Genomic DNA, 130,338 nt, shown 5'->3' with positions numbered 1-130,338 from the left:
CAGCGGTATTTGGGGAAGATTTGGAACTGGTTGATGAGAAGAGAGGTGTCGGCTCCAGAGTATCCCATCATGCATCAGGCATGCATAACGGGAGGAGGGAATGTGGGGCGTTTGCCCATGCCCTAGGCTAATGGAGTCAGTCGGGGCTTTGGGAGCGGGGTGGGGTGGGGTGGAGGGGCGGCTGAGAGCGTACCACAGGGGCGCAGATGCTAGTTCTGGGGGCTAGAATCGTGGACAGGGGAGGGCCTCCCATGAGCACATCCCAGTCATCGACACTTGATTCTTTCACACATTCCCCACTTAGGAGAGCCCACCATGTGCCAGGCTCTCTGCTGGGGCTGGGGACAAACAGGCTCGGGAATCAGGAATTAGTCCATGAAAGCAAAGAAATCTGGGGAGAGGAGAGGGCCGAGTTCCATGACAAGTCACTGTGCAAAAGCCAAACGGTTCCTGCCTTCAAGGGGCTTAAACTTGGGCAGAAAGGGCAAGGCAAGCACTGGCCAATTCGTAAATGGCTAACTAGTGATTTTGTCAGATTAGGGAGGGGAAATGGTGTAAGCACCTACTGTGCGCCAGGCACTCTTAAGTGCTTTACAATTCTCCGACAACCCCGGGAGGGAGCTGCCATCGCTTTGTACAGATGAGGAAACTGAGGTGAAGTGACTGGTAGACTCACTGTTTCAGAGACAGGACAAGGGCCTAAGTGGCAGAAAGAGTGGGGAGAGGAAGGGGAGGAGAATCTGAGATAAGCTTTGAGAGAAGCTGGGAAGCTCCAAGATAGAAAAAAACGGGGAGGGTGCTCCCAGGATGGGGAGACCCCTGTGCTTCCCTGGGAAGGTCAGAGAAGGAAGGACAAAGAACTGGCCAGAACCGGAGTGTGGGAGGAAGGCTAATGGGCAACAGCTCAGGAGAGGATGGTGGGTCTGGCTGGTGGCCCTTAGAGTCCCTCCCTTCCCCTGGCTTTCCTCCAACCCCCGGCTCCTTCCACCCCGCCAGCCCCCGTTGGGCTCTCCCGGCATGCTTGGCTTGGCCAGGAGGAGACAAGGATCTCCATCCCGGCTCATTCTAGGCTAAGCCAAAATGCCGGGTGTTTCAAATCCCCCCTCACTTCCCATAAAGGCAATCTGCCCAGACCCTGCCCCTGTGGGTGTAAGCCCCTCAGGCTTAGGGGACATCCAGTTCAACCCCCCCCCCCCATTCTACAGATGAAGAAACTGAGACCCAAGATTAAATACTTGTCTAAAATCACCTAGGAAATGAGATTTGAGGCTATATTTGACCTCCAGAGGCCATGCTCTTTCTCCCGTACTGTGTGATGTAGGTTGAAGCCTGGTCTTGAGAACAGAATTGTGTGGTACTAGTTAAATCACTTATCTCCCAACCTCAGTTTCTTTATATTTAAAATGGACATATGATATGCCCGGAAAAGGAGACAAGTTGGTTATATACCGAGAAGGGGAAACAACAGGCACGCTGATATCCACAAAATACGACAAGATCTTCGATGGGGAAATTCTTTTGTCGGGCTGTACAAATTTGTGGCGAGGGTTTTTTCTTTCTCGGTGGTGGTGGAAAAAATTGCTTGTTAATCAGAAAAATGAATTGGGAAATTTGAATTATTTGGAAAAATTTTCAATAAAAATATAAACATTTTAAAATATACTAATAGTAATAAAATATATTAAATTTTAAATTAAAATATATCATTATATAAGGTAATATATTACAGAAAGTAATAAAATATATTGAATTTAAAGTATATATTCTGTAAATATTTCTAAAATGTAAAATTTTGCATTTCAAATAACTATAAAGCCAACAAAAGGGATGTCGGGGTCTAGTGACATAATATAGTGGAAAGATACACTGGCTTTGAAGGCAGAGGAGCTGGATTCAAATCTCTACTTGCTTAATTTATCTAGTTTCTTCATCTATAAAGCACTGGAGTTTCTTTGGATACCCCCTCTTTCTTTCTTTCTCTTTCTTTCTTTCTTTCTCTTTCTTTCTTTCTTTCTTTCTTTCTTTCTTTCTTTCTTTCTCTCTCTCTTTCTTTCTTTCTTTCTCTCTTTCTTTTTTTCTTTCTTTCTTCTTTCTTTTTCTTTCTAGAATCAAGTCCCACCTTAATCAGACCCAATGTACATAAAATCAGATACCAAAAATGGAAGTTCTCAAAGCACTAGGATTAGGATGGGCGCAAGCTTGTCTGTATAGACACTCATGTTGTCCTAGTGTATTGGAGATCACCAGTCCGACTGCGGCCTGCCTTTCCTGGCTTACATCTCTCCACTTCATACATTGTACAATCCAGCCAAACTGTCTGACCCGATGTCCAGAAAATCACCTCCCGACTCCCAAAGAGTGTTTCCAGAAGCTATTGTGCCCCAAGCCTGAATTCCCTCCCTTGTCACTTAGAACCCTGAGCTCTCTTCACTCTCAGCTCAGGTACCTCCTCCTACACGAAGTCTTTCCTTGCATTTTCTTTGGATATATTTTTGTGTTGACTCACAAGTGCACATGTTGTTGAACTTAAACTTCTTGAGGGTAAAGAATCATTGTGCTTCTTTGCATCCCTAGTACTTAACATAGTAACCCCGTAATAAATGCTGAGCAAGTGAGTGATTGTATCTGGAAATTTCAAAGTTTTCCATGATGGTTTTTTCTCAGTCCTCATCCTTCTAGACTTCTCTGCAATAGTGAGCATGCTCCCTCCTGGTTACTCTCTCCTCTCTGGGTTGTCCTGACACCCCCTCTCCTTGTTTTCCTACCTGTCTGACCACTCCTTTCACTCTTTCTCAGTCTCTTTTGCTGGATATTCAAACATGTCCTGAGACTGTGTGTCCATGTCCCTAACTGTGGTTACCCCCAAGATTCATGGCCCTTCTTGTCTTCTCTATTTGTCTCTGTCTTTTGGTCTCTCTCCCCCTCTCCTTCTTCCTTCTTCTTTCTTCTTCTTTCTTCTCCTTCTTCTCCTTCTTCTTCTCCTTCTTCTTCTCCTTCTTCTCCTTCTTCTCCTTCTTCTTCTCCTTCTTCTCCTTCTTCTTCTCCTTCTTCTCCTTCTTCTCCTTCTTCTTCTTCTTCTTCTCCTTCTCCTCCTTCTCCTCCTTCTCCTCCTTCTCCTCCTTCTCCTCCTTCTCCTCCTTCTCCTCCTTCTCCTCCTTCTCCTCCTTCTCCTCCTTCTCCTCCTTCTCCTCCTTCTCCTCCTTCTCCTCCTCCTTCTTCTTCTTCTTCTTCTTCTTCTTCTTCTTCTTCTTCTTCTTCTTCTTCTTCTTCTTCTTCTTCTTCTTCTTCTTCTCCTTCTCCTTCTCCTCCTTCTCCTTCTCCTTCTCCTTATCCTTCTTCTTCTTCTTCTTCTTCTTTTCTTCTTCTTCTTCTTTTCTCTCTCTCTCTCTCATTCTCTCTCTATGCCATTCTCTCTCTTTCCCCTCTTTTTCTCCATTTGTCCGTCTGTCTGTCTCTCTCCTCTTTAGGTCTCCATTTGTTTGTGTCTCTCTGTCTGCCTGTCTGTCTGTCTCTGTCTGTCTCCTCTCTCTCTCTCTCTCTCTTTCTCTCTCTCTCTCTCTCTGTCTCTTTTCTCTCTCTCTCTCTCTCCCTCTCTCTGCCTCGGCCCGCGAGGCAGAGTGTGTGGACCCTGGAAGAAAAGAGATAAGGGCAAGAGAGAGGGGACATAAAAAATGAGGTAAGTCAAATCATTCTGATAAACCTCATTTTAATGGGTGCAATAGTACAGAATATATATAGCAATAGGAAAGAAAAGGCAGGGTTGTTCAAACACAGTACAGGGTGGGGCCCATGACAAAGGTTAGTATCCCTTAGGATGACTCCTCAGATGTTTCTGGTGGCAGGAAGCTCTATGATGCGATTAGGGGATGCCTAGATATCTGCCTATTCAAAGTTAGGATGTGATTAGGAGATTCCTATTCAGGAAGTCTTTGGTATAATGTGATTAGGAGATTCAACCTATTCAAGGTTGGCCTTATGTGGCTGTAGATTAGTGCCGGCTCCCCACACTCTCCCCCCTCTTTCTGTTTCCATCTGTCTGACTGTCTCTGTTTCTCTGCCTCTCTGCCTCTCTCTCTTTCTCTTTCCCTCTCCCTCTCTCCCCTTGGGTTAATTACCATCTCTCCCCAGATGTTCTCAGATCTACGTGTCCAGCCTCCATTCCTCCTGAGCAATCCTTGGAAGCATCTCACACTTCGCATGTCCTGTGGAGAACCCATTACCCTCCCCAGCTCCCCGCCTTCCCTGTTTCTGTGCAGGGCACCACCATCTTGACAGTCACCCAGATTCACAGCCTCACAGAGACGTTAGCCCCTGCCTCTCCCATACCCTACACATCCAAACAACCGCCCAATCTTGTTGAGACTGCTGATAATAATGGCTAATGTTTGTGAAAGGGAGGGTGGTTTAGTTATAGAGAACAGGCTTCAAACCCAAGAAAACAGCCCCAAGTCCCATCTCTGACACATCCTGGTTGTGTGAACTTTCAGTGCTCTTGGCAGCTAGGAACCATAAGTTTCCATTGGCTTCCTTTAAATCCTGACCGAAAACCCACCTCCTACAGGAAGCCTCCCCTAACTCCTCTCAACCCAAGACCTTCCCTTTGTTTCCTATTTATCCTGTCCATAGCTTGCTTAGTAAATATGTGTTGCTTGTTGTCTCCCCCATTAGAACATAAGCTCCTTGAAGGTGGGGACTGTCCTTTGCATCTTGTAAGCCCAGCACTGCGCGCCTTACACAGAACAAGTACTTCTTGTTCGGTAATTCAGTCATGTCCTGCTCTGTTTGACCTCATGAACAAAAGTCCCTGAGGTCATCCTGGCAAAGATATTGGACTTGTTTGTCATTTCTTTCTCCAGCGTGTCCCCATTTTACAGGTGAGGATCTGAAGCAAATAGAGACTCAGTGACATGACTTGCCCGGTAAGACACCTAGTGAGTATCTGAGGTCAGATTGGAACTCACATATCCTGACTCCAAGTCCAGCCCTCAATCCACCGGACCGCCGAGCTTCTCCTAGGAGGTGCTTAGTAAATATTGATTGATTGATCATAGAGAAGATGCTGATCTGCATGGGTCCAAGGGAATCTCCTTCTTAAGACTCTGTACAATGGAAGAGGGGTCAGGCTGCATTAGTAGAGTGGATTTCCTCTTTTAAAGTTCCCCACACCAGTGAAATCACATCTAGTTTCTATCCCTGAACTTTAAAGTTTGCAAAACCCTTCACACTTTGGTTCTCATTGGTGTCTCTCATGGATGTCCTGTTTTCTTCACTCAAATACTCAGGTTGGTATATCTCAGAATGTGGTTCCAGGTCCCTGGGTGCTCCACAAGACTTTGGGGAGTCCACAAGGTCAAAATTATTTTTCATAATAACATGAAAACATTTTAATTTTTAATATGATAAACATTGGTAGATGTAACCCACATAAAAAAGGGCTTTGGTCCGCAGTAATTTTTAAGGGTGTGAAGGATCCTAAGATCAAAAAGTCTGAGAACCACTAACCCAGACAATTGCAATAGCTATCTGTTGTTCTCATCGCTCTAATCCAAGCTCTACTAGGAAGCACCTTGGATAGAGCTCTGGGCCTGAAGTCACAAAGACATGTGCTCAAAACCAGCCTCAGATGCTTAACTATGTGGCCCTTGCATACAAAGCACTTAATCTCTGCCTCAGTTTCCCCGCTATAAAATGGCGATTATAAAAGGGCCTACTTAGATTTGTGGTGAGAATCAAATGAAATGATATTTATAAAGCATTTAGTCCAGTGTCTAGTGTTAGGATTTTTACAAGGTGCTAAGTCGGTTGTCTAATTTTAGCATCGTGTTTAACAGTTCTCTGGTTCACTAATGTATTTAATGCTCATTGGACTTCTACAAGATTCACAAGTCACAGCTCCTACAATTCCACTCTCAGAGGAGGAGTCAATCTTTGAGTTCACACCTTTAAGAGATCATATATAAGGAACTCCCACAAGCCAACTAGAGACTTTTGGGAGATTGAGAAGCCAGGATTCAGTTGGGCAGAACGAAGGATTCAGAGAGAGCTGGAGGCTGAAGCTGGCAGAGGTAAAAGGACTGGCAACAGGAGCTCTTGCAGCCAAGGAGAGATAGGCCTCTAAGAAAGCTAACCAGGCTATTTTGGAAGAGACAATGAAGGATTGGACTTTAACTCCTGGCTGCATTGGAGGTGATTATTACTCTGAACTGAAACTAAGGCTGCCTCTACAAGCCCCCCCAAGAAATCTGCTCTTAGAGAACTTTATATTTTAGAGAAGAGAACATTACAGGCTAGCACATAGGAGGTGCTCAAATATTACCTTCTATGATCTCCGTGCCCCTCCTACCAATTGCCATTGCCTTCATCCACCCACATTTTTGAAATCTCCTTTTTTATTATTCTGACCCACTCCCTCTAAAAGGCCCTATAATAAAAGTTTCTGCTCCTGGTCATAGGGGCAGAGACTAGAATCTTTAAATCATGTTTCATGGCTTTTGCCTGAGATCACAGGATTGGTATTTATCACCCTCTTGCTCCTTACTCCACTAATTGTGGCTCTAACCCTTAAGAACAATGAGAACAGGAAAGAGAAAACTGGGGCCTTCTGGGCCCTCCAGAGGGGTTCAAGAAGACCAGTTAGGATCAGAAAAGAGGTGGAGATAATATCTCATTCCTGCCTGCAGGGACTTCTTCCTCTCACAGGACTGAAGGTGAGAGATCATCAGGGTGGCCAGATTGGATTTAATATCTCTGGTAAGTCATTTTTATTTTTGTCAGAGCCTCTCAGACTATCACAGCCTCCCCTTTATTGGGAGGAATAAGAGATTCTGTACCCAAGGATGGGCCTAGATGACAAAAAATCAGGGTTCCTTGTGCCTGGTGGGGAATTGTACCCCTCTGTGGTCTAAAACAGGGATTCTCTTAACCTGGGGTCTGTGAAATTTTAAAAAAATACCCTACTTAGATAACCATTTCAGTATAATTGGCTTTCTTTATGCAATCCAAAGGATTTTGGATTTATTTAAAGGAGTTATTCCAAGAATGGGTCCATACCTCTAAGGGTAGTGCTCCAGGCTGGTACTTACAACTCTTGGGGAGGTGGAGGCTGCTGGATTGCTTGAGTTCAAGAGTTCTTGGCAGCGTGTGCTAAGCCACACTTGTATAGGCACTAAGTCTGGTGCCAGGGGGGTGAGCCCCTGGGAGTAGGGGGTCACCTGAGTGTGTAAGGAGGGGCAAACAGACCCACGTCAAAAAAGAGGAGCAAGCCAGAGCTCCTAGACTGTTGAGCACTGGGGTCAAGCCATGAGTGGCCACTGTTGAAAGGAGATTCAGTCACAGAAAATAGGTGGAGGGGATGGTGTGTCCATAAGACTCCACTAGATTATCAAAAAGGTCTGTGATACACAAAGGTTAAAAATCCCAGAGTTTCATAAATTTTAATCTTGAAGGAACCTTAGGGGCCCTCTAATTACTTCTTCATTTTACAGATGAGGAAATTGAGGTACAAATAGGGCAAGGTCACATGCATAGGTCTTCTGATTCCATATTCAGGACCATAGTGTTCCCAGAAGTGGGCCATCTGAGCCTGAGACAGTGAACCAAAGTATTCGTTGTTTAATACCTGGGCAGATCATTGGGATCCTCTGTAACTGATATGGGAATTGGGGAGGGGGGCCAGAGATGGGGATTTGGAGACTCTTAGGACTCTGAACCCAATAGTAAGATGGTCCTCCCACAGGTTCCATGATTGAGATCAGGACCATCTTCTGTGGAACCCCTGACAAGTGCCGGCTCCAGCATAGAATCCAAGAGTTGAAAGTCCAGAACTTGGGACCCTATTCTAGATCCCTGTCTCTGCTGGTGAGTCTCCATTTGGAGAATTAGGGAAGAAACTAGAGGATGGACCTCAAGGAATAATCTGATTATGTATCTCCCTCAACAGACCTCTATCCAGTTCTCTGCCTTGACTGATTCCTCGGTGATTAACATTCTCTCACCTCCTTCCACTCCCCCCAGACCAGTGATTCTGGACTCCTGGCTCCCAAGTTACAAACCCTGCTTTTCATTCCCACCTGACTGCTCCCTACTCCTACACTCCCCAACCCTTGGGGTTGGCAGTGTTCTCACTCCAGATAATCCTACACCTTCTACTGTGCCTTCTGGGATGCTTACACCATAATTAATAAACCTCTTGCTTTCTCACTCCTTCCATTTTCTAACCCTCTCTGAGACACGGTCCCCTCCTAATGAAGTCACTTTCCTTGCCACCCTTTCCAGTATTGATTATACTTTTCTTCATGTATTCTGATAAACTAATTTCTGTAGGAGAGTTGGGATAGCCTTACTCCCCATTGCTACTTCCAGGGTCTTTCTCTTGCACTTTCACTAAGCCATCTTGCCCTCATATAATGGGATTTCAACAAGCATACTTGATATATCTTCAAATACCCAAACTTCCCAGTTCTCTTGTCAACTCACTTCTCCTGACCTGTTCCTTCACTCTTCCTTAGTTATAAATGGATGTAAATGATCAAATCTTTGTTTTTAGGGATATCATTGATGTTGTGAATGAGTCACTCATAAGTATTCCCTTTCCATGTTCACAGACTTATGAAACCTCCATCTGATGAAAATCTCTTATCATTCTATTTTCCCTTTTATGACTTCTCCCCATGCTCTTCATCCTCACCATGACCTCCATCACCTTCATCTCTCAGTTTTTTCTCAAGACATCATCTCTGTAGTAACTACACTCTTCCTTCCCTATCTCAACATCCCTTTGGTGAAACAGCTCAACTCGACATTATTATCTACACTAGAATTCCCTTTCCCCTTGTCCTATCATTGACCATGTCCATCCAATCCTGGATTACACCCACCCTCCTCCTCCTTCACTTCTATTCACAGGCTGTTAAACGGACCTGAAGAAAATCATGAAGCCATTCTCAGTGGACCAACTACAAATTTGTTTTTATCTCAAATGTTACTGAAATGTTATGGTAAACCCTCACCATAGTGAGGCAAATATTCACTATACCCCTTACCATAAAGGTCGTTCTAAATGTTGTCTCCCCTGAAGCCTCCCATGGTACCTCCACTCTCTCAGCTAAAGAACCTTGCCTTAGACTTTCCTGAGAAAACTGAGGCCACTCTATGTGAGTGCCCCTTTTCCTTTCCTTTTTACCTCACATCTGTCAGACATCACTACCCACTATCTCCTCCTTCTTTCTAATTTCTGATGAGGATGTGGCTCTTCTTCGTGTACACTTCTTGATCCCATTCCCTCTCACCATCCCGCGTGAATTGCCCCCTCTATCGCCCCGACTTTCTTATCTTCAGTCTCTCCCTGCCCATTGGCTATTTAAGGAAGACTAGCGCCTCTTTTAGGAGGGCTTACTGACCCGACCCTCTTTTGGGGGCTGCTCATTCACCTGTCACCCAACTCTCTCCTGTGACTCCTAGAAGTTATAGCATGTACAATGGCCACACCCCTGGTAAGCAACAGCAACAACAAAATAAAGACAAAAAACCATTTTGGTAGAGGGGCTAACCCAGGTTGAGAACAACCAGTGAGACTCAAACCCATCATGAGTTAGGGGGGTGTTTACCCCAAGCCTATGAAGACTTCCCCTGGTGAAATGGGTAAATGAGAACAATTTGTTCCAACAGCAATGAAGGCCACTGAAGCAGGTGCCGTGGAGAGCTCGGTAAAATACCAAAGGTACCCTTAGACCATCGCCAGCCATCTTGACTTTTGTCTTGATTCTGTAAGAGAGAAGGAGGCTGCTGACTTTGTGCATCTCTGTCTCACTGAAATCCTGGCCAGTCTACCAGTGTCAGGCTAAGAAACTTATTCACTTCCAGGTCTTAGGTAGATCCCGAAGATCACCTGCCAGGAGACACTGAGGTCCTTCTTGGACTAAACGGCCAAGGATTCCAACTCTACTGCAGAGAGCCCAGCTCCGTTGGGCCAGCCCCGTTGTTTGAATGCCAGATGTACGCTTGCCAAAAAAAGATTATTTTGTGGAGGACTCAGAGAGGGCAAGTGTTCACAAGGTGGTCAGAAGAAGCGATATAAGGACCCTCTCAGGGTCTCTCTAAAGGACTTTAGAATTGACTCTATGATGGGGGATATGTGTACAGGACCCCCAGCATGGCGTGCCCTCTTCAGAGAAGGTGCCGTGCTCTAGGAGCAAAGCAAAATTGGACGAGCTCAGAAGAAACTCAAGGGGTGCAGTTAGAGAAGCCCCCCAGATGTCTATTTGTATAGACCCTGTGGCAGAGCCTTCTGAGCTCATATTGGGCTGATAGCCATGGTCAGACACACTGTAACTCAATTCTAACATAGTGATGCCATTTTGGTCTTTTTCAAGAACAAAGGACAATGATTGACCAGATTCACACACAAATCAGGACATCACCCATGATGTCACTGGTCCTTTTCAAAAAAAAAAAAATTGATCCCTCCATCTCTGCTAACAATTGTCCCACACTTCTTCTGCCTTTTGTGGCTAAACTCCTTCAGAAATCCATCCTCCCCTTCCTTTTCTTTGACTCTCTTCCTAACCCTCTGTGATCTGGCACCTGACCTCACCATTCCCCCAAACTTCTCTCTCCAAAGTGAGCGGTCATCTCCTAATTGCCAAGTTCGATGACCTTTGCTCAATCTTCATTCTCCTTGACCTCTCCCCCTCGACCCTGTTGATTCCCTCCCAATACTTTCTTCTCTCTAGGATTTCAGGACATTTCTCCTGGTTCTCCCCTGATTATCTGACCCTTTCAGTCTCCTCTGATCCATTAACCTTGAGGATTCCACAGGATTTTTCTTCTTTTTTCCTCTGTATCTGGGGTCAGCAAACCACAGCCAAAGGACCATCTAGACTTGCTTTTGCATGGCATGGGAGTTTTAAAACCATTCTTACCTTTTTATTATTATTATTTTTTTTTCTGAGATAATAAACTTCTGGGGTTAAGTGACTCGCCCAGGTCACACAGCTAGGAAGTGTTAAGTGTCTGAGGCCAGATTTGAACTCAGGTCCTCCTGACCTCAGGGCTGGTGCTCTATCCATGGCACCCCCGAGTGCCCTTATTCTTACCTTTTTAAGTACAATAAAAGTTAGACTTCTCTCTATACCATCTCCCTTGGGGATCTCCTCAGCAACCATGAGTCCGATTCACTTCAAATGTCTAGTCCGTTCTCTCCTCTGAGCTCGGAGCCGCCTTTGTGGACCGCTATAAGTACATCCGCCTCAGCATGTGCAAAACAATTTATTTTCTGTCCCCCCAAACTTCCCTGTTCCTGTCGGGGCTCCCCTGTCACTTGCAGGAAAGCTCAGGATGTTTCTCTCCCGCCCCACCTATCTGACTGTTGCCAGAACTCCCCCCCTGGCCCCAGCTGGGGCTCTAGTGGAGGTGACCGCCTCTCTAACTCAGACTTCCAGTGACCTCCCACTTCTGCCTTCTTCAGCCTTCCCCTTCCCCAACTCCAATCCGGCCTCTGCCCAAATGTCTTCAAAGTCAAAGTACTTGCCCCCGGTCCATGCTCTGCTCCCAGGGGCCTTAGCAGGCAGCACGGGGGCCCGAGTGGGGCAGGAGGGAGTTCCCTCAGAGGTGGGAGAGGACTTCAGATATTCACCTCTGCTCTCCTCATTTTACAGATGGGGAAACAGAGGCTCAGGGAGTGGACAAGTCCTGCCCGGTGATATATACAGCCCCAAGCTCTGGGATTACTGCTCCCCCTCTGCCAACCCTCACCATGGTCAAAGGGTGCTGGGAGAGCAGTCTTCCAGACCTAGAGGAACCCAAACTCTTCCAGGCTTGAACGAGGGATGACTGCTCTGAGCGGGACTGAGACCTGAGTCCGGCACAATCCCCCTTTTTGTCACTAGAGGGAAGGCGTGAGCTACTGTGGGACTCATGAGCCTCATGGTACCTGCACAAGCTGAACTGCAGTCAGCCTCCCTCATCTGGGGACCTTCACTTTTCCCAGGTCCTTCCTTCCAGCCAAGGGGGCCCTGGCTGACCCGAGTGCCCCTCCCACCCACGCCCTGGGGCTTGGCCCTATGTCTCAGCCTGGGCTCAGCGGGGCTAAGAAGGAAAAGGGGAAGGTGGGCCCTCCAGATGCCCCGATCGGGGTCTTGCAGGTTTCCCATGACAGCTATGGCAGAGGCAGGGGCTCCGCCACCACCTCCTCTGCTCCCCATCCGGCAGTGGGAGGGAAGACCTATTCAGCATTTGGGGCCGGTGCAAGCTCTGGGGCCGGTCCAGGTGGCCTGTGCAGGCTCCAGGGTGAGCGGTCTACTGGGCAGGATGAGGAAGGGGAGGGGGAGGAGCTCTTCTACTGAGAACTCCTCCAAAAGTTCCTTCTGGGCACTTCCCCGAGCTGTCCCCGTACCCACTTCCCAGACTCTTACCAGTGATGTCACAGAACTCATTCTGATTTTGATTTTTTCCCTGACACCCTCCCTTATCTAATAAAAATAATAGCAGTGACAACCGCAAGTATCAGGATTAGAACTTAGTCTTTTTCTCAGAACGGCCAGGGAAGGGGAGGAGGCTGAATTATAGAGATGAGGACGCGAGCTACACGGGAGACAGTGACCTGTCCAGAGCATCAGCCCACCCAGGGGTCGCTGAGGGAAGACCCAGGTTCCCCGCCTCAGGGGTCTGGGCTCCTGGACTGCAGGCCCCGGCCCTTTCTCAGGACTTCAGATCACTTCCTGCTCTTGTTTGTTGAGGACGTGGGTTCTGGTCTCTGAGCCCCGGAGGTTCTGGGCTCAACTACCAGGTGGAGGAGCTCATCGGGCCCCTGAAGCCCCAGGGATCAGGCTTTTCCTAATGCCCACAGTGGGGGGGGGGCCATTGGAGGGACCCCAAACCAAGGAAAGAACACGGGACTGGCAGCTTCTAGGAGCTCCTCTCATTCAGTCACAATTGCCTGCCCCGGGCCACCAACCTTCTCGTCAGGCCCATTAACCTTGGCTCTTTAGGAGGAAAGGGTCAGGGACAGAAGGAGCCCCTGATGGTCCCGGGGCAGGGGGCAGAGAGAATCGGAACCGGCCCGTGGCCCCAGGGACCTCCCGGTCTGGGAAAGCTCCCTCCTGGGGTGTGGGAGCCCTGTCCCATGATCCTCCCTGGGAACTTAAGAGCAAAGGTGGGTTCTAAGGACTGCCAGAGTAAACACTGTCACAGTCCAGGGGAGGAAGCAACAAGTGTGGGCTGGAGAAATCAAGGCGGGCTTCTTGGAAGAGCAAAGGTGGTTTTTGAAGGAGCCCGGGGCCGGGTGTGGTTGATCCCAGAGCAGAGGGAGGGAGTTCCCAGAAGGGAGGAAGGTGTGTGAGAGCAGGTGATTCCAGCTAAGGTTTGCCAAGCACTTTAAAGACCTCATCTCTTGATCCTCACAACCACAATGGGGAGGGGGAGGCAAGTTCTGTACCAAGACACTGGGATTAGCCCAGTTTTGTACAAGAGGAAACTGATTCCCAGAGAGAAATGATCTGTCCATACACTGAGTAGATTTGGGACCCGGGTCTCCCAGGTATGAGGCGACAAATGAACGGGCGTGGAAAGTGGGGTGGGAGTGACCTCAGGGCAGCGGCCTTCCAGCCTTCACCTCCCAGAAGCCCCCTGATCCTGTCCCACTCTCCCATTCTATGGTCCTTAGGCAACCTCAGGGAACCAATCCTGGTGGCCTGCTCACAAGCAGAGGCCTGGGAAATGTGTCTGTTCCACCTGCAAAGGATGCGGGAAGAGGAGGTCAGCCCATCGGCCCCGATGGCCTGGGCTGCCGTGTCCATCTCCCCTCCCCCGTCCCAGTGTGCAGGGTCCTGTTGGATCTTCAAACAGGGGCGGGGGAGAGGAGGGAGAAAGCAACGTCTGTTTGAACTGATGGAAAGGCCCTGGGACAAGAGCTCAGAGCGGAACCCTCAGGAGCTGGTAGCCTGAGGGACATAGAGCGGGGACAGCCCCCCAGGGGGGCTTCACACCTGAGCCCTGACTTCTGACAGCTTCACACCTGAGCCCCACTCTCAGGAGCTGCAGACCCAAGGGAGACAGAGCAGGGACAGCCCTGGGAGCATCACAAAGCAGGAAAACTAGACTTGTCCTTTGAAACTCATGGTCTAATTCTGTTTATTGGGTGCTGTTGTTGCTGAGTTGTTTCAGTCATGGCCAAAGTCTTCATGGCCCCCTTTGGGGTTTTCTACTGCAGGGGTTTGCCATTTCCTGCTCCAGCCCATTTTACAGATGGGGAAATTGAGGCAGACAGGGTTCTGTGACTTGTCCAGAATCACACAGCTAGTTAGTATCTGAGGCTGAATTTGTTGGGAATGAGGGTAGAAATGGCTGGTAGGGGTAGCAAGGGCTGAGTGATGGCCTTGGATCAGGCCTGGGTTCTGTCCAGGCTCAGGAGAGAGAGAAAGGCCGGACCGGCTCTGGGCATCGACCCCCTTCCATCTCTTCCAGCCGGCCTCGCCACTGCCCTCCATGCCCAGCCAGACACCGATGATTCCCAAGAAGCTGAAGAAGATGAGAAGGAGCCGGGTGTCCTGCCAGGCAGCCGGAGCCCCCATCTCTCACCCCACCCCAGACCCCCTCCACCCTCTCTCCTAAGGCAGGACACAGACTCTGGAGAGAGGAACACAAGGGGGGGCCGACATCAGGGCCCCCACTCCAGGCCCGGCCACCCCCTGAGGAGGTGGGGGGGTGGGCTGCCACTGGACATTGGGCCAATTTTTCTTTTCCTAGAATTGTCATCCCCTTGCCAGCTCTTTGGGATGGCACCAAACAGCGCCGGGTCTCTGGCGTCTATCCAGAAGGGCCAGAGAAGGGACCCACACACTCTCTGACAGGCTTCCCCTCCCTTCCGATGAGGACTTGGACCTCTGGAGACCTTCCCTGCTTTTTCTCCTTCATGAGGACATGTTCAGAGTTGGGGAAGAGTCCACTTTGACCAGAAAATAGAATTGGGGAAGAGGAAGAGATAAAGATATAAGAGATAAAGGCAGAACTTTAGGTTGGACCCAGAGGCACTAGGGAACCAGTGAACATTCTTGAGAGAAGGCAAGTTCCTTCAGGCAGCCAGAAGAGGGGCCAGAATAAGGTAATCAGCTGCCAGGAAATTCCTGCTCTTGGGAAATACTAGAAACATTCCAGAGAATATGCCCTGGGATAGGTCATAGGTGCAGCTCTGTTTCTGAGAAGAACCATAACTCAGGTGAGAAAACTGGGACTTGTCTCAGGGAGCTGAGTTTAGAGAATATTCACAATCCTTCAGGAGTACCAGAGTTTAGCCTCTAGTGAGGGCCTCCTGAAGCCTCCCTCAATTCCCCCCTACACCCTTCCCCAAAGGAGACCCAAACCCAACAAATGCTAGTCCATCCCTTCTGACCTCTGAGGACCCTGCAAGCTGAACTAAGGGCACCTTCTCCCAGGTTCTCCCCTCTCTCACACGTACTTAGGACACAGGTCCTATGCCTTTATAAGAAGAATGGAGATGGTCCCACGTTGGATGTTGGTGTTCCCACCTGTCTAATGGGGGTAAATGTGACTCTCTCCCTACTCCTTTCTGGTATTTGTGAATCATCCGGAGGTGGGGTAGGAAACCGGAAAGGAATCTGCCCTAGGATGAACAGAAAATATCACTGACTCGCATTTTCCACTTGGTTAAGCCAAGAGCACCAGGAGCTATGGGAAAACCTAGAGGGTTTGCTCCCCACAGGAGCTCACACTCCTCCCAGCTGTCCTCTGGCAGGAGGGATCTTCCCATGAGACCCCTGAGATAACCAATTTTGAGAAAACAGCCCCCGAGCCTTGTAACTTCTCAATATTTGTTCTAGAAGCTAAAATAAAGGGGGGAGGGTTCCCTCTTTAACCCACCACAGTCGGCCCCCCTCTTTTTATCGCCTCGAGCCGCATTTACCCAAGAGTCTGCTGCCCCAGCATCAGAGCTTTCGAGAACAGAGGAAGCTATTCTGAGAAGCCCTTGGCCAAACACTCTGACCCTTATCAGTTGGGCTCTTCCTGCCCGCTTTGCCCTCCCCCCTCCAAGGGAAGGGTGTATCTGAGAAGGAGCAACTTTGGTTCCAGGAAAAACCAAGGGCCTGGGGGTTTGGGAGGGAGAAAGCAGAGGGGCTTTGCTGAGCCTGAGCAGAGGGTAGACCCGTACTGGTCAGAACCCTTCAGGAGGAGGGGAGCCCATCCCGGGTCTCCCCAACATCCAGGAATAGTGAGGACCCCTCCTGAATATGACACCCCACAATGTTGGGTAATCTCAAGTTCCAGACAAGCGTAAACCTGCATGGGAAAGATGCTACCAGAGTTCACATCGATTGTATAATAATAAAAGTTGGGTTTTTTTTCCCATTACGTCAATCCTAACTTGGTTTCTTAGGAACTTCCACCTCTAGTGCCTGGCAAAGTGGTTCCATTCCTCTTCCAAAGAATCATCATTAAGCCAAAAGGCTTAAAAAGGCCCAGGTCTCCCCTTGCCTCCTGAGGGTAATGACTCTCTGCCTCACTTAAATCCAATTCCTTTGCAAGTCAAGACATCACTCTCCTGATATCATTGATCCTCTTTGAGAAATGGCTCCTTGATAGAATGGACAACTTTTGTTACATTAAACTAAAAAGGTTTTGCACAAACAAAACCGACAGAAACAAGATGAAAAGGGAAGCACAAAACTGGGAAAAAATCTTTACAGACAGTATTACTGCTAAAGGTCTCATTTCTAAACTATATAAAAAGCTGGGGCAAATTTATAAGAATATTCATCATTCCCCAATTGATAAATGGTCAAAGGATGGGAGTAATTTTCAGATGATGGAAATAAAGCCATCGATAGTCATATGAAAAAATGCTTTAAGTCACTATTGATTAGAGAAATGCAAATTAAGACAATTCTGAGATATCACCTTTCACCTCTCAGAATGGCTAAGATGACAGGAAAAGATAATGAGGAAGTTGGAGGGGATGTGGGAAAGCTGGGACACTGATACATTGTTGGTGGAGTTGTGAAATGATGCAACCATTCTAGAGAGCAATCTGGAAAGATACCCAAAGGACTATAAAATTGTGCCTACTCTTTGACCCAGCAGTGTCACCACTGGGTCTATATCCCAAGGAAATCATAAAGGAGAAAAAAGGACCCACATGTGCAAAAATGTTTGTAGCAGCTCATTTTGTGGTAGCAAAGAACTGGAAAAGGAGTGGCTGCCCATCAGTTGGAGAATGAATGGTTGAATAAGTTGTGGTCTATGAAGGTTATGGAATATTATTGTTCTACCAAAAAAAATGATGAACAAGCTGGGTTTAGAGAGGCCCAGAATGATTTACATGAACTGATGCTGAGCAAAACGAGCAGAACCAGAAACACACTGTACACAGTAACAGAGCATCCAGAGAAAGAATTGTGGAGGCTGAATGTGGATCCAAGCAGAGTATTTTCACTATTTTCTTTGTCTATTTTTTCTGTCTTGCAGTTTTTTCCCCTTTGGGTCTGATTTTTCTAACATAATATGACAAATGTGGAAATATGTTTAAAGAACTGCACATATTTAACCTATCTCATATTGCTTGCTGTCTTGGGAAGGAAAAAGGTAAGGGAGGGAAGGAGAAAATTTTGGCACACAAAATTTACAAAAATGAATGTTGAAAACTATCTTTACATGTATTTGAAATGTTACTGAAAATTTTAATAAACATATTTTTATTTAAATATATAAATATAAAATATATTTATATATAAAATAAAAAATAAATGAAAAAAATACATGTTATTGAAAATTTTAAAAAAGAACAGAAAAGAAAACTCCAGATAAGGTTGGGAAAAGTTGGACATAACTGGAAATGACTAACATTTTATACTTGTGAAGTTGATTTCTCTAATCTAAATTTAAGCTAACTAAATTGCTAACATTTACATAGTATGTAAACACTTTTATCTCATTTGATCTTTATAATAATCCTGGGAGGTAGGTGATATTATTAGCTCTGTTTGATGGATGAGGAAACTGAGGTAAACAGAGGTTAAATTAAGCCCTCTTCAGTTTGATACTAATCTGCCCTGGCAAGGCAGGAACATGCTTTGGAACATGACTTATCCGGAGTGTAAGCTATTCCTTCCAGCTTGATACCAATCAGTCATTTATTAATTTGTTATTTCTTCATTCAATCAAGTGTTGATTAGGCACTTTCTGTATACCAGGCACTCTGCTAGGGAATGGAGGCATTCGAGTTTTTCTTTCAGTCTAGCCATTCACCCAGTTCTGAACCCATTTAACTGTAGTCCCTCTAACCTCCATCTCTTCAGCTTTTCCACAAAAATAATGAGCTACTTTGTCACAAATTTAGGTAAACCAAAGACAGAGCTTTCCTCTCACCAAGCAACTTAGTGATCTTGACCTAACTGGAAATGAGTCTGGTCTGGTATGACCTCTTCTTGCTGGAATGGTACTGACTCTGTGTTAGCCAGTTGTGTTTCTGACCCTATTTCTTTAATTATATGTTCTAGGATATTCTAGTAACTGAAGTCCGGGTCACAGGATTTTTTGGAATTTCTGTTCTCTTCCTCTTTTTAAAACAAATTCCAATTCTGCTGTCTCACCTATTTTCCAAGATCCTTCAGATATCCAAGACAATAAATAGCACAGCAAGGCACCTGCCAGCGCTTTCAGCCCAGGAAGATATGGTTTAGTGGGGTTATGGGAATTAGAATTCATTAAGGGGCTCTCTGATGTCCCCCCCATTTACCTTGGATATCAACTCCCAGTTAGACATTTTGCTTTTGACCTTTATAGTCCAAAGGTCATTCTTTTGGGCAGAAAAAAACAGAATCAAAAGTAAAATGGGAAAGCCATCCTCTCTTTGTTTTCTGTTATGGTTCTACCCACCCCAAGCTGAGGCCTTAGCTCTTCTTTCTCTAATTATAGCTTAAAACAACTTTTTGTCATCCTTTGGCTTTCCTTGCCAACTTTGGTTCTTTCTGAGCTCCAGCACTCGACATCATTCTTATAAAATCTCATCACCCCCATTGCCATGTCCATCTTTGGATCCCTATTGCATAACATACTATCTGGCACATGGTAGGTGATTAATAAATGCTTATTTGAGTTCATTGAATTGAATGATCTGCTACTTGCCTTTGTTTCTATCTTCCATATGTAACTTTAGGAAAAAGTTAATTATGAGCCCTCTCAGCATCACATGTCTTTTAAGACATTCCCCATGTTTTCTTATCATTGGAATTGTTTTCCTGAAAGTTTTACATCCCTCCAAAAAGGCAGATTGTGCCATGAGATCCATGGGATCCTTCGAGCCTTTTGAAAGTTGTCCTTCCCAAATCTAAAGTATATGTTATATATTGTATTACTTGATATCTGGGGAGGGAGTTGGGAGAAGGAGGGGAAAATTTGGAGCACAAGGTTTTGCAAGAGTCAATGTTGAGAAATTATCCTTGAATATGTTTGTTTCTTTGTTTTTTTGCTGAGGCAATTAGGATTAAATGACTTGCCCAGGGTCACACAGCCAGGAAGTGTTAAATATCTAAGTAAGGTCATATTTCAACTCAGGTCCTCCTGACTTCAGGGCTGCTACTCTGTCCACTGCCTCACCTAGCTGCCCCCCATGCATGTGTTTGAAAATAAAAAGCTTTAATAAAAAAATAAAGTGTATGTTAAATTGTATCTGGTTTTCCTTCCCTCCACCACAAACTCTAAAAAATAATGTTTTTTTTTTTCCTCAAAGTCTCCATCATTCTACCCAGTTACCAGTTTCTCCTTGTTTAAATCCAAAATAGGATTCCTTCCTGCTGGTTTGTCCGAGAGAAGGAAGAGACAGCATGAAAACTCGTCAAGAAGTTATTAGCACTCAATTTTGTCAAGAAGAAAGTTCCAACAGATGTTAGGATAATTGAAGTCAGTCGTTATTACTATATGGTGCCTCAATGACAGGTTTGTGATTTGCTAATACATTTTGGGTGATTTTTTTTTAGATAATTGGGGTTAAGTGACTTGTTCAAAGTCACACAGCTAGTATGTTGGGGTTTTTAGAAATATCTTAATAATTCCTGAGTATGTCGCTTCCTTGCTGGACCTCACAGCAGACTTAAGTAAAAAGAGAGGGAAGAAGCATTTCAACAAAAACAACTAATATTTCAACCATGACTAACAGATTATATAATATCTCACACCAATGGTCCTTTACTTCCTCAAGAAAAGAAGGTATATATATATTTAAATACATTTTATTCCTGTCTTGTTTCTTACATCATCACACAATATCTTTCTCTCTCTCAGACAGCCATCTCATATAACAAACAATATTTTTAACACAATTTTGAAAAGAGGGAAAAATTAGCAAAATTGGTTAATGCATTGAAAACAATCCAAAAATATGTGCAATATGTGACATCTGTGGACCTCCCACCTCCACAAAGAGACAGGTGTTTCTCATCTCTCTTGATTCAAGTCCCACTTGATCTTTATAATGTTGCAACATTCATTATTTATTTTTGTATGTGATTGCTCTTTCAATTTCCTTTATCGTTGTTGTGCATATTGTTTTTGTGGCTCCGCTTTCTCCATTCTCCACCAATTCATGTACGTCTCACGTTTTTCTATTGTCATCACTCATGACGTCTTTTGGTGTGATCATATTATTCTATTACCTTCATAATTTATTTAGCCATTTGCCAATTGATGAGAAGTGTTGCCATAAATCTTTTAATGTATATGGGGGCTTTCTTCTTATTAATTATTCCTTGGTGAATAATCCCAGTTATGGATTCTCTGGATCAAAAGATATGGACAATTTAGTGACTTTCTTAGCATAATTTCTTAACTTCTTTCCAAAATGATCATGCCAGTTTACAACTCCACTAACAATGCATCGGTGTATCTATCTTCCCACAACCCCTCCAACATTGATCATTTCCACATTTTGTCATCCTTGACAATTTACAAAGTGAGAAGTGATAATTAGGGTTGTTTTGGTTTGGATTTCTCTTATTATTAAAGTTTTGGAGAATTCTTTCATGTGGTTGTTGATACTTTGCATTTCTTCTTTTAGGAACTAATAAAAATAGCTATCAATTATGTAGCGCTTGCAGTTTGCCAAGCATTGTGTTAAAATACTTTACATTATTATCTCATTTGATCCTTACAACAACCCTGGGAAGTAGGTGCTGGAATTATTCTTAATTTTTTAGTTGAGAAAATTGAGATAAACAGAGCTTCAATGACTTGCCCAAAGTCATACAACTAGTAAATGTCTCAGATCAGATTTGAACTCAGGTCTTTCTCACTCCAAACACAATGCCCTGTCCACTGTGCCATCTAACTAATCTTAGTTACATAGGACCCTTCTTTCTCTCTTTGACCTTTTCCTGAGGCATATACCTAATAGTGGGATCTCTCAGTCAAAGGGCATAAAATTTTAGTCAATTTTTTTTAGCATAATTCTAAGCAAATTCCCTTCTTCTCCTAAGTGTATTGATTTTGTTAATTTAAAGCCTTTTTAACTTCTTTAACCAAAAGTACTTTTTTTTTTTTAATCTCGTGTGATTTCTTCATCTTTTGGGTGGTTAAGTGTCCACCCTCTTGACACAATTGTAAAAAAGCTCGTCTTCATACTTTCTCTCTTTTTAATGACATGAACTTTTATACTATATTCAACTTGAGCTTTTCTTAATCATTTCTTAATCAACTCTCCACCTTCCAAATTAATTTTTTTTCCTCTGGATTGTTTGCCTTACTTGGACTGCACGAAGATGTCATTTGTGGCCTAAAGCTTCCTGCTGACATCATAGTCTTTGATGAGATAAACCTCAGAATTGAGTCAGAGGCATCTGTTTTGACAAGCCTGTGACTTGGATCCCTCCCCTAGGAACACAACAAATGACTCTATGGTTGTTTCCAGGTCCATCAGAAATCAGATGCTTCAGTTTTCCTCTTTGGAGATTCATCAACTACAGTATACTTTCTTCTCTTCTCCCTCCATTATATAGGATAATCTTTGAGTATATACACTCTTCATCCTTTAGAGGGAAAGAAGTAAGTTCCTCCTCAAAGGTACCAGATCCCCCCTCTTCAGAAAGACCCTCAGATCTTCTTCTTCTCTTCTATATCCATCCCTTCCCCAGCTTCTTTCCTCCTGACCCCAATCTAATTCTCTTCTATATGACAATCATTAGAGAAGCATCAGAGTGTGTTGGGTAGAAGACTTGAGTTCAAATTCTGACCCAGACCCTTTCTAGCTATATAACTTGGGAAAATTTATTTAAACCCTTTGGGATTCAGTTTCTTTATCTGTAAAATGAAAGGGTAAGATTCAATGACTTCTAGATATATGAAAATATCACCTACTCCCTCCAGAACCCCATTTCCTCCATTTATTATTCCCCACTTCTGTTTCCCATTTTTCAATCTTCTCCTCTGCACTGGATCCTTTCCCTCCAGATCATCTCCTGCCTCCATCTCCTCATCATTCCTTTTCTCCCTAACCTCCTTACCTCCTGCAGGTTATCCTCATCAACATCACACCCACCACCACCCTTTAGGGGATTGTGTCTCCCCTCCACAAACTGCCTTGTATTTATTTTGTACTATGTGATGTGCTGTTTAACAACTGGCTCTGGGGTTGGGGAGAATGTACCCATATTTTAAAGTTTAATCTGCAGAACTTAAACTTTTCCCGTCACTTTCTTAAGTTTCTACAATCCACAGACCAATGAATCAAGACTTGGTTTGTAACATTTGTCCATCTCTGAGGTATAAATGATCACAATGAAAATATAACAATCAGTTCCCTGAGAGAATGTAAGCTCTACGTGGGAAGGGGCTATTTCATATTTGTCTTTGGATGTTTCCAATATCAGCCACAGTAGCTAGAACATAGTAGGTGCTTAATAAATGTTTGATTAATTGACTGACTGAAAGACTGCAGACCCTGCAGTGGAATTTTTGAGGTGTCACCCAGTCCTTCCCATAATGGACAACACAAGGGCAGGGAACCTACACCCACTTGAGTCAGTTCTGTATTTTTACTTCCTGTCTTTTTTCTTTTCCACGTAGTTTTTCCTCTCAAGGGCTGCATAAAATCCCCTTTTATTAATCATCAGATTTTATTAATCATCAGACTGCAAGTTCCAATCTCTTACCAGAGTTCCTTGAATCAGGACAGCCGTGCTCCAGGGAGGATCTTCGAGCAGGTGTGGATGGGCTAAGTAGCCTTTGATGCTGACTCTAATGAGCTGCGATTCCTTTGGCAGCTCTCTTCTGCCCCTGGTCATCTCAGCAAGGAACTCTTCTTAGTTTTCTTTCCCTGTCTGTATATTCTTTCCTTTATTAATCTCATGTACTCCCATAGCCCTCAGCTATCTGTTTTGTCTATCAATCCTTAGTTGTCATCCCATCCCTCTACATCTAAGACTCAACATGTCCCAACCCAAATTTAGGATGATTTCCTCCCCAAACCTGCTTCTCTAGATTTCCTTCTCATTCCTCCTGTCTATATGTATCCATGTTCTCTCCCCTGAGAGAATGTAAGCTCTATGCAGGAAGGGGCTATTTCATATTTGTCTTTGTTTGTTTCCAATATCTACCACAGTATCTGGAGCATAGTAGGTGCTTAATATATGCTTGATTAATTGACTGATTGAAACCAGACTCTGCAGTGGATTTTTTGAGGAGTCACCTAGCCCATTTTACATATGAGAAAACTGAAAGAAACAGGGTTAAGTGGCTTGTCCAGTTAGTAAGTGTCTGATGTTGGATTTGAATTGGAGTTTTCCTGACTTCAGGTACAGGGCTCTATCCACTGCATTACCTAGCTGCCTCTGATGGAGAGGAGTAATGGATGAAAAGATTGGGAAGGTTAAAAAGGACCTAGTTAGGAAGAATTTTTTCTTTATTAAAGCTTTTTGTTTTCAAAACATATGCACGGGTAATTTTTCGATATTAACCCTTGCAAAACCTTCTGTTCCAATCCCCCCCCCTTTCTTCACCCCTTCCCCTAAATGGCAAGTAGTCTAATATATGTTAAACATGGTAGACATATATGTTAAATCCAATATATGCGTACAATTTATATAATTATCTTTCTGCACAAGAAAAATGAAATTAAACTGGAAAAAAATGAGAAAGAAAATGAAATTTAAGCAAACAACAACAAAAAGAGGAAAAATGCCATGTTGTGGTCCACCCTCAGTTCCCACAGTCCTCTCTCTGGGTGCAGATGGCTCTCTTCATTACAAGACCATTGGAACTGGTCTGAGTCATCTCATTGTTGAAGAGAGCCACGTCCATCAGAATTGAACATCATACAATGATGGACAGAAGCAGCTGCACCCAGAGAAGGAACACTGGGAAATGAGTGTAAACTGTTTGCATTTTTTTCTTCCCAGGTTATTTTTACCTTCTGAATCCAATTCTTCCTGTGCAACAAGAGAACTGTTCGGTTCTGCACACATATGTTGTATCTAGGATATACCGGGACATATTTAACATGTATGGGATTGCTTGCCATCTGGGGCAGGGGTGGAGAGAGGGAGGGGAAAAGTTGGAATGAGAGTGAGTGCAAGGTGAATGTTTGTGGCAGCCCTTTTTGTAGTGGCTAAAAACTGGAAACTGAATGGATGTCCATCAGTTGGAGAATGGCTGAATAAATTGTGGTATATGAATATTATGGAATATTACTGTTCTGTAAGAAATGACCAACAGGATAATTTCAGAAAGGCCTGGAGAGACTTACACGAACTGATGCTGAGTGAAATGAGCAGGACCAGGAGATCATTATATACTTCAACAACAATACTATATGATGACCAGTTCTGATGGACCTGGCCATCCTCAGCAACGAGATCAACCAAATCATTTCTAATGGAGCAGTAATGAACTGAACTAGCTATACCCAGAAAAAGAACTCTGGGAGATGACTAAAAACCATTACATTGAATTCCCAATCCCTATATTTATGCACACCTGCATTTTTGATTTCCTTCACAAGCTAATTGTACAATATTTCAGAGTCTGATTCTTTTTGTACAGCAAAATAACGTTTTGGTCATGTATACTTATTGTGTATCTAATTTATATTTTAATATATTTAACATCTACTGGTCATCCTGCCATCTAGGGGAGGGGGTAGGGGGGTAAGAGGTGAAAAATTGGAACAAGAGGTTTGGCAATTGTTAATGCTGTAAAGTTACCCATGCATATATCCTGTAAATAAAAGGCTATTAAATAAAAAATTAAAAAAAAAAAAAAAGAGAGTGAGTGCAAGGGATAATGGTAAAAAAACTACCGAGGCATGGGCTCTGTCAATAAAAAGCTATAATACTACTAATAATAATAAAGAATTGATCATCATATAGTCTTGTTGCCATATACAATGTTTTCCTGGTTCTGCTCATTTTACTTAGCACCAGTTCCTGTAAGTCTCTCCAGGTCTCTCTGAAATCATCCTGCTGGTCATTTCTTACAGAACAATAATATTCCATTACCTTCATATACCATAACTTATTCAGTTCAACCAATGGGCATCCACTCAGTTTCCAGTTTCTTGCCACTACAAAAATGATCACCACATTTTTGCACATGTGAGTCCCTTTCCCTGTTTTAAGATCTCTTTGGGATATAAGCCCAGTAGAAACACTGCTGAACTAAAGGGTTTGCACAGTTCCATATTACTCTGCAGAATGGTTGGATCACAATTCCACCAACAATGTATCAGTGTCCCCGTTTTCCCATATCCCCTACAACATTCATCATTATCTTTTCCTGTCATCTTAGCCAATCTGACAGGTGTGGAGTGGTAGTTCAGCGTTGTCTTGATTTGCTTTTTTCTGATCAATAGTGATTTGGAGCACCTTTTCATGTGACTACAAATAGTCTCAATTTGTTTATTTGAAAATTGTCTGTTCATATCCTTTGACCTTTTATCATTTGGAGAATGTCTTGGATTCTTATAAATTCGAGTCAATTCTCTCTATATTTTAGAAATGAGGCCTTTCTCAGAACCCTTAAATGTAAAAATGTTTTCCCAGTTTATTGCTTCTTAGGAAGAATTTTTAATGCTAAGAAGAATTCATATTTGAGTGTGGAGGTAATAGGGAGCCATTGATTAGAGGTGACAGACTAAGATTTGCCCTTCAGGAAAATCACTTTGGAGGCTGTTACTGTCAAACAGGTGAGAGAGAAAGTTGAGTTTGTACTAGGATGATGGTTTGTGAGAAGACAGAAGGTTACATAAGGGAGAGATGAAGAATACAGTGATAAGATCTGGCAAAAGATTGGGTACGTGGGATGCCAGAGAGAGCAGCATAATCTGCAGACTGGGAGCCCGTGTGACTGGCATCATGATGTGCCCTCCGCAGTCAGAGTGAAACTCAGAAGGGGGGAGATCTGGGGGGAAAGATAAACATTTCCAGACAGGGTTTTGTGGTGTCTTTGTCCCCTCCCCACTCTACCTGGGAGGATTCCTGAACCAGTCTTACTGGCAGAGCATTGTGGGAGCCCCCAGGACAAGAAGGGGAGAATTTCCTACCCTGGGGAGGGGGTCTCGAGTATGAAAAAGACACAGCTCATGCCAGGAAGAAGGCCCAGTCTGAGCTGGACACATAGGAAGATCCTAGGTTTAGGCCTCCTAATCTTTCTTCAGAGAGCTTCCAATGAGAAGTAGATCCGGATCCTGTCTGCAAGGAGCTTCTATTCTGAAGGGAAGATCTGGATCCTGCCCACAGGGAGCTCCGAGTCAGAGAGAAGCTGAGATCCTGCCTTCAGAGAACTCTTACTTTTAAGGGAGGGGGCTTCAGATCTTGCTCTCAAGAAGTTCCCATTGTGAGAGACTCAAGATCTGACCCTTAAGGAGCTCCTAATCTAAAAGGGAGGCACAGTATCTAAATGGAGCATCTTTTAAAACCATACCATTTAGCTCACCTACTTGGATTTCACTTCAATTCAACAGATACCTCCTTTTTTTTTCCCCCTGAAGCAATTGGAGTTAAGTGACTTGCCCAGGGTCACCCAGCTAGGAAGTAGTTAAGTGTCTGAGACAGATTTGAACTCAGGTCCTCCTGACTTCAGGGCTGGACAAATATCTCTTAAAGGCTTACTGTACGGATGGATCTGTACCTGGGCAGGTACACTCAGGGAATCAGATAGCAGTTCTTCCTCCAGTCATCATCTTCTGGGAGTAGATCATACACAACCCAGATGACCATAAAACGGATTATGATAAAGATTATGAAAGACTAGAGAAAGCACCAAGAGCTCTGGGGTGGGAGAAGTCCAGCTTGGGGAGGTTTCCTGCTGGAGGCGGCACCTGAGAGTTACTGAAGGAGGGGAAGGATTTCAGTAGTTTGAAATGAAGTGTTGGGAGCACCACTATAAGAAGGGGAAGGCAACTGGGGCTCTGCCTCAGGGCGCTAAAATTTAGCAGGTTCCAATAGCTAGAACCTCTAAAAGAACCCTTCTTCTCTTGGTGGCCATATCCCAGTTGAGGCTCGTCCTGTACTGCCCAAGCTCCACGTCCCACTCCCTACCCCCTTCCACGAAGACTGCCTTGTCCAGGAGGGGGGAAAGGGAGGGGGGGGACATTTCCTTTCCCTGACCACGGGACCCTGATCCAAGCCAGTACCTGAGCAGCAATCAGAAATCCCCTTTCTTTGCCACAGCATGTGCCTTCTGCTCCTTGGACAGCTCCCTCAGTGGGCTCCATTCCTTCCCCTGCCCCTTTCCCAGCCCTCCCCTGCCCCAGGGATGAGAACGGTTATTTTGGGCCAGGGTTGGACCTGGGGGTGAGGGGAGTACATTCCAGGCAAGACTACTAAATGGAGGGCAGATGGGGAAAGGCAGAGGAATGAGGAGTTATGGGCCTGGAGGAAGATAATGAGTTGATTGAGAAAAATCTGGGTTTTCCCTTACTCTGAAACCTCTGGCCCATTGAGGCTCCTTGATATCCTCACTTACAGAAAATACAGCCTTGTCTTTGCTCTCAGGGGACTTGGCTTTCTTCATCTGCAAAGTAGAAGCCCCAGCCTGAAAGATCTGTGTTCAAATCCAGCCTCAGACACTTCATAGCTGTGTGACCCTGAACAAGTCACTTCTAAATCTCAGTTTCCTTCTTGGTAAAATGAGCAGAAGAAAAAAATGGCAAACCCCTCTAGTATCTCTACCAGAAAAAAAAAGTCCCAAAGAGTGGAAAGAATTGGATGACAGCAAAAGTAAGGATCCTGGACCAGCTGAACTCGGGAGTCCTTCCCGGGGCTGAACGCATGGTGGCCCTTGGGAGTGAGTGCATGGGCCTAGGAACTCCTTCCTCACAATGGCGAGAAGATTCAATGAGACAAAATGGACAAGAAGCTTTGCAAGTGTCACCTGAAAGCCACTTGGGGCTCTCTACTCCAGAGCAGACAATGACCCCTAGTGTCCAGGCAGGCGAACGGGAAAGCCCTAGAAATGTCAGGGCTGATAATGGAGGCAAGGGTCCCTGCTTATCTGAACTTTAGCTCCTTTTTCACCTCATCACACAATGCTCTGCAAAAGGTTGGATGGATAACAAGCTACTGGTGATGGAGGTGCCCTCAAGAAGCTGTGTGAGGAGGGCAGGGATGACAAAGGGACAGCTGAGACAGGATGGCCGAGTCTGAATGATGGAGGCAGGGCTTCCAGAGCCTTGGATGAAAGCCTGTGTGGAGCAGCTATAAAAGGGGACAGATGGAGGCAGGGTTCCTGAGCCTTAGATGGGCCCCGTGTGGAGCAACTATAAAAGGGACACACAGAGGCAGGGTTCCAGATCCTTGAATGGGCCCTGTATGGAGCAGCTATAAAAAGGGACAGATAGAGGCAGGGTTACAGAGCCTCAGATGGATCCTGTGTGGAGCAACTATAAAAGGGGACAGACAGAGGCAGGTTCCAGAGTCTCACATGGGCCCCATGTGGAGCAGTTATAAAAAGAGACAGATAAAGGCAGGATTCCTGAGTCTTGGATGGATCCTGTGTGAAGTAGATATAAAAAGGAGCAGGACATCTAGAGCTTCGGATGGGTCCTGTGTGGAGTAGATGTAAGAAGGGACAGACAGAATCAGCATTGTTTTGGCAAGACCAAAAGCTTCCCAGTGCAATGAGAATGAACCAGGAAATTTCAGGGGAACTGAGTCATGAAACTGAGCTGAAGAAGAGAATACAAATGTATGAAAGAGTCACAGCTCTAGACAGCAGCATGAATACATATCTTAAAGCTGTGAAAATGGCAGCAAAGGACAGAGTCTGTCTATCTGGAAATACTGAATGTTGCTGCAGATATACTCAAAGCATAAAAGCAAGGAAAAGATCCCAATGTACCAAAAAACCTGAATAGCATCTGTTTGGGTAGTTGCATGAACTAGAAACTGGACAGGGCAGTGCCCGTCACCTGGGGAATGGACACACAAGTTATGCTTATGAATGGGATGGAATATTGTGCTGAGACAAATAATGAAGATGACGGCTTCAGAGAAACCTAGAAGACCTTTATGAACTGATGCTGAGTTAAGTGAACAGGACCAGAAGAACAATTTCTACAAGAGTCACATTATAAAGACAAACAGCTGGGAAGGATAAAGGAATTCTGATCGAAGAAATAACCTACCATGGCTCCAGAAGGCTCATGATGAAACATGCTGCCTACATTGTGACAGAGGACGGGTTGGATCAAGAGGGAAGATCAAGATAGGCTTTGGTTTTTATTGGACACAGTCAATGCTATGAAATTTGTTTTCCTTGACTATACATGTTTGTAACAGAGACCTTGTTTTTCTTTCATTTTCAATTGTGTGAGGGAAGGGAAAGAAGGCAGATTTTATTGATTAAAAATTAACTTTAAAAAAAGGAAGAAAGAAGAGAGAAAGAAAGAAAGGAAGAAAGAAAGAAAGGAAGGAAGGAAGGAAGGAAGGAAGGAAGGAAGGAAGGAAGGAAGAAAAAGAAACAAAGAAAGAGGAAGGGAAGAAGAAGAAAAGAAGAGAAGGAGGAAGGAAGAAAGGAAGGGAGGGAAGAAGGAATGAAGAAGAAAGAAAGAGAAGGAGGAAGGAAGAAAAAAGGAAAAAAGGGAGGGAAGGAGGAAGGAAGAAAGAAGCAAAGAAAAAAAAGAGAGGTTTTTTTTTTGGCAAAAATACTGGAGCAGTTTGTCATTTCCTTCTCCAGCTCATTTTACAAATGAGGAAATTGAGACAAATAGGCTTAAGGGACCTGTCCAGGGTCACACAGTGTTTGAAGTCAAATTGGTACTCAGATCCTGGCTGGCATTCTCTCTCTTGCACCACCTAGCTGCCTTTTGTTGTACTAAACTCTTTGTTTATAGAATTTTTTGTGAGTCAATTAGGGCTAAGTAACTTGCCCAGGATCACAAAGCTAGGAAATATTAAGTGTCTAAATCCAGATTTGAACTCGGGTCCTCCTGACTCCAGGGCTGGTGCTCTAGCCACTGTACTATCTAGCTACCTCCCTCCTAGAACTTTGTTAAACATTTCCTGCCCACATTTCTTTTTTTTTTTTTTTTTTTTAATCAAAGTTCTTGGCAAAAGGTATAATTTATATCCTATTTCTGAATTAAAGCTATTAAACACATGTCCATATCCCCCAAAAGAGAAAGACATGGATCTAGCATTATTATTTAATTTGTAATCAACTCTTCCATTAACAAGCATTTATTAAGTATCTACTATTTGCCAGACTCTGTGGCCATACAAAGACAGAAATGAACCCGTCTCAGACAAGGGAGATGATTATAAATCTGTAGCTATATACAAATCCAATTCTCAAATTTTGTGACACGCGAGACAGTTCAAAACATTAAAAGAAACATTCATGTGTAACAAGTATTGTAAGCAAGAGAGCTATGAAGCGTTGTCTCTGGACTCCCCTATGTGGTTGGGGTGTACTTCCCTCTATGATCGCTTTGTGGTCTTCTGTCAATCTTCTTAGCCGTTACCTAGAGTAACTCCCACCCACAAGATCCCATAGCTGTGAGGTCCTTTACCCAGCCTAACTTCCTCCCCAACCCCCTCTCCTGGTGTGACTGATGATACCTGGGACTGAACTGTCTTCCTTAGGCTGCTACCACCCCATCCCCATCCATTTGTTCTTACAAGTGTAGTTATGGCCCCATAAACATTTACTGAGATTATTGATGATCTCAATTCTCTTCCTTCCTACTAACTCCTCTGCTGCCCACAAACATTTCCAAATCTCCCCTTCTTTCAAAAAAGTCTGGCTTGGAAAATGTGGAAAACATAAAGACACATGCATTGTTGGTGGAGTTGAAAGCTGGTCTAACCATTCTGGAGAACAAGTAGGAACTATACCCAAAAGGCTATAAAAACCTGAATATTCTTTTACCTAACAATGTACTACTGGGGTCTATTTTTCAATGAGATCTAAGAAGATAGAAAAACATCTATTTCTACAAAGATATTTATAGCCACTCTTTTTGTAGTAGCAAAACATTAGAAATTGAGGGAATGTCCGTTATTCAGGAAATTGCAGTTGAACAAGTTATGGTATTTGATAATGATGAGACATTTGTGTTTTAAGAAATGATGAGCAGGATGGTTTTAGGAATACCTGGGAAGGCTTACACAAACTGATGCAAGAATATGAACAGATGCAAAGTGAAGTGAGAACTGAGAGAACACTGTACGCCATCACAACGATCAACTGTGAAAGATTCAGTTACTCTGATCAGACAATGACGCAAGACAATTCCTAAGGACTCATCAGGAAAAACTCTATCCACCTCCTGAAGGACTCAGCAGTATGATTTCACATGGATAATTAACATCACGTTGTTTGTCTTCTCAATGGGAAGAGGCAGGAGAGCAGGAGAGAATTTGGAACTCAAAAAAAAAATTTAAACGAATATTAAAATAAGTTAATAATAAAATTTTAAAATAAAAGTAAAACCTCAGGTTTTCACCTCATACATCTTATATGAGCTGATGCAAAGTAACTGAAAAGAACCAGCTCATTCTTTGTACAGAGTAGCCACAATATCATTCATGCTGAACTGTGAAAGACTTGGCTGTTTGGCTCAATACAATAAATAATGCATGACAAATCCAAAGGACTCGCAATATAAAAATATTATGTATCTCCACAGAAAGAACCGATGAATTCTGAGTGCAGATTGAAGCAACCTTTTGTGATTTCCTTATTTTTCTTGGATTTGGGGGATTTTAAACAACAAATGGAAATTTGTTTTACGTGTATAACCAGTGTCATATTTCCTGTCTAAACCTTCTACGATCTAACTTCCAGCATCTTTTCAAAACTAAAAATCTCTCTCCAAAGTCACCACCGATCTCTTAATTGCCAGATTCGATGCCCTTTTCTCAGTCCTAGCTTTCCTGATCTCTTTTCAGCCTTTGACACTGATCAGTCTCCCTGCTTGCCCTTGCCCTTGACCAGAACCTTCTCATTCCCCATCACTAATTCATCCTCATGACTTCCTATTAATTCTGAGTCTTCCCCAGGATGTTGTTCCAGACCCTCTTCTCTTCTTCCTCGGTATTATTTTGCTTGAGGGTTTCACCAACTCCCAGGGATTCAATGATCGTCTCTGGGTAGATGATTCTCAGCTTTCTACAACCAGCCCTAATCTCTCTCCTGAGTTTCAGGCCCACATCTCCAACTGTTTATTGGATGCATCAAATCGGATGACCTGTAGACATTCAAACTCAACCTAACAAAAAAAAAAAATAAAAATAAAAGGAAGGGACACCATAAATAGTGCACCAGGCCCTGGAGTCAGGACTATCTGAGTTCAAACACAGCCTCAGACACTCACTAGCTGTATGACCCTGGATAAATCATTTAATCCCAATTGCGTCCAAAACTAAAACAACAACAACAAAAAGAATTTATTATCTTTCTCTCAAAACTCATCCCTCTCCAGAACTTCCCCACCTCTGTCAATAACATCACCATCCTCCCACTCATCCACAGCCTCAGAAACATCCTCACTCACTTCTCATTTCCAACCAGCTGACAAATCTGTTTCTCCGTCTCTATCTTATCATTCCTTCCCCTTCATTCTCATAGTCACCACCCTAGTTCAGACTTCATCAGCTCCTACCTGGTCTATTACATCAGCTTTTTCATTGTTTTCCCTCATTCACTTTTCCAAGGCATCCTCCACATAATTGCCAAAGTGACTTTCCTGAAGCACACGTCAGATCACATCACTTCCCCAGCTCAATAAAGCCTGTGGCTCCCTAGTGACTCTAGGATCAAATAGCAAGGAAGTTACCCTCTAACTCTGCAGTCCAGTCAAAATGGCTTTTCTCTTATTCCCTACCCACAGTATTTCATCTGCCTGTATACCACTGCCCCTAAGTCCAGAGAGAAGTCCTTCCTCACCTCTGCCTTGTGGGGTCCCCATTTCAAAGCTTCTATACAAAGCCTTTCCTGATCTTTTTCCCTTTTATGAATTCATTTGTGAATATCCTGCACTCTCCCCGGAGAGAATGTAAACACCTTAAGGACAGGGATTGCTTCATTTTTGGCTCTGTCTCCCCATCTCCTAGCACAATGCCGGCACATAGTAGGTGCTTTAATAAATGCTTATTAATGGATTGATGGCGATCTTAGCTACTCATTAAAGCAGCCCCCCAAAGGGCTACCACTCACCCTTGCTGATTTGGTCACCTGCCACTTTCTCTGTATTTTAGTTATAAGAGACATTTATTTTTCATATTCTGGGTGATGGTGAATGGAGATGTCTATCCAACCTGGCCTCCTTGCCTCCCTAACCTCATCGCTTCATCCCGATGGCAATGTAGGAGAAATTTCCAACCTGGCCTCCTTGCCTCCCTCACTTCATCACTTCATCCCAATGGCAAGGAAGGATCTGCTTATCCATACAAGGGCTTTCTGTAAGTTCCAGGAGTGGGTAATGAGCTTTCCTACCCCTAAATGACCATTTCTGGGTTCCACAGGCTTCTTGGAAACTTCAGCACACCCACACCATACATAGGTTAAAAGCAAAATTCCCAGGTGTCTCATCAGGATGCCAGCCCTTACCACAGAATCTGTCTGGGGAGGGAAAAGGGGAGGCCCCAGCGCCTTACTCCTGGCGTCAGCACACTGAGAGCGACCACAAACCTCTTCCGCTCTCCTCCCTCCCTCCCCTCCTGTGACCAAGCCCCTGCAACCAACTCATCTCGAGCCCTGGGAGACTGCAAACCCAGCGTGGTGTCAAGGTAAGGTTCAGGACTGGCACCATCCAGATCCCACCGTTAACCCCACGCTTGAGCCACAGTAGCCCTAGCGGGGGCAAGGTCCCGCCCAGGCTAGGAGGTCCAGCCGGGCCTGTGGCAGGAAAGGACAACCTCTCGCAAAGGGATCTCCCCACAGAGAGTGTCCCCTAGATCAGGGACTTCCCTGATCACCATGACGGCCCTCGGCACCCCGACGAGAGGATTCTCCCTAGGCCCAGGCATTGTCTTCTCTGCATCACTACCCCCAAGAGCTTCCCTGCCCAGCTTGGGCGCTCCCTGAGGGCAGCACCCAGTCCCTGACTTGGAGGTCTTTGGGAAGAGAGGTCATAAACAGAAAGCTCCCTAGACAGGAGCTCTCCTTCACACTCTCTTCCCCCACCCTCCATCTTCTTTCAAGATCTACCAGTACTTGGAAAACAGCTCCCCGCCTCTCAGACAAGCCCCTGCTTGCTGCCTCACCACCCATCCTTGATACACTCGTTCCCCCCTCCTACAAGTGATATCATACATTCATTGCCCCAAGCTTTGGCTCATGTTCCACAAGAAGGTGTGGGGGAACTGTTCCTCATGTAGAAACACAGAATGGGGGGAGTACTTCAAGACAGCTCTTGGATTTGGGGTTCTGGGGGACAGGAACTTGGGACTCTGTATTCCCCTCCCACTCTATGAACTACAGAATGAAAAATGAGCTTGGAGCAAGGTCCAGGAGACAGAGGACCATAGATCTACAGTCAGAATGGACCTCAGAGACCAACATCTAGTCCAACTCCTTAATTCTACCTACAGTGGGGGAAACTGAGGCCCAGGGAGACATAAGTGGCCCAAGAACACACATAGTGACAATTCTACTTTATCACATAGTAAATGAAGCAGAGAATATGGCATGTGCCAGAGAGAAGTTTATCAATCAGTTAGACAATAAGAATCGAATATTTCGCTGGCTTAGTGCTAGGGATACAGGTACAAAAATAAATTCATACTTGCCCTCAAGGAGGTTTTATTCTACCGGGGAGACAACAAAAACACTTAGAAGTATAAACAAAATAAATACAAGGTCTTTTGGAAGAATTGTACAAAATGGTCTTTAAGGGGAGTTTTCAAAGAAACTTGGATTGGTCCAGGTTGGATTCACAATCCAAGTTACGATTGGTCAGATTCACAATCCGAGAGTTACAATTGGTCGGATTCTCAATCTGATTTACAATTGGTCAGATTCACAATCTGAGAGTTACAATTGGTCGGATTCATAATCCGAGTTCCAATTGGTTGGAATCACAATCCTCTTTATTTTCCCATTCCGTATGTCAAAAGGCTTGTGCCCTGTTGCTACCCAGCCTTAATCATTGAATGGGTATACCCTCAGTCAAATTGAGATCTGTTGAAGATCTTAGCTTAAAAAGGTCCACTGCATCCTGGGCCATCTCCGGTCGTCCTGATCTGTATCACTTGCATGTCATGGCATCATTTCCCATGTCATGGTTCTCTTCGAGAAAGAAGGACAAAAAAAACAAAACAAAAACAAAAACAAAAAACAAAAAACCAACAACAGAAAGAATAAAAAAGCAGAGAAGAAGAAGGAGTGAATTCCAGGTAAGGGGGAGAATCAGTGCAAACTACTAAAACTGAGATATCATAGGGGAACCTGAGCAGAAGGGCTAACATAGTCTGGCCATATAGTGTGAGAGCAAAGGGGATGTATGAGAAGGTAGGTTAGGACCACATGTGGCCTTTAAAAAGAGCTATTGCTCCGTGATCCTAGTGACAACAGGAACCCACTGGAGTTAAACCGGGACTTCATGAAAATCACTTTGGCAGCTGTGAGGAGACTAGATTGAAGAAGTGACATAGATGACAGATTTAGAGCGGGAAAGAAGCCATCTAGTCCAATCTCTTTATTTTACAGATGGGGAAACTGCTCAGTTACACAGGTAACTACAGTTACAAAGAGATGGGCGCTTTGACTCAAACCCAATACTCTTTCCCATGCATCATCTAGCCCATTTTACAGGTAGGAAACTAAGGCCCAGAAAAATTACTTACCAGGTCACACATTTTGTAAATGAGAAAGTTGGGATTTAAACCTAAGCCTTTGCCTCCAGAGCTAGTATTCTTTCCAGACTCCCAAATCACCTTCCTTGAGACTTGACACAAGAAAGAAGAGTTGGTTTGGACACATTGGTTTGAGAGTCTGAACCACAGTCATGTCCACATGAGTGGAGGAAGGGAAACTCCTGAGGTAAATGTTAGAGAGCCAGAAACAATCATTAACTGTTCCCTTCCTGGAGGCTCAGTGACTCCAGGCTAGCCTGGCTGACTTCTGACCAAAGGAAAGTTCCATGGAAGTCATGTCACCTGAGCAACGAGGGTCTGGAGGAAGGAAAGATTGTAGACGGACAAAAAAACATGAAAGAGATTGTAACAAGTACCTTTAAAGATCACAGTAACAGGAAAAGCACAGGGTTTCAAACCAGGCAAGATCTGTGTTCAAATGCTACTTTTGACACTTAGTTTCTTTGCTGAACCTCAGGCTCTTTTCCTCTAAAAGTGATAAGCTTGCCCACATGCCCAGCATGGAAACAGGAACAATAATCCAGCATTGAAACCAAGCTGTGTAACTTGACTATATGTTGCAGAGATAACAGCCTACTTGGTGGAGGGAGTTTCCTCACCTGGGAGCTTCCTCCATTGAGGAAATCTAGCCCAGTGGAGGAAAGGGGAGTAAGGGCAGAAAGCCAGCCCACCAGTACCATCTTCACAGGGTTAAGAGGACAATATGAGAAAGCAAACTATCAAATCCTCTATGAATGAATGATTATTATTCTAAGTAAAAACAAAGGAGCTCAAAGGAAAGGGAGGGTGGCTAGGACCAACATCCCCAGGGATGGGATGGTAGGGGGCTCTTCTCACTTGCCAAAGTGAAGTCTGCCCATGATGCAGAAGGGAGGAAATGCCCTAAATGCCCGTTAGTGCCCAGGAACTTGCGATACAACCCTGGGGAAGAGATAGCCTTACTGGAAGGGAAGCTTGTGCTCCTGAGACTGACAAAACAGAAAGTGACCATCTGGAACAATCCCATCACTGGCACCTACTGATCATAATTATTTAAGCTAACAGCAGCTATTTGTACATATAACATCTCATCTAATCCTCACAATCTAATCCTCATGAGAGGTAGGTGCTATTATTAATTGCATTTTACAGATGGGAAAACTAAGTCTGAGAAAGATAAAGTTACTTGCTCAGAGTCACACAACTAGTATCAGAGACAGGATCTGAACTCAAATCTTCAGGCTATCCCACTTAGCTGCCTAGCCACAGGCCTACAAAGATCCCACGTTCAATTGCTCCTCAGCTATATGCTAAGATTAACAAAAAGATGGAGAACTGGGCTAGAGATTATTCAGTTTCTCTATTCAGGCTCCCTAAAGCCCAGGCCAATGTCCTCTTTACTCCCCATCTTCTCATGGTCCAGTTCTCTGTGTTTTGAAGGAAATTAGGTGGAGTCAGGAGGATTTGAGTTCAAATCTGGCCTCAGACACTTATTAGCTTTGTGACCCTGGACAAATCACTTTACTTTGTTTGTAGATTAAAAAAAAAAACATAAAAAGAGCTGGAGAAGGAAATGGCAAAGTATCTTTGCCAAGAAACCCCCATCTCCATAGGGTGCCAAAGATTTGGACATATCTACTTGATTTTTAAAAAGACAACAACAAAAGGGGTTCTGAAAAGTAGAAGAACATTCCAGGAAGGAGGAAACAGCAAAGGCAAAGGTCCAGAGGTAGGATAAGAATTATCCCTGTGGGGGTCCAGCCCCCTGGGATCCAGCCCCCTGGGGTCCAGCCCCCTGGGGTCCTGCCCCAGTCTGGTGACTTGCTCCATTCACAGTTGAAGTTGCCGAAGGGCCAGCTCTCCCCTTCCTCCTCTTGCTCCCTCTCTCCTTCAGTGCCAGGATCTGACCCCCAACCCCGATGCCGCCTTTGTGAAGTGTCAGGCGGGGGCCCAGATCTGGAGAAATGGCTCCATTTGCGCTTGGTGGGTCCAAAGATTTTCAACCGTCTCACATTGGAAGGGATCTTAGTTGGGGTATTCTGACCCTGTCCTCAGCAGCTTCAGGTGGGAGAGGAAAGGGGACCGACAGACAGGAAGCTGGCTTCTCTCTTTGTTTCTCTGGACTATCTCCTTCAAAGTTCCAGATTGTGGAGGGCTGGAGAGTCAGGGGAGCTCCTTTACACCCACGGGTGACCCGCCTCGGCCTTCTCCTCCGCTGTCTTCTCCCCCCACTCCTCTTCGGGGAAAGGGCAGTTGCCGATATCATCAGGGGGCCCAGGCCCCAAGGGTAAGATGGGCTCTGGAAATGGGAGCACAGGTGAGCTCTGGGGTCACTCTGGGAGCCTTGCCCTGACTAGGGATGAACCGAGAGCCGCTTTTCCGGAGGCACGGCAGGGTCAGCCCAATCCCCAGCTGTGGGGTATTCTGGGTAGGATAGGGGAGGCTGGCCCATAACCCAGGCCACCGTTGGGGCAGGAAGGCAAAGGGATGCGGAGGTCTGGGGGACAGTTGAGGTACCACCGCCCTCCCACCCCCCAATCCCAGCAGGACTTACCTCTGTCTTTGGGGGAGGGCTCCTTTTTGGCCCACCAGAAGTGGAGGACCAGCTGGACAACAACAAGCATGACGGTAACCGTGGTTAAGCCTATGAGGATGGCCGCCAGGATGCTGGAGGAGTCAAAGAGACCTGCAAGGACGGGCTAATGAGACTCCCTGGTTTGGGGGAGGGGGAAGGGGCGCCACAGAGATAGACCCCCAGAGATGAGCACTAACCCTCCTCCCACCCAAAGGAGGCAAAGGGCTGAACTTGAGACTTCACCGACTCAGGGAACTCCCGAGAGAGGAAGGCCCCTCGACTAGAGCAGGTGGACAGCTCTTAACTCAGGGCCTCCATCACTGCCAGGCTGAGTCTCAGTCTCAGAGTCAGTGCGTGTCATTGGCTGAATTTGAACCCAGACCCCCCTGGCTCCAAGACCAGCTCTCCACCTGCCACTGATACAATGCCTCCCCATTACCGGGAAAACCCAGCCCCCAGCCTGACATTTAAAGCCCGGGATTCCCCCGGCTCCATCCATTCCGGTCAAACTGGCTCACTGGCCTTGTGCCCTATACGATGCTCCTCCAGCCTTGGGACCTTTCTCGCCCAGAATGCTCCGCTCCTCTCTCTGCCCCACAATAGAATGCTTCGGTGCAGGGCTGGGAGCTGCCTCCTCCAGAAAGCTCTCCAGGCTTGCCCCAGGCAAAGGGCTTTCTGGATACTTTGTATTTACTTCTTCGGAAGCAACAGTAGCTTTCCTCTCCCAGAGAAAATGCAAGCTCCCTGCGGGCAGGTCCGGAGCTCAGCACTGTAGCCCCGCACAAAGTAGGTACTCAAAAGTTAATCGGAGGGGCCGTAGCGCAGTGTATAGAGCACCAGCCCTGAAGTCAGGAGGACCTGAGTTCAAATCTGTTCTCAGACACTTAACGCGGCCTGTGTGCCCTAACCTCAATTGAGGAAGAAAGGAAAATAGCCGTTTTGCCTCAGCAAAAAATAAATAAATAAACAAATAAATGAAATAAAAAGCTAATTGGATTGAATTTCTCAATCCCAGGGGGCCACGGGTGGGACCGAAGAAGCTGCAGTCCTGACGTGTGCAAATAGCAAGAGGGGGCTGGGGGAGGAGGAGCAAGCAGGGGGAGGGGAAAGAAAACTACCTGATTCTGGAAGCAGGGCCATCCCACACAGCACGTTATGGGTTCTGTTCCCTGGCCGGACGGTGACAAATCCCTCCCTGGAACAGCTGCGACCCAGACACACAGAGACAGAAGCCTGATTAGGCTGCAGGCTGGGGAGGGGGGTGGCACACGTTTCCGCAGGGAAGCATTGTCTCTGCAAATCTCCAGGGCATCCACCGGGCTCCAGGTGCCTGACCTCCTGCCCCAGCCCCCGCAGACCTAACTGCTGTCACTCCCGAGGCGGGGGTGGGGGGGTGAATGTTTTCTGGTTAAACCAGGAGCCTCCCTCCTCCTGGAAAGCCCGGATCAGGGCTGTTAGCTGGTGACTCCCCTCCCCTCCGGTAGGACTCCGGCTTCCTCAGCTTCTGAGCCACCCCCCATGTTGGGCAGGGGCTGCTTGGGTGGTAGTCTCAGCCAGAGGCTGTATGGAGGCCTAGTCTCAGGGGCAACAGCCAGAAGAGCTTTGGTTCCCAGTTCCCCAGCCTGCCCCATCCCCTTGACTCCAGGTAAGAAAGCTCTAGTGGGTGAATGCTGGGAACGTCTTGAGGACAGGGATCCTATTTTTGCCTTTCCTGTCTCCTCAGTGCATAGCATACAGTAGGCACTTAATAAATGCTTGCTGACTGCCAGAAGGAGTTTACAGTAGGCTGTTAGGGCACTCAATCCAGCCAGGTTACCCCCCCCCCCCCCAGGTCCAACTTACTCAGTCCAGGGCAGACATTTGTCATCCATGCCATTTGAGTAAGTCCCATCTTCACAGTCCTTGCAAGAGAAGCCGAAAAGAAAGGTCCCTGGGGACAGAACAATGAACAACTGGCTGAGAAGGATGGCAGAGCAGGGGGAGGGGGGCACAGACTCCGGAGGAGGGGACACTCCCCCTTTGTCCAGGAATGGAGGACCTGCCATGACTGGGGGAGGGGGGAGCAGGTGTCTGAGGGCAGGTGTGTGGAAATATAGGTGTATATATTTGCCCTCACACGTGTGCATGCACGTGCATTCGGCATGGTGTGCTTACTCAGTGCATACATGTGCACACATACATGTGTTTGCCTGGATGCACATGTATGTTTATATTGTGGTATTGCTTTGTATGTGGGTGTGTTATTTATATGCACATGTGTGTGCAGTGTTTATATGTGTGACTATACATACAGATTTTGATTCTGTGCATAATACACACGTGTGTGCATTCGTGTAACGTGTGTGCGATGCACATTTATGTGCATGTAGATTTAGATTCGTGCCACGCCCATATGTGTACATGTGTTTTATACCTGCATATTTACATACATATCTGTATCTCTCCATATGTACACACATGCATGCATATGCATTCATATATCCCTACATGCACACATACATGCGCACACACATGTGTTGCATGATATATGCACACATATGTATGTGTATGCTGTAGCTCTACACATACACATATGCACATACATGCACGTATGCATACATGTGTGCATGTGCAGTATACCTATATGCACATATGCATTATGTGCTATAGCTATACATATATACATACATATGTACATATATAAATATACACATATGCGTACACACATGTCTGGTTCTATGTCCCCAGCCTTGGTCATCTTGCCATGGACCGACACCAGCAGACTCACGTCCATCACCTCTCTCTCCTGGACCGCTGTCCAAGCCTCCTGGTGTTCTCACTACCTCTGCTCTCTCTTTTCTTCGGCTGCCCAAGAGCTCTCTCCAAGGTGCCGGTCTGACCCAGCCACCAGATATCCCTAATTCCCCATCACTTCAAGGACAAAGCACAAAATCTGGTGGCTGTTTCATGGACAATCTGGCTCCATCCTTCCAGGCTTATGATCCGTGACTTCTCACATAATCTCCATCCGGCCTCTTGCCATTTCTCATCTCCCATCTTGGTGGCCTGACACTAGTCCTAGAGTGAGCTCCCTGCTCGTGGTTCCCTCTCAGACTGCCAAGTCTCCCTCAAAGCTCAGCTTTTTTTTTTTTTTTTTTAATAATTATAACTTTTTATTGACAGAACCTATGCCTGGGTAATTTTTTACAACATTAAAGCTCAACTTTTCTGATCCATTAGCTGCTGCTGCCTTTCCCCTCCCTTTGTCACCCCCCCAAATTATTATATTACCATTATAATTGAAATTCAAATCATACAATATATTCTATAACTATATATTTATATAATATATAAAATCATATTATGAAAAATATATTGCCATTATATTAAATTTACTTTGTACACCTTTTGGGTTTCTTCCCATTTCTACATATACTCCAATTAGAATGTAAAGGGCTTAATGTCTGGAACTGCTTTGGTTTTTGCTCTTTTATTTTAGATCCTCTTGGACAGTGCTAATATACAATAAGTGCTTAATATATGCTTATTAATGGATCATTTCTGCCTGGCTTCTACTCTTAAGTTGAAGACCCCCGGAGAACTAAACGCTATGGGGTTTAACCAAGCCTTTATCATTGCAGGTAAAGCCTTTTATTCACATCCAATTTATTCTTTACCACACATCCTATTTGATAAACACTAAGAAATTATTCTGTATTCTATATCAAGCTATTCTAACAATCTATATCATGTATTCTAATATTTTATGTTAATCTCTTTTAATATTCCATACATTCTAATGTTCCATATCAATCAGTTCTAATTTCTCTTTAGAATCCCATGGGCTTCCCTACCACGAGTTAGCCACTTAAATATCCCAGAGGCTCATTTCCTTTCTGTCTTTGTATCCCCAGTTCTTGGCATATGACAGTTAGTGAATACTTACTGAATTTAGTTATCAAGTTCAATATTTCCAAAGCAGAACTTATTTTATGTCACTCTCTGAATCCTTCCTCCTCCAGATTTCTCCTTTTGTTACGGAGCACATAGTGAGCTTGCTTACTCAGTGTCCATTTATTGAGTGTCCGACTAGTAGCCCCACTTCCTTTCAGTCCCCTGTTTCAGACTATCAGACTAGTGTTTCAGACTATCAGAATAGCTTGATATAGATTCTTAGAATATGTGGAATATATGATAGACTATTAGAATAACTTGATATAAAATATAAGATGTTAGAATAGCTTTATGTGGATTATTAGAATTATTATAGTATATCTATATTATTAAAATATTATAATCACATTATAATATAATAGGTTATATTATATGAACAATTAGAATAGATTGATATAGAAAATTGATATATGACGTATAAACATAATATACTTTAAAAGATTGATAGAGATTATTAGAATATGTCAATATATGATATAGACTATTTAAATGGATTATATATAATATCAGAATATATATTGTAGAATATTAGAATAGATTTATATATAGCATTAAAAGAAATAGAATATATGGTATCAAATATTAGCATATATACAATATTAGAATATATAGAATATAAACGTAGATTGACATAGGATATTAGCACATATAGATATAGTATATGGAATATTGTTAAGGGACAGATCAATTCTCCGAGGCTCTAAGAGAATTGCCCTGTCTCTTAACAATATGTCCCTTAAGAGAATATTTTTAAAGATGTGAATAGAACATTATAGTCTATTAGAAAATATTGATATGGAATATTAGAATACCTTGCTATACAATGTGTAGAATGTGCTCTAGAAAATTAGAAAGTATTCAGTACTAGGATATAAGAAATATGATATATTGATAAGTTGATATAGAATATTAGAATACAAAGAATACATGGTATGGAATATTCAGATCATGGTGGAGCCGTTTGCCTGGAGATGCTCCATGAGTTGACTGGAGCTGATGGGATGGTCCCAGGTACACACCTCCCCCAGATCTCTTCAAGTGCTTCTGCTTGGTCCCCCTGGCTGGCGTTCCTAGCTCTGCTGCTGCCCCAGCCCGGTTCATCCTGTGCTACTGCTGCCCCTAGAATTCTCAAGCCACAGCTCTAACCCTGGGCGTGACTGCTCTGCTCAGTCTTTTGGTGATCCTCCACTGCCCTGCCCATGATGCATCACTTCTTGACCTTAGCATTTCAGACCTCCACTGGTTTCAACCAAATAGTCAAACCTAATCGCACTCCTCCCCCTGACTTAGTTCAACATGTAGTCCCTCTGGACCACTCCCATTCTGGGGTCTTCACCAGCCTTCTCCTCCTACTTTTATTCTCAGCATCTTCTTGAGCTGAAAGTCTCCTCTCTCTTCTCTCCCACCATGGTCAAACCTGAACTCAGCTGCCACCTCCTCTAGGAGGTCTTCCTAGATCCCTCTCCCCAGCCTCAGAAAAAAGTGATGGATCTTCTTTATCTCATTCTTCCACACCATACTGTGCACATATCCTGTACTTCTCCCATGTATTTTTGCATCTTTGCATCCCCAGGGCCCATTCTAGTACCTTAAGTCAACAACCATCTATGAAGCCCTAACTAAAACTCCTAGTTGTTAGTATCTTCTTGCTCCTCAGACAGTAATTATGTCCCCCCCCCCCCATAGAATATGAACACCTTAAAGCCAGGGACTGTTTGCACAGGGCCTTGCACATAGTAGGAGCTTTAAAATGTCTCTAAAATTGAAGTTAAGGTCTCGTCCATCTCTAAATCAAAGCATCTATGATATGAAAGTCTCTACATATAAGCTAAGTGTGGGCGAGGTAATTCGAAGAAGAAAAAAGTACTGGCAATTGGTGGGGGAGGAGGGTGATGATAGGGAATCTGGGAAATTGAGGAACACTTCCCAGAAGAGTGCCACCTGAACAGAGCATGAAAGGTAGAGATGTAAAGGGTAGACCAGGATCCAAGGATCCGACACAGAGCTGGAGACCTGAGAGGCCACCTAGCCCAGCCCTCTCATTTTACATAGAGGAAACTGAGGCACAAGAATGTGGAGGTACTTACCCAAGGTAACAAATCGGAGGCAGGATTGGACCCTGGCCCTGTGCCCTTTATTGTATCACAATGCCTCCTTAATGGAAGGATAGCATGTGCAGACACGTGGAACTAGGAGATGGAGTGGTGAGTTCTGGGTTTGTCCGGGATGGAGGGAATGGGACAGAACTTAATAAGAAACAAAGCTGGAAAGGTTGGGTGGAGCCAGGTTGTAAAGGACCTTATATGACAGGTTTACCCCACATTAGGGGCTTAATAATTGCTCAGATGAAAACTCCTTGAAGGTATCACTTTTGTCTTTGTGTCCCTAATGCTTGGCATAGGGCCAGTATACAGCAGGCATCTCCTAAATGTTCAGCTTTGCCCCTCTCCAGCATCCCCCGAGCGCCACAGCTGCTAGGTCAGCACGCAGAAGCCCCAAAGCAGAAGACAGGGAGCAGAGTGCAAATCTGGCTGCATCAGACCGAAGCGGGGTCCTCACCATGTATGAGGACCTGTTGACCGGGCAAGCATATGTGCCTCTTGCACTTGCTGCAGTCTGAGTCTTCACAGAACTCTCCGGGTCTGGCACAGGTGCAGTCTCTTAGCTGATTAGATGGGCAAGGCTTGGTACCTGAGAACAAAAGTCCAAGGTGTCAGGGAACGTCTCCAGGAGCAGGGGCAGGACCGACCCCCTCTCAGACCTAGGGTACTGGGCACCCTGGAGACAGCTGTGATCTGGGTCAGACATAGACTCATAAAAGGTAAGTCACCGGGTCATGGGGTTGTAGGTTTAGAAGGGACCATGAATGCTCCCTTATTTTAGAGATGGGGAACCTGAGGCTCAGAAGGAGAGTCTCTTGGTGAGTCACACAGCTTCTGCTAAATGATCCTTTAGCCTTATGAAGGAAATCCTCCAATCAAGGAATCCATCAAGGCAGTAAGCATTTTAGATGGGGTTTAAGATCGGCAAAGTGCTTTACTTTTGGCAAGCTCGTTTATTAAGTCATTTGCTTGTTCCGGGTAATGTGCTAAACTGGGTAGCTATGGACGCCCTGCCCTTGAGAAGCTTACATTCTGGGGAGGTGGAAGCCAGCTTGTAATAGGAGGAGAAAAGGTCCTACGGCGGCAGGGTGACCTTTCAAGGAAGGGCTCTAGCATCTACCACTTCTCCAGCAACCCATTCTATGTCTGGACAGTTCCCTACATCGTCAGGTCTAAATCTACAGGTCTACTCTCTCTTCTGTCCCTCTTTTCCCCCATTGTTCCCTAGGGATCAGGTTGAATAAGCTTAATTCTTCCCCCCACCCCTTTGGCAATCTCTTTAATACACGATCACAGCTCTCATCTCTCCTCTCCAGCAAGCTTAAGTTTCTCATTGCCAAGCCATCCTTGCAGGCCAGTTGGTATGGTGGGGAGAGTTAGTTCTCTGTCATATTCCCCAACAATTGACCTATGGAACCTTGGGTATGTGATTCCCCCCTGAGCGGCCCAGGAAATGTTCTCAAACTCTTAAGTTAGAGATGAGTTAAGGGATCCCTATCTAGGGTGACTTTGCCCACGCTGATGAAATGTTCCTTCAAGACTTCTCCCCTCTGCCAGCACAAACACATATTCCTCACAATGGGGGCAAAAGTCACCCCCCCCCAGCTCACTTTACCACCCGCTCAATCATCAATCATCTTTCCTCCCCCCAGCAAAGGAATGGCTTCCCCACACACAACCCACGCCCTGGATGAATGCCCTGCCACCCTCTTCTAGCAGAGTGGGAAGCCCCCTCGGGCACTGCCACGCCCAGCTCGGTGATACCCAATGGAGCCCGGGTCAATGAGTAGGCAGGTGGACTCAGGCTCAAGCTTTGATCAAGGGCAGTGCATCCCTGCCTCCAAACCTCAGAAAGTTTCCTATAGGAGACAATTCAGTTCCATGAGCATACATTAAGCACCCACTGTATACATCCCAGGCACCAAGCTAAATGTCAGGGAAATGAAGATGAGAATGAAAACGGTCCATTACACCAGTCCCTCCTCCAATAGGAGGGGCAGGACACGGGACCCCGGGTACCGCGCTTTATCTTGTATGTGGCCAAGGGGAAGGGAGGGGTCAGGGGTCGAGGAGAATGGGGATAGAAGCCCACTGCAGCTGCAATCTCCTCGGCCCACCTCATCCTTCCTGCCGAGCCAGTATTTTTCCCCATCACACTCCAGGACCTCCACTCTGAGTCACCCATCTCTGACCTTATCAGGTTCCTCAGACTTAGAATCTGACAAAACCGTGGGTTAAACCCACAAATCCTGCCCGCGCCCCCTCCCCTGAGGGAAGACGGGCACTCTGACTCAGCTCCCCCCCCCCCCCCCCCCCCCCCCCCCCGCCCGGGTCCGAGGAGGGGGCACGCCAGGTCAGCCCCAAAGTCTCTGGCCCGAGGCCCCTCCCCCTTTATCCCCCTCTCCCCATCCCCTTCCCCCCCTTACTCGAGTTACACAGGCTACAGCAGCGTAAAACGTCCGCCTCCCGGTGCAGGAACCGTCCTGGCTCGCAGCGGGCGGGAGGGGAGGGAGCCAGCCCCGGGCCGTGGTCCTGCCCTCGAACCAGCGGGCAGAGGTAGAGGAAAGCCCACCACGCGGCTCCGGCCCCCATCGCGATCCCCGAGCCCAGCCTGCCCGACACCCCTCCGGCAGCGCCGACTCCGGGGGTATTTGAGACGTCGGGGTCCCTCCCTTTTGTGGCCCCACCCCCCGTCTGGCCCTGCGAGGGGGGAGGGACTGGGAGGAACTGGAGCCGGAGAGCCCAGGAACGGAGGCTGAGCTCGGGAATAAGTGGGGGTCGGGAGCTAGAGCCCAGGATCCGAGGCTGAGCTCGGGAACAAGTGGGGGTCCCTCTGCCCCAGTTCTGTGAGCCCGAATCCCGGCGAGCTCTTCCACGTGGGCGAGCCGTGGCTCGCGCTTTCCAGCACTCCCTTGCAGACGTCACAGACGGGGGGGCCAGCACCCCCAGACACCCCAGACAAGCCAACTTAAGGCTTCTCACGGTTCCGGTTGGGGGTCTCCGCAGCAGGTCAAATGCCCCACATTTACAGGCACCTATTGCGATGTTCGAGGCACCAGGTGCTGGGGACCCTCCCCGCTCTGCGAATCGGACGCCCGACGCCCACCTCCTGCCGCTGACAGAAGATCCTCCGTGTCCAGGCTCAGTTTTTCTCCCGCCATGTCCCGCGCCTGAAACACTCTCCCTCTTTATCTCTGCCCTGGGCTTCCTTCAAGTCCCAGCTAAAGTCCCACCACCTCCAGGAAGCCTTCCCCAACCCGCCTCAATGCCAGAGCCTTCCTGCTGCTGCTCAGCTCCAACTTAGCCTGCCTCGATCTGATTACACAGAATTCTTTGTGGGGTGTTTCCCCCTTAGGCTGTGAACTCCCTTAAGCACAGGATTCATACGTTTGTCTTTGTTTGTATCCCCTGAACACGGTAGGTGCTTAATAAATGCTTATAGACTGACAGGGGAGAGGAAGTCAAAACTGAGACAACTAGTGTTCTCTCTCTCTCTTTTAATAAAGCCTTTTCTTTTCTTTTTTTTATTATAGCTTTTTATTCACAAGACATATGCATGGGTAATTTTTCAGCATTGACCCTTGCAAAACCTTCTGTTCCAACTTTTCCCCTCCTCCCCCCCCTTCCCCCAGATAACCTTTTTATTTTCAAAACATATGCATGAAGCACATATTTTATAAGTCGTGCATTTTATTTCATCTTGTCTTTTTTCTATATTGTTGAAATTTGTGAACACTTGATTTTTCAGTAAAGGTTAACATTATGATGTTTTAAATAGGTCAATTAAAAAAAACATATGCATGGATAGTTTGACATTGACCCTTACATCGTTTTGTGTTTCAGATTTTCCCCTCCTTCCTCCCACCCTCTCCCCTTAATGACAAGCAATCCAATATATGTTATACATGTTAAAATAGATGTTAAATCCAATATGTCCAAACATATTTATACAGTTCTCTTATTGCACAAGAAAAATCAGATCAAATGGGAAAGTAAATGAGTAAGAAAACAAAATGTAAATGAACGACAACGAAAACAAAATGTAAATAAACGACAACAAAAACAATGAGAATGTTATGTCGTGATCCACCCTCAGTTCCCACAATCCTCTCTCCTGGGGCAGGTGGCTCTCTCCATCACAAGACCATTGGAACTGGCCTGGATCTTCTCGTTGTTGGAGAGAGTCACGTTCATCAGAATTGATCGTCCTATAAGATTGACAATAGCTGCTCTCAAGGACCCTGCAGTATACATGTGCAAGTTGTTTTTAGCCCCTTGTCGTGTGTCAGGTCTTGTGTCAGGCACGTAGCAGCAGTCTTGTTTTGCTCCATGGTTACCTGCTATTAGTTGGGACCCTCTTCTGCTCTCTACCATCTCTCACCAGTGACCTCAGCCACTCTCATGGGTCCACTGGCTCTCTGCAGATGATTCCCAGTCCATATAGCCAATGTCTAAGCCCAAGCTCCAGATCCCCACAACTAGCTCCCCGTTGGCCATCTCCAATTGGCTATCCAAGTGGATGGGCATCTCAAACTCAATGTGTCCCAAACAAAACTGTCACTCCCTTCCTCCTCTCTGAAATCCCTTATTATTGGTGGAGGGCTCCACCATCCTTCCACATACCCAGACTCATACTTTTGTGTCATCCTCAACAGCTCAGCCCCCTTCACCCCACGTCCTACCCAATTAAATATCAAATCCATGTCATTTCTATCTCTTGAGTAGTCCTCCTCTGCTTGGTGACCCCACTGGTGCAGATGTCATCACCTCCCACCTTGACCTGTGGAAAGGGGGGAGTCTGGGGGTTTCCCTGCTTCAAGTCTCTCCCCTTGCCTCCAACTCATCTTCCACTTGACTACCAAAAGGATCCTCCAAAAGCACAAGTCTGACCAGGTCACCCCCTTCCCTTTTTAGCTCTAGGAGCCAATGTAAGCTCCTCTGGTTGACATTTAACAAAGTTCATCATCTAAGTGCATCATGAAATGTGTGCAAGGGAGGAAGTAGAAGGTTGGAGAGGTCAAATGGGCCCCAGCCCCTCCCGATTGTATCTATCACCTGTACAAATTATTTCCCCTTGCTCGAGTATAGGGAGGTAGAAAATGTGAAGTTTTATTTTCACATTTCCAGTTATCGGGGACATGGCAACAACAACAACAACAACAAGAAGACATTTACACAGCACTTTAAGGCTTGTGAAGAACTTGACATGTGATCTCATTTGGTCTTAATAACAACCCTGTGAAATAAGTACTATTATTATACCCCTCCCCATTTTACAAGTGAAAAGACTGTGATAAGAAGAGTTCATTGATTTGTCCAGGATCATAGGACTTATAAGTATCTCAGGCAAACAGTAGGCACTTAATATTTATTTATTGATTGATTGATTGATTAAAATTCAGGTCTTTGTGACAAACGTTTGACGAGTGAATAAAAAGTGGGCCAGTAGCAGACTGCCGAAAACCTTGAATGCCATGTCCAGATGGAATGCCTGGGGAACTGAGTCTGGGCTGACATGAGGAAGGGGGAAAAGAGGAAGGACACAGCTTTCAGGGAAAGGCATTCCAAGAGCATTTTCCCAAGATTGTAGAGTTGTGTGGCTGGAAACAAGCATTTATTAAGCACCTACTATTTGTCAGGCGCTGTGCTCAGCGTTAAGGATGAAGAGAAAGGAAAAAAAATAGTTCCTCCTCTTGAGGAACTCGTAGTCTAACATGTAAATGGCTCTTGACAAATCATGTATCGACAGAATAAATTAGAGTAGTTTTAAAGGGATTGAGGAAGACTAGGAGAGGCTCCCGGCAAAAGCTAGGACATTTGCTGAGATTTGAAGGAAGCTGGAAATCAGGAAAAAGAGGAGGACCTAGATAGGGCCAGTCATGAGAAACAGACAGGGAATTGAGAAATGGAGTGTTTTGAGGTAATTTGGGCTTAAATGACTTGCTCAGGGTCACATGGGTAGTAAATGTCTGAGGCTGGATTTGAACTCAGGTCCTCCAGAGTCTGGAGCCAGTGCTCCATCCACTTAGCTGCCCCTGATGCAGCATCTTGCAGGATGAACACTAAGGAGGTTCACTGGATCACAGAATGTGTGTGTGTGTGTGGGGGGAAATAAGGTGTAAGAAAGGTAGGAAAGGGCTTTGAATGCTAAATAGAGGGGTTTAGATTTGATCCTGCAGGGGATGGGGAACCACTGGAATTTACTGAGTAGAGAAGTGACACAGATTGATTTGACAGTTCAGTGGAAGAAGGACTGTATGAGCAGGATGTGGGGTACAGAGAGGGGCTGTCCCAGGCCCTTTGAACCACTTCTCCTCTGTGGGAGTCTTCCTCCTTACTACCTCTCACATCCGGTCCTTCTTTGCCACCTCCTCCCCCCAAACTAGGCTCTCACCCCCTTTTGCAAAGACTGTCATTCCTCTGTCCTCACTGTTCTCCCTGTTTATAATATCCCTCCTGTCTGATCCATCCCATGCGCACCTACCGGTAATCACATGGAACGCCTGACCACCCTCCTCTCCCCTGCTAAAGAATCTTCACTAACTCCCTATTGCCCAAAGGAGGGGGGGAATAAAAGCTCCAACCTTTCCTCTGGCTTTCAAGGTCCTGCATAATCTAGCTTTCTAGCCTCCACTTCCATTCCTCTCCATCTCGTATTCGATGCTCCACCAAACAAGACCAAACTACATTCTGTCGCCATCTTCATTTTTCTCTTCCCTACCTCCCATCTTTACCCTGCTAGCTCCAGAAGCCAATGCTCCTTCTTCCTCGATCCTCGTCTCCATCTTTCCTACCATGAAGTCTTTCCGGATGGTCCAGACATGATCTTGCCCTCTCTGACTTTCTCAGAGCTTTCCCATGAAACCCCTGCATGATGGGGGAACAGTAATTTCAGTCATGTCCACACACAATCTCCAGAGTTTCCCCGCAGTATATCCTGGGATTGCTGTGTCCCATAGCACAGAGGCCATACTCTAACTCATATTTTGGTAGCCATCCTTTTAATAATAATAATATATTCTGCTATCAAGAGAACAGAAAGAGGAAGCCCTCCCAAATTTCCTTCAAACAAGTAGAAAACTGCCTCAGAATTAGTCTAGGAGCAGGGAAGCTGCTCCAGCTTCCAGCAGGAAAAGTCTCTCTCACTAGGGAGGGAAGGGAGCAAGATCCAAGAGCAGCAGCAGCAACCGGCCTTACAGAGGGGCTGGAGCAATCTGCCAGTGGGGCTCGACCCTCCTGCAAACTAGCAGACCCCAAGCAAGTGAGCAGTCTGTGCAGCCCAGCAAGATCCCACCTCACAAGCTGTCAGGGAACCTTGGACCCCATGCTGGCCAGAACTGAAGGCCTACCCTGGGCTGGTCAACAGTGAGAACCAGCCAGCAGAAAGACTCGGTTTCTATAGCAACCCACTAGGACTCCACCTTTCCTCCAGGGCCACATTGATCAGTTTAGCAAGACTTCACCTCTGGAGGGAGCCAGCAGATGCACCCAACACCCAGAGGAAGCAAAAGGGAGCTTCCTCACCTCATACAAGCCCAAAGGGAAGCTTACCTTTCAGAGAAAACAAGCAGCTAAACCCTGAAACCCAGTGACAGCCCTCAGGAGGATCCAAAACCCCAGTATAAAAAGCTAGGGACAGTGCATAGACCAGAGCCTTTTTCTCACATAAAAAGAGCAAGCCAAAAAAAAAAAAAAAAAAAAAAAAAAAAAAAAAAAACAGTTGGAAAAAATGAGCAACAACTATAAAAACTTACTATGGTAGGGAGGATCGAGATATAAATTCAGAAGAAGACCATAATATTAAAGTGGCTGCATGTGAAGCCTCAAAGAAAAATTTAATTCAGTCTCAGGCCTAAAAAGAATTCTTGGAAGTGCTTTAAAAGAATTTGGAAAAACAAATTAGGGAAGTAGAAGAAAAAATTAGAGTAATACAAGAAAATCATGGGGGGACAAAAAGAATCAATAATGCAAGGAGGAAATCACTCCTAGATGACCAAAGGAGAAACTGAGGCAGAGTTCCAAGCCAAAAAACATACTTTATTAGAGGAGTTTGACTCCCCTCCAACCAAATGGACCCCAGGCCTTTCTTTGGATCTGAGGTACTACCTTCCTTTAGGGTTTTATTTTTATAGGGTTACAAGTATGCTTAAAAACAGAACAATATCTCATTGATTGCCTTATTATGTATAGGCTAAAGTATGAATATCAACAGGTTCACAAGGTGCGAGATGGGCAATGCAGGCAATATTTCTGCTGAATAAATGTCATGAGATGCAGGATCTGGTTGAGCAAGCAGAGATGGATCCCTGATCATGAAGTGGACGAGCCATCCCCAAATGGAGATAGCGCACCCCCAGGAACACTTTAGGGAGGACTTAGAGGGTTTTTCATCATAGCAGCATGAAATATGGGCAAGGCAAAATAAAGATATTATGTGTCAGCGTTCTTTTGTTCCACAAGAGGGTCTCATGTTTGATATACAAATAATTCCTCTTACATGAGCTAATTTCCCTAATGAATACAGATGCAAAAATCCTGAATAAAATATGAGCAAAGAGATCACAGCAAGTTAGCCCCGGGATACTACACTATGGCCAAGTAGGATTTATACCAGGAATATAGGGCTGGTTCAATATTAGGAAAACTATTAGTCCAAACTAAGAGAAATCATACACCTTTCTATTCCATGATCTGAACCCGATTCTTATTTTTCTGGGATTCGACAACATTTTCACAGACAATTTATTTGTAAGAGAATTCGTCCTAAGTGTATGGAGAAATGTCTTATATGTACCATGATTATGTCATCTCAGTGAATGCTTTTGTCACAAGCCTTTTGTGTTTATTGGCTGACAATAAAATGACAGCTGTGGAAGTGGGGAATGGGGGGAGGAAGAATGGGGTGAAATCCAGATTTACTGACCTATTTGCAGGTTCTCAAACACAGCATTCCCTCCCTCTGCTCCCTGATATATGCCTGTAATTCTCTCTTTCTGATTTCCCCGGATTTCTTCAAATTTCAGCTGAAATCTTACTGTCAGAAGTAAGGTAAGGTATAAAAGTCTTTGTGACTCCATTGGGGGTTTTCTTGGCAAAGATATTGGAGCAGTTTGCCTTCTTCTTCTCCAGATCATTTTACAGATGAGGAAACTGAGGCAAACAGAGTTATGTGACTTGTCCAAAGTCACACAATTAGTAAGTGTCTGATGTCAGATTTGAACTTAGAAAGATGAACCTGGTGTTCTAACCACTGTACCATCTTATGGGCCCAAGATAAGGCAATGAATCTTAGTTAAGCACTTTCTCTGAGGCTGAAAGTATAAATATGAGCAAAAAGTCCCTGCCCTTATGTTGCTTCCTAGAGTCTTTCCTCTAAGATTACCTCTCTCTTGTATGTCCATGATTACTTGCATATTGTCTCTGGAATTAGAATGGAAACTCCTTAAGGCAAAGATAGTTCCTTTGTGTCCCCAGCCCTTAGCGTGGTGCTTAACATGTAATCAGAGCCTAACAGATGTTTGTTGATTGACTGTCAATCATTCAATAAGAATCATTAAGTGCCGACAATTTATTAAGCAGTTGGAAGTGGAATAACTGTAAATGATGGCCAGATCAAAGGTAGACCTCCAAGTGTAACTGGGGTGGAGTAGATGAGTGGGTCATGGGAATGGAATAGATTCAGGAACTGGGAATTATGGTATTTCCTAGAACAAGAGAAAGAAGCAGTGGGGAGAGGAGGATCTAGGGCAGAATTCACTGAAAAAAAGAGGGAGAATGTCCGCGGAGTCCCAAGGTGAAAGCTACTTGTCCCTGGATTGGATGATAGATTTGGACAACAAAGACCTCCAAGGAGAAGAGGTTGCCCAGTGATGGGAGCAGAGGGAAGAGTTTAGCAGGAGAAATGAATGATCAGTTTTGGGTATGGTCAGTGGGACTGGTGAGTCTAGGGAAATGAATGAAAATGCAACCAGTATTAAGAAGGGTAACCAAGGAAAAGTCAATATAAAGGAGTCAGAAAATGGTTCTGTCATTTACTAATTGCCATAAAATGGAAGGAGTGAGAAATAAAGTTTGTTAATTATGAAAAAGGCATTCCAGAGGGCACAATGGAAAAGAGCTGGGAGAATACCTGGAGTGGGACATTGGGGAAGGGGGTTAAGATTGAGAAGGATGAGAATAAGGGAGTAGTGATTTGAGAATATCTGAAGTGGGACATTTGGGAGGGAGGTTAGGATTGAAAGGAGTAAGAATCATGGAGCATTGAGCTGAGATTGGGACAGAGAAATGTTCATCAACAGCAGGGAGTCCAATATCAACAGGGATAGGGAGAGTAGAGGGGAGTAAGAATATTCTAACCAATGGGGAATGATTCTAAGCATTATAAAAGTAAGGTTTTCTGGAGAAAGCAGGAAATTAGAAAGGATTACTTTCTACAAGTTGTATCCAAATATCTCCCAATTCCCTAGCTCTTGTTATGATGAATTGGGGTGAGTCTGGCTGCATTGTGGGTTCAGTGTGGGTTCAGTGTATTTTGTATTCTTCTTCTTTTTCTTCTTCTTCTTCTTCTTCTTCTTCTTCTTCTTCTTCTTCTTCTTCTTCTTCTTCTTCTTCTTCTTCTTCTTCTTCTTCTTCTTCTTCTTCTTCTTCTTCCTCCTTTTTGGCTGAGGCAATTGGGGTTAAGTGACTTGCCCAGGGTCACACAGCAGCCAGGAAGTGTTAAGTGTCTGAAGTCACATTTGAACTCAGGTCCCCCTGACTTCACTGTACCATCTAGCTGCCCCTCATTCTTAGGTTTTGAGACAGTTCTCTTGGTTGCCATCTTTTGGGACAATGTGGGCATTTTTGGGTCCCATGGGAACAGTCTCTATTTGGATCATTCAGCAGGGTACAGAACCAGAGTTAGCATAGTGGGAACCAGAGTGCAGTGCTAGTTTGGTCAGTTAGCAGGTATAAGAAAGTAGGTGAGTATGTCCAGATATGTGATAGGTGGCTCTCAGGTCCTTGGAAAATAGGGGGGGCTCCAACCAATCTAAACAGTTATTAATATGAAAATTATAACTCCCTGAGTTAGCCACCCAGTAGAGTTTTCTCTACTGCTCCAGATGTTATTTCTCTCTACTGCTACAAATGTTAGTTCTCTCTACTGCTCCAGATGTTAGTTCTTTCTACTGCTCCAGATGTTAGTTCTCTCCTGCTACAGATGTCATTTCTCTCTTCTTTCTCTCTACTGCTCCAGGTGTTAGTTCTCTCTACTGCTCCAGATGTTAGTTCTCTCTTCTGCTACAGATATCATTTCTCTCTTCTTTCTCTCTACTGCTACAGATGTCATTTCTCTCTTCTGCTCCAGATGTTAGTTCTTTCTACTGTTCCAGATGTTAGTTCTCTCTTCTGCTACAGATGTCATTTCTCGCTTCTTTCTCTCTACTGCTACAGATGTCATTTCTCTCTTCTGCTACAGATGTTAGTTCTCTCTACTGCTACAGATGTCATTTCTCTCTTCTGCTACAGATGTTAGTTCTCTCTACTGCTACAGATGTCATTTCTCTCTTCTGCTACATATGTTAGTTCTCTCAGATCCATCCTCTGGGGCAAACAGAACCCATCTAATCTCTTTTCCAGGCTGGAGGGTACCAGTTCTTCTATAACTTATCTGTGTGACCTTAAACAAATCACTTGCCTCATCTAAGGCTTAGTGAACTTATGTCAAGTGAGGGTATTGGACAGGATGCTCACTAAGCCATTCCCCTTTCTTGCTTTAGTTTCTATGCTGTAGTTCAAGATGGGGGGAATGAAGTCTCTTGGGGCACAGGCTGTCTGACACTCCTTCCTCAACGGGGTCCCTTCTCTAGTGTCTGGCCCGAGAATAACTCTCTCCTCCTGACCTTTGCCAGCCCCTCCCCTCATACTTCCTCGGGGCTAAATGTGGACAGGTGTTTCTTTTTTGGCGTTCAGTCAGGAGATTTTTGTAGAAGAAGAAGTGTTTTGGGGGATTAGCCTGGGTGAGCAAAGGAGAAGCTTCGTGGAAAATTTCTAAGGATCCTATGACTTGGTGGTTACAGTGGGAAAGAACCTTAAATACCATTTTACAGATGAGGAAACTGAAACCTAGAGTGGGGGAGGTTATCTAAGGTCACACAGCTAGTGAGCATCAGAGATGATATTTGAACCCAGATCCTTAGGCTGATACCAAAGATGGGAGAAGACTGAAAGATGGTCCCCTTCCCCAGGATGGAGGTAAGAAATTATTGATCTTTACTAGTTATGTGATTCTAGGCAAATCACTTAATCTTTGCCTCAATTTCCTCATCTGTAAAATGGGAATAATAGTAGCATTTACCTCCCAGAGTTATTATGAAAAGCAAATGAGATAATATCTGTAAAGTGCTTAGCACAGTGCCTGGCACATATTAGGTGCTATATAAAAGCTAGCTATGATTACCTTAAAGATGTATGCCTTCTTATCCCTATTTAATTACACTAAAGTGACTGGTGGGCAGGGAATTAATCTCTAAGTCACTGCCACTACACTGATAATTACAGAGGACCTCCTTTAGCCTATTTTGCTTTTAAGAGGTGGTCCCCTGCTCTCTGTTCCAGTCACAGTGGACTACCCCCGATCTCCCTCACCCCCTTCCCCTGACAAAAGAGCTCCAAAATGAAAGATGGAGTGAGATGGGGGTCTGGGGATGTAGAGGAAGGACTTCAGGAGTCAGACCAAGAAGGGATTGAAGAGTAAAGAAGAAGGAATGGAGGCAAGAGGGAGGAGAGAAGAAGAGAGGGATCACAAAAGACAATCGGGAGGCAAGGAAGAGAGACATAAGAGAGCAGAAGAGGATGTTGGGGAAGCCATTTACATGAAAAGATGGGAGCCAGAGGGACTGGGGTTGGGGGCAGGGAAATGGGATGAAGCATCAAGTAGGGGTAGGGGAGGGGATAAGAAAAAGTGGAGGAGGGCACCAAGCTTGAAGTTGCAGAAAGAGTGAGTCACCACAGTTCCTCTGCCCCCTTGTGCCCCTCCAAGAGAGAGACAGTCAAGAAGAGGGACGGGGTCTGGGGAAGAAAGAAGGAGGGACTGCTCTTATCTACCGTGGGGGAGGGTGGACTTTGGGGCAGGACCGGAACAGCGGATGACAGCGGGGAGCTGGGGAGATGGGAGATATGGACAGAAAGGACCAATGGAAATTAATTTGTGGATGGTGGAGGGAAGGGGAATTTGAGAAGGTGGGGAAGGAGGAAGGGAAAGGAAGGGGAAAAGGGGGATGTTTGGGTTTAAAAACCTGGGGGGGAGAGATGGATTGGAAGGAGGGGAGGGAGGAGGAGGAAGATGGAAGGGAAAGGGAGAAGGAGAAAGAGGAAGAGGAGGAGAAAGAAGAAGAGGAGGAGAGGAAGAGGAAGGGGAGAAGGGGAGGGGGGGAGGAGGAGGAGAAGGAGGAGGAGGAGGAGAAAGAGGAAGAGGAAGAGGAGGAGAAGGAAGAAGAGGAGGAGGAGAGAGGAGAAGAAGAGGAAGAGGAGGAAGGGGAAGGGGAGGAGGAGGGGGAGGAGGAAGGGAGAAGGAGAAGGGGAGAAAGAGAAGGAAGAGGAGGAGAAGAAGAGGAAAACAGCAAACCCCGTTCCAACCCCCCAAGGGAAGTCCCCTGTGGAAGTTGCATCCTGGCAGGACTCATTCCTGGGGAAGCATGAGGAGCGGGCATGGGGAGCAAAAAATGAAACCCCAAAAAACGGACTTTGCCAAAAAGAGGAAAACCAGAAAAAGTTAATCCGCCGGGGAGGAAGTCATGGCTTATGGATTCAGAGATGGGAGAGTCACCAGCAGGACTTTCATTCTGGTCATCATAGACTTGCTTCATAAACATTCCGCTAACTAATTTATTTTTTATTATTTTCCTGCCACAAGTTAAGGACGCCCAGGGTCCCCAAAAGTTTGGCTGAGGGGAGATTTGCTCGGCTTTCCTGACTTCAGGGCTGGGCCCATCACCCACCCCTGCTGCCCTGAATACAAATTTCAATAGAATTGGTTTTCTCTGTAGCTATTTTATTTTATTCACTTAAAGACAGGATTCTAAGAAGGTGTCCAGAGGCTTCCCCAGTCAGGGTCCAGGGGGGCCGGGACACAGAAAAGGTCGTCGCTTCCTCTTCCGCTATGCCGCGGGAAAAGCTAGACCAGGGGAATGCTGTGAATAAAATGCCCATCTGACTAAGTCTCTGCTGACTGACTTGTGGACAAGATGGGAGACAGAGTTTAGATGATAACATATTTGGGATGACTTAGATCTAGTAGGGGCACAGCAGAGAGAGCACTGGTTTATTGGAGCCGCAAATCCAGCATCAGATCCCCCAATAACCCCAGCAAGTCATTTACATTCTGCCTGCCTCAGTTTCCTCAACTGTAAAATGGGTATAATGCCAGCACCTATCTCTCGGCATCGTGGTAATGATCAAACAAGACATTTATAAAGTGCTTGGAAAACCCTAACATGCTCTAGAAATGCTAGGTATTATCATATTGAGAATGGCTGCTCCCAAAGAACATCAGTATCATCCTGTAAGGAGATGCCCCTAGTGGAGTACCCAAGGATTTATCTGTCCTTGGAGCTATGCTATTAAACTTAAAACAAACAAACAAACAAACAAAAACTTGAATGAAGGTACAAGCACCTTTATGACATCTGTAGATGGCACAAATCCAGGACACACATGTCCCGGATGTTCAAGGAAGGATTGGAAAAAGAAAAGTTTAAGTTCAGTTTAGGTTCCGCCTTGCCTCAGTCCCACACCAGGGTTACTGTGGAGAGCAGTGGGGGTAAGAGATAACCGCCCTTCCAGCACAGATCCCCTGGTTGCCGGGCCCTCTGACCCTTCCAGGACTGGGGAGGAGGTGAGAGCACGCCAGCTCCCCCAGCCTCTTCCTCCTCCCTGGATTAAGGGTTCTCCACAAGCTTCCCAACTGCTGTCACCATTGTTAATTCTAAGTAGTCCATAAGTTTCACCAATAAGTTAAGAACCAGAGTTCTTGATGGAAAATGTGATCTTTGATGAAGTCATTGAAATTACAGCTTTGTCTTTCCCCTCTTTCTTCTGTCTCCCTGATTTCATCCCCGTGAAACTCAGCCTTACGTCTTCTCAGGGCTCCTCCCCCTTTGCCTAGATCATTGCAAACCTCTTATTGCCAAATCTCTTCCTCCCACCCTTCTTTCCTTTCCTCCTTCCTTCCTTCCCTCCTTTCTTCTTTCTTCTTTTTTTCTTCCTTCCTTCCTTCCTTCCTTCCTTCCTTCCTTCCTTTCTTTCTTTCTTTCTTTCTTTCTTTCTTTCTTTCTTTCTTTCTTTCTTTCTTTCTCTTCCTTCCTTCCTTCCTTTCTTTCTTTCTTTCTTTCTTTCTTTCTTTCTTTCTTTCTTTCTTCCTTCCTTCCTTTCTTTCTTTCTTTCTTTCTTTTCTTTTCTTTTCTTTTCTTTTCTTTTCTTTTCTTTTCTTTTCTTTTCTTTTCTTTTCTCTCTCTCTCTCTTTCCTTCCTATCTTCTTTCCTTCTTCTCAGGGACAGCTAGCTGGCTGCAGTGGATAGAGTGCTGACCCTGAAATCAGGAAAACCTGAGTTCAAATCTGGACTCAGACACTTAACACTTCATATCTGTGTGACCTTGGGCAAGTCACTTAACCCCAATTGCCAAGAAAGAAAGAAAGAAAGAAAGAAAGAAAGAAAGAAAGAAAGAAAGAAAGAAAGAAAGAAAGAAAGAAAGAAAGAAAGAAAGAAAAGAAAAGAAAAAGTTGTCCTCAGCTCCAAATTTATGGTCAAGAGAAGAAAGGAATGAAGGGAGGAAATGAGTATTTATTATGTGCCAGGTGCTGTGCTAAGCACTTTACAAATATCATCTCATTTGACTTTCATGACAATGCTGGAAAGTAGGTGCTAGCATTATTCCCATATTATAAATGAGGAAACAGACCAGCAGGTGTTAAGAGACTTGCCCAGGATTGATTGCACAACTAGTAAGTGTTTGAGTCAGAATTTGAACCAATTCTTCTTGAGTCAAGGTCTAACATTCAATCTATTGCCAAGTCACTCTCCCTTCTCCCTCAGCAGTTGCCCCCTCTCTACTCCAACCCTTGCCCTCATGCTCAAGGACTTCAGAATTTAAGATGAGATCCCCTCAAATAACCCAATTTCCCCAATTCAACCTCCTTGCCTCTCCTGACCTACATCTCCCACTCTCAGCTCTCTGCAAATTGAGTCACAACTTTAGATCTCCACATGACCTCCCAATGTTCCTCTTCCACCACATTGAATTATCATATCTCTTCTCTGATCATCACCTCCTGTCTTCCATCTCCGCCCTGCCTCACTGCTCTAAGTTCACTGAGAGCAGAGTTTGCCTTTTGCTTTTTATATCTCCAGCTCTTAGCCCAGTGCTCGGCATATATTGTTCAGTCATTTCTCTGCCACGTCCAACTTTTTGTGACCCCATTTGGAGTTTTCTTGGCAAAGTTACTAGAAAGGTTTGCCATATACTTCTCCAGCTCATTTTACAGATGAGGAAACTGAGGCAAACAGGGTGAAATGACTTTGCCAGGCTCACACAGCTGGTAAGTGTCTGAAGCCAGATTTGAATTCAGGAAGATGAGTCTTCCTGACTGCCGATCCAGCGCACTATTCACTTAGGCACCTAGTAGGTGCTTAATAAATGTTTATTGACTGACTCAAGCCTACCTGTCCTCGCCCTTTTTATGTGCGTTTTATTCTATCCCTCTCTCTCCTCCCAGGCTGGGCTCAAGCCTTAACAATCTTGACCCTGTCAATCACCCAGCTCAATTTTGCTCTGTCCATACTTTGGAGTCCCATGCCCCCTCATTCATAGACTATGTAGAGGAAAGTAAGGTAGGAGAAGAGTGGAATGGTAGGAAGGAGTCAGGTTAGGAAGAGCTTTGGATTCTAAATAGAGCGTTTTCTATTTGATCCTGGAAGTAATAGGGAGCCACAGGAGTTTATTGAAAGGAGATGAAGATGGTGGTGACATGTGCTTTAGGAAGATCAATTTGACAGTTGAGTGGGGAGAGATTGGAGGCAGACTCCTACAATGGTCCAGGAGGGAAGTGGTGAGGTCCCGCACCAGAGTAGTGGTAGCATCAGGGAAGAGAAGGGGACATAGACAAGAAATGGTAGGAAGCTTGGGTTGATGGTACCAAAATATTGGCAACAAATTGGATAGAGGGGGTAGGAATGAAGAGTTAAGGGTGACACTTGTGAGCCTAAGTGACTGAGAATGATACTGAGATAGTAATGGGGGGTTCTAATGGGGGGCTTTTGGGAAGATAGAAAATAACAAGTTCAGTTTGGGACATATTGAGTTAAAGATGTCTCCAATATAATCATAGACAGCTGAAGAGTGAGATGAGCAGGGGCATCTAGTGGCTCAGTGGATAGAGCACCAGCCCTGAAGTCAAGAGGATCTGAGTTCAAATGTGGTCTCAGACCCTTAACACTTCCTGGCTGTGGGACCCTGGGTAAGTCCCTTAACCCCAATTGCCTGTGGAAAAAAAAAAGAGTGAGATGAGCAGAACCAAGAGAACATTAAATACAGTAAGAGCAATACTTTTAATAATGACTTTAAGTGAAGTAAGTCATTTTAACTATTATAAATACTCTAATTAATTACAAAGACCATAGGAAGGAAGATACTGTCTGCATCCAGAGAAAGAACTGATAAGTAGAAGATGTACAGAATGATTTTATATATTTGAATCTAACAGTAACCATCTCTAGGGTGGAAAGTGGGGAAAGAAGGGAAAAAAAGAAATTTACATGATAATTTTGTTATAGATTTAAAAGGAATAGCAAATTGTTCATAATAGATTTGCAGATTTATGTGAAATCATCTTTTTTATTAAATATCACGTGATGGAAATACTTGTTTTATTATATAAATTACTAAATTAATTCAATTTAAAAAAGGAAGCTATAAGACTGGTGGTCAGGGGAATGACTATAAGGCAGGATAAATAGATCTGAAAAATCAATTTCAGAGAGATTATCATTGAACCAGGAAGCTGATGAAATCCCCAAGTGAAATAGTCTAGCGGGAGAAGAAAAGAGAGCCCAGAACAGAATTTTGGGGAACACCTACATTTAGTGAGCATTTAGTGATGAAGATCCAGATGAGGAAACTGAGAAGGAAGAAGGGAACCAGGAGGAAAAAATCTAGAGAGAAGAGAGGAGCAGGGATAAGAAAGTCACCGATAGAGTTGAGAGCTTCAGGGAGATTTAAGGCCATAGAACACCCTCCACTTCTACCTCCCAAGCACTTGGGATCTAGCTTCTGCTCTGAGGCTGCTGTCCAAGGTCCAGTTTCTTAATGGCGGTCGCCTTTCCCTTCTCTCATATTTTACTCTTCTCCTGCTTCTTTGGAGCTACTTTCCTGGTTCTCATGCCCATCTGATCGTTATTTCTTCATCCTCCTAGATCTCAGCACGTTTCCTCACGCTCTAGTGGCTTTCAGCAGATCACAACCTCCTGAGGACAGACGAGTTGTCTCATCTATAAACAAGGGAGTTGGTCTAGTTGGGCCCCGATGTCACTTCCTGGTCTGGGCATGTGATTCTAGGGTTTGGTTGTGATTGCTCTGATTGCTGAGTGGCACAAAGGTTGGCACTGGTGGGAACAGGGACACGGGTCTCCTGGTTTCTGGTTCACTGGGTGTGCCGTGCAAATCGCCACATTATTGAAGATGCTTGGGAAAAAGATAACTCTCTGGGAAATGAGTGGATGCCCTTCAATTGGGGAATGGCTGAATAAATTATGGTGCATGAAGGTAATGGAATATTATTGTTCTATTAAAGCTGATTTTAGAAAGGCTTAAAAGATTTACATGAACTTATGGGGATTGAAATGAGCAGAACCAGGAACACCTTGCACACAATAACATCAAGAATGTGCGATGATCGACCAGGAAAGACTTGGGTCTTCTCAGTCTATATCATATATATGATATAAAACAATTCTAATAAACTTTGCATGGAAAACCTCATCTGCATTCAGAAAAAGAACTATGGAGCCTGAATAAATCAACAATGCCATGCTCACTTCTTTTTTCTGTTTTTTTTTTTCCTCTCCCATGGTGTTTCCCTTTTGCTCTGATTTTTTCTCCCAACATGATTCACAAAGCAATGTGTATTAAAAATAAATTAAAAAAAAGAAAATTCTCAGACCCAGCTCTATTCCTGAATCACCACATTTCACCACTTGTCCAGTCTTCCCCAGGATCCCTACCCTCTTTCTGACTAATTCCTTTTGCTGTGTTTCTTTTTCTCCATTAGAATATAAGTTCCTGGTATTTGTATTTATATATTTTAAATTCTCCCTGGTGTTCAGCTGGGCACAGGACAATGTTCTCTTTTGTTTTGTTTCATTTTGTTTTGTATTTCTTTTCTGCTTTTCTTTTTTCTTATAAAATAAATTTTGGGGAAAAATAATATAAGTTCCTTGACACTTGAGTGTGGATCAAAACATAGGATTTTCACATTTGCTGTTTTTTGTTTTCTTGGGGTTTTCATTTCTCATATTTTTTTCTTTTGATTTTTCTTGTGCAGCATGATAAATATATTTAGAAGAATTGCCCATGTTCAGCCCATTTCAAATTGTTTGTTGTCTTGGGGAGGAGGGAAGGGGAAAGAGAGAAAGAAATATTTGGAACACAGGAATTTTACAAAAGTGAATGCTGAAAATTATCTTTGCCTGTATTTGGAAAAATAAAATTTTTTTTAAAAGAATGTAAGCTCCTTGAGGGCAGGCACTGCCTTTATTTTTAAATTGTATATGCAAGTAATAAATGCCAGTCTGAATTTGAACTCTGCTCTTCTTGACTCTAGATCTAGTGCTCTATGCACTGGGCCACCTATTCGGCTCATTACACTTCCCTACTCAAGATGAGCATGTCAATGTCCTGTTCAGCAACCTTCAATAGCTCCCTATTCCCACCAGCAAAGGGGTTCCTTTCCTTTTTTGTATCAAAGACCCCTCTGACCATGAATCCCATGGACATCTTCTCAGAATCATGTTTTTAAATGTGCAATTTAAAATACATGGAGTTGCAAAGAGAGAAAAAGTTCACAGATCCCAAATGAAAAACTCTAGAATGCTCTAGGATGAATCCAGTCTCCTCAGGAGGCCCACAACCTGGCTCCAGCCTCCATCTCAAATTTTATTTCATTTTGTTTCCTTTTGTATATTCTATGTTCCAAACAAACTGGACTCCGGACTCCACATGGACTCAGTCTCCCACCTCTGAGCATTTGCATCTATAAAGCCTCCCCTGATGCACACCCTCCTCAAATAATTTATTTTTTCTGCGTGTATTATATTCTCAAAAAAAAATCATTCCCTGAGGACAGAAGCTATTTAGATTTTAATCTTTGTACCATTGGGGCCAGTAATAAAACCTTAAACACAGAAGGGGCTTACTGTTTATTGAATTGCAGTGCCATGATTTTCCATTGATTCATCTGTGTAAACAATACTGATTTCACAAATATGATTTCTTTGGATTTTACCTGAGGGTTGGGGTAGGGAGGAGAAGTAGCCAGAGACTCTTATTTTGTTATTGTTATTTGTTATTGTGATTGCTGGTTTTCAAATCAGGACTAATGAAATAGCTACCTATTTTAGAGGCGAGAAGACTAAGTCAGGGGTGGGCAGGCAGAATGGGAATGTGGCGCTCACTAACAGTAAATAGCAGCTCACAGGTCCGGGCTGGCAAGTGCTTCCCTGGGTGATTTTCTCTGGCCCTCACAACAATCCTGTGAGGTAGGTGCTGTTATTCTTCTCATTTTATAGATGAGGAAACTGAGACCCAGTAAGACAGACCAACCTGCTCTGGTCAAGATATCACAGATATCACAGAGCTAATATGTGTCTGAGTCATTATTTGAATCCAGAACTTCTGGACTCGAAGTGCATCCCACCATCCTCCCACCACACTTGCCTGCCTCTCACAAAGAAGCCATTGTTAGTGAGCACTGTGTGATGGAGGGAGGGGGAATGGGGAGAGGGACAGGGAGGGAGAGACGGCCAGCGCCCCTCTCCCCATGGTTCCCAGAACGACCCAGGACACTGCTGTCTAGCTCGGCCACTAGCGAGGAGCACGGAGAGCAGGGTTTGTCAGGAGGACTCCCAGCCCGTCATCCTGCCATGAGGGGCACCTAAAACAGTGCGCCCTGACACCGATGGACGTGCAGTGGGGATGGGAGAGTGCCACGGAGGGAAGAAAGCCTTGAACAACTGCCCAGAGCATATGGAGGAGGGCACGGGCCCAGGTGGGGACGTAGGGGCTTGGAGCTCAGCGCAGAAACAGGAGAGTTGTACTGGCTGAATAAGCTGTGCAGGCTCACACAGCAAGCCAGCAGGAGAACTGAGAGAAAACAACAGCATGGGTGTGCTCTCTCACCCTCTTGTTCTCTTTTCTATTTCTTTCTCTCCTCTTTTCTCTCTTCTCATCCTCTCTCCTCTTTCTCTCTTTCTGTCTCACTCTATCTCTCCCTTTCTCCTTTTTTTCTTTCTCTCCTTTTCTCTTTCTCTATCCTCTTTCTCTCGGTCTCCATCTCTCATTTTCTTTCTCCTTTTCTTTCCTTTCTCTCTTTCTCTGTCTTGATCTTTGTGTCTCTCTCTCTCCTTTTCTTTCTGTCCTCTTTCTCTCTGTCTCCATCTTTCCTTTTCTTTCCTCTTTCTCTCTTGCTCTGTCTCTTCCTCTCTCCTCTGTTCTTTCTCTTTCCTTTCTCTCTTTCTCTGTCTTGCTCTCTCCCTCCTTTTCTCTTGTCTTCCCTTTCTTTTTCCTTCCTTCCTTCTCCTCCTCTCCTTTCTCAGTCTCTCTCTCTCTCTCTCTCTCTCTCTCCCCCCTCCTTTTTCCCTCCCCACTCCGCACACTGGGCAAAGAGCCTCCAGGCCCAGGTTCCAGGCCTGCTCACGGGCCCAAGAGTTTATATAATAAACCACATAGAGAGTTGCAGACATCAGCAGCAGGGCCGCTAGGCAGGAGCTGCTCTCAGCGTTCACCACTCAGCCTCAGAGGGTAAACTCAGCTCGCTGGAAGGAGACCCAAGGTCCACTCGAGGGTCCAACCACAGGTCAAGGACACCCCATGGGGGTGAATATTCAGGGCAGACCCCATTTGGTCCCTCTATCCCACCCCGAGCAGCTCGGGACTCAGCTACCATAGAGAGTGGGGGGTATGTCCAGAAACAGGGAAGGGGGAGGTAGGCCTGGAGAGAGTGGCCAGTCACGGGGGGAAGGGAAGGGAGACAGCGTGTCAGAGACTTGAAACAGGGGTAGGTCCGAGGGGAGAGAGGAGATACCATGTCTGGAGAGTGGGATAGTGACCACGGGGTTCTCTCTCTTTTTTGAATGGGAAGAGGAGAGGGCTGTAAAGAAGAACATGGCTGTGAGTGTGAATGTGAATCAGCATCTGGGACCTCGGGGAACAAGGTAACAGAAAGAGAAGGAGGAAGAAGAGGAGGAGGAGGAGGGGAGAAAGAGGAAGAGGAGAAGGAGGAAGAGGGAGGGAGGCCAGAAAAGCCCCCATTCTGAGCCAGGTCAGCAGAGACAGTGGGGGCCCTGAAGCCATCTGCATCTGGACTGGAGAAGCCAGAAGCAGGATGGGGCTTTGGGGCTGAGCTAGGGTGGGGAAAGATGGGAGGAGGGAGGATGCTCTTCCTTAGGCCTCTGTCCCCGAGAATCTTTCCATGGGAGAAACTCAGGTCTTTGTGTGTTTGTAAAATGGTTAGTGACTCTCAAAGGCCCCTCAGGCAGAGCCGAGAGGCCTTCCAGAGCATCTCACCCAACATCCCCATTTTGGAAAAGAGGAAGCAGGAAAGCTCAGGGGATTCCTCCCAGAGCGCAGGGACGCCAGCCCCAGCTGCCCAGGGACACTCCTTCCACTGGGGAACCGCCGTGGGCTGTGGAGCAGTCTGCCCCTCGCTCGGATGTTACCGCGGGGGGGGACTTCTCTGGGTGTGGATGGGACAACAGTCCTGGAGGTTCCCTCCAGCTCTCAGACTGGGGGCTTCGTATGGGCTGAGCCCCTGAAAAACCCCAAGAACTAGAGGAGCTTCTCGCTACGCTGGACGCCAAGGTGGCCCCCTTCAGAAAGAGATGCAGAGGAAACCCAACAAGCCCCGGGGTCTAGGAGTCTGGGCTGCTGGAAGAGGAGCTTGGAGGGAGGGGAGGAGAGAAAGTGAGAGGCAGAGTCCCCCGAGGCCCGCAGCCTTCCCACAGCGAGTCCAGCCAGTCCTGGGAGGCGGGGCCTGGGATGGCCTCCAGGGGTGCTCTCCGAGGCTCAGACCTTGGCTAGGCTGTACTGGTGTTCCTCTTGGATGGGCATCCGGAAGCTGTATGGCCCTGGGGAGGGAGGGAGAAGGGACAGGCCTTGGAGCAGTGGGGAGGACACCTTTGGAGGGACAGACGGAGCCCTCCACTCAGGAACTCAGTCCCCCAGCAACCTCCCTGCCTTGGTACACTGCTCCTGTTGCCATTCCCCCACGTCCTCTGCTCATTTGTCGGAGGGAGGTGGGGAGGAAGGCAGGGAGAGGGGAGCACTCACCTGTGGGCTTCCAAATTGCAGGCAGCTGCCTCTTGTCCCTCCTGGACAGGTAGATCCCCAGGATCAACAAAATCAAGCCAAAGACCAGGAGCAGAAAAAGCACCAGGAAGATGATGGAGAACGAGGCTGCAAGAGAAGGACCAGGGATGGAGGCGGCTGCTGCCCCAGCCCTGAGCCCTCTGCCTTGGACCCCAGAGCCTCGGGGCTTGCCGGGGAGGCTCCCCTGGAGAAACAAGTGGCTGGGAAGTGAAGACTTCGTGCCCTCCAGGAGGGTGGAAGCTATTCCCTTGGAAGGCCACAGGTCTGGCCCAGGAGGCCGTGGGAGCAGAGAGGAACCGAAGAGAAGGGTCCCCGTTTTAAAGACGAGGATTCCCGGAGAAGGGATGAGACAGAGCAGAGCCCAGAGCAGAACTGGGCGCCGGGGGCTCTGCCCCTCTCCCCCAGCCTGGAGGGCTTGCGGGGGGGACGGGGGACGCCAGGGCGCATCCTTACACCAGGGCTTGTCAGGCTGCGGCGGCGGGAGGGTGCTCAGCACCCCCAGGCGCTGGGTGGTGAGCCGCGAGGGCACGGTGGGCGGGGGGCTGGCGGCCGGGGTCCGCGCGGGCGTGGCAGGGGATGGGTGCGGCCCTGACGTCCGCGCCTCCTCACAGCGGGCGTCGGCTCTGCTGCTCCCGGCCCGCTGGGTCCGTCTGCCTGTGGCCTCGCAGCTGGAAGGCGGAGGGAGGCAGGCGTGAGAGCGCGGCCAGAGGGCAGGGAGCCAGCCCCGCCCCACGCCCGCCTGCTGCCCCTCAGCTCCGGGAGGCGTTGGGGCCCCTGGAGGGGGAGGGCCTGGGACCCAGGGAGCCGGAGGCTCCCCCAGCCTTCCCGCGGCCCCTCCCTGGCTCGGGCTGAGGGCTGCCTGGCGGCTGGGTGCGTCTTGTTTGGGGCCCCTGCCCCCCACGGGACACACTTACTTGGTCCACGGTTTGCACATGGTGTTTTCTCCCAGAGAAAAGTGTCCCGGGGGACACGGGGCGCACTCTGGAAGCAAAGACAAGGACAACCTGGCTCAGCTCCGTGGCCCTGCGGGGGGGGGGGGGGGGCGGGGGGCTCTCACTGGCCAGGAGGGATGTCATTCTGGAAGAGGAGGGGGGATGGGAAGGGGAGGGGACGGGAGGAGGGCGGATCTGGCAGGCTGAGGGGCCCAGGGACTGCTCCCCACACCTGACCACGTGACACTCCCCTGCCCCCTCCCCCATTTCTGCCAGCCCACCCGTGAGCCCAGGCTCAAACGGTCACCTGCCCAGGTGCATCCTGGCACAAACACTCTCACATACACTCACACTCACATACACTTATACACACGCCCCTCCCCCTAGCGTCCCTCCTAGCTGTTCCCTTCTGGGGGGAGGGGAAGACTTGGGGTTTTGAGAGACCCTGGGGGAGGGGGGAGCCGCTCACCCACTCCCCTCTTCAAGAACTGAGCCGGCTGCGTCCCTGGGGTGCACTGACACACGGTGTCACTGGACCTTGTGCAGTTCTTCAGGACCCGGCTCCCGCTCCCTGAGCGAGAAAAGGAGAATGAGCGCAAGGCCGGCCTCCCGGCGCGGGGCCTCCCAGGCCAGGACTGCCGCTCTGTGCAACCCCCGGCCCGGGCCGGACCTTTGGGAAAGGAAGGGAAGGGAGCCTGGCGCCGCCTCCTCTTCCTCTCGGGGACGCTGCTGTGCTGGACCTAGGGAACGGTGGAGAGGAGGAAGAGCAACCAAGGAGACCCAAGCTCAAATCCGGCCTCAGATGTTCCCTCACAGGGTGGTCTTGGGCCAGTCATCTCACCGCTACCTGCCTCAGTTTCCCCCAGTAAGAGGAGGATAATAACAGCACCTCCCCTCAGGCTCTGATGAGGATCTAAGAGGGGATAATGCTGAGAATGCTTTGTAAATCTTAAAGCGGCACATAAATATGGGCTCTACTTATGTCTATGCACCCAAACAAAACCCATACTCATATATCCCATCTACAACGTGTGTCACACCAGGCCTTGTCTCTGGGGGCTGTCCCTCTGCCCCCCCGGGCCGCTCTACACGCCTCCAACAGTGAGGATCCCACGGGGTTTGAGGTTTGCCTCTGTGGTTGAGGAAATGGGTCCAGCACTTCAGCGAGGGCCCCGGCTTTTCATTCACTATTCTTTCGATTAGCATTTACTGAGACCTCCTGAGTCATATGCGCCATGGACTGGGTGGGAGAAGGTGGGAGGGGGAGGGAGAGGGAGAAGAGAAGGAGAAGGAGGAGGAGGAAAAAGAGGAGGAAAAGGAGGAGGGAGAAGAGAAAGGGAGAGGGAGAAGAGAGAGGAGAAGGAGGAGGAAGAAGAGGAGGAAAAGGAGGAGGGAGAAGAGAAGGAGGAGGAGGGAGGAGGAGGAGGAGAAGGAGAAGGAAAAGGAGGAGAGAGAAGAGGAGGGAGAGGGAGGAGGGAGAAGAGAAGGAGGGAGTTCTGCTTCTCTCTCCCCAGCTACAATGGGCAACTTGTCAGCTTGCACATCAGGGACCCTGGGTGGATACACATGTCCTGGCCTGGCCCCACACCAGTGTGTGCCCTTACACTGTCCCCATGGACATTTTGCCCCGCACCCCACTTGTGCTCTCTCGCAGGGTCCTTTGGGGGCGCCCCTCCAGGCCTTGCTGCCCCGGAGCTGGTCTTGCTTAAGACGGACAGAAGCTCTGCGTTGCTGTCATGGTTGGTCTGGGTGACACAGCGCATAGACTGCCTGGCGTCAGGAAGACTCATCTTCTTAAGTTCAAATCTGGTGACCCTGGATAACCCTGTTTGCCTCAGTTTCCTCACCTGTAAAATGGGCTGTCAGAGCTGGGAGGACCCTTAGAACAAAGAATGTGAGAGCTGGGGGGCTCTGGAAGATGATGCAGCAAACAATGCCATCACACAAGGGGAGATGTGGCCAGGAGGGGGGAGGGTCTTACAAAAAAAAGTTTGTAGATGTGGGGTGCCATCTTTGGGGAGCACCACAGAGGAGGGGTGGGAGCACCAGGGCAGGAGTGGGAGTATAGGAGAGGGATGGGAGAACCAGGGGAGGAATGGGAATACAGGGGAGAAGTGGGAGCACAGAGGAGGGGTGAGAGCACCGGGTCGGGGTGGGAGCACCGGGTCGGGGTGGGAGCACAGAGGAGGGGTGGGAGCACAGGGGAGGGGCTGGAGCACCGGCTGGGGTGGGACTGGCGCTTACCGACGTTGCACTGAGTGCAGGGCTGGCAGAATTCGTTGCTGAAGCCCTCATTGAAGAGCCCCTCGTGGCAGGGTCTGCAGCCCGTGTCTCTGCTACCGGTGCAGCGGCTCGCCATCTCAAAACCTGTGGTGGGAGCCGGGGGAGCTGCCCTGAGCCTCGCCCCGGTCCGGCTGCCATCCTTGTTTCGTCCCCGCACGTCCCCCCAGCCCCAGCCCCCTCCGGCTCCTCCCTGGCCACGCTGGGCTCCCGCGACTCCCCTAAAGGCGACCTTTCGCCTACCGCCTCCATGCACTTGCCCGCTGCCCCCTGAGCCTGCAAAGTCTCAGAATCTTGGCCTTCCTTCACCTCTGAGTTCCTCCTCCAGGAAACCTGCCCCGATCCTTCAGCCCCCGCCCCGCCTTGGTACTTGTCCCTCCTCAGAGAATGGGCTTCATCTGCAGCTGTCCCGCCAGCTCCGGGTGCAATTAAGAACCTACTGTGTGTCGGGCACAAGGTGAGTGCTAGGGGCTAAAAGAGCTGGAGTAGTCTTTGTGGATCAGGTTAGCCTCGGGGCCAGAGTGAAGGTGGAAGGAGATTGATGGAGAAAGTGCAGTTGGGGGGAAAGGGACTGGATTCAAATTCTGCCCCCAATGCTTATTTCTTGTGAGGCTCCAGGCAAGCTCCTCCCCCTTCTGAACCTCAGTTTCCTCCTCTATAACAATTAGACTAGAAGGACTCTGAGATTCCCCCCCTCCCCCCACCTCTAGATCCAAGACCCAGGCACGCAGGAATAGGGCAAACCCAGCCCCCGGACAAGCTGTTCTGACCTGGCACTAGAGCCCTCCCAAGGTCCACCTTCCATGGTTCCAGCTGCTTGTTCCAGCTCTCCTGGGCTTTTGACTCATCCCCAACAGTCCACCAGAAGCCTCACTGGGCCCCCCACCCCGACCCCATATTGTTCTCTGCACATTAATAAATCTAAATTAACTAACTAGAATAACTAAGTACACAATAGGTGCTTAATAAATGCCTGCCCTCTAACATCCTTTGGCGGTGGCTCTAAATAACAGCATATTCAACACTCATTATTTAGGGCTTGGCAGCCTAGTATCACTGAGGCACAACAGATAGGGTGCTAGACCCTTAGTCACCAAAGTCTGAGGTCAAATCACAACTCAAACACTGGGCAAGACACTTAATCACTGCCTCAGTTTCCCCTGTAAAATGGGGATAACAGCACCGGTCTCCTGTGGTTTGGATCCAATGAGATAATATTTGTAAAATGCTTCCCACGGCATGGCACACAGTCGGTGGTTAATAAATGGCTACTCCCCGTCTCCTTCCTCCTTCATGGAGAGCGTCAGCTCAGGCCTCCCCATCTGCATCTTGCCTCTGGACCCAGATGGCTGCAGAGGAGAGTTTGAGGCTGGTGGTCCAGCCGTCCCTACCTCGATCCACCCAACTTGCCAGTCACGGCATCGCCTCCCCACATCACGGTCCTCCAAGAACCAGGGCAAACAACAAGAGCTAGCTTTAGGCGGAAGCCTTGGATTCAAATTCCGCTTCTGACACATACTAGCTGAGTGATCCTGGCCAAGTCTGTTTCATTTTCCCCATCCTCATCCACAAAATTGGCGGGGGGGGGGCACCCTAGCAGTAGAAGCTGTCCACTCCCAAATCTCATAAGGCTCCTTCCCTCCAAGACCGCCTCTCCCTATGTCCTGTCTGCACACAGCTGATGAAGTACCGGGATGCTCCCTGAGAGCAGACACAGTGTCCGGCACCTTGTATATGTAGTGCACAGCAGCTAAGTCCTGCTTGATGGAACTCTGGGCTCGGACACAGGAATACGCAAGTTGAAATCCATTCTCAGATACTTACTAGACTAGCCCTGTGATCCTGGGCAAATCACTTAACTTGCCTGGCTCAGTTTCCCCAACTATAAAATGGGGATCATAATAGCACCTTCCTCCCAGGGTTGTTAGGAGGATCAAAATGCTCTGCATAGCGTCTGATACATAAATACCAGTTCCCTTCCTCTTTTCCCTAAAATACTTACCACCGTTTCCTCTCAACTCCCCCACTCTCCCTCCTCCCTAGCATAGAGTCCCCGATTTGGAATCAGAGGACCTCAATTCAAATCCCCCCCATCGCTAATTCCTGCCTGTGCCACCCATTATCTCCCTGAGTCTCAGTTTCTCCCCCTGCAACATGATTGACTTAGATCAATTGGCCAGGCTGAACCCGGAGGCTCTATGAAGCCTTTCTCCTGACCTCCACTTTTGGCTGCCTCCTCTTCCCCAGGACTCACCAGGTTTACAATAGCTGCAGCACTTGCCCTCTACGCTGTAGGAGAACTTGCCGCACGGCTGCAGAGAGGCGGGGGGCATCTGGGCAGCGAGGAGCCAGAGCAAAGTCACGGGCCTCCACGGGTGTCGCTGCCGGTCAGTCATCTTCCTGCCTCCCTCTCCGCGGCCTCTGCCCGCACTGAGGGCTCGGGAGCCCCGAGCCCTTCCTCTCTCGCCAGGGAAAGCCCCTTTCGGCGGATGTTGAGGTCGTTGCTTGTTATTTCATAGAATCACAGAGTCTCAGTTGGATGAAGGCCCCGCCACAGACTTTCCTACAAAGCGCTCCCTAGGGGCTCCCAGCCTTGGCTCGGAGACTGCTTGGGGGACTCTGCTCCTTCCTCTCTCTGGGGTTGAAGGAGGATCCCCCCAAAGGCACTCCCACTGTCCCCTCTTACTCTCAGTTTTGGCTGTTGCCTGAAACAAACCCCTCCTTTCCCAGAGTCTCCCCCAGTACTGGCGGACAGCTCCCAGCAGCACCCTGGGGGGCTTCCTCTGGGTTCCCACAGCTTACAAACTTCCTTCATCAAACCTGGAACACTACATTCCCTCTGTAGTCCGAGCAGGGCGCAGAGCACAAGACTCATTTCCTTTTTCCTGGATACACCGCCTCTTTGGGCAGCCTTCTCAGCTGCCAGCTCAAATAGCTGATTCAGACGGAGGGTGATGTTCCACCCAAGTCCCAGCACTCTGCAAGCCTTCCTTGTATTCCTAGTCAATCAGGACCCAGGTGCCATAATCTCAAGATCTGGACAGGACCCTCAGAGGCAATCGAGTGTAACTCATACCTGGCAGAAACCATCCCTATAAAATCCCCAACAAGGGGCTATCTCTAGCTCTAATTGTTTTAAAAAAAATTGTTATTTCTGTGGCATATGAATATTATGGAATATTATTGTTTGGTAAGAAATGACCAGCAGGATGATTTCAGAAAGGCCTGGAGAGACTCATGGGAACTGATGCTGAGTGAAATGAGCAGGGCAAAGAGAACATTACATACTTCAACAACAATACTATATGAGGATAAATTCTGATGGACGTGACCCTCTTCAACAATGAGATGAGCCAAATCAGTTCCAATGGAGCAGTAATGAACTGAACCAGCTACACCCAGCGAAAGAACTCTGGGAGATGACTACGAACCACTACACAGAATCCCCAATCCCTCTATTTTTGTCCACCTGCACTTTTGATTTCCTTCACAGGCTAATTGTACACTATTTCAAAGTCCAATTTTCTTTTTGTACAGCAAAATAACTGTTTGGACATGTATACATATATCGTATTTAACTTATACTTTAACATATTTAACATGTATTGGTCAACCTGCCATCTAGGGGAGGGGGTGGGAGGAAGGAGGGGAAAAGTTGGAACAAAAGATTTTGCAATTGTCAATGCTGAAAAATTACCCATGCATAGATCTGGTAAATAAAAAGTTATAATAATTTTTTAAAATGTTATTTCTGGGGACAGCTAGTGGACAGAGCACTGGCCCTGAAGTCAGGAGAACCTGAGTTCAAATCTGGCCTCAGACACATTTTCTAGCTGTGTGATCCTAGGCAAGTCACTTAACTCCAATTGCTTTGCCAAAAAGAAAAAGAAAAAAATCTATCAGGTCTAAATTGGGCACTCTGTAATATTTATCCATCATAGGAATATGAAACTTGGAACTGGGAGGAGTTTCAGATAATCTAGCCCAATCACTCTCAATCGGGAAGCTTTTATAAAACCCCTACGATCTCTGGCGTTCTTGCCAGGATTCATAGCATTATCGGAGAAGAGTTAGAAGGTGCTTGGAGGTCACGGCCATCCCCTTTCATTTTACAGAGGGTTTTCTCAACTTTCCTATTTCCGTCTTTCAATCACTCAGGTTCCAAATTTTGGAATCACCCCTGACCTCCACTCACTTGCTAAATCTGGCTGATTCTGCTTCCACCTCAACCCTGACATGCAATCATCTTGACTCACAAAGCCTCTAGTTCACACCCTCATCCCCTCTCTCTTGGACTATTTCTATAACCTGCTCATTGGACTCTCTACCTCCAAAATCTCCCCTCTCCCAGCTAACATCCACACAGCCCAAGCCTAGCCACGTTACTCGGATTTGATGGCTTCTTAAGAGTCCAAAGGCTCAAATATCATTTTCTTTGGCATTTTAAGCCCTTCACAATTAGGATCCAGCCTATCTTTCCAGACTCGTCACTTATCATTCCTTTTCATGAATTGTATCAGCCGGTTGAATCAACTTCCTTTTTAAACTTTTTTTTATTTTTCCCAATTACATGTAAAGATGATTTTTAACATTGATTTTTTTTTAAATTGTGATTTCCAAACTTTCTCTCCCCATCCCCTTCCTCCTCCCTAAGATGGTATAAGCAATTTGATATAGATTACATGTTCGATCATATTATTCCATAGTCAAATAAATTTAAATAGTAATGTTTCAAATTACTAAATATTTAGTAATTTAGTAATTTAGTAAATACTAATGTTTCAAAGAAGAAACAGACCAAAAGGGGGAAATGACAAAAAAATAAAGTGAAAATAATATACTTCAATCAAGTTCTTTCTCTGGATGTGGATAGCATTTTTCATCATGAGTCCTTTGGCGTTGTCTTGGATCACTGTATTTTTTAAAAGAGCTACATCATTCATAGTTGAGTATGGTACAATATTGCTATTGTGGTGTACAATGTTCTGGTTCTGTTCACTTCATTTTGCTCTGTTCATCTAAGTCTTTCTAGGTTTTTCTGAAATTATCTTGCTCGCTATTTCTTATAGTGCAATAGTATTCTGCTACTATTATATACCACAACTTGTTTAACCATTTCCCAAAACATCGGCACACTCTTAAATTTCAATTCTTTTCCATCACAAAAAAACTATATTAAATATTTTTGTACAAATGGGTCTTCCTCCTCCCCTCCTTTTTTTTTTTTTTAAATCTCTTTGGGATACAGACTTAGTAGTAGTTTTGAAGGTTCAAAGGGTATTCATCGTTTAACGCGCTTTTGTGCATCAATTCACAACTAAGCTCAACAATACATTAGGTTCTCAATTTTCTCACATCCTCTCCAATGTTTATCATTTTCCTTTTCTCTCATATTAGTCAATCCGATAGATGTGAATGGCGGTACCTCAGCGTTGCACTAATTTGAATTTCTCTAATCAATAGTGATTTAAAGCATTTTTTTTTTCATTTGACTATAGTTTTGATTTCATCTGAAAACTGCTTGTTCATTTCCTTTGACCATTTATCATTTGGGAAGTGATTTGTATTCCTATGAATTTGACTCAGCTCTCTATGTATTTGAGAAATGAAGCTTTTATCAGAGAGACTTGCTATAAAAATTGTTTCCCCGCTTTCTGCTTTCCTTCTAATCTTGGTTGCTCTGGTTTTGTTTGTACAAAACCTTTTTCATTTAACATAGTCAAAGATATCCATTTTATATCTCATAATGTTCTCTCTATCTTATATTTGGCCAAAAATTTTCCCCTCTCCATACATTTGACAGGTAAACTATTTATTTACTTATGGTATCACCCCTTATGTCTAAATCATGTACCTATTGTGACTTAGTATGTAGACTAAGCAATTGGCCTATATCTAGTCTTTGCCATACTGTTTTCCAGTTTTCCCAGGAGTTTTTGTCAAATTATTAGTTCTTGTCCCAAAAGCTGAGGTCCACTGGAGCCAGGATCACCCTGTGTCCACCCATCCAGTCTGCCCCACACCTTCCTCCCCCTAACAGCTTCCATTTTCCAATTTAAATATTCCTATTCTCTTTGAGGGATCCCCATACAATATAGACTCCAGGTCTTTTATCATCATGGTCACTGTCCCCCTCCTCAGTTACTCTCAAGCTTGTCAATACCTTCTGTTGCTCAAAACGAACACATACTCAGTGAAGTCCAAGTAAGGCAGAGGAGAACACAGCTAGAACTTTCTAGTCCCGGGCACGAGACCTTTCAGTATAGTTGAAGGTCAGATTTGTTGTTTGGGGGGAACCTGTCACACTGCTGACTCAAACTGAGTTCCTTAAAATCACCAGAATTTTTCCCACAGATACTTCCCCCTCCACATTATATCATTTTTTAAAACATAAAAGTCTAGTTTGTTGATTGGTTGGTGGAGAGAGGAAATAGGATAAGAGAAAGCAGATGGTTTGGGGGTTTGGAGCAAGGGGCTCCTTGGTATTTGTCAAAAAAAAACCCCTGGAAAATCTATACCCCTTCTGTTTTGTTCAGGGGCTGAGTCCAGGTAGGTTATTTCCCCTTCCCCACCCCTATGCATCTTTGTGAACCTTTCCCTGGGTCCCCCCTTACAATTATGGATGCTTCAATCCCAGATATCACTCTGCATCTAGTCTGCATGTATTTGTACACATATAGTCCCCAACCTCTAAATCCAGCTGGGGGAGTTAGGGAAGGTTTCAAGATGGAGAATGGAAGATTCCAAGATGAAAAGGACCTTAGTGATCAGGTACCTACCCCAATACCATCAATTTACTGAAAAAGAAATGGAGATCCACCTCCCATGTGGAAAAAAAGGCAATTTCTTTCAGATAATGAATGAATGACTGGAAGAGCATTTGGAGATTCAAGAAACAGTAAGGGTTAGGGTGAGAACCTAGTAGACCTAGTAGACTAGTAGTCAGTACTAGTAGTAGAAGTGGAGTAGTAATAATAGTAATAATAGAAGTAGTGTAGTAGTAGTAATAGTAATAATAATGGTAGTAGTAATAGAAATAATAGTAGTAGTATTATAGTAGTAATAATAGTAGTATAGTGGTAGTAATAGTAATAATAATAGTAGTAGTAGTAGTAATAGAAATAATAGTAGTAGTGTAGTAGTAGTAATAATAATAGTAGTAGTAGTAGTAGTGTATTAGTAATAGTAATAATAATAGTAGTAGTAGTAGTGTAGTAGTTGTAATAGAAATAGTAGTAGTAGTATTATAGTAGTAATAATAGTAGTATAGTGGTAGTAATAGTAATAATAATAGTAGTAGTAGTAGTAATAGAAATAATAGTAGTAGTATTATAGTAGTAATAATAGTAGTATAGTGGTAGTAATAGTAATAATAATAGTAGTAGTAGTAGTAATAGAAATAATAGTAGTAGTGTAGTAGTAGTAATAATAGTAGTAGTAGTAGTAGTAGTAGTGTATTAGTAATAGTAATAATAATAGTAGTAGTAGTAGTGTAGTAGTTGTAATAGAAATAGTAGTAGTAGTAGTAGTAGTAATAGTAATAGAAATAGTAGTAGTAGTAGTAGTATAGTGGCAAGTAGAGCCCCACAGGTCATAGAGTGTAACTTTCTGACTACTGCTAGCCATCCTACTTCCTACATTTCTCCCATTCATCAGAATTGGGCAGGAATCGTATGCTTTGACAAGTCTTGGAAGTTCTGAACCACATCAGGCACATATCTCTGGATTGCAGACCATCTTAGCATTATGGGGCCAATAAGGCAATAAGCTTCTTTATACTTATGACACCACTAATCATCTCTTCTTTCTTTGAGCCTTACTAAATGAACATTTTATTTATTTATTTATTTATCTATCTATTCATTCATTCATTCAATTATTGCTTGCTTTTTGCTGACGCGATTGGGGTTAAGTGACTTGACCGGGATCACACAGCTAGGAAGTGTTGTGTCTGAGGCCACATTTGAACTCAGGCCCTCCTGACTTCAGGGCTGGTGCTCTATCCACTGCGCCACCCAGCTGCCCCTAAATGAACATTTTAAATGAAGTGCAAAGTCAAGGATCTTAGGGATGGGAGACTGGATAAGCCGATGGGATCCCATCCCATCAATACCGATTTGCAGAGATTTTCATGGAACAGCTTAAGTATTTAGAGCTGCAAACTCAGTCGTCAGCTCCCTTCTGTACAACACTTTCTATTTTTCTAAGACTTTGCTGATGTGAAAAACCAGTTTTGTCCTTTGTCACCATGACTCCAAGAAAGGAAACAGTGAAAGCAGGAAGAGAGGCTGAGATTTTATGGAACGACCCATGGACAGGGCGAGGCCTGCTGGACTGGCTCTGCAGTTCCCGTTTCTTTTCCGGCCCGATGCAGGCCAAGCATCCTCCAAACTTCTCAGGAACAAAAACGCTTTTTGAACTCACCACTGGCTTGTTGCACGAAGGCTAGACTTGTGTTAACGAGCCAAGATTCCTTGGGCAGACGTGAGAAAGGGAGGGTGTTGTAGGGATGGAAGCGGCTTGTAGAACTGCAGGAGCAGGTGGCTTCTGGGATCAGCTGGTAGTCCCTGAAAGGGCTTAAATTTTGTCTGTCTCAGGTTCCTCATCTATAAAGTGAAAAATAATCACAATAATAGCGTTTATAGGGTTGTTGTGAGAATCCCACAAGAGATGTATAAAGTGGTTATTTTAAACATAATAATAATGAAATAACTGTCATTAACTCACATTGTCTGACTGGGAGTTCTTTCCTAGGGACAGGAAGGTTGCTCGAGTCAGAAGCCAACTTTTTTCTCTTCCCGACATTACTGCTGGCCCTGATGGGGAAGGATGGGAAGAGGATAAGTACGCTCTCCCTTCATATACGTTATTAAAAACACCACCAAACCTGAAAAAACAACCCTCCTTCCTTCCCTGCTTTCATCCATCCCCAGGGGTTTTTTTTTCTTCCTCCGCTAGGTACTGGAAATCCCCGTTCCCTCCCCAGGTCAGAGCAGCTACAGGTGAAGGGAAATCAGGCCTTTTGATGTGCAAGCCTCAGCCCCAACTGCTTGGACTAGCTTCCCTTGGTTCGGTGCTACCTCTGGGACATAACTTGACAGTTATATTTTTCCCAGCAGGCCGCTGGGAGGTCTCGCGCTGAGTGAATTCAGTGCAGGCTGTGCTGTGGTGGTACAATGAGGAGTCAGCCAGGGCGCCAAGTGCTAGGGAGAACACTCACGGGGATACTCGCTGCCCCTGCTTTCCTGGAGACTTCCCAGGCCTCTGCAGATCCCACTGGCCTTAGCCTTAGGGTGCTTTGATTTACATGGGGTCCTTTTTTGCAGGGCTACTAAGCTAAGGATCTGCTAAAGCATCTCAGGCCATTCTCCTAGAGAAGATGGAGAGAGACTGGATTGAACTGGTCAGAGGGCCAGAAAGAGCAGAGCCCAACAGTAGGGCCCCGGTGGAAAGCCCTAAGGATCGCTGCTTAATTGTTGTTCATCAGTGGCTTAAAAAACATGCTTATCAAATTAGTAAAAAGGGTGGGGGTGGGGGACAGAGCCGGATACTCTAGTTTGTCCTTCAAGGACCTTGATTCAGGGAGGTGATGTCATGAGTTGGACCGAAGTGAGGGACCCAGGGACCCAGGGAAAAGGACAATTGGAAACAGGCCTTGATATCGTGGGAGACTGCCTAACATCACCAGGACTTTAGAAGATCCTGACAGACGAGAGCATTGGGCTGAATTTACTGAGATAAAATTCAATAGGAAGGAAATGGGTATTTAGGAAATGCTACCACATGCCAGCCAATGTGCCAAGTGCTTTACAAATATTAATATGAATAAATACAGATTTGCTTCTCCCAGCAGGCCCTTTTCACAGTTGAGGCATCTAGGTTGGACTTGCCCAAGGTCACACAGCTGGTGTGTGCTTGAAGTCATATTCGAACTGCAGCAGACCAGAGTGGGAACCCCAGAATAAGGAAACCCTGAGTTCGAATCTGGCCTCGGGCACTGGGTAAGTCACTGGAACTTTTTTACCTCATCTGTAAAAATGGGCTGGAGAAGGAAATGGCAAAAAGCACAAAAGGGATCGCAAAGAGTCAGCCGTGAGTGAAAAACAAAAGAACAACTTCCTGGCTGCAGGGGCAGGTGCCAGCACGGTCCTCAGAAGCATTTTCCATCACCAGAAAGTCTACAAAGCATCAGGCAGGGCTGACGGCCCCACAGCCGACGTCAGACTTCTTACTCTGTTCACATTTCCAACAGCGGGGCCTTGGGCCTGCTTGGAGAAGGGGCTCTCGGATAGAACAGCCGTGATGTGCTCTGGCCTTCGCTGACCCCATGGCTTGTGATGGAGACCGAAGAGGGGGCCACAGATGGATAGGCAGAAGCCTGACCAGGGTCTCTGTGCATCCGGCAGTCTCGAGCCACCTCGCTGGGAGCCATGGTTCCGTGGTCCAATCCCTGCTATGTTGATACCAGCAAGATCTGAAGCTTGATGCGAAAGCCCTTCTAAAGGGAGCTAAACTCCCAAGGAAGGACAAAGTTTCCCCCTCGTCTATTTTTAGACAAACTCTGCCCACTCACAGTCAGGCCCGCTGCAAGAAACGGCTTTCGGTGAGGTAGGGAGCAACCCCAGCCAGCGGGGAGAGTCTAGCTCAATCACACTTAGGCCAGAGCTGGCTCAGCAGACATGTCAGCAAGGGGAAAACAGGGCGTCTCCGAAGGCTTTGGAAAGAGTTAATAAGAGAAAAATAGACAACTTTCCATGGAACTGGTCACACTCACCAATCACACCCATGCTGGGAAACTGGTCAGCAGCAGAGCCCCCTGCCCGAAATGCGCTGACCCCAAAGAAAGAAAGCATTGCTTGCGAAGCTCTCGCTCGCTGCCCGTCACCCAGAGAGGAAGGTTTATCTGTGCCTCCTTGGTCCTTTGTCCTTGATGACACCCGGAGGCGAGGCTGTGGCCGCCGGGGTCACTTTGTCCTCCAGAGTCCCCTGGGTCCCCCAGGATAGAGTGGGAGCCTCTTTAAGCTAAGGCCTTTAGCGCCCAGCCATTGGGACACTAGTCTCAGGTGGGTAAAGGAGCACGAGAGGTTGGGCAAGGGCTCACACCGCAGATATCTGCGAACTTAAGGTGGGAGCAGCTGCCCAGCTACCTGGGGCCCGAGCAGGACTGGACACTCAGTGCTCTGGCCTCTCTTTTATGCTGCTTTTCTATAAACCTGGACTCTCGCCAATGGGCTGGTTCTGCAGGCCAAAGTCAGTTGATCTGCAGACCACCGGCCAAGGAGGGGGTCCTGGGGAGTGGTGTGGCTGAATGCGACTTCTAGCCAAGGACAAATGATGTAAGGGGGCCCTGCCTCTGTCCCAGGAGGAGACCGGCCTGCTTATGGCCCTCAGAACATACACCCCTGGGAGGAGGGGGCTGGGAGGGGCAGCCCGCCCCCCAGGTCAGTGACCCAAATGAGACTTCTGTAGGACATGCTCCCCCACACGCCCTCCCCCCCCCCCAATTGCATGCTGTACAAGCACACATGTCTATTAAAAGCCTTTCGGGATCCCCCGGTGACCCCCCTCCCCAAAGCCAGCCCAGGCTGACGCATGACTCACAGCACCCAGATAACTGAAACGAGCCCATCAGGCAGATGCAGCGTGAGCAAGCGGGGAGCACGTCATCAGGGACCGGCAGCAGGGAAGATAAGAACCCAGGGGAGGATGGAAAAAAGCCATCACATCCTGAGAGGCACCGGGCCGGGCCACACATGGCCCTGAAGACTAAGCCCTCGGGAGATGAGAAAGGCACCTCCAGGGAGACCCAGGAGAAAAGGGCGTGGGCAGGCGGGTGCTTTCCACCAGGCCAAGCCCATTCAGGGTCCTCTTCTGCTCCGGGCTGGCCCGCAGCAGCTCCCTGGCACTGACTGCCGGCCTTTACCAGCAGCAGGCCCTGTGTCCCTCGGAGTCTGCGGCAGGTGAGTCCGGTCCCTCCTCTGCAGTGACGGGGGCCCGGATCCTTCTGCCCGAGCAAGACTGTTATTGGTCACCGTCCCAGGCCCCCCCACCCCGAGACACAATCCCCCACCACAAAGCCTGGCCACTTCCTTGGGCAAGCTCGCTCCTTTTTGTGGGCAGACCTCAGTTTTCTGTCTCAGTGAGGTAAAGGGGGCCACTGCCGCCCTGGGCACGCCCATGGGTGACATTTTGTATCACGTGAACAGCAGGTATTAATGGGAGGCCTCAGAGGCTGCTCTCCCTGGCCAGGGCAGTATAACGGGAAGACGGGATCTGGGGACCACAGGAGCCTTCCGGCCCACCTCTGGCACAGCCCTCCGTGGGACCCTGGCTAAGTCACTCCTGGACCAGCCACCCCCGGGTGCTTTCAATGAACATGACAAGCCAAGCTTTCTGAGGAGATTTTTAATAAATCTGAAAAACAAAACTGCCGTTGGGACAAAATAACAATACAGGAAGGGCAGGGGAGGCCCGATCCAGATGTGAGTGTCTCCCAACAGTCTGATGCGGAGTGGGGGCTTCCTCACTGGGGACGAGGAGGGAGAGCCCGTTCCCTCCAAACTAAAGCCTCCGTCACTCTGGCGTGGCCAGCTCCGAGCGGGCCCGGGACTGCTCCAGAAAATGCCAAAAGAACATGGAGATCGTGCTGCTTGTGCCCAGTTCGGATCCTCTCCCTGGATGACTTCTAAGGACCAACTCAAGGCAGCCAGAGTAAACATTAACGGAGGCCTCATTGCCACAGTCTCAGGGCTAAGCGGGATGCCCCCACTTGTTGGGAAAGACCATCCCTGTCCTTCCTCGGCCTGCCGGCCAAGCACTGGCCCCTGGGCTCGCTTCCTCCTTCCTAAGCCACAGAGAAACCCTCACGTCCCCCGCTCCCACTCAGCTGGTTCCCGGAGGGGTGTCATGAGCCAAAGGACGGGTCTGGTTGAAAAGATGGTGGTTGGCTCTGGGAAAAGCATTCCAAGTGGCCACTCCCCTGCTGAGCCGGGATGGGCTGCAGGACAACGGACCCACACGTCTAGAGTTCTATGTGGACGAAAGGCTCTGTTCCAGAACAGTGAGAGTGCGCGAGCACACACACATATACACATACCCGTGCACACACACACAATCTCTCTCTCTCAGAAACACACACACACACACACACACACACACACACACACAGCACACGCACTCACACCACAAATAGCAGCAGGAGAATTCTATTCTCTCGTCAGTGGGGCAGGAGCAAGGGCAGGAGTGCGAGAAGGTGCAGCAAGCTCCGCAGGAGGGAGACCTCAGAACTCTTCGTGGACGTTCCGGGCATAGTCCATTAACTTGCTCCCTGTGAAGTACTCCCCGTATTTCAGGATCTCCTCCATCTCGAGGTGGTGGTTCTGGTTCTCATCGGCCACGGCTATCATCTGTTTGGCTTCGTTGAGAGCGTTGTATTCATTCATGGGGTCCATGTACTCCTATGAGAGACAAACCATCAGAAAGACAGAGTGAAGAACTACACCAGGACCCCTTAAGGCATGAACCCCAAATGCCCAAACTCCTCCAGGTTTGGGGCATTTACTGGCACTAAAATACATTTTTCACTTACAAATGGCTGATTTGCATCCACCTTTCCCAATCTCCCAAACAGAGTAATATGAGGAAAAAGTCCCTTTTCCAACGTCGCTGTTTCTCTGAGCCCCTCCTGCCATAGGCACCCTCCACATTCTGCAGAAGCCAGAAGTGGCGGCGATGGGCTGAGGATGAATTCTGAACTCATATCCCATATTCACAAGCAAAGAACTGCCACTGAAAGGAAAGAAGGCCACGAAATACCACAGGAAGCCGGTGCCGTCAATGGGGCGCCCAGGAAGCCAGCCTGTTCGGAGGCTCCTGCCCAGAGGGAACTCTGCAATCTCATCCTTGGCCCAAGGCAAACGAACAAAAAGCCCACTTTTGTTTCCATGGGCACCGGAGGCTCAACGTGTCCAGGGCCCCAGCAGGTTTCCTGTTTACTCCCACACTAGAACGCACTTGCCGTTCCCTCGTGGCCAAGAAGGGCAGGCCTGCGGGCTGGCTCTTAGGCAAGCTGCCACAAGACCTAGGGAAGTCCTCCACAGTCCACCTACTTTCCGCAAGCCACCAAAATGATTTTGCTAAAGCACAAGGCTAACCATCTCACTCCCCTGCTTGAAAAACTGCAGGGTTCCCCCTTACTCAAAGGTCAAATTCAAACTTGTTTGCCAAGAGGGCACCAAACAGCTCCATCTGGCACATCCTGTCTCCACACCTTTGCCCCCCAAACCTAGCATGCCTTCCCTCCCCCCACGCTTCCCTCTGCTTCCTGGTCTCCTTCAGAGTTTACCTCAGGTACTACCTCCTCCATGAAGCCCATCCTGATTCTCCTGGCTGCCTCGCACCTACCACAAATTCCTTGATGTGCTTTGTATCAACCTTCTCTCCCTGACAGAAGTCTTCTTACTTGAGAGATGCTGACTGACTGACAAGCTCTGGGCCTGTCCTGGGCTCTGTGTGGCTCCATCCTCCCAGTGACAGGTTTTCTGTATGAAGCCCCCCGCTCCTGAGCAGGGCTCCCCAGTTGTGAGCGCGGCCGCCTAGCCCACCTCTGCCAGGGAAGCACTGATGGGCAACCCCTTTGGCTTCGAGGCACACAAGCAGGGCAATGCCCGGGACGAGGGATCCCACGCCTGCACGACTTCACCCAGGGCTACAGCAGCACCAGCTGCTTCTCCTCGGTTTCCCATCTTTCTCCCTACAGGACAGAAGCTGAAGAACAAAGGCCAGAAAGGGAGCCCCAAGCCCGGGGCCAAACACTGGGAGCCAGGGGTGGGTGCTTCTGCTATGAGCCAAGAGCAGGGGAGAAGGCCTCTGAAATCTTCCAGAAAGGGGGATTCCAGACCTCGCTGCCTCTTCTTGTTCTCTGTGACGGCTGAGCTCTTCCTTATAACCCAACCTCCTCAGTCTGCCGCTCCCAACACAGTGGCCATCTTGGCCCCGCCAATGTACTAAACCCTTAGGAAGCACTTTGCACCCAGAGTAATGAGGAAAAGCCAGGGTGGACACAGGGGACTGGACGCTTTGCTTCTTACACACCCTATGACTCAAGATGACTCCAAGTTTTCTTAAAGGAGAGAACCAAAGATTTTAGAGCTGAAAGAGACTGTGATTAGAGTGCAATTCTTCTCCAAGACTTGATTTCTTCATCTGTGAAACATCAGACAAGACAGACTTACTTGCCCTGGCAGAGCGCTCCTGCTCCTGGACTCCAGAAATCCCCTTTCTATTCTAAAAGGAAAGGTGAGGTGAGGGTCAGCATCCCCAGTCCCCCCGAGCCTCTTTCCAGGTCCGTGCCCAGAAACCCACTCTGTCAGACCAGCAACAGCAGCAACAAAGTGCTGCCAGCCCTTCCTCTAACCAGCCGAGCTTCCCTCTCCAGTAAGTGGGAGCTTAGAGAAAAGATTTCTAAAAGTAGGAAAACCTATGCAGTGCCCCCAGGACATACCCAGATGTTGAATGACCATCTCCTTCTTTCTACAGAAGCCTAAACACTGGCAAGAATTTCATTATTCAAAGCTGTGGGCAAGGGTTCCAATGCCCCCAGAGGCATGGGGAGAACCAGGGACCCTTGGTAAGTTTATGAAATAATGGTAGCCCAGCCAAAGCACCGGGTTGTACATCCTTTAAAATTTTTAATGAACCACTATTAGCATCCTCTCTCCCCCTCTCTTTCCCTGCCTCCATCTCCCTCCTTCTTTCTTCTCCTCCTCCCCCACCATACTTCTTCCATATATAAAACTGCTCTCCAAAAATGACACACTTCAGTGAAGCAGGGTGGCAAACTAGAGAGAGCTGACCCCAAAGGCAGCGCAAGTTGCTTGGTCCCATCAGGGGTCTAGAGTAACTCTCCAAGACCCTGAACTGCAGGAAAGGTGGGGTCCACTACACTGGCACAGGGAGGCTCCTTATTGACTATCCCCTGCACCAGTGAAATCTAGGAAGCAGACCACCGCGGAACTTAAGTGATCATATACTACAAAGGAATGGGTCTTAAACAATAAATGGCCTCCTACTATGAATGCCCATGAGTTAGTTTAAGGACTATTTGGATCTTCAGAGCAGAAGTGTGAAGGTGGGCAGACTAGATAATCGAATTAGGAATGACAGATCACCCAGAATGAAAATCCCCACAACCCCCTCTTAACTCTCTTACATAAGAGATGGGATTCACCCAGGCGACACCCAACAAAGGCTCGCTGACCTGAAATGGAAGAAAGCCCTCTCTTCCCAATGGCAGGAGAGTCGGATGGCTGCCCACAACATAGGCCTGGCTGGGCCTAGGAGCAGTGACTGAACCAGATCACCAAAAGCCATAATGAAAGACCTGAGGAGCTGTCACAAACCGATAAAGGTAGAGAGAAGGCCTCCAGACAAGTCCCCTCCACGAGCCTCACCTCAAGCTCATCCATGGTGACAATCCCATCATGGTTAGCATCAATAACTTCTTCAAATTCCTTCTTCCTGTCTTTCACCCAGTCGTCATCAATGTCCTGGGCCTGCTGGTTTTCAACTGTCCCGACAGGCAGGGAAATGAACTCGGACAAAACCAGCTTCTTATCACCATCCTGGTCTGGAGAAGAGGTTTGAAGAAAGAAGGCCCATGAGAAACGGACACAAAAGATTTGCAACTGAGCATGCAGAACAACAGAAACAAGTCACCCCTAAGCACAGAGATGACCACCTAAGTCTGGGGTGACAAATTTAGCCCAAACTTTTGCTTTTTCTTGGAACAAGTCAGGCCATATATTTCATTTACCTTACTAGTCCCATAAAACTTAGATTAGTTGAAGTAGCTTGAAACACAGATGCCATGTGAGATGCCAGTGAATTAAGAGTCTTCCCAAAAACAGAACCTTAGTCTCTGGTGAAGGGGCAAGGATGCCCACAACCCTTATGCCCCGGGAACCCCAGATAGAGCCATTCCTCCCACGTTGGACCCGAGTCACCTGGGCATGTCCTGTCCCCCTTTCCCTGCCCACCCCACCTAAGCTCTTTGTAGCTCTCCCCAGGGCACCTGACAAGCAGGACAGACCAGTGATCCACCAGATCACAGGAGTGTCTTTTAGAGTTGAAAGGAACAACAGCATCAGATCACAGGTTTAGAGCCTGAAGACATCTGGTAGAGGAGGAAACTGAGGCTGAGAGGCCCAAAGGTTCACCCACAGTCACACAGTGAGTAACACCAGAAGGCAGCACTGCACCGTCAGGCCCAGCATTCTCTATTCACACCTTCCCCAGACCCTTGTTTAGAATCCCTCTAAAAAAGCTGCAGCTTCTCACAATTCTTTCTAGAGAACCGTCACTCCTGGCTACCTGCCATCCATTCCCTTTCTGCTACCTGATCCCCTTCCCCAGAAGACCCTCCTGGCTGCCCCTTTCCAAGGCCAGCTCTGCTCTGAGCCCCCTTCTCTCTCCATTCCCAGTGAGCTCATCAAACATGAGCTCTGCTGAGGCCCACAGCCCAAACCAGATTTTAACAAAAGAAATGCCTGGGACCCAGGCCCTCGGTGAATGCTTAATAAAAGGAAAAGTCCTCTAGCTGCCAGGGGACAGAGTGGGCTCTGGACCTTGGGGGGACACAAACGCGGGAGATACAGGCAGAGATGTTGAGCAGCTTCCAAAGGACTCTCTGCCATTATTTAAACTCAAGTAAGAGAGAGCTAGTATGACAGAGTCTTACTGAAGAAAGGAAAACTATCTCTATTTTTATGTTTTAAATAATTTCTCCATGTATTCATTCTTGCACATCTACAAAGCACAAGGTGGAAGTAAGGAACTGGCCTTGAACAGGGTCCCAACGGTGGGAAAACACAAGAAATTACAAAGAGAGGGTCACCGTCCTCTCTTTCACACATAAGCCATGATACCATACACATACATATACCTATAGATGAACACATGTATATGTGAGCATATATGAATATATAGTATTTACAATAATAACTGTTTCCCAATAAGACAATGAGTAAGGGAGTCAGAGGGTAGGGGAGAGTCCTGGAAAAATTTTTGAATAGATGCCCAAGAAGGGAAAATCCCTCCGCTTACCTGAATTTCCCAAAAATGCTTAAAATGTCCAGGAAAAAAAAATCATACAATTTGTGTGGGCCCAGCCTTTATGGGTTAGGAATAAAAAATGAAGAAAACGTCAGAACTGAAAAGAGCACGAAAAATAAAGAAATGTAAGAGAAAACTTATTTTCAAAGGTATAAGATTAAGGCAAGAGAGAAGGTAGAAGCTGTAAGCAGCTTCTCTTTGAGAATGAATTATAAAAAACAACTGTTTTTCCCCTACGGTAAACCACAAAATTTACATTGTTAATAAATTCTACCACAAAAAACACAGGTAAAAAAAAAAAAAAAATTTTTTTTTTTTTTAAATTTCAGGGAAGTTCTTCTACAAAGAATACTAAAATAAACTTTCTTCCCAAAGCCATAAGAGAATTAGTCACCTGTTCCTTAAATACTTCTGGTGTCAGGGAACTCACTACTTCTTGATAAAGATACCTAATTCCATAACTCTCAGGGGAGAGCATGCTGAAATCTGCCTTTTTCCTTCCCTGATGCAGGAGTTACTCAAACCAATTATGTCCAAATTAAAGATCAGAGATACACTTGAATAAACGGACACCCGGTGTAGTAACTGGAACCAGGAGGACGAGAGAGACCACAGAGCAAAAAACAAGTCAGCAAGGTGTTTGTTGTACAGACATTGTCACCTGCTCTCTGGGGCCAGGGGATCTTCCTGGTGGTCACACCACTGAGCTCTGTGTCACTGGGTTTCTTTATTATAATGGAGATTTCCAACTTACAAGGGAAGCCCAGAAGGCAAACAGATTGGATTGGATGTAAAAACAGAAGTCAACATCAGCAAAATAAACAAAACGGATCCATCCAGTGAATCTGATCCCTTTCACAAGAGGCCTTTCTAATTATTTAAAGTCAGCTCTCTGTTCCAGATCAACACACCCTAAATCCCTCTGACCCATCTCCATAGGCCAGGTTCTGTCCCCACCCTGCCCTGAACAGACCCCTTTACTACCCTGGGCAAGGAGGAAGCACATACCCAAGTCCCGGACAATTTCCTTGACCATAAACTTAAGCATTCCCCGGCTGTGCTCTGGATGAAGGAAGGACAGGAACTCCTCCTCATTTAGCAGCAGGTCAGCCGGAGGGTTGTCAGCCTGATACCAGCGATCCTTGAGATTATCGAGAACTTCCAGGGCTGAAAAAGGACATCATATCTCATTAGCACAAATAATCACAAGTGCCACATACCTGACACCTTAGTCTCCTACAGCTGAAGGGAGATGTTTCTGGGGAGTTCTGATTACATATGTTTTAAGAAGAAAAGTTCATCAAATTGGAATTAAAAAAATAAATAAACCCAGCAGACCCTTCCAATGTAATCTCATGTGACAAAGCCATTTACGCGGGGGGGGAGGGGGGGGGAGAATGGATTGCTGCCTTGTCCTCTCCTACAGAAGCTATTCTTTCATGTGCAGAAAGCACGTGATCACTTGAAATTGGATGAGTTGGAAGGCTTTTATTATTATGAAAACTAGGGAAATGGGGCTGGTCTGCCAGCCTGGGACTAATAAAAGCCATCTACTGAAGCAAGTGACTCCCTTTGCCTGAGGCTGGAACCCCAAGATGGTCCCAAATGAGGACAGTACTGGTCAGTCTCTGCTGCGGTCTCTTGCTCACCCCTTCCTCTGCCCTTATCCTAACTCCAGGCCTCCTGAGTTGGGCCCATAATCCAGCTCTCCACATCGGGGTACTTTCCAGACACAGGCTCCTTTACTTTTGTCTCTGCCTTCATCCCCTGGCACCATGCCTGGCTTGCAGAAGGCACTTTGTAAAGGCTTCCCCGCCAACCCAGACCAGCCCCAAGCAAGCAGGAAAGGAGCTCCTTCTTTCACAGTTGAAGACTTTCAATGGCTACTGGCTATCGAGCACTTGGAATCACCTGAAGGCTGGGGAGGCCACACTGAGGAGACGGCCCTTCGAAGGCTATACTTCAACAACTGCAAACAGACCATCAAGGGACTGGACAAGACTGACTGCTCTGGGCCTTGGTCACACACATCCTGGCCAAACAGAAGGGCAGAGGGCTAGCTCTCACCTTCCGAGAAAGGGGAGGCTGGAGGCCGCTACTCAGCTACCTCAGACAAGGTGGGCCACCTTCTAGATGTCAGTGATCTTAGTGAAAAGCTTTTCCAACTCAGATCCAGCAAGGAAGGCAATATGGTCACTTCAGTGTCTGGAGAAATATCCCCAGCTGCATTCCACGATGATGTCAAAAGAGAAGGCTGCTTTTTTTTTTTTTTTTTTTTTTTTAAATATTTGTCTTTTGATGAATAAGGGGTAAAAAACGCCACCTGGCGTGGTCCATTCAAGTCAAATAAAGATTCGTTAAACTCTTGGTGGCAAGATCCCAACCACAACCATGGCTGCTGCAGGACAGCAGACCTCACCAGAACCTCAGAGGGCCCAGAAAAACTGGTGTCTAGTCCAAGCAGTCTCAAAGTGTAGTCCAAGGGCCCTGAGACCTTTTCAGGGGGTCCAAGAGGTCAAATTTATTTTTGTAATATACTATAATATTATTTGACTATATCTCCCTTTTTCAAGTGATATATCCACAGAATACGATCTTTCATGTACTTCAACTAACATATGGGTTTATTATTTGACATGAATATTTAAAAGTGGATCAGTTTTAAGTTCTAATATGGTCGTTACTCGTAACAGCATACCTAACCCACATTTTAAAAAAGCTCTCTGGGGTCCTCGATTATTTGCAAGAGTATAAAGGGGGCCCAAAATCAAAATGTTTGAGCACCACTGGTCTAGTTCATTGCTACTGGCATGGCTGGAGAGATGGGCTTCAGAGCCCACCACAGAACCACCAAGGGGGGCCTTCCAAGCCTCCGAGACCTGTTGAAGGCTCAAGGACTAACAAGGCCAGGATGACAGCAGGTGAAACAGGACACACCTCACGGGGTGACAGAAGCGATCACAATCCTGGGGCACTTCTCGAAGGTGGCTTTTGTGGCTGTCCCTTCACATGAGTTAATGAGTGTTTATTTAATGCTAACTTTGTGCTGCACTAAGTGATGGGAAGACAAAAACAAGCAGAAAGAAAAGCACCCGCCTGCCCTCGAGGAGCTTCTACCCTAAAAGGGAAGAAAAAGAAGCTAGGAAAGAAGCCTAGAGGAGGAGGACAGGGAGAGAAAGTCCTGTGGGGTGAGGACTGGCTTGGGCTCTCTCTTGAAAAAGGAGGTTTTGGGAGGAACCATCTAATCTAAAGAGGCTGCAGGGACAGAGTGAGAGGAATGAGCTTGCAGGGTGAGGAGGCTGCTCCAGTGCCGGAGAGAAAACCCAGAGTCGCAAGAAGATCCCACAGAGGGGTCGCACTGCTGGGAGTCCGCTCCAATGCCTGGGTCAGATATTCGGTTTTTCTTTAACCCCAGTAAAAGACCTGGCACATTCCTGCTAATTTTCATCTTATCAGATTTGGCTTCCATGCTCTCGAGCCTGTTAAACATTTTTTGGAGTGAGAGAGTGTGAGTATGTGTGGATGTGTGTGTGTTCCTCCCAGCAAGGCCACTGGCCAGCCTCCATCCAAGTCACCAATAACTTGGTCTTACTGTCAGGCCGGTCCTTTCTTTGCCGATAGCATTAGCGGGCCTGACCTGACCCTTCCTCTGATTATGGAGACAAGATTCTTGTTTCTTTTGTCTTTTTCATTAAGTAGAAACTGTGCTACCAACACTTAGTCATAACAAAGAAGCCGAAGGCTGATTCTTTTCTTACTGTAGGTTATTCCCGTGTGCAAAAGGACAAATAACAAGAATTTCCACTAAAAGTCCACCATAGAACATTATTTCCTGATAGGAACGGACCAAATGGGGAAAAAAACCATGAAAACGAGATTTGGACCAGTCAAGTTTCAAGACACAGACAAGCGCCCAGTAGTTGAGGCTCAGCTGGAGGGCCACTCTCCTCGGAGGCCTCCCCGAGCTCTTAAGAGTGTCCTGTCCTGAATCCCCCTTCCCCATCGCTGCCTTCTACAGCCTCTGGATCTATACCCTCGTCCTGGGCTCCCACACTTGGTTGATCTCTCTCAGTAACAGATTGGGCCTGGAGCCCCAGCTCTATGTCACTTACTAGATGGGAGAGCCATGCACCCCACCAACAATGTCTCTCATCCAGGACTACTGAATCTACTGAGAGATTCAAACGAAGGACTGTGTGCAAAGCCCCCTCACTGGGCCCAAGACCTTGTACTCAAATGAGTATCTGACAGATGTGAATGGCCTACTCAGCATTCTTGTAAAGGAAAATCATATACGTAGTCCTAAGATGAAGGGAAAATACCTGCACCATAGAGAAATTATATTTGTCTTTTGATGAATAAGGGGTAAAAAACAAAAACAAAACAAAACAAAAAACCCATTTTAAAATGACTAATCCACACAAAGATCAAAAGAACCCAGAGCCTGAGCCGGAAGGGCCCTCAGGGGCCACCAGGTTCAAGCAGGATGTGCATGAGCAGCCCTGCAGTGAGGAGGGCCCTCCATGGCTAAGGTCCAGATCTAGGAGGGGCCTGACCTGCCCCCTAACTGCTGCTGGCAGTCCCCACATCTATTCCTAAGGCTCACGAGCTTTGGAATGGACATGGACTCCATGTCCATCTATCTTAGCCACCCCACCTCCTCCTCCCCCCAAAGCTTTTCTTTCCCCATCTAAACCTCCTGAGTTCCTCCATCTAGATGAATTCCAGGTCCTCTACCCTCTGGCCATTCTTCTGCTTGTCCACGACTACACGGGGCAGCAGGGCTGGCCTCCTGCCCTCCTCTGAAGGCAGACACAGCTCCCATTGGCCCTTTCTGCTGCCATGTAAACTGGAGTGATTCACATGGAGTCCATTCAAACCCCCAGAAGTTTTCTACACACGCCACCTTCTCTCTGTGTCTGTAAAGCTTATCTTCTAAACCCAACACCAAAACTTCACATTGATTTCTATTAAACGTCATTCGAGGAGATCCAGTCTTTATTCCAACCCACTGAAGCCTTGGGGGCTCTGTTGTTCAATAACATTGGCCATCCTTTCTAGCTCTGAGTCCTCATGTTGAAAAGATACACGAGTCATGCTTTCTCCCCAGTTGATGATTCAACTTGTTTTTATTTTAATTTCACTTTTTGTTTTATTTCAAGTTCTGAACTGTCTTTTCTTCCTCTCCACCCCTAATTATCCAATTTTTAAATGGTCCAGAGCCAATGAAAGATTCCTATGGCATTCCACTAGAGACTTTCATGACCATGAGAGCTCCAGCCCCCACCTCTCTAACTTGTCTACATGAGTGATTCTGTCAAAGACTTTACTGACATCTATGCAGACTCTCCATCATGTTTCTAACCAGTGTAAGTAAGGCTGGCCAAAAGAGATGAGCTCCGTCCTCCAGGACCTCTTCTTGAGGAAGCCACACTGGCTCTTCGTGATCACCATTTCCCTTTACAAATATTTATGCATGGGGGGGAGTCATTCACTCCCCCAAAGTCTTCATGGTCCCTCCTTCAACAACAAGGTGGCTCCTGCTCAGTCAGAATAATTCTGCCACCTTCTGAAGAATGAAAGCAATACTGCTGTATGTGAAACGCCTCATGAAGCCTGAAGCCCAGCAGCTACTGTCACCCCAGTCTGACACATCTGGGAGCTGTGCACCCTCACTGGGCCCTGAACACCCGCACATTTGTTACCCCACCTCTGGCACTACACATCTGGCAGCACAACACCATACCCCATCTAGGAGCTACTTGCTCCCCGGCCTAGTGCAGCTCTTACTTATCCAAGTCAAAGCAAATACTTTACCCAGGAAGCACCAACTGGCCCCCCAGCATTCTTGTTCCGATGGCCAAGAAGGAAGCTGCTGGTCCAAGAAGGAAGCCATGCAATCCCAGAAAACTCCCAGAAAACCTGGCCCTGGATCAGGGCTTATCTCTACTTACTTTCTTCATCAATTTTCAGCTCCTCATTGTTTTTTATTTTTTCCGCAATCTCTTTTTCGTTGTGCCCTTTGCTTGCCAAAAATTTTACTTTATATTCATCCCAAGACACACGGCCTAAAAGAATACATCAAACATGTTAGAATACTTAATAATACATCATTCTGCTCTTCTGATATATCTATTAAAACCCCAATACTACAGTCATATGTAAAAAGCAGGAAAAACCCCAGGAGTCTTCCCAAATACTTAACTAGTTTTCTTTTTGAACAAAAGCTTCAAAAATACTTTTCTTGGGTCCAATTTTACTTTTAGATAAAGTGGGGAATAGGGAAGTGAGAAGAGAAAAGAAAAGCTGATAAGAAACTGGTCAAGGAAACCCCCATGTTGGCCTCCACCTTCCCAGAATTCCGACTGGGTGCCCAGCCCTTCTATGGGCATGCTAACCCAGAAAATACTATGGAATGAGGGGTACCGAGGGGTAAAAGGCAATATGGTACGAAGAAACATTCTTATGTAAAATTTTAAACCTCCTCTACAAACAAAATCAGTGCAACCAAAATAAGAGAGGAGAAGCTGGAAGGTTGTGTGTATGGAAAAGCTATTGAACATTTCTAAGAAAAGTCCCATAGCCAAGAAAGCAGACAGGAATATATGGTTAATAGTCATGCTTGCAGCAGCAGTTAAATTTTTAAAAGAGGAACACTTTTCAAAAGAATCTAACAACCATATTAAAAAACTATTTCAACCATGTAATATATATTTTAGCATTAATATTTTAAAATTTGAGTTCTAAATCCTCTCTCTCCGTCTAGTCCTTCAGTCCACTCATCGAAATGGCACATAATATAGCATCAATTATACATGTGAAGTCACATAAAACATATTTCCATGTCAGCCATGCTGCAAAAAAGGAAGAAAAAGTAAGTGGAAAAAAGTATGTTTCAATCTACACTCAGAATTTATCAGTTTTCTCTCTGAATGTGGATATACAAATCCCTTGAAACTGTCTTAGAACACTGCATTGATTAAACAGTTAAGTCTTAGACAGATCACCATAAGTATATACAGTAATGTGATTTTAAATTATTCACTACAGCCAAATTAGATTAAAATTAAGCAAGTAAAAATGGCTCAACTTAGAAAAACAGTGAATATAATTGAGCATTTAAGAAACAACAACCCATTATTATGTAGTTTTAAATAAATAAAATATAAAATATTCATTTATACTTTAAAAAAAAAACCTCTCCAAAATATAGAGATAGATGAACTTTTATAAAAAAGTTTCCCAAAACTAATCCAAAACTAAAACCTAACATTGGGGAAAGCTAACAACGAGGAAACATGAGAAGCTTTCCCAGTAACTAAAGGAATAAAGCTATTTCACATAGTTCTAGGAAGTCTAATAAGAGTAATTACACAAAAGAAAAGAATACACAGCAGCAAAGAGCAGATAAAATTAATCCTATTTGCTGCTGGCATAGAACTTCAACAAACAACTAATAAAACAGCAACAGTTAGCAAGAGAGAACATTTATATAATATGTAGCATCTCACAACAACCCTGGGAGAAAAGTGCTATTACCCCTTTTTACAGATGAAGAAATGGAACCTGGTGAGGTTCACAGAGCTAACAAATACCTGAGGCTACATTTGAACTCAGGCTTTCCTCACTCCAGGGTTAGTGTTCTATACACTGAGTTATCTAGGTGAGAAAATGTTCAATTAAGAAAATGGAAATAGATAAACCCACAAATAAATGGCATTTCTATGTAATAATAATAAAACTCAGGGAGTAATAATAGAAAGGAAAATCCCAATCACAGCTAATAAATGCAGAAGTCATCTTGGAGTCCGTTTAACAAAAACAGACACATAAAATTATAAAACTTTTTAAAAAATAAAAATAAAAACCTAAATATTCAGAGGGATATTCCTTGCTCATTGCTAGCCAGCATCAATATAACAATAAACTTGATACTACCTCAATTATTGTATAAATTCAATACCATACCAAGTCCTCGATTCAATCATCATTTCCTAGACTACAGCAATATTCCAATCCAGTCACATTCCATACACTGAGGCCAAAGTTATCTGTTATTCCAATTATCTTTTATTTCCTACTTTAGCATTCTAGTCCCCTGTGATGAATGTGACATCTTTGATGTTATTTCTAGAAAATATTATATTGGCTTCTTCAGCATCAATGACTGGAGTGCAGACTTGTAAAAAATTAAGTTTAGACCAACATATTACACAATATGCCACAAAAGACACAATTGTGAAATACAAAGAATTACACAATGAAAAATACTGATACTTTAAACTTTGCAGAAGATTTTTTGTTAATTCGGTTGTGTTTAACTGTAATAATGGAAAACTTCTTAACATAAGAGAGATAATCACATTGGACAAAAAAAAGATATTTTTAGATACTTTAAATTATATTAATAAAAAATTTTCAGTACCAATAAAATCAAAGTACCTTACGTCCAAAATACATATTAAAAAAAAAACAACAACAACAAAAGATATAAGATAAATAAAAATAAGTCGTGCCTCATCCTTTTCTGGGCCCCAACAGATCAGTGATCAAAGTATATATAAACAAACAATCCTCAAAAGAATTGCCAACCATGAATAACCAGAGAGAAAAATGGCTCCAAGTGATTTAGGAGAAATGTTGATCTTTGCCCACACACTCAGCAAATTGACAAAGATGACAAAAGCAGGAATACACAAATGTTCTGGGAGTATTAAAAAGGTGGGTATGTATCTACTGGGTCTGTATCCTAAAAAAATCATAAAGAAGGGAAAGGGACCCACATGTAGAAAAATGTTTGTGGCAGCCCTTTTTGTAATGGCAAGAAACTGGAAACTGAGTGGATGCCCATCAGTTGGGGAATGGCTGATTACGTTGTGGTATATGATTATTATGGAATATTATTGTTCTGTAAGAAATGAAGTATGGGATGCTTTCAGAAAGGTCTGAAGAGATTTACATGAACTGAGCTAAGTGAAGTGAGCAGAACCAGGAGAACACTGTATACAGCAATATGTGATGATCAATTATGATGGACATGGCTCTTTTCAGCTATGAGGTGATTCAGGTCAATTCTAATAGACTTGGGATGGAGAGAACCATCTGCATCCAGAGAGAGGACTGTGGGGACTGAGTATGGATCACAGCCTAGAATTTCCACCTTTGTTGTTGTTGTTTGCTTGGTTTTTTCTTTCTCATTATTTTTCTCCTTTTTCATCTGTTTTTTCTTGTGCAACATGATAAATGTGGAGATATGTTTTTGAATTGCACATGTTTAACCTATACTGGATTATTTATTCTAAGGGAGGGGAGAAGGGGAGAGGAAGAGAGAAAAATATGGAACATAAGGTTTTGCAAGAGTGAATGCTGAAAACTATCTTTGCATGTATTTTGAAAAATAAAAATTATTACTTAAAAAAAAACCAAACAAAATAAACAAAGATGGGGCGCACATAACTGCCATGAGTTGAGATGTAAAGTGGTCCAATCATTTTGGAGGTAATCATTAAGAATTATGCTTTAAAAAAAAAAAGAGAGAGAGAGAAACTAAAGTGCAACTAAAGTGCTCATTATCTCTAACCATGATAAGCCACTTCCAGGCATAACCCCAGAGATGAGAGTCAGAAGGAAAGGCCCCATTTATGCTAAGATAGTCAAGGCAGCATTCTTTTGGTGGAACATTGGAAAGCAGCAAGCTGGCCAGGTACTATGGCTTATGAGTGTTTTTTCCTCAATAGTATTTTATCTTTCCAAAAACATAACTTCCAAAAACAAACTTCTTTATGAATGTTGAATTCATTTCTATAAGATTTTTGTGTTCCAAATGTGTTTCCTCTCCCTTCTTTACCGCCCTTTCCCCAAGACAGCAAGCAATCTGATTAAATATGTGCAATCCTTTTAAACATATTTCCATGTTTGTCATATTATACAAGAAAAATCAGACTAAAAAAGGAAAAAACAACAAGAAAGAAAAAACAAACAAAAAAAGTGAAAATACTATGCTTTGATTCACATTCAGCCTCCATAGTTTTCTTTCTGGATGTGGATGAATTTTCCAAGCCTAGTCTATTGGAATTACCTTGAATCACTTCATTGCTGAGAGGAGCTAAGTCTGATCATCAATCTTCCTGTTACTGTGTACAAGGATCTCTTGATTCTATTCACTTCACTCAGCACCAGTTCATGTTAGTCTCTCCAGGCCTCTCTAAAAGCATCCTGCTGATTGTTTCTTACAGAACAATAATATTCCATAACTTTCATATACCATAATTTATTCAGCCCATTCCCCAACTGATGAGCACCCATTCAGTTTCCAGTTCCCTGCCACTACAAATAGAGCTGCTACAAACATTTTTGCACATGTGGGTCCTTTCCCCCCGATTATAATACTATTACATAGTAAGTATTATGTAATACTAGAAAGAAATCGTGGATGTAAAGATGCTAGAAGCGTGGGAGGATCTCTGTGAAGTGAAGAACTGCCAGAAAACCAAGTACACAATAAGAACAGGAAAAAGAAACGATCAAAAAGATGGAAACAGATGCTGGGAAGTAACGACCAAGTTCTCCCCAAAGAACCAAAATGAGAAGACATCACTCTAACTTCTTTGCAAAGATGAGGGACCAGGGGTGGGAGACACTGCAAATAATGTCAGATTTTTTTTTCACAGTGTTGGCCAGTTTTTCTGAATTTTTATTTCTCTTTTTATTTTTTGTTAAAAAGGATAGCTCTCTGGGATGGTGAAAAATAGATACTTCAAGTATAATTCATGTAATATCTATATTGCAAAACAAAAAAAATTATAAAATTTATTTTAAAAATCCAATGTAAACCATTGGCTTGCTTGTCATCTAAAGGTAGAGGTAAAGAGGAAGAAGGGAGAACAAAAATTTAAAACACAAACTTTTGCAAGGTGAATGCTGACTATGCATGTTTTTTTGGGGGGGAAAAAGCTTTATATAACTATTAAAAAATTATAAAAAACAAGATGTTTTAAACAGCTAGTTTCTGTGTCCTTTACTGATTATTTTCTTTGGTCCTTTTCCTTCTTCAGGTTGTGTTGTCCTTTTTAATGTACATCTTTAGTCAGTGTTTATATTAAGAATCCCTCATTAAAAAAAAAAAAAAAGTTCAGAGGAGCCCTTGCAGTAAAGTATTTTAAATTTATTTTTAAGATGTTCACTCTAAATGGTATCAATCTATATTAAACCAAAAAATATCAGGCTATTTCCTAGTTCATATTGTCAATCAATTGTACCTTACTAAATGGGAAGTGACTGTGGTTGTATTTATAAAGGCCTCCTAGGGACCTGGCACTATGCTAGTGTCTGGGGATTCAAGGAGCAGAAACCAAGTTCTATGGACATCCTCATCACACTGGAAGGATACAAGCAAAGCCGCCTGTTCCACTGCCCAGCCACCTTCTGGATGTTCTGTGCAGTTCGCAGGAAAGCAGCCACCTGGCAGCGCCAGACTAGCCAGGCCTATGGCCGCTTTATCTGCCAGGATCAGCAGGGGCAACTGTCTTTCTTATAGTCTAAAGCCTAGAGTGTGGAGGCCCACCCTGCAGACAACTCTCCCTGCAGGCCCAGTGGCTTTTCAGACATGAAAGCGACAGGCTAACTCACTTCCTAGGAAAATGAGCACCCCTCTTCCTCTGGGCTCTATGTACCAGTACCCGGAGAGCAGTTCTTTTACCCTATTTTTGCTTTTAAAACGAGCAGTTTGGCTCAGGAAGACCTTTGTGACCTTGCTGGAAGCACAAGGGCCTATTAAAAGAGGCACAATGCCGGGGCCAGGGGTAAGACAGTCCTACCGTCACCGTCAGGATCGACTGCCCTGAAGTGCATCTTGTTTTCTTTGACAGCTTCCTGAAAGTGCTCCTCCGTCTTCTCCATGATCCATCGCTGCATTTCTTTGGCGCTGATTCTTTTGTCGTTATTAACGTCCACCCTGCAAAGATGCACCAAAGTCAATGAAAGAGCCATCCCTGTAGGACTAAGGGCAGCTGACAAGAGCCATCCTCTGACCATCGGGGCATCCAAATGCCCAAAGTCCGAGCTCTCCCCACTGCCTGATCACAGCGGGGAGCACAGGTCCAATCCCAGAACATCAGGGTCCCTGGGCCTGAGCCAGGACAGAATGACTGCTGGAAAAAACTGCTTCTGTGGTCTGACTCCTGGAGCTTTATTCTAAGCCCTGATGATGACCAAGTGGGGCTGTGGGAGGTATGGGTGTCCCCTCCAGGATCTAGAGACACTGCTGTGCCCATTCACATGTCTACATTACTCAGGCAAAGGAGAGAAAGAAGAGGGACAAGTAAAGCAGACAAGGGCCAACGGCCGCACAAGGCTCAGAGCCACTGCTTTTGCCAAAAGGAGCTAAGGAAAAGCCCTGGTGCTGACACCCCAGAGGGAACTCTTTATCCTGGCACTCCGGGGACTTTGGCAGGTCCCAGTGAGGTCTAGGTCTGAGGCTTCTCTTAATTCGGCCTGCAATGGTTTTATGAGACTCTGTGACCACCAGACTGCAACTCTGACCCTCAGAGTTCATACTAAGGTTCAAGTCCATGAGCACTACCAGGATCTCCTTGGACAAACATCTCCCCAAGTTAACGTGCAAAATTAGAGAAGCCCCCCCAAATGTTCGTAGGGACTCTGTGTGTGACCTGTAGTAGAGCAGTCCGAGCTCGCATTGATCTGATCAGCCAGTCGGACACACAACACCTCTACCAGAGTGACGTCATCTTGGTCCTCTCCGAGAACAAAGGACAACAACAGACCAAAACCCCAGCCTAAGACTGGACCTGTCCTCTATTAAATGTCACCTTTATCACCCAACCAAAATCCTGGCCTAAGACTGGACCTGTTCTCTTATTAAGCGTCACCTTTCCAATTGTTCAGCCTACCAGGGTCTGTTTGGAGAATAACATCATTTAACGAGCTATTATGTCATCTGAAAACTGGAAACCTACCATCTGTGCCTTGTCCTGGAAGACAAGACCCCAGGCACTCTGCTGCATGCTGGGGCACAAACGCAAGGGCAGCCGAACCAGGCTTACCCGGGCAGTCTGATGGGACCCATTCAGGACCGAGCCATACTGACCAACACTTGCTACCTCCTCTAGACTCATACAAACCATTTCTTAAGTGCTGGACAGTCCAGAAGAAGGCCAGAAATCAAACTGGCCTGCACTCTGCTGATGCCCTTCTCGTCCCGCCTTAGGAATCGGCCCAGTCTTTGTCCTCCAGTCCTGGGGCACTTCTCCTGGGGTCCATAATCCCTCAGACACCAACAACAGCTGCCTATCCCATGCGGCAGTTACTCAGTACCCTGGGGAGGTAGCTTGCTTTGGCCTGGTCACTTGACTTCTGTGGGATGACTATCTCCTCAATCTGTTCCTCTCCTTTTCTTCCCCTCTCTGCTTAAAAGGAGTTTCAACTCTATCCATCATTCTCATTTTTTAGAGGTTTACATTATCCAGGCGAGATGATAATAATGGAGTCTGATTATATAAAACAGAGTATTTGAGTCTGGACCTACCTGAGCCAGCCAAAACTACTGTTCCTACTCTCAAATGGCAGAAAGTGAGGGGATTTTTTTTTTTTTTTTTAGCACATTATCTCTGGTTCCATTCTATAGGTCACATTACCCCTAAAAAAATTCCAAGACTAACCACATATGACTGAAATGAATAGTTAAAATGTCAGCAGATAGCAGATAGATTAGAACAATTTTAAATCAATAAGCAGACCTGTTATTAGATGGAAATATCACAGAAATGTAGTGGGGACAGTCACCTTTGCAACCCATCTTTTTTTCTTTCTTTGCCTCTGGTTTTTAATGTTTCTACCTACCTGCCGGTCTGCCTGTCTCTGTCTCTGTCTCTCTCATAAATAGCTATAAGTTATTTGATGCTTTAAAATTATACTGTAAATCTACCTTCATAGCACTGCATTGATAAGGAACCACTTGGAAATTATTAGATAATGTTATTTTCCATAAAATCACCTATTTTAATCCTGACTATGGCATTAAGAGAATAAAGAAAGGAAAAAGGGAGCAGAGCAGTGATTTCATTGGATTGGGCTCTTGGCCTGGATTCAGAAAGATCTGAGTTCAGATCCAACCTAAGATAAAATGGGGATACTCACCTCTCAGCGTCGTTGTGAGGACCAAATGAAATGACAAATGGAAAGCACTGCTACATAAATGCTAGTTATCATTATTACAAAGAATTCCTAAAGGTTTGTATTTTCTCTCCAATTTATTTAGTCTTAAGAGAGATCCTGGAGGTCCAATGTGAGAGAAATGATTTTTCTCACACAACCCGTAGGTGTCAAAGGAGGATTTTGAATCTAGGTCATCTCATCTCCAAATCGGCTCTCTAACCACAATGCTATGCTCATTCTCAATGGGAACACACTCGGTGAATTATTTCTAAATTAACTCCATTGTCTACCTACAGTAAACTAAGAGACTCCATAATATTTTAAGGCAACAAAAAAACAGCAACAGGCAATGTTCATATTCTCCTACCACTGTCCCCAACCCTACTCAACCATGACAATTTGGGTACGGACTGAATTAAATGTAGCTTTAAAGGAGTTTTTCCTCTGGGGCCAGCAGGTAACAAGTTTTCTCAGGAGTAAAGGATAAGGTAAGTATCCTCATAAAGGCTGTTAGGCATATTGCCTGGTCTCTCCAGTTAGCCAGGTCAGGGACGGCAAGAGAACAGGCCTTCTGTTGGTTTCTGACAGGGAAATTTGGGGGTTAAACCAATGGGAGGTTATACTATCTACCTAACTCACTTGGCCTCCTGGCTCTTCCATGAACCAGATCCTCTCCTGGCTCCGGGTACTCTCTGGTTGACCCCTATGTCTGGAAAGCTATTTCTCCTCATTTCTGCTTTCTACCTTCCTGGTCTTCTTAAAATCCCATCTCTTACTGGAAGACTTCTCCAAGCCCTATTATTTCCAGTGTCTTTTCTCTGTTCTTTTAGCTTATTTATTTGTCTTTAAATGATTACAACATAAGAACAAAAAGCATCAACAAAATTAGGTTTTTCCTCCAAAGTTGGAGATAAAGCAGAACCACCCCCGGATACCACTCATTTTCTCTGCCAAGAACAGTACTCTTTGTGCTGCGAAAAACAGAACAAAGACTATGAACAGGAGCTGAAACTTGGAGTCATTAAGGACACACACTAGACACCAAGTGTAGACAGCGGTTTCACGAGGTGTGACGAGAGCTGGCAGGTATGGCAGCTGAGTCACAGTCAAGAAAGACTGCAGAGGATGCTCAAAGGCCTGAATCTCAAAACAGCCCTGCTGATGGTGTGATGGATTGCTTACTCCATCTTGTCACTGGAAACCAGTTTGAGAACACTAAGAGGAGTGCTGATTGGTAACTCCCGAAATAGCTCATCCAAAAGAGTTCACATCAGAAACAAAGTGTTGGAAACAAAAGCCAACAATAAGTATAGGGCTAAAGAGAGGATCCTTCCTACTGGGGAAGAGTATTAACAAATGACTTTAAAAGAAAAAGCAATAAAATCACTATTGATTATAGAAATACAAATTAAAAGAACTCTGAGGTACCATTACACACCTCTCAGATTGGCTAAGATGAGAAAAAGATAATGATGCATATTTTAGAGGGGATGTGGGAAAAGTGGGACACTAATACATTGTTGGTGGAGTTGTGAACTGATCCAACCATTCTAGCAAGCAATCTGGAACTATGCCCCAGTGGCTATCAAACTGTGAATACTCTTTGATCCAGCAGTGTTTCTACTGGGCTTATATCCCAGGGAAATCTTAAAGAAGGAAATGGGACCCACATGTGCAAACATGTTTGTAGCAGCCCTTTTTGTAAAAAGCGGCAAGAAATTGGGAACTGAACGGATGCCCATCAGCTGGAGAATGGCTGAATAAGTTATGATATATGAATGTTATGGAATATTATTGCTCTGTAAGAAAAAAATCAACAACATGACTTCAAAGAGGCCTGGAGAGACTTACATGAACTGATGAACATAGCAATAGCAAGATTATATGATGATCAACTGTGATGGACTTGGCTCTTTTCAATAATGAGACAATTTGGGCTAATTCCAATAGATTTGTGATTGAGACAGCCATCTGAATCCAGAGAGGACTGTGGGGACTGAATGTGGATTAAAGTAGAGTATTTTCACCTTTTTTTGTTTGCTTTTTCTTTCTTATTTTTTTTTCCCTTTTGGTCTGATTTTTCTTACACACCATGATGAATGTGGAAATATGTTTAGAAGTGTAAATGTTTAATCTATATCTGGTTGCTTGTTGTCTTAGGGAGGGGAGAGGGGAATAGGAGGGAGAAAAATTTGGAACACAAGGCTTAGCAGAGATGAATGTTGAAAACTATCTGCATGTATTTGGAAAAATAAATATTATTAAAAAAAAAAAAGAAAAGAAAAAGCAAGAAGCTTCAATAAAGTAAGATTTTAAAAATAATAAGACCATGGCAGACCAACTTGATTTCTTTTTATGGGAGGGTTATTTGACCCTATCAAGACCAGAATATAATAACCATGATCAGCCTCCATTTCATCAAATGTTGGATAGGCTTCCATGCCATCCTGGTGGCCAAGGTAGAGAAAAGAGCAATATGAACCCAGATATAACTGACCAAGAAAGGTATTTATCAATGGGGAGCAACTGAACAAATGATGGCACGTAAATTTAAGGGAACACAGTGGTCATAAGAAAAGATGAACGGGACAACTCAGAGAAACCTGGAAGACTTGAAGGAGCTGACAGAGGAAGCACAACCCAGGCAAGAGCAAACTAAAGGCCAACTCCAATAAGACAAGGAAGCTCTCTCCTGAGAACTGAGACAAAGCTCGCCACCTTGAGGAGGACAGAGACCTGCACTCTCGGACAGGGCCTGATCCCATCCCTTGTGACAAGCAGGACGGGGTTGGGGTCAGAGAGCAGGCCCCCTCTCTGGGGATTAGCAGAGAGATGGGCCTGAGGTCTTGCTTACCCAGCATCCCTGAGCGCCCCCCTCCCCCTCCCCTCATCCTCCCTACTCTCACCCCACTCCCATCTATTCATCTTAGTGATAGACAAAGAGGCTGATAGGAATCAAGTGATATTCTTGGTGAGAACAGAAATGAGTCTCTGATTCCCAAGAATCATAGGGTGGAACAGAAGCGTTGCTGTCATATGCATACAGCTAGCAGTCGTTAGGGGCCAATCGCTCTTGACAGAAAAGGCGGCTCTGCCTGCTGAAGGGTGGGAATCCATCTGCAGCAAGAGAGCAATATTTCTGAAAACAAACAGAGGGTGACAAGAACTACCTCTGTCCTTTCTGAGAACTACCTCCTTTGCTTATCTCCGAAACCACAGTGTTCTCCCTTACTAAGGGAGATTAGAAGATCATAGAAGTAAGCTTATGCGGCTGGTCATCAAGTTTGCTCCTGAAAAAGAAATGAGAAAATGTCCCCTCCCTCCTTTTTTTGCAGACAGGGTTGGGGGGGAGAGGAGATGGGGTACCAAACACTGTATTTATACTGTCAACTCAGTTGCTGTATGAGTCAGTTCTACTGGGCTGGTTTTTTAATTCTCTTTTTAAAAAATCATTTATTTATTTATTTGTTTTTTATAAGAGATAGTTCCCTGGGTAGGCAGAAGAAGGATAGTTATAAATGCAGATGATAAATAACAATTTCAAAAAAATTCAAAAAAAGTTTGGTTTCTCCTTCCCCAACATACTTCATTTCAAACAAAGGTTCCTCTAAATGAAAGACAAGTTCTTTCATTTGCTGCTGCCCTTCCATCAAGTCCAAGCACCACCATTTATTTAAATCTATATTTAACACATACTATGTTCACTTTTTTGTCCCCCACCCCCACCCCCATGGTTTCCCCCTTTTGTTCTGATTTTTCTCTCCCAACATGATTCATTAAAAAATGTGAAGTAAAACAAAACAAATAAACGTATTTATAAAACTGTAAGTTTTAAATGCTAAGGGGGGAATCACTGCCACCTTGTGGCAAATTTGTCATCAATGTAACTAACACTGCACCAATGCTATGGCACCAGCTACCCCAATAGGGGAGTAGAGTTGCCTTGGCTAACCACTTCTGCTCCAGAGTCAGCACGGTTTGTAAAAGCACATCACAATTGTAAAAGCGGAGCAAAGCTTCATATTTTAGGGAGAAATGTTATAAGATCTTATATTAAAGCAGATTAATTTTTTTCTTCACAAAGACATTTAACACTCCTTTATTTCCACAGAAGGGTGTTAGAGTTATCTATTGAAAATTAATCTCAAAGTCATTTCAAGCTATGTCCCAGAGTTACTGAGCTGTGCTTCCCCTGGGGCCCAGTGGTACCATTAAGAGGCTAAGCCCCCAAAGGGATCCACCCTCCTGGGCACTCTCTTGGCCAGGACAGGCTGGAGGAGGGAGGAGAGCACCTAAGTCAGGGGGATGAAGGCTGCAGCCCGTGCCCCATGTGCTGAGGCAGAGCCAAGGGAGCCGAAACACTCTGTAGGCCCCAACCCCCACTTCCCTTGCCCCTTCACAGACAAGACCCCCTTCAAAGCCAGCTCAAGCAGGTATCAGTATTGAGAGGTCTTAGCAGGTGCCACCATACATAGAGTACTGGACCTGTAGTGCAAAAGCTCTGAGTTCAAATGGGACCACAGACACTTCCCTCCAAATCTGCCTCATTTCCTCATCTACAAAAAGAATTGGAAAGGGAAAGAGCAAAATCCCTCCAGTACCTTTGGCATGAAAACCACAGAAGGAGCCAAGAGGAGTCGGACACAACTGGACAAGTGAACAGCCAAACTGCCAGTAACAATCCTTCTACTGCTGGGTTTGCTGGAGCCTCTTCACAGTCTCTAGCTTCTTCCTCCTAGCTCTGGCTTTCCTGATCTCCTCCTGGATGCACCTCTCAGAATCTCTGTACCGCTTCTGTTCCCTTCATTTCACTTTTATTCCCTATGGGACTGAATTTTTATCAATAATGTATTTATTGTTTAAACTTCTACAATAACTTGTCTGCAACTTAAAAAACTATCACTGTTCTATCTCCACTGAAACTATTTAAAATACAAGCATAAAATACTAAGTACCTATTAAGTCCAAGCAAAAATCTTGTGGAGGGGGAAGAACAGAAGAAAACATCATAGCAACAACTGACCTAGAAAACAAATTGAGGGAAGGAAATTAAGACTCTTTGGACCATTTGAATACCAAGATCAAAAGAGAGGTATACACGTTTCAAGAAATTTTAAAGGAAAATTTTGGGATCTCTGAGAACCAAAGGATAAATGAAAATAAAAAGAATTTATCAATCTCTTCTTGAAAAGAACCCCAAAGTGAAAAGTCCCAGGAACTTTATAGACAAGATCCAAAAGTTCCAGATAAAAATTAATAATAATAATACAAGCAGCCAGAAAGAAAGAATTCAAGCACCAAGACAGTCTAATCACTATTACATAAAATTTAGAAGCACCATTATAGAGGAGCAGAGAACCTATAATATGGTATCTCAGAAGGCAAAGGATGTGGGTTTACAGCCAAGAATTTACCCAACAAAACTGAGCATAATGTTATAAGGGGAGAAATGAACTTTTAATGAAATAGAGGACTTATATACATGCCTGAAGAAAAGATCAGAGCTATGTAGAAGCTTTGAAATTCAAACAATGGAGTGAAGAGAATGATTAAAAAAAAAACATAAATAAAGGACTTAATAAGGATAAATTCTTTCCATTTCAAACATGGGGAGATGATAAAAAAGTCTCTCTGATCCTTATCATCATCAGGGGCCGCAGAGGGAGTCCAAATGGACAAGGTTTAAGAGTGGTTCTGTAATCCCTTGATGATTTTAAGAGAAGAATGAAAAAAGAGGGGAAGAGGGAGAGAGGAAAAAATCACCCCATATAATCTCACGATAAAAGTATCTCACAGAAAAATATCTCATAAAATTATCTCACATAACATCTACACAAGTAGACATTTATATAAACAAAGAGGAGGGGTAGAAAGAAACAGCTGATACTTGAACCTCCCTCTCATCTGAACTGGTCAAAAGAGGCAAGAACACACACACACATATATAAAAAGTACATTTCACTCAACAGGAAAACAGGAGCAAAGAGGAAATGAGAGAGAGAGAGAGAAAGAAAATATTAAGGGATGGATTAGTTCTATGCAAAGCAAAAAGTATCTATAGCTCTCTTTGAGGGGACAAAGAATGGGAATCTGAGAGGGTGCAATGCATGCACAAGTTATGGCATACGAGCTTATGGAATACCATTGTGCTAACGCCCACCAGAATAATAACCGACCAAGATTTCAGAAGACCGGTGGTGAAACAGACACCCGCCCTGACAGAGAGGTGAAAGACTCAGAATGCAGAATGGGACAAATATTTCTTAGACAGTAAACATAGAAACTTGTTTTGATTGACTACATATTTATGGCTTGACTCCATGTTCCTGTTTTCTCAATTAAGAGGGGCAGGAAAATTAGAAGATGAGTCTTAGCTTCTTAAAATGAATTAAAAGAGATCATTGATAATTTTGGAAAGAACATTTCTGGCTGAATGATGAGGTCAGAAGCCAAACGATGGAGACTTAAGAAGACCATGAGAGGAAGGGAATGGTGGCACCAATTATACATGGCCTTCCCCGGGAGTTCGAACCCCAAAAGGAGAAGAGACAGAAGATGAAAGCTTGTGGGCAAGGACGAGACACGGCATGTTGTAGGCAGCATGGAAGCAGCCAGCAGACATGGAGAGGCTAAAGGAGGGTGAAAATGACAGTAGGGGAAATCTCGCAAAGACAGACTGGAATAGGGTCCTGTGGGCAGGCAGAGGATTCACCTGCCTTAGAAAGGATAAGGGAGGCCTTTGAGTGTTGGAAGATGAGAAGAATGGGGGAGGGACCAAAAGAGAATGGCCTTAATTTTTTCAGTGAAAATATGGGGTCATGGTTCTCAACTGAGAAAAAAAAAAAAAAAGCAAAAACAGCCTCTGCCTCCAAGGAACTTGTGTACAAACAGAAGAAATGCTCCTCAATCACAAAGCATTAATAAAGACCCTGTGTCTCATGTAGCTCACTTCCAATGAGAGCTCTTCATCTCCTTTCCATCCCTCCCTCATCAATCCCTCTCCTTCCCTTACAATCCTTTCTCTAGAATTTGCCAGGGAAGCCCTCACTATCCCCTGACCTTGTGTCCGCTATCAAATCAGTCACTTAAATCAGGTGTACTTGTGGAATCTTCTCTAATAAGACCATGGTTCTCCGCTACGCTTGAGAAGGCAGCCTTTCTGCCCCAAAGAAGGCCTTGCCCACCTTGGCCTCCCCTCCCCATCATCCACATGCTCAAATCTTAGCTCCAGCCTCTCAGGAAAAACTGGCCCTCTCCTTACCAGGATACCCTTCTCACTGTGCTCAGTCCTGTATCTCCTCCACCAATCATTCCACTTGCCATCAGTCTACAAAGCCTAGGATTACTCACACAGCTAGTTCACACTATTCCTTTGCTCATTATCTTCCCCCATTAGACTGACTACAAGCTCCTTGAGGCTTGGGATTGTGTTTTGCCTCTTGCTGACCCCAGAGGTGCCTGCCCACAGCAGATGCTAAATCAATGTTTGCTGATCCCTCACCAGTTTCCTCTGCCCTCCAGGACAAGACCTCTCACAGCCTAGAATCCAGCATCTGCTCCAAATAGCCTTTCCAAGCATGTTTCACATTACTCCTCTCCCTGACTGTTTAGGTCAAACTGGATGAGCCTCTATTCTCCAAAGCCATGTTTTGCTCCCTGCCTCGGGGAGGGCGCACAAGCCAGCACCCCATGCTCTGTGCTTCTCTCTTCAAATTATTTTGTGTTATACTTATCAATTCTACTAAGAGACAACTAGGAAAGGCCATGGATGCAGGATCAGAAAGGACCTTAATTCAAATTGTGCTTTGGGAACCTATTAGTGGTGTGACCTAAGATGAGTTCGCTGAGTCACTTTTTGCCTGTTTTCTCATCTATAAAATGGGAATATGATGGCATCCATCTCCCAAGGTTGTTGTGAACTCAAATGAGATTATTTGTAAAAAAGCTTAGCACAGGTCCTGGAACATGGTAGTGCTACATAAATGCTAGTTATTACCATTATTATCAGCATCATTATTGTTTTTTCCAGATAAATCCCAATGGCCACAGTAAACACTCGGAACCCGCCCCTAAGACATATCCCCGACTTACTTTGCAAAGATTGCCATGAGTTTTTTTCTGTTTCTTCGTGGCTCTGAATCTTCATCAAATTCCTCCATCTCTTTCCCCAAAAAGACCTCCTGGTGAAAGTCTTTGTTCAGGTGCCCGTCCATCTCCATCTTGACGCCATTCAGGTGGTCTCGGGGAAGGATCTCATTCTCGTCCTTGTCAGCTCCCTTCTCCTTTAAGGCTGAGTTGTTCGCAGGCCTAGCATAAACATCCATGAGGAGGAAAACAAACAGCAGAGACAAGTAGACGGAGCCTAGGCTGCAGAGGAAGGCCTGCTTGGATACCATTTTCTTTCAGCTCTTTAATATGATCTCAAGTATCTTCAAGGAAGGATCCACTGAGCTGCCAAAATAAAAACGAGATAGTAAAGGTCCCGGAAGATCCCAGAGAAAGCTTAAACTGGCCTCCTGAAAAGAGACTGGGGTAGACTAGAGACCCATCAACAGATCCACAGCCAAGCCCAGCTACATGCTTCCAAAAGGACAAATCTATTTTGTCACTTGAAGAGTCAGTCTCTGGTTTAAAACTCTTCAGACAAAGAGCATCCACTGAGCCAGAGTCAAAAGTAGAAACCCCCAGGCTTCCTTCTGGGGCCTACCTCAGCTAAAAGAGCAGGGTCAAGCTCACTCATGTTGCTTTATCCCAAACACATTGTGTTTATAACTAGCACTCTTTGCCCAGATGCCATGGGAATGCTGGGCAGAGCCAAGCATTAGTTATTTACATAACGAACGCTAAGTGCTGGCTACAAAGCCCTTCCCTGATGCCTCTGGCTTCCAGGAACAGCACTGAGCCAGGCCCCAGCCAGCTGGGAGGGCTGCAAGCCTAGGTCAGGAACCATCCTGTCCCAAAAGGACCAAGTCCAGGTCACAGAGACTGGCTTCCTGAGAATCAGAGGGAGTCACCAGGCTGAGGAAGTCATGGCTCCTCAAAGGACATGGAAATGAGCTACAACAACAGCTGAAAAGTGTTACTTTTCACCATTGGAAACTTTCTTTTCTGTTAAAAAAATTTTTTTTGATGCAAAGTACATATGGTGTCTATAATAAATATCTTATGTAGTTCTGAAGGGAAATGGCTACCAAATCTTATACTACCTACAACAGCTGACCTTCCTCTCTCCTGACTGCTAGATCCATCCATCCATCTAACCATCTATATCTTAAAGTACCTACTACTATGGGCCAAGAGCCAGGTCTCTATCAACTCAATTCAATTACTGCAATCATCACTTAATAGGCAGTTCAGGAGGAATCTGGACTAGGAAAAACAAGGAAACAATGGAAGACCAGCACAAAGCTAGTGGATTCCCTGAATCCTCTGCTCTAAGGGAGTTTGGTTTGCTCTGGAGCCATTCTCAATATAGTTTTTATCAGGAGTTCTCTATTACTAATTTTTTTTTAATTATAGCTTTTTATTTACAAGTTATATGCGTGGGTAATTTTTCAGCATTGACAATTGCAAGACCTTTTGTTCCAATTTTTCCCCTCCTTCCCTCCATCCCCTCCCCCAGATGGCAGGTTGACTACTATATGCTAAATATGTTGAAGTGTAAGTTAAATACAAAATAAGTACACATGTCCAAACAGTTATTTTGCTGCACAAAAAGAATCGGACTTTGAAATAATGTACAATTAGTCTGTGAAGGAAATCAAAAGTGCAGGCGGACAAAAATAGAGGGATTGGGAATTCTATGTAGTGGTTCATAGTCATCTCTATTACTAATGATGGGAACATCCAGAAAAGAGGTGAACAGCAAGAAGATCGGGGGCTGCTATGGCCAGTGCCTGGTGGCATATGCCCATAATCCCTGCTGCTGAGAAGACCTAAGCTCAGACAACACAGGGGAATGGGTATCTACCCTATGTAGTGAGCCTCTAGGAACTGAGGTGACCAGGTGGCCAAAGAGCAAGACAAACAGAGCCAGGCTGGAAAACTGGAGGCAGTTCGAGTTTCTGTGCCCATCAATTTGGGGATCAGGCCTACATGTAGCCATGATACCTCCAGCCAGGGCAACACTACCTTGATTTCATTTTGTGATAGGGTTTCTAAACTGTACAAGCAGGAAGTATTATCAATATGGTCCACCCAAATCTTAAACCACTTGATAAAAAGTATTTTGTATGGGTTGTTTTTTAAATCATAATGATATGTTTTATTTAAATACATATTACATATATATATGTTCATATATTTTATAATTTTCCATTCCTAGCCAGAAGCTCCCTTCCTAATTAGACACAAGGACCCCCTGTATTGGGAACTCCCAGGAGAGGAAGCCTCCTCCAATGCAAATCAATCTCTTCTTAGTATCTGCGTGTTTTGCAGAGGTGGAGGTTTCTTGCCTAAGTCACACAGATAGGAAGTGCCAGATAGGCTTCCAGGTCCTTATAATTAAAAATAAGAAATAAAAAGGGAGCAAAACAACTACAGAAAACTGGCCAGCACAACAGCCAAATCTGAGACCTCTCCAAAGAAGGAAATGCATTTTCTCTTTTTCAAGACCAGGCTCAGTCAGTTATCATGGCGCTGTTCAGTTTTGATTTTTCCTTTCCATTTCTCTTATGCTACTCTGACAGGAAAAAGGAGAGATGCTGACCAGACAGAAGCACAATTAGATGGCTCTCCAATAGGCTGCTCAGAGAGCCACCATCACCAATGATTCCACATCAGCTGGGAAAGTTCTCTGACAGCAGCCCAGGAGCTCTTCCAGCTTTTTTATCAGCAAGCTGGATAAAGTTAGAGAGCTTCTTACAAAACCGGCAGTTAGCTTGGGGGCTAGCTAACACATTGGGTAAGTCAGAACTGAAAGAGTGACAGGCCAGAAGAGTGCACTAAACCCAACAAAGAGAAAGGATGGGCACAAGAAACCAGGCTGGCAGAAGCACAGTGGGCACAGTTGGAGCTTTGAGGGGATTGTAAGCTCAATGAGCCAGTCAGGTAATAATCGTTTGAAACTGCCTTAGGGAGAAAAGGCCAAAGCCAGTTCTCTCCTCTCTCCCCCCAAATATGGTCCTTGGAGTGCTATGTTCTTCTGAGGAGCGTGTCCTGACAAGCTAGAGAACATCCACAGGAAGACAATCAGAACGATGAAGGGTCCCAAATGCATGGAAGTCCCTAACAGTCCCAGGGATATCACAGCTCCTTTGAAGCACCCCAAGCAGGATTTAGTCCCATCCAGTTTGGTCCCTAAAGGCAATAGGAGGAAGTTGCAAAGAAGCAAATGTATGCTTCATTGGCCGGGGAAAGCTGGGGGAGAAGGGCACAGCAGAAATAACACATTAGGAGCTCTCTAACATGGAATGGACTACTCTGGAAGGCAGTGGGAGCCCCCCAAGAATATGTACTGTGAAGATGACCACAATGGGCCTCTTGAACACCTATGATTCTACAGATTTGGGGAGCTGTATATCCTAAGCCAAAAGACAAAAATTCAGAGCTTGCCCCTCTGACTGCAGTTTTAGAGCTCTCTATGCCCACCCAAGAGCCCCTTTTTCATTAGCAGAAATGAAATCCAAAAATCCACATTTTGCTGATTTGAAAGGGGGGAGACAACTAGAATCCCTAAACCTATTAGAGATAGTAAATTCAAAAGAAGCCCGAAAGTCCCATCAATCTTTCTATGAAAAAGATTTCACAGGCAGATGTAGCTAAGGGGAAGATTCTTCCAAAATCCCCCTTCTCTAAGTACAACAAAAATTACATTTTGTTACTGGCATGTGCTCTCCACTTTTAACTGTTGCAACATCAAGCTAAATAAGTAATTATTCTCAACCTCCTTTCTTTCATTAGGCTCCCAGCACCGCCCTCTGAGACAAACACTTGGAAAGAAATGCTATGTATTCCTGACTTGCTACAAATCAACAGTGAATCACACACACACACACACACACACACACACACACACCCCCAAAACAAAGGGTAGGGAAAACATGGCTTAAAAACTGTTATTTCTTTAGGAGAAAAAAAAGGAAAAAGAAAATCTGGGAATTTTAGAGACTTGCAAGCTGCCAAAAAAAAGCCAACATCATTTCCAGGAGCATCAACAAAGTTTTTTTCTCTATTAGCTTTAGTCCCCCCCTTAGGAGATTCTTTCTAAGAGCAAGTCATGTGACTCACTGACGCCTGGGGAACTGAGCTGAGACCCTTCCTCCACCACCACCACCTCCTTCACACACACACACGGATTCAGAGGAGTACTGAATCAATGGCAGAAGTTTCTGACTGTACTAAGTCACCAGTCAGGAGGAAGCTCAGCCTTTTCAGCTCCGGCCCAGCTGCACTACTCTGATTTCTGACTTTTTCCTCCAGGCCCCATGCCAGGAAGGAGCATCGAATCTCTCTTCCAGCTTTCTGGTTGGACTATGCCCCCCATTAGGACAGGAGTTGGCTTTTTTTGAATTTGTATCCCTGGTACTTTGTAAATGTTTAATGACCAACTCACTACAATCCTGCTAGGAAAGGTTAATGGTTAGTCTGCCAATCCCAGCTCGATCCCTGGTTTTACTGATCAGTCCATAAGCTTCCCCTTCTGATGTTGGCTGCCAAGGTCTAAATCTTTCCTGCCATTTGTGAAATTCTATAATGTCCATCCTGCCCAAAGTAACTTAGAGCTACTTGAGACGATCGAAAAGGCTGCTCAGGATGCCCCGGCTTCTGCGTACTGCGGTCTCTGTTCAGCATGTTACAAACCACTTCGAAAATGTCTACTTGCTAATACAGGCAGCAAGACCTGTCAACAAGTCCTTGGACAACAGTGATGTTACTTAACTTATGGACGCCAGAGGCAACAGTCCCCCTCCCTGCCTTCTCTCAGGTGGGAGCAGACACTGATCTCACAAGGACTAACGGACCTGGAGGTGTCTGGCCTGCAGAAGATCCAGAGGGGCAGATGAGGGCAAGTTTCTGAAGGAAGGCCTGGACCGGCTGTCTGGCTTCAGGAAGCGTTGCCTAGAGAAGCCAGAGCACCCGGCTGGGCACCGGACGCCGTGCCCAGGCCCTTCCACCTCCCAGTCAGTGAGGCTGGGCGTGATGCGCTGCTCTTTAGCTCAGTGACATCTGGCCTCAAGTCCACCCCCTATAATGTGAAGATCGGCAGGATGAGAGAGAATGGGAGCAGCTGGTGATCCTGCACTGGAAGAGAGCTGCGTCCCCAGTGGCTAACTGCTAACAACCCCAGAAAGCCCCAGAGCACCCGAGGGAAACAGAGTAAAACACGTGACGGGTTTCAGCCCACGCTCGAGGATGACTAGCTCAGGCCGGCCACACTGGGGCCCCTCCTGAAGATATCTGGCTGAGCTATAGAGAGGCCTGAGCCACCTGTCTGTTGATCTGGACTGTTCACCACGCTGCCGCCGCCATCCCCAGCCACAAGAAGGTAAGAATCTACAAGGTCTTGAGTTGGCCCTGGGCCTCACTGAATGGGGAAATGGGTAAACAAACTACAGCTCCATGGAACCCCAAGTGTTTTTACCTCATGTAAATCTCGCCTATCTGCAGAAAGGGGGGGAGGCTGGGAGGTGAAGAGGAAATCATTTCCCTCAGAGGCCACCCCCCACCCCTGAGCTCCCTAAGCATCAGGGCTTCCCAGCCTGGCCAGCTCTCCTCAGAGCAGGGTGACTGTACTCACATCCATAACTGAAGGAAATGCAATTCCAAATTCAGTTAGGGTGATGAAAATAAAGACAGCGTTTCCCCCTTCAAGTTAACAGACTGTTCCTGCCTGAAATACATCCATGGCCACCAGTGTAAGAGCACCTCTCTGCGGGCAACGTGGGACAAATGAACATGGGGCTTGTTGGCTCCCTCCCACCTCCCAGGATGCACACCCCAATTATTCTATGGGGGGGGGGGCAGCCTGGGTCGGCGGGGCAGCAGCAAGCACCCTTTAGTCTGTTTCCTGACTTTCTTGGGTCCAACTGTGTTCATGGCGAAGCAGGAAAGGGTGACCTCCCTATAGAAATTAGACTTACATAAGAATTCCTTTCAAGAGTATTTTTCCTCTAATGGATTTTCAAAGACAGTTTTAATTCAATGAGATCCTGATGTTAGAACCCAATTCATGCCCAGGATTTGGCATGAAAATAATGGAATCTGAATGCACTACTCTAAGAACCAACAGTTTTTAAAAATTTAAAGAAACACGTAAAGAAAAAAGAGAACACTATTCAATTTACCATAATAATATAAATGAAAACAATACTAAGGCAAGGCAAGCACTCTGTGGCCTTTCAGGAGTCAAATTATTATATGCAGGCATTCTGGGGTGTAGGTTTTGCTCAAATTACTCTGACAAGAATTCAATGAAAGACAGTATAAAAGTTAAAATAAGTAAATAAAAAGGGTTATTACAGGAAAAGAGGTCAGGTGTCATACAGCAAAGCTGCCAAGAGATCAGGCAGTAACAAACAGCTGCCCCAAGTGGAGCCACTGGCTGAGGGCTGGAGGCCGGATGCCCATATGCCAGGGATGTCCCAGAAGGCTCTGAGCAGGGAGGCAGCGGACAAGATGAAGGCCAAGACTCTCCCATCAGAGCTCCCGGCCTCAGAATGTTCCTAAAACAGTGATTTCAACTCCCAGTTCCCAGGTAGGACTCTCCTGCCCCTGAGGAGGATTGTCCTCCCCCCCTTCTCCTCCCTTATAGCCTCAGCCCCCTTTCCCCTCCCCAAACTCAGGACTCCTGGGGTAAGGAGGGGTGTCACTTTAGTCAAGTCCCAACTCCTTGTAACCAGCTGGACAGGCACACCTAAGGGCTCTGTCCTTTCCTTCTCCAGCCCATTTTACAGATGAGGACCCTTGGCCTTAGCCAAGACAAGCTTCCCTGCAGCCTCAGTGCTGTCAGGCGCTGTAGTTTAACTCTTTGGCTATTTATTATTTAAAAGGGTTTTTATTGTAATTGTGTAAAACTGAATATTTATTATTTAAAAGTGAAATCCCTTCAAAACAATGGCATATTTACATGAGCAGCAATCAGCCACTAGATTTAGTTTGAAAAAACAGCTACAATTTCCCCCAGAGCGGGGCCTCCCTAGTGGTGATCAGAGAGAATGTGCCGACCGCTGAGAGGACTATGGCCCAGGTTCTCCTCTAGCAGAGTCAGAAAGCCTCCCATAGTCCTTTATCTATCCTCCCCTGGGGCCCCTGGCATCCTGTTCTCCCAGGACTGCAAGAGAGTTCTGGGCTTGGCTGAGATCAGGGCCCGGTCCCAGGGCCAGCACTTAGTGACCCAATGGCCTTCACTGCGGTGCTGCTCGCCTTTAGCTGTCAATGGTCACCCCGCTCGCCTCCCGATTCTGGGGGCAGTTGGGAAACCTCCGACGGCTCCTGCCTTTTTCTGGGGGCTCCCAGGAGTGGGGAGAAAGAGCTGGGCCCTTCGCCCAGAACCCGGCCCTCTCCGGAGGCCCCAGCGCAGTGTGACCCGGGTATCCGGCCAGGTGGGAGTCCTCTGAACAAGCTCCCCAGGTGAGGGCCTTTCCCTGGGCCAGGGACAACAAGGCCCTTCGCAGGGGGGAGGATCCGGCCTCGGGCCAGACAGGGCGCAAGGAGGACCTGCAGACTGGGGAGGTCGGGCCCTCCGGGGAAGACCCAGCATCCTCCTGCGGTGCTCCCCCTGCCCCGGGTGTTCATGGATAACGGAGGCTGGCGTCTCCCTCCCCCGCTGTCAACAAGCGCTTGCGGAGCCCTTTGCACACTCGGGGAGCCACAGACCAGTCGTTTTACGGAGGAGGAAACCGAGGCAAACGGCACCGAGCGCCTTGCCCAGGGTCACACAGCTGGGCCGTGCCGGAGGCTGCATTTGTTCCCGGGGGACCTCACTGCTCAGGAGTCAAGCCGACCTGGAGCCTCCCCAAAGGCGGGTGGGAGCCCTAGGCTGTCCCGGGCGCCCTCCCACTGGGATCGCTGGGCGGGGTTCCATGAGGGCCCGGACCAGAAGCCCCCGGGTGTTCGCCACCACTAAGAGACAGAGCGGACACCACGGGCCGCGCGGGGGGCGGGGCCGAGCCTCTGGGGGCCCGAGGAGCTCCCCCTCCCCCACCCCCACCCCCCGGCCCGCCGGCCTTCAGCAGACGCCTACAAGGCGCCGGACCCGGACTCGGAGGACCAAGGGGCAGCAGGGAGGACTTCAGGTCGCCGCAGGCTCGACTAGAGGGCGGAAGGGGGAGGGTGGGAGCAGGACAGCTGCCTCCGAGCCCGGCAGCGACCCCCAGCGGGGGAGGAGGGGCGCTACACCACGGACTTCCAAGTCCGCCCTCCATCCCAAGGAGTCTGTGACTGTGACCCCGTAACCTCCGACGTCCCCTCCCGCAGGGCTGTGCAATAGCGAGCTCCACGTCGCCGGGAAAATCCCAGCGGGAGCCCCCTAAACCTGAGAGGCTGGGACCCTGTGATGCCCGAGCAGCCAAACCCGACGGTCCGTGATGGGGGATGAGCTCCCCATCGCCCAAGGTCTCCCGGAGAGACCTCTCTGGCCTGGACGGCCTGTGCCCTCGTGACCCCCGAGTCCCCCCCGCACGACCCCAGCCAAGCCAGGCCGCCCCGAGGAAGTCGTCCGGTCACTCACCGCTCTCAGCCCCGAGATGGCCAGGAGCAAAGTCCGCGACACAGTCAACGGAAGCCCAAACAGGCCGCCGCCATCTTTCTTGAGGGAAGGAGCGGGGAGGGGCGAGGCCGCAGACTCTAAGGCTCGCGGCGCCCGCGCGCCGCCATCTTTTCCCCGGGCGGAAGACACCGCAACCACGGAGATCCTATCACATGGCAGAGGCGGCGGAAGCTACCAGCGTCACATGACTCTCGGGCCCGCCCCGCCCTTCAACCCTGCCACCTCAGCGCGCTCGGCTGGAGGCACGCCTCCACCTTTTGCGAGTTTGCGCGCCCGCCCCTCTCACTTTCTCCTCGGCAGCCGGGAGGGGTGAGCACCGCCCTCCGGCGCGTCACAGGTCCGGATGACAGGGGCTGTGGGAGGCCGTCCCGCGCACGCGCAATAGCAGCGCGCTGCCCCACAGCCCCTCGGCCCCCGCTCGCCAGAAGCCCCCTCCTCGAAACAGGCCGCGGAGGACAGCGGAGAGGAGGTGCGCGCGCACGCCCGCGTGCGGCAGGGTGCGATGAACTTGCTGCGGCTCGTGTGCCGGCACCGCACGGCGCTAGCGCTGGCCGGCTTGGCGCTGTCCGCAGGCGCGCTGCTCTGGCTGGCCAGGTGCGCGCCCGAGGACCCGGCGCGGGTCGGCCGCGCGGCCGCCGCGGCGCATGCGCCGGCCGGGGCGGGCGAGCCCGCGGAACGCGCGTTCCTGGCCGTGCTGGTGGTGAGCGCGCCCGCGGGCGTCGAGCGGCGGAGCGCCGTGCGCGGCACGTGGTTGGAGGGCGCGGGGCGGCCCGGGCCTCTGGCGGACGTGTGGGCGCGCTTCGTAGTGGGCACTGCCGGGTTGGAGGCGGCCGAGCGGCACGCACTGGAGCGGGAGCAGGCGCGCCACGGCGACTTGCTGCTGCTACCGCAGCTGCGCGACGCCTATGAGAACCTGACGGCTAAGGTGCTGGCCATGTTCGCGTGGCTCGACGAGCACGTGGCCTTCGACTTCGTGCTCAAGGCCGACGACGACACGTTCGTGCGCCTGGGCGCCCTGCGCGACGAGCTGCGCGCGCGCTCCCCAGAGCAGCGCGGCCGCCTCTACTGGGGCTTCTTCTCGGGGCGCGGGCGCGTGCAGACGGGCGGGCGCTGGCGCGAGGCCGCCTGGCTGCTCTGCGACCACTACCTGCCCTACGCTCTGGGCGGCGGCTACGTGCTCTCGGCCGACCTGGTGCGCTTCGTGAGCCGCAACCGCGACGTGCTGCAGCGCTGGCGCAGCGAGGACGTGTCTCTGGGAGCCTGGCTGGCGCCCCTCGACGTGCTCCGGGAGCACGACCCGCGCTTCGACACCGAGTACCGCTCGCGCGGCTGCAGCAACCTTTACCTGGTGACGCACAAACAGAGCCCCGACGACATGCGCGCCAAGCAGCGCAGCTTGGCCCGCGATGGCCGCCTGTGCCCGCAGGAGCTGCGCCTGCGCCTTTCCTACATCTATGACTGGGACGTGCCGCCCTCGCAGTGCTGCCGGCGCCGCGAGGGCATCCCCTGAGTGCCCCAAGGCCGCGGGTCCGGAGCGGCAGGAGGACCTTGAGCCGCCGCACGGACTCGGAGGCCCCTCGATGGGCGCGGCGGCGGGAGGAGGGTCAGCGCGGCGGCGGGAGGAGGGTCAGCGCGGCGGCGGGAGGAGGGTCAGCGCGGCGGCGGGAGGAGGGTCAGCCCGGCCGAGCTGCAGCGCCCACGCCGCCCCCGGCTGCCCCCTCGGCGTGGCCTGGGGGCGGAGCGGCAGCGAGAGGAGGACCGCGAGCCGAGCAGGGTACTGTGGGCTGCCGGGCTGGACGCCTGCCCTACTGGGGCCTCCCGGCGCCCCCCAGAGACGGCGCTTCCCCTAGAAGTAGGGGCCTCCCGGGTTCGCGCTTCTCCAAACCCTGTTTGGGGACCAGCTTCGCCCCCGGAGCGGGCTGAGACCGCCGGAGACGTCGCGTCGGATGTTCGGACGTGAAACGTGATTGATTATTTGCCATCTCTTAGGTTTATTTATTGAAAGTTGCACACGGTGGTCACCGGACCTTGTCCTAATTCTGAGCCAGGCCAGCCTCCCCAGCCCTGTTACCTAGGAAGGGGGAGAGAGACTTCAGAATACCAGTCACTGAAGCTGACCTCTGATTTAGTCATTCATGCCAAAGGAATCAAGACTGTATGTTCTAGGGTGGGACTGAATAAATTTTTCTCGTCTCATTCTAAACAAAACTAACGCTTGAAGGAAAAAAATCATTTTAATGGTTGAAAAGGAAATCACTTTTTGACCCTTTTTACACCGTTGAGGTAAAAATATACTTGCCAAGACAATTGTGACTCCTTAATCTACTCTTCTGCATCTGACACTAGCGAAATCAGTTGTAGTAGGTAAAACTTGTTTGGATTTTATTTTGGAGTTATTATATTTAATGGGCTGCTGGCTGGTACGTCTCTAGGGGAAGGCAGTACTGTAAATACAGGTCAGTGCTTAACTGTGACATATTTATAAATATTGTGAATGTGTATAGTGAGGAGCTTAAACTGAGTGTGAGGTTCCCAGTATTTGAGTAGTAGTTAATGCTTTTATTCTTCATCTGTCTTAACAAAACTTCACATCCACGGGTGTACAGTTTGTTTTTAGGTTCAGAGTTTTATAATCCCAAATTGCTTCGTGTCCATTTAAATTGGCAAGGACATAGGAACCATCCATTTATCTTAACAGTTTACATATATTGTCTCTTGTTAAAGCCTCTCCTTTTAAGGCTCCCTCGTTGAAGTGAATAGTTACGAGCTCCTCAAACCAGGCAGTGAGAAAGGCTTCTCTCTCTTTAGCATGGATCTGAGCTTCTTCAAATCCTGGAAAGACCCTTTTCTCATGGTGATACTATTTCCTTTAAAAAAACAAAGAAAAAGGTTCCTAGGAAATGACCCTGGCCAGTAGCCTCCCGTGCCTTTTTCTTTTTCTCTGGTAAATGGAGAAAAATGAATTCTAGTCCTTGTAATTAAAATAGGGTAAACCTTCATTTTATTAACTGATTGCTAAACTTATTTTAAGTTTTTTTAGCGATATTTTTGAGACTTTTTCCTTTGTGGTTTGTACCTGAGAAGATATTATGCATTCATCTGCTTACTAGACTTGTTAAAACCCAAGTTTAAGTCATTTCATTTTTAAACAAATTTTAGGAGTTATGAGGATTCTAAAATAATTACAGTGTTTCTTCAAATTTTAAGTTTTATTTTTCTTTATGAAAAAAAGAAAATGGTGTAAGAACTTTAAAACCCCTTTTTCCAGGGCAGAGTGAGTGTTTACATGGAAGAAGCACAAGCACAGACCCGGAGGGCCAGCAATCTGTATAACCTTGGGCAAATAAGTACACCTCTGTCTCCCTGTGTATAAAATGTGTTCCCTGTGTATAAAATGAGGTGTTGTCTCCAAGGTCTCTACAGGACCTGAGCTCCATAAGTCTATGAGATACATTCAGTGGAAACATCCAGAAGAACCAGTCCATGTCAAAGAATCAGAATTAAAAGCTGCTTTCTGCGTCATTCAGTTTCCTCTCTTAGATTGCCTTTCTAAGTAGGTTATAAGGAGACTGCTGAAGACAGTTTCAGCTGCAGTGAAGATAGGGTTGAAATGACCTGCTCATGGTCTGTGATACTGGTCACAGCTAAGACTTTCTTAAGAAAAGGAATGTGAGCATCATTCAACCCAGATGTAGATAAAGGCTCTATTTGTTTGAAATAAGCCTAAAGGAATAAAAGGGAAAGCCTTTCTTTTTTATCTCATTCACCCTACTCCTGGAGCTAGAGATAAGGATTTCTTGTGGAGGTCACAGTTTTGTCTGTCCCAGAGTTCTTGGCTTTACCTAGAACATACGGTTCTAGAACCATACCTAGAATATGGAGAGATTAAGGATTGTGCCCAGGTTCCCAAAGCCAGTGGGTTTCACAGTTAAGACTCAGATTCAGGCCTTGGTTCCAAGGCCTTTTCTGTCCATTTTGGCCTTTTGCTTTTCAAATCTCTGAATGAAGTCTAAGAACATTTTTTTGTTTTATATATATTTTGTTTGTTTTGCAGCAGAGGCCTTTTTTTAAGTTCTAGTAACATTTGATAAGCTGTGGACATCAGGAACATCATACCATTTATATTTTGTTTTGTTTAGAACAATGATGCTTAGGGACAGCTAGGTGGCACAGTGGATAGAGCACCAACCCTGAAATCAAGAGGACCTGAGTTCAAATGTGGCCTTGCACACTTAACACTTCCCGGCTGTGTGACCCTGGGCAAGTCACTTAACCCCAATTGCCTCAGCAAAAAAGAAAGAAAGATTCTACTTTAAAATAGAGTATCCATTGTCAATGCTCCTTAGTTCTAAGTCAAAACTTGCAAATCAGCACCTCTCTATTTTAATAGCTCTCAGTGACTTTTTGCTTAGTGTGCATAAATGATCAGATTCCATCTGTCACCCCTGGTAGACCCCCATTCTCTTTTCTCCCCACCTTGCCTTACAGAAAAGGTTTGGAAAGTGAGGACAGTGCCTTAAGTGACAGTTGTGTATAACCCTACAGTGACATACTTTGACTTAGAGTCATATCTCAACCTATGAGACAGGTCCTTCATTCAGCCACGTTTCAGGTCTTCTCTCTTACTTGGAAGCTGCTTTGTTATGTGCTTTCTCCACTTCATAAATGAGCACATTGGGAGAAGTAAGGTTACTTGTCTGGGATCATCCTCCAAAATTATGTCAAAAGCAGATTTGAACTCGGGTGAGTCCTTCCTTTGGGCTACCTGGTCACCTCTTAGTTTGATTTTAAATGACTTTTTCTATCTAGAGAATTTGCTTTATAGCCTATTCAAGTTTTGCCTTTGGCCATTTGTATCAGCACCTTCACTCTCCCCCTTACATTGGAACATTTATCGAACTATACAAACTGGAAAGTTGGGGTTTGGGGTGGCTGATTTGATAAAGGGGCTAGGGGAAAGAAATGATCATTTATACAGCACCTACTTTGGATTTAAAAATATCATTTGGTCTCAACAACCCTAGAAGGGAGATGCTGTTCATATCCCCATTATAGCTAGAGTAAACTGAGGCAGATGAGTGATTGCAGCTTGTCTCTGAATGCAGATTTGAACCGACAGCTTGACTCCAAGCTCAACGCTGCCACCTAGCTGTGGGGATGAGCTACTTGTCTGCCTTACCTGGCCAACCTTGTTATGTTGACTGGCCAGGGGCAAGCAGTTCTTGAGCAGTTCACTGTATGAGGACACTGGGATAGAGACTCCTGGAGCTATAAGGGCAAAAACTGAGAGGAACACCTGCCCTCAAGGGGCGGACATTCTACTAAAGGTAAGCCGTAGTATTCAGGTACATACAAAGTAATTTCAGAATTTAGCAAGTGATAAATAAGGATTAGGCCCATTCACCATTTCTCCCCTCCTCCCCCCCCCAAAAAAAAAAAACAAAATTAATTCAGGAAGCTATATTAGGATTCCTATAGAAAATGACCAACCCCTAGAGAGAGTGGATTTCCCTTAAAGGGAATCGGCATCCTGGGGGAGGGGGAGGTTTTGCAAGATGTAACCGCCAATATGGCGGAAGGGGATTGTGGTTGTTAATGCAAAGTCCAAGATTTGGAGGCCCTTTCCAAGTTGGGGAGGGGGGATGACTCAGCTGCTCAGGTCTGTGTGTGACATTTATATCAAGCCTGTAAATACACCATATTTATGGTCTTCCAGGGGTGGAACCCAGACATAAAGCCTACGTTTAGCTGGCTAATGAAACCTGGCTGCTCTTCATTTCCTAATTTAGCCCCTAATTGTGGCTGTTCCAACCCAAATATGGGGCTCGATTTTTATAGCAGTGGAGATGCACAAACAAAAAGGAGTTTTTTTTTTTTTTTTTGTTTTGTTTTTTAAAGGCATAGCTTGGGGATTTAAAGAGCCCTATTAGTGCTGTCTCCCTGTAACTGTGATGAGGTATGGATCGTGGCAGGAATATGGGTTGGTCTCCTAATTCTCCAAAACATCAAGTTATGGCAGGTTCGCAGCGAGAAACGCTACACAAAAGGCTATGATAAGAAAAGGCACTTTATTAAAGAGAGAAAGACACTAAGATGTTCTCTTAGTGGGCAATATCAGAGAATTGCAAGGAGACATTTTCTCGAGCTTACTTATATACAGAAACAAAACAATTTGGGTTTTTGCATTCGAAAGGAACGTACTTGGGATGGGTTTGCATCCAAAAGGTGCATAGGTTTTACATCTGAGAGGGACATACTTGGGCTGGGTTTGCATCCAAAAAGGTGAGCATCTGAAAGGAACATTTTAATGCAGATGCTCTCCAGGGCGAGGCTGTATTGTCCTCATCAACTGCATGTCAGGGGGCTGATTTCCAGAGACTACCACAGAAGGGGGGCTGCAATCATTGGAAAAGGCAACACCATTCAGTTCAGCAGGTATTAATGCCAAGCACCGTGCTGGAGCTACAAAAAGGATCTGCCCTCAAGGAACCCTAAGAGACACAAATGGGTAAAGAAAGAAGTGTTGGCTCATGACAGGATTAGGGAAGGCACATAGGAGACGAGCTCTTGTGGAAAGACACCTGAGATGTGTAAGGAGAAGCAAGGAAGAGCCTGCATGAAAAGAGGAGCCACATTGTGAAAGGCTGTAATTAGAGGGGATTTTATTCTATCCATCGGCAGGAAGGAGTCTCTGAAAGTCTGTGAGGGAAAGAGCCAATTAATTGGAATAATATTTTTGTAAGTGCTGGTCCTGCCTCTCCTTATTTGCTAAGAGCCAATTGTCATAAGTGCTTGTTGGATTGAACTGGATTGAGCAAAACCGATTTGCCTCCTGGTTGATTGCTCATAAGAAGCCTGTGGGTGGGAGATGGGAATTCCAATGATCTCTTAGATTCAGTGATCATCTCCAGTGCAAAGGGTCCAGCCCTGACCACTCTCTGGAACACTAGTCACATATCACCAATTACTTCTTGGGACATCTCAACCTTCTTCTAGATGTCTTGTAGACATCTCAACTTGACCAAAACAGAACCCCTTGTGCCCTAACCCTCTCTTTCCCTTCCCAATCCCTCTATTACTGTAAAGGGCACCACCATGCTAGGCTCTCAGAGTGCTCGGGGCTCGCTCTTCCCACTCCAGATAACTAATCAGAGGCCACTATGTCATTTCTGCTTTCCCAATCCTAATTCAGTCACCTTCTCAGGTTCCTCCCATTCCAAACCATCCTCCACTCAGTTGCCAAGATGATCTTTGTAAAGTTAAATCTGATCACCTGTCCCCCCTGCCCCCTCCCTCAGTGAACCTCTTACTCAGGGTTAGAGATAAATCCTCTGTGTAGCACTTAAAAACTCTCTGTGACCCGGCCCCACCCTGATCTCCAATCTCACACCTTCTCCTCTCTGCATACACGACCATCTGGCTACACTGTTCCTCATGCACTGTCCCCCATTTCCCTTCATTCATCCCTTTGAACAGGCCATCCCTCTCCCCTCCATACCTAGAGTGCCCCTTCCCAAGCTTCCCTGACTTCAAGGCCCAGATGATACCCCAAGGACAGTGTTCCCTCAGAGATGAACTTCCATTAGCCACTATATGTATCTTCTATACAGTGTTGTTTGCATGTCATGTCCTACAAGGTTGGGGCTGGATTCGTCTTACTCTGCGTCTGTGTAGCTTAGCACAGTGTCAATCCATGAACATTTATTAAAGAAAGAGGCCCACATGTGCAACAATGTTTGTGGCAGCCCTTTTTGTAGTGGCAAGAAAATGGAAAGTGAATGGAAGTTTGTCAGGTGGAGAATGGCTGAATAAGTTATGTTTTATTAGTGTTATGGAATATTATTGTTCTATAAGAAATGATGAGCAGGAGGATTTCACAGAGGCCTGGAGAGACTTATACTGAGTGAAGTGAATAGAACCAAGAGAATATTGTAATAAAAATTTAAAAATAAATGAAAATGAACATTTTTTAGGCATCTGCGCTGAGCACTGGGGGATATAAAAATGAAGCAAAAGATAGCCCTTGTCCCAATGGCATTAATCTAATGAGAAATACAGCAAGCAAGCAAATATATACAGAACAAATTATTTTCAAGATAAATAGGAAATCATTAAGAAGGCACCAGAATTCAGAGAGCTTAGGAAAAGCTTCCTATAATAGGTAGGATTTTAACTGGGATTTAAAGGAGACCAGGAAAGTAGAGATGAGGGACAGTGCTTAGTAACCAGTAAGTGCTTAATAAATGTTTGGTGGTTGATTTATTGCTCTAAGATCCCTTCTATCTCTAAATCTATACTCCTCCTGAACTTCTCCTTAGGACCTGTTCTCAGCCACAGGTTCAATGATCCTCTCTAGTGCAAAGGACTCACTGGTCTAGATTCAATGCTGACCTCTCTCACCCATCACCAACTACTTCTTGGGGCATTTCAACTTGACCAAAATGTTAACTGCATTGTTGGCTCTGTCTCTTCCTGGTTCCTTGCCCTTATTATGGCCTCATTTACCCCCTTTCACACTCTGGTTCGGTAGTAGACCAAGTTACCAATACTTTCTCCTTTTTGATTCCCTTTACCTATGTACTGTTCTTTTTGTTATTTATACCCAACCCCTATCTTCAACCTGTGATCATCCCCACCAGCACTGATTGTAATGGATGTGACCTATTTAGCCATTCCTCAATTGATGGACATCTCTTTGATTTCCAATATTTACCTACCACAAAAAAAGCACTGCTATAAATATTCTTGTACAAATAGGTTCTTTCCTCTTTTTTGGATGTCTTTGAGATATAAACCCAACAGTAGTATTGCTGGGTCAAGGAATCTACACAGTTTTATAGCCCTTTGAACAGAGTTCCAAATTGTTCTCCAGAATAGTTGGATCAGTTCATTAGTGTTCCAGTTTCCCCCCCTCCCCTTCAACATCCAACATTTTCCTTTGTGGTCATATTCTTCACTCTGATAGGTGTAAGATAGTACCTTAGAGTTGTTTTAATTTGCATTCTGATCAGTAGTGATATAGAGCATTTTTTCACATAACTATAGATAGTTTTGATTTCTTTATCTTAAAACTGCCTGTTCGTTTCCTTTCACCATTTATCAATTGGGGAAATGCTTATATTTTTATAGTCAAATGTGCAGAAATGTTTGTAGCAGCTCTTTTTGTGGTAGCAAAGAATCAGAAAACGAATAGATGCCCATCAGTTGGAGAATGGATGAACAAGTTGTGGTATATGAAGGTAATAGAATATTATTGTTCTATAAAAAATGATAAGCTGATTTTTAGAAAGGCCTGGAAAGATTAACACAAACTCATGCTGAGCAAAACAAGCAGAACCAGGAATACATTGTACACACAACTGCAAGAATGTGTGATGATCAACCATGAAAGTTTTGGTTCTTCTCAGTGATCCAAGGCAATCTCAATAGATGGACAGAAAATGCCATCTGCATCCAGAAAAAGAAATGGAGATTGAATGTAAATCAACACATGCAATGATCACTTCTTTTTTCTGTTTTTTTTCCTCTCTCTCCTATGATTTTTCTCTTTTATTCTGATTTTTCTCTCTCAGCATGATTCATAAAGCAATGTGTATTGAAAATTAATTTTTTTTAA

At 46.0% G+C, this 130,338-nt stretch overlaps 4 protein-coding genes across 5 annotated transcripts; 1 reads left to right on the top strand and 3 right to left on the bottom strand.

Annotated features, from left to right (window-relative positions):
- Positions 1–37,839: 37,839 nt before the first annotated feature.
- TNFRSF18 (TNF receptor superfamily member 18) lies at positions 37,840–48,141 on the bottom strand. Its single transcript, XM_031963075.1, has 6 exons — positions 47,330–48,141; positions 45,361–45,492; positions 40,711–40,798; positions 39,987–40,072; positions 38,848–38,979; positions 37,840–38,592 (listed from the first exon to the last, which is right to left on the bottom strand). The coding sequence occupies exons 1-6, from the start codon at positions 47,493–47,495 to the stop codon at positions 38,471–38,473; spliced, it is 726 nt and encodes a 241-aa protein (XP_031818935.1). The 5' UTR covers positions 47,496–48,141; the 3' UTR covers positions 37,840–38,470.
- An 18,613-nt stretch (positions 48,142–66,754) lies between these two features.
- Positions 66,755–74,867, bottom strand: TNFRSF4 (TNF receptor superfamily member 4). Its single transcript, XM_031963074.1, has 7 exons — positions 73,986–74,867; positions 71,696–71,818; positions 69,921–70,022; positions 69,434–69,500; positions 68,973–69,187; positions 68,481–68,606; positions 66,755–68,278 (listed from the first exon to the last, which is right to left on the bottom strand). The coding sequence occupies exons 1-7, from the start codon at positions 74,125–74,127 to the stop codon at positions 68,217–68,219; spliced, it is 837 nt and encodes a 278-aa protein (XP_031818934.1). The 5' UTR covers positions 74,128–74,867; the 3' UTR covers positions 66,755–68,216.
- A 9,253-nt stretch (positions 74,868–84,120) lies between these two features.
- Positions 84,121–120,781, bottom strand: SDF4 (stromal cell derived factor 4). Of its 2 annotated transcripts, none has more exons than XM_031963071.1 (7): positions 120,684–120,781; positions 112,106–112,465; positions 101,659–101,795; positions 95,797–95,910; positions 90,851–91,009; positions 88,183–88,358; positions 84,121–85,188 (listed from the first exon to the last, which is right to left on the bottom strand). In XM_031963071.1, the coding sequence occupies exons 2-7, from the start codon at positions 112,408–112,410 to the stop codon at positions 85,012–85,014; spliced, it is 1,068 nt and encodes a 355-aa protein (XP_031818931.1). In that variant the 5' UTR covers positions 112,411–112,465; positions 120,684–120,781; the 3' UTR covers positions 84,121–85,011. The 2 variants fall into 2 exon arrangements, with proteins under 2 accessions (XP_031818931.1, XP_031818932.1); XM_031963072.1 differs by having other exon boundaries at positions 112,106–112,460; positions 120,684–120,769.
- Positions 120,782–121,024: 243 nt separating this feature from the next.
- B3GALT6 (beta-1,3-galactosyltransferase 6) lies at positions 121,025–124,237 on the top strand. The gene has a single exon (XM_031963073.1). It carries the CDS (start codon positions 121,225–121,227, stop codon positions 122,230–122,232), a length of 1,008 nt encoding a protein of 335 aa, XP_031818933.1. The 5' UTR covers positions 121,025–121,224; the 3' UTR covers positions 122,233–124,237.
- The last annotated feature ends 6,101 nt before the right edge of the window (positions 124,238–130,338 follow it).

The sequence above is a fragment of the Sarcophilus harrisii genome, chromosome 3 (genome assembly GCF_902635505.1).
Source record: "Sarcophilus harrisii chromosome 3, mSarHar1.11, whole genome shotgun sequence".
Classification (NCBI taxonomy): Eukaryota; Metazoa; Chordata; class Mammalia; order Dasyuromorphia; family Dasyuridae; genus Sarcophilus; species Sarcophilus harrisii.
This window is presented reverse-complemented; position numbering and strand designations above follow the sequence as displayed.

Excerpts from the sequence above, each read along its gene's own strand:
- TNFRSF18 (XM_031963075.1), bottom strand. The coding sequence starts at position 47,495 with ATGGGGGCCGGAGCCGCGTGGTGGGCTTTCCTCTACCTCTGCCCGCTG. Across the intron at positions 45,493-47,329 it reads CTGTAGCCTGTGTAACTCGA|GTACCAAGCCTTGCCCATCT; the intron begins GTAAGGGGGGGA and ends TTTTGTTCTCAG. Across the intron at positions 40,073-40,710 it reads AAATGTCTGCCCTGGACTGA|CTGTTCCAGGGAGGGATTTG; the intron begins GTAAGTTGGACC and ends TCTGGGTCGCAG.
- TNFRSF4 (XM_031963074.1), bottom strand. The coding sequence starts at position 74,127 with ATGACTGACCGGCAGCGACACCCGTGGAGGCCCGTGACTTTGCTCTGG. Across the intron at positions 69,188-69,433 it reads ATGTGCAAACCGTGGACCAA|CTGCGAGGCCACAGGCAGAC; the intron begins GTAAGTGTGTCC and ends TCCGCCTTCCAG. Across the intron at positions 68,279-68,480 it reads TGCAATTTGGAAGCCCACAG|GGCCATACAGCTTCCGGATG; the intron begins GTGAGTGCTCCC and ends CTCCCTCCCCAG.
- SDF4 (XM_031963071.1), bottom strand. The coding sequence starts at position 112,410 with ATGGTATCCAAGCAGGCCTTCCTCTGCAGCCTAGGCTCCGTCTACTTG. Across the intron at positions 88,359-90,850 it reads GGAAATTGTCCGGGACTTGG|ACCAGGATGGTGATAAGAAG; the intron begins GTATGTGCTTCC and ends CCTCTTCTCCAG. Across the intron at positions 85,189-88,182 it reads TCACCATGGATGAGCTTGAG|GAGTACATGGACCCCATGAA; the intron begins GTGAGGCTCGTG and ends TGTCTCTCATAG.
- B3GALT6 (XM_031963073.1), top strand. The coding sequence starts at position 121,225 with ATGAACTTGCTGCGGCTCGTGTGCCGGCACCGCACGGCGCTAGCGCTG.